General features: G+C 37.0%; 2 protein-coding genes across 2 annotated transcripts; both read right to left on the bottom strand.

The window, feature by feature from the left end:
- Positions 1-35,234: 35,234 nt before the first annotated feature.
- On the bottom strand, positions 35,235-94,001 carry Bbox1 (gamma-butyrobetaine hydroxylase 1). Its single transcript, XM_042691521.1, has 8 exons — positions 93,859-94,001; positions 76,152-76,405; positions 75,196-75,310; positions 64,665-64,863; positions 46,040-46,145; positions 40,402-40,598; positions 38,177-38,343; positions 35,235-35,638 (listed from the first exon to the last, which is right to left on the bottom strand). Exons 2-8 carry the CDS (start codon positions 76,368-76,370, stop codon positions 35,478-35,480), a joined length of 1,164 nt encoding a protein of 387 aa, XP_042547455.1. The 5' UTR covers positions 76,371-76,405; positions 93,859-94,001; the 3' UTR covers positions 35,235-35,477.
- Positions 94,002-128,359: 34,358 nt separating this feature from the next.
- Positions 128,360-130,550, bottom strand: Fibin (fin bud initiation factor homolog). Its single transcript, XM_042691486.1, has one exon. The coding sequence runs from the start codon at positions 130,004-130,006 to the stop codon at positions 129,371-129,373; it is 636 nt and encodes a 211-aa protein (XP_042547420.1). The 5' UTR covers positions 130,007-130,550; the 3' UTR covers positions 128,360-129,370.
- Positions 130,551-144,179: the final 13,629 nt, after the last annotated feature.

The following is a 144,179-nucleotide window of genomic DNA, read 5'->3' on the forward strand; positions in this document are numbered from 1 at the left end:
AACCCCGGAAAACAAACAAACAACAAACAAACCAAACAGAGGCAAACAAGAAAACAAGTGAAGTCACAGGCAGGCCAAAAATAATGGTACTTTGAGGTGCTCCTTCTTGCTCATGGAAAAGGGCTTTCCATTCATTGTTCACAAGGTCCACAAGGTGTCTTATGCTCTGCAATCTCTAGTTCCTGGCTTTTTGGAACAGTTCAACCCAAGAAATATATCTATCGTGTACTGTGGTTTGCTTAGCAGCATGGTGGAGGCGGGTCAGTATGATGGCAGTGCGGGAATCAGCAGGGAATAAACACAGTTCCCTGCTTTAAGTTGCTCCCACTCTTCAAGGCGAAGATTGTAAACAGGTTTTTGGAATATGAGGCAGAGTGAAGTAAGCTCCATAACCGAAGGAAACATTAGGAGCTGTATGAGTCAAAGGTGAGAAACCTCTTTCTGTCAGTCATAATAGAAGTTGTCAGGGGGAGAAGAGATGGATGGTGGGCTTTGGAGACAGTAGAATTTAGATAGAAGGCCTCAGGACCCGAGAATTATAGGCCTATCTTCTGTGTTCTAGTTCACAAGCAGATAACCATATATCAAGTGAACTGGGGCCAGCAGGGGTCATAGTAAAGAAAACCAGCCATAGAGGGGAAAAAAAAAGCTTAAAAAGGTGTTAAGTAATTGAAATGGGATTTTCCCATGTTTTTATGTTTAGAAACCTGGAAAAGCAAGGGATAGAGTCAAAGATACAAAGGTAAATGAGACTCTAATCACACTAATGGGTATTCAAGAACTTTCAGTGCAGAACTCAGGAAAGTTTTAATAAGATTGAAGACAGAGTTGAGTGTTTTTTAATGCATATCCCATGAAACTAGAAAAACTAGGGGAAGAGATTGAGTTGAGAGGAACAAGGGAGAAAGATGAAAGGGATGATATCAAACACGATACAGTGTACTTATAAACTGATTTGTCGAATGGTAACCCCTTTGTACAACTACTTAACGATAAGAAAAATATAATTAAAAGAACTGGAAAGTAAACCTTTCTAGCCAGCTCAACTGTACAGGAAGGCAAAACCTACCTTGTTCAAGCATGCAGATGGGAATATGATTTCGATTGGCCTGGTTTTATAATCCTGCCCACATGGGGAAAGATATGACAGATGGATTTGTACCTTTAACACACAATGATCTTGCCCTAAAGAAAATGTGACATGACAAATGATCAATACTTTTCGTCTATCACTTCAGCAGTGCTATTTTTAAGGAGAAGAGAGCTGTGGTGGGGGTAGCAGAAATTTGCATGACCTCAAGAAGGGTGGAACCTTTTCTTTATCTACAGGCAGTGGTAGATGAGGAGTAGGTGACCTTCCACGAACCAGATTCTAAAACATAGGAAGGAAACTGATGATAACATTGATGGAATTTAAGAGCTAGAAATGGTGCCTACACAAACGACCAATAGATTTCCTCACAAAGAAAATAAGGAGCCTGGAAAGATGAGTTGGACATGGTACGAAATGGAAGCATTGTTGTCTTACCATCATCTTAACTTATTGAGATCTAGTCCCCAGTGAATCTCAGGCTGTGGCAGTTGTAGCAAATGAGGATGTAGGAAACGAGGATGTGGGGAGACCTTTTTTCTGTGGCTGTGGGAAGCAGGGTGAGCAGGGGGCTTTGTAGGCCCTCCAAAATAAGAGCCATTTTCTTGTGTTACATACTAATGCGTCATGTGGTTATATTGCTTCCTAGGTGGGCATGGCAGTACACTACTGTACAGTAAGAGGAGTGCTAGTTCAAGGAAGCCTGGCTACTGGGAAGGAAAGGATCTATCTATAAACAAACAAACCAATAATTTCCTCAAAGAGGGATTTGTAAGCTTCCAAATATTGGAATGTCAGAAACTATTGTTCTAGAAGTGAGTAAACAAAAGATTTAGTCCCTATTCTGCTATTTTAAGCTCTATGATCTTAATTGAAGTTACCAATGATCCTGATGATCACTAACTGTAATACCAAATTGAATGATACTATGTGTCGTATGTTCCTTATAAGGTTTTCTGTAATTCAATCTTTACAATAACTCCGTGAGATAAAGATACCATTTCTAAAACATGGATGAGAAAAGTGAGATATGAAAAGGTGATTTTCTCAAGATGTAGGTGGTATCAACCAGGTCTCACACCTAGGCTGGATTCCAAGGACTATGCTCTTATAGAACTCAGTGCTCATGTGCTGCTCATGTGATCCTCACTCCCACAGATAAGAAGTAAAATGGCTGTGAGGACCCTTGCCCATGGTCCTCAGCTATCACTAGCCCTCTTCTTCCCTATTCTCTCCTGTCAAATGAATAACTGTTTATGAGAAGAAAAACACTATTGGAAATTAAAAGTGCTGTGAAAAGTAGCCTTTTAAAAATACTACATTCGCTGAATAAATCCTTACATCACTGGGGCTGCAATGTATCTGTTTAGTATGTATCTAGTAACATTTTTTTAAAATCCTAATTACATGAAGAGCTGTTCTAAGACATAGAAAAATCAATCTTGTAGACAAGTTGCTAGAGAGGAACATCCTACTGACATTTAGTTGGTTGTTGAAAGTCTAAAATGATTGACCTGAGTTGAACTTCATGAAAAGAATCATGGAAAAACACATGGTGTATGTTCTTATTGCTTCTTGGAATCATCAAGCATGGGATTGTTATTTCCCTTTTACAAATGAGAGGACTTACCTTGAAGAAGTGGAGCCAATTACTTTTCCCTTCATGTAGTTCTAACTATAATCATGAAGACTGAAAATATTTGATGCTTTGTAATGGGGAAAATACCTTTGGAGGCCCAGTCAAGGGCTAACGTATACCTTTTAATTCCTTCAAAGTCAAGAAGACAAAATGTGTACCATCACCTAGTAGAAAAACAATCCTGCACAAAGGTGGATAAATAAGAATCATTGCGGCAGTCCTGTGACCATGAAGAATGAGGAACAGTTTGGCACCAGGGCTGGGGTGGTTCCTGCCTGGAACCTTCCAGCTCTTCTCTGTAGCTTTGACTCCAACGTTCATCTGGCAAGAATCTTGTTTTGCTCTTCACTGTAGCTGCTATAGCTGTGCTAGAGTTGTTTTTTTTTTATGATAGTGTTTGACTTCGGCAAGTTTCCACATGAGCCTCTGATCTAGTGTTGGAACAAAGCAAGGTGGAGGGAGGCCCAGCTTAGAATGAGTCAGGTGCAGACTGATGCCTTGCTTCTTGTTAAATACTATTCTCCCTCCAGGTATGTACTTTTCTCCAACAGTCAAACTCTGTCAACACAAGTCTGGGCTTCCCTCTCCCCAGAAAGGTAAATACTGTCAACAGAGTGAAAGGAAAAAATGTTGATGGCTGGGATTTGGAAAAAACCTTTGCTTTTAGGTGGAGGATCAAGAGCCCTTTGCCTTGCCAAACATTATTTGAATTGTGTAAAACAAACACTGGAGTTTAAGTTACATCCTCAAATTCAATATTTGGCATAGGTGTTATTTTTCCACACTTGGTGTATCTGTTAATTGCTTTGAGATAAAGTGAAAGACACTATCAAAGGGTTTTAAGATTTCTTTTGCATGACCTCACCTCTTTTTTAACTAGTTAAGGAATTGAACTTAGGGGAGTGACATGATTCACTTGGGATGATACAGATACTGAAAGAGCCACAGCTTTCTAATTGCTGTTATTGTGCTGTGTCAACTATATTGATCTCAATTTTTTTATTTGTTCATGTCAATAACCAACAAAGGAAGCTATTTTTTGTCTTGGATCATCTTGAAAACACATTCTTTTTTTTTTTTCTAAAAAAAATTTGTATTAAAGTTGAACTAAGCAATGTCATTTAAAAATCAGTTTATTAATTCAGTGCATCTTGATCAATGTCACCCCTTTCAACATTCTCAACCATTCCACTCTTACCATCCCCTTTCCTAACTTTTCTTAATTTTGTAGGCTATACATTGAATTCTTGACTAACTTTTCCCTCTTCATCTATCTCTTTCCCCTTGACCCCAATCCACCCATTTAAAATACTCCATTTCTGATATTTATTTTGTTGAACTTTTCCTTTCTAAGGAATTTATACTAAATTCTCCCTTAAATGTACTATTTTCCATCAATATATTTATATACACCTGCATACCACCCAACATAATTACTTATAAGTTTGTAAGCTAAATCTAGTTTCCCCATATTAGAGAAAACATGAATCCTTTGTCTCTCTAGGCCTGACTTACTTCACTTAGCATAATTTTTCTAAGTCTTCCATTTCTTTATAGATGTACAATATCATTCTTTCTAATGGATGACTAAATTTCCATTGTGTATATATACCACATTTTCTTCATCCATTTGTTCACTGAGGGGCATTTGGGTTGATTCTATACCTTGGATGTGGTGAATAGTGCTGCTATCAACAACATGATTGTGTTGCTGCTGGCTTTACTGATTCTTGGTTTGTAATCTTTTGGAATGCAGGTTACTTTTCCCACTGAAGGCTGGCACTATTACTACTTGAGGCACACCTCCAGTTCTGGCTTATTGCTTGTTAATAGGAGAGAAAAGTCCCATGGACTTTCCTGCATGGGCTGCCTTCAAACTGTAGTCCTCAAATCTCAGCCTCCTGAGTAACTAGGATTACAGGCATGATCCACAAGCTCCTGGCTGAAAACGGGTTCTTAACAAATGATCTGCTAATAACTAATAGCATTTACTATTGCTAACTATCTGGACTTAATTTATCAGCATCTGCCATGATGTGATTGTTAGGAGATTCTAGAATTTGCCTGGGTTTGTATCTAAGATGCATCACTTACTAAGTTTGTTCTGTTATAAAAAATTAAAATATTTTCATCTCATAAAATGAGGATCTAGTAATAAGATAATAATTGAGACTGTCCATATGCCAAGGTAAGGATACCTAGTCAGTGCTGCATATATATGAAATATCACAACTGTTACATGGGACCTTCAGTTGACTTGTCTGTGAGAAAAGAAATTACTGCTATGTGTTTCCATTTACAGTTGAATGAGCTTATTTATATGCCAGGCCTTGGAGACTCTTATTCCATTAATTTATTTCTAGGTGAGTAGATATTTACTGAGCCAACTGTGCCAGGCATGATGCAATCAAAGCAAACAAGTTCCCTGTTTTCAAAGAGTTTATAGTCTGTGAGCACCTGTGAAGGAGACAGAAAATTAAACAAGCTGTTACAGTCAAGGGTAATTTTATGATAGTTGAGTATATGGGATGTTGTGTAAGTACAAAGTGAGGGAAATTCATATGATTTGAAGTAAAGAAACACTTTTTTTCCCGGCCCCTTCTCTTTCCTTCCTTCCTTTTCTTTCTCCCCTTCCTTTATTTTTATTTTTTTCCCTTTGTTCTGATACTGGGGCTTTTACACATAAACACAGAGTCTTGTCTCGTGTTTGGCTTTTGTACCCAAGGCTAGCTCTACTTTCAGCGTTTTGCTGGCTAATTGGAGATAAGTGTCTCACGGACTTTTATACTGGCTGGTTTTGAACTGTGATCCTTAGATCTCAGCCTTCTGACTTGCTAAGATTGCACATGCCTAGCTACAAATGCCTAGCTTAAGAACCAATCTTAATGAGAGAGGAAAATGCCCCATGGGGAAGAATAGAACAGAATGCATACAAGATGAACATCAGAGAGATTAAGAGAATCAAGTGGTCTTATTCTATTTATTCTACTTACAGATACCACTGTTTCAAGATATGCCTTAATTCATATACACCCAGAAAAAATGAAAAACAAAAACAAAATAAAAATAGCCAGCTAGTTAAATTATAAACACAGGAGTTTCTTGTCACTTAGCATTTTTACATTTTCTCAAAGAACATTTTTAAAATTATTTTTTTCTTAATTTTTTTTATTGTAAAGATCCTGTACAGAGGGGTTACAGTTACATGAGCAAGGTAATGAGTCCCTTTCCTATCAAGCATTGTTACCCCCCTTCTTTATTTTTCCCTACCATCTAAAATTATTTTTAACTAGTTGTATAATGGAGTTGCCATTTAACAAAGCAGTTTATAAATACAATGCATCATGATCAATGTCACCCTTTCAACATTCTCACCTCTTCCTCCCAATATACCCTTAGTTTCACTTTTCTTTTTTTTCTTTTTCTTTTTTGTGAACATACTGTACAGAGGGGTTACAATTACATGGGCAAGATAATGAGTACATTTCTTATCAAGCATTGCAGCCTCCTCCTTTGTTTACCCTTCACATCCCTTCCCATTTCGGCCCCCCCCCCCCCCCCCCCCCCCCCCCCCCCCGCCTTCCACCCAATTCTCCCCCCCCCCCCCCCCCCCGCCTTCCACCCAATTCTCCCCCCCCCTTCCCCCCCCCCCCCCCCCCCCCCCCCCCGGCACCAAAGTTGTAAAGTTCGTTTTCGACATGACAACTTGTACTTCTCATTGTTGCAACAGGTCCACCTGTATCCTTAAACGACTTGTTTTTCCCCATCTCCTCCACAAATTATACCAACATCAAATATAGTGAAAGCAGGGGTTATACTGTGGGGGAGGGACATACAGAGCAACAAAGAAATAATCTTTTTTTTTTAAACTCTTTTTTTTATATTTTTTATTGTAGAAATACTGTACAGAGAGATTACAGTTTTATGAGTACGGTAATGCATACATTTACCCCTACCATCTCTTTCCTCCCCATCTCCAAGTTGTAAAGTTCGTTTTCAACATAGTGTCTTGTACATCTCATTGTTGTTACAATGGGTGGACCTGTATCCTTATTTCAGCATTTTGTTATTTCCCATTCCCTCCCCAAATCAGACAAGATACAGGACACTGACATCAAATACAGTGAAAACAGGGGTTATACCATGGGGAAGAACATACAAGAGAAACAAAAAACTCACACAGTACAATTTAAATACATTAAAAACAATAGCAAGAAAGAAAGAAAAAAAAACATTTGTGTCCCTATCTTGGGATTCATTTCACTTAATATCACCTTATATGGTCCTATGTACATAGCTTTTGGCCTTTTCTGCTTGCCCTAGACTTATACTAGTTATTGCAAATAAGGGAAACCATGGGATATATGTTTCTTTGGGCCTGCCTTACTTCACTTAATATAATTTTTTCCAAGTCTTTCCATTTCCTAACAAATAGGGCAATGTCATTATTTTTGATGGAAGCATAGAATTCCATTGTATAAATATACCACATTTTCTTGATCCATTCATCTACTGAGGGGCATCTGGGTTGGTTCCATATCTTAGCTATGGTAAATAAGGCTGCAATAAACATAGTTGTGCTGGTAGCTTTAGTATAGCCTTGTTTGTGAGTATTTGGGTAAATGCCCAAAAGTGGGATTCCTGGGTCATAGGGGAGCTCTATGTGGAGTCTTTTGAGGAACCTCCATACTACTTTCCAAAGTGGTTGAACAAGTTTACATTCCCACCAACAATGCAGTAGGATTCCCTTCTGGCCACATCCCCTCCAGCATCTGTTATTAGATTTCTCGGTTACAGCCCATTCTAACTGGGGTGAGGCGGAATCTCACTGTTGTTTTGATTTCCATTTCTTTTATGGCTAAAGAAGCTGAGCATTTCTTCAAGTGTCTATTGGCCATTCTTATTTCCTCTTCAGAGAAGGTTCTCTTTAAGTCTTTAGCCCTGGAAAACTCTTCTAAGCAATTGCAGACATGATTTGATTCTTCACACTTTACAAAGCTTTCAACATTTTCTCCAGACATACCCAAACCAGTGTAGGAGAAAAATCTATGTCTATTTGTCTATGCAGATATATAATAACATACATATTATATCCTCTGATCTCTTTCAGAATGGATAATAACTTCAGCATACTTTTATCTTTGTGCTTAAGAATTCCTATTCTGTGCACATAATATTAAAATTTTTTTGCAAGAGGGATACTTTGCTGGAATTATGTACTTGTGGAAGGAATAACGAATTTGATGCTTATGGTTTGGTAAAGAGTGGTAGAAACATTAAAAAGAATACCCCCCAAAAAAATCTCAGGTCACTTTATATCAGTCCCCATATAGCACCTAATCTTTTTTTTTTTTCTTTTTCTTTTTTCTTTTTTTTTAATTTTATTTTATTTTATTTGAGAACATACTGTACAGAGGGGTTACAATTACATGGGCAGGATAATGCATACATTTCTTACCAAGCATTGCAGCCTCCTCCTTTGTTTACCCTTGACCTCCCTTCCCAGCCTCTCCCCTCCCCCCCACCCAATCATACCCCCTCCCCCCCCACCGACATTGTAAAGCTGGTTTTGACATTACATTTTGTACTTCTCATTGTTGCAACAGGTCCACCTGAATCCTTAAACGACTTGTTTGTCCCCGTCTCCTCCACAAGTTATACTGACATCAAATATAGTGAAAGCGGGGGTTACACTGTGGGGGAGGGATATACAAAGCAACAAAGAAATAATCTTATAAATGCGTTAGAAACAAATGCATGAAAGAAAAAAGCATTAAAATACATATCTAAGGGTTCATTTTCCTAACATCACATTATCTGACCTTTTCCACTTGACTCATACATATACTAGTTATTGCAAATAAGGGAAACCATGGGACCTATGTTTGTTTGGGCTTGGCTTACTTCACTTAATATAATTTTTTCCAAGCCTTTCCATTTCCTAACAAATGGGGCAAGGTCATTCTTTCCGATGGAGGCATAGAATTCCATTGTGTATATATACCACATTTTCTTGATCCATTCATCTACTGAGGGGCATCTGGGTTGGTTCCATATCTTAGCTATGGTAAATAATTATCTTCACTTTTCTCAATTTTGTAGGATATATGTTGAATTCTTGACTGAATTCTCCCCCTTATTCATCTACACCTTTCCCCTTGACCCCAATCCACCCCCTTTAAGTACCCACTTCTTGGTGTTTATTTTGTTGAACTTACACTTTGCCTTTCTAAAGAATTACACTATTTGAGTTCTCAAAGACCATTTTTTATACCAAACTGCACATATAATTACACAGCATATAAAATAAATGGAATAAATAAATAAAATAAATATAATGATAATTGTGACATGATTTTCCTTTCAGTATTGCTAAAAATTCTCTTTTAGACTCATTTTTTGAGAGGCTTTAAAAGAAACTCAGAAGTATTGATATCATACATTTTCACATAACATGGTTGAGAACATTCAAGAAACAGCAGTTCCTAAGTGAATTTGTAGAAAATTGAAAAATCACTGGCTCTTGGTCTCTTGAGCTGGTAGAAGTTGCTTACTTTTGATCACACAGGAAATATGAAATGCCTCTTTGCCAACTCCCACAATGATTTGGTTCTTAGGGGTTAAGAAGGCAGTCCATTGCTGTTACTGGGACTTTCTTCTCTGTTAACACCTGCCTATTCTGGCAGTTTTGTACCCTGTTGTATTGGCATATGAAAAGCCAAACAACTGACTATAACTGTTGCCTGGTCTGCAGTGATTTTTAGATGAGTTTCAATGTCAGAGATGTCATGAGGTTAATGATGTTACCTGAAGTTTCATAATGCTAGACATGTGTATCCCATCCACATGTGGTGGTGCATACCTGCAATCCTAACTCTTGGAGGCGGAGGGAGGAAGGCCTTGAATTTGAGGCCAACTTGGGCTACATTATGAGATCTTGCTTTGCCAAAAACAAAACAAAATGGTTCTGGTTCCAAGATACTTGTTGCTGGGTATTCTAGAAAGAAGGAATAGAGTATCCTTGCATGGCAGAAGACCAGAAGAAAGATTACTGTCTCTTTTCTTGGGGAGATCTTATCCATTCATTAAGGGGAGAGTCTCTAGTACAAAACATCTCCCTAAAGACCTTACAGAATTGTATTAGGAATTATTTCCAGTACATCAATCTTTGGGGACATATTCATACCATAATTAAACTCAGGAAAGATTAGCTTATTATCGGGGGTGAATTAGAGAATGTGTCAGTGAAACTTATTCTCTGTTCCTATGAAGCCCCACCTGCTTCATAAGTGGACTGGTTTGTGTCACCTATACCTCTGTGACTGATATCCTGAGGTATTCCTATTTACCTGTTTCCTGTTGTTTTATTCACCTCTTGTTAGAAAAAAATGTGCTTTTCATTTCTATTTTTTTTGATTGAACCCTACTTACAAACATGGAGTCTGGGATATTGATATCATGAAATCTTTCCTAATCTGTCTTTAGGGACTAGCCTTCTCTTGAGCTCAGGGGTCTCCCTTTACCTTTACCTACTTACCTTTAACTACTTTAGTTGTTTGTGGTTTAAGTAAAAAAAAAAAAGATTCAGAGGTTTTGAAGCCAGCCACAGAGTCAAATGTCTTTGTTATTTATTAGCTGTGACCTTAGGTAGGCTACTGAGCCGTGTGAAAGGGGGATAGTAATTCTTCTCTCAAATGATATGAAAAAGCATGGAAACAATGCTGGATAGTTGCCCGCACAGTTCTTAGCACATAGCAGGTGCATTGTAGAGTCCGATATTCTCTCTGCCAATATTCTTTGTTCTAATAACATGTGGCAGGAGGGCCGGAGGCTGGACTTTGAGTTTGTTCTGACCCCAGAGAACTCCTGGATGTTGTTGTGCTTTAGGTCACCTTGTTCCCTCGTGCGTTTCTTTTCCTAGAAGTGGAACTCAGCTAAAATTCTTGGAACAGATAGTTCAGGTTACTGGGTTTTGCCTGAGAGGTTTTGCTGTAGTTCTCCATTGAGCTGGTTGCTCCTGGGTCTCTTGCTTGGGTAGGTATGCTGTTTGCTTTTTACTTAACTGGTTACCAAGGACATTTTCCTCAGGACACCAAGAAAGTCTTTATTAAAGTTCTGAGATTGTATATTGAAACTTACTGTGATTGAATAATTTTAATATAATTGTTTCTAGGGCTGCAATGTACTGTTTTGATTTTTGGACAGAGAGAGCTCAAAAGGTCAAATTTTGGCAATAGATAAAATTTGGATTCATGACTGTGGAATATTGAGAAAAGCATCAGAGCTTCTGTGCCTTAAAACAATTCACTAATGCATTCAACACTTGGGTGATTGGATAGGACTTAAACTGGCCAGCACCAAGCACCATTGAAGATTTCTTAGACCATCCAGTTTCTATGAGGTGTAAAAATGACATTATTTTATTTTTGTGCCTTGTCACAACAAACTTCATGTCCTGTATCTACCTTATAGAATGTTATAAGAATTAAACGAGTTAGCCAGGTGTTGGTGGCTCACGCCTGTAATCCTAGCTACTCAGGAGGCTGAGATCTGAGGATTGTGGTTCATAGCCAGCCCAGGCAGGAAAGTCCATGAGACTCTTATCTTCAATTAACCATCAGAAAACCGGAAGTGGCATTTTGTCTCAAATGGTAGAACGCTATAGAAGACTATCACATAGGAAGTGACATATGTAATCAATTATTGTTATTAATTATAATTATGTAACTGTTATGTATGAACGAGGCAGTTATGTACGTTTATATGCACTTTAGGTCAAAATGTTTCAGATATGACCATTGGGAACTCTTTCAGGTTGTAGTCTTTTTAATTTTTAGTACTTTCTTACTTTATGGAATTGAAACATTCCCAGCCTTACCTTGTATTTTTCTGGCTCCACCTCGGACATTTTCTTAAGAAATCCTGGTTCCTTTCTTTGTGGAACAGTATTAGAAACTGAGATGAGGTCTAGTAAGCCACCAGGTTTAGCAGATATGATTAAGTTTAGCAGATATGTGTTAAATGAATCATTGAATTGAAATAGACAGAGAGGTACTACAATAAAAGGTCTAGGATAATGACATGAAGCCAGGGGGATACAATGAAAGCATTCATCAGAGCTCGATTATTCTCCCCCAAAAGAATCTTGGGAAAGAGGATCATGGAAAAATTTGGGGATGTTTTTATAGACAATGGGAGACAAAAATGATTGCATTATATTCTAATGATTCCTGGCTTGCTTAGAAGTATGTTAAGTCTTCCATTGTATCCCAACTATGGCTATATAATGAATTGTCCCAAAGCTTAGTCTTTTCTAGTGACAATGATTGTTTAATTTTCTCTTGTTTTCTGCAGGTTATTAAAGTGAGGCAAGAATCTGGTGATGGTTATGGACATTGGTTTAGACATTGGTGGTTGCAGCTAGTGACCAATTAATATCCCTCATATCTCTCCTTTATGCATCTTCGGACATGTCTCTGTGGTGTACTAACATGAACTAGTAAGACTTTCTCCCAACATGGCAATCTCAGCATTTGAACTGTTGACATGGTAACCAAAGGCCCACATACAGGCCTTCCACTGGGCAAGGCAAATGGATCTTACCTTTTCTGGCTAGCTTTGGAGTTTATTTCAGCTGCCATCTGTTGGTTATAAATGAGACATGGATCCATTTGAATTCAAGGGGTTGGGAAGGACATGATTTACCCCTCTGTGAGTGGAATGCTAAGTCATGCGTGTGGACTAAGAGGGACTGTTTTGGTTTTCTTTGGGGGAAAATGTTCTGCCCCAAACTCATCTATGCTACCAAAGTTTTCAGCAGTTGAAAATGTGCTGTAAACACACAAAAAATTCACAGCTGCTACCCTACAATCAAATAATTCTTTCATCTGGTTTCTTTCTCTATTTCTTTTGGATTTTATACTGCCTGGCTTCTTGTCATTTCTTTCCTACCCACAGGCACTCTTCCGCTTTCTGTCATGCTTGTTTTCTTTAAATTAAATTAATTAATTATTTTTTTTAAAAGTTCTCTTGCTGGGCATAAAGATTTTCATTAAACATACTGCTAGTTCTCAACATGGCTGAAAGGAAACACTAAGTAAAGAGAGCGAGTATAGAGATAGAAAAGACAGGTTTTTTGGGGGATGGGAGTGGGGCTTGAACTCTGGGCCTGGGCGCTGTCCCTCAGCTCTTCAGCTCAAGGCTAGCGCTCTACCACTTGAGCCACGGCACCACTTCCGGTTTTTGGAATGGTTTATTGGAGATAAGAATCTCACAGCCTTTCCTGCCCAGGCTGGCTTTGAACTGCACTCCTCAGATCTCAGCTTCCTGAGTAGCTAGGATTACAGGCGTGAGCTACTGACGCCCGGCAAAAAGACAGTTAATAATGGAAGAATTTAGGGAAAAAATAAACACTAATAAAGAAAACAGAAAGCCCATGGTCCTGAATGATGTGTGCAAACACAGGAAGAAGATGCTGGAAATCATTTAAAAGTAGAAGCACAATAACACTGAAGAAGGGGGACCATGACATCAATGAGAAGAAGCATCTCTAGACTGTTTCCTACACAGTAATGAATTTAGAAATCAAGCATGAGTTTGGGGCTCTTCTTAACTCATCACAAAGATGCCAGCAATTATTCATAAATGGGGCTGGGGAGAAAATCCATAGTGCTCATCAGACCTGCAGAAGGGTATGAGGCCAAAAACACTTTAAAGATACAATGATGAACAACCATCGAGGGTTGGAAGTGTGGCTTAGGGGTAGAGTGGCAGCACAGCAAGTGTGAGGCTCTGAGTTCCAATCCCAGTACCACCAAAAAACCCCACCCAAAACAAACCCCCCAAAAGCCAACAAACTTCAAATGGCACAGGACCAAGGACTTATTCTAAGTCACATGCTGTCAAGAATAAGAGAACTCTTAGACCCAAGTTAGCTTAGGGCTATATATACTCCTCGTGATATTTGTCTCATTTTGGCCATGTTCTTCTGCTGCTCCTCTGAAGTTGTTTCTCCTTTGCAAGTCTTCGAAAAACATCCATTTGTTCTCCAGTTGATCTTACTGATATATTTTATCTGTCCTAACTGTCACCAAGTCACCAGTTTTCACTGTTCTTCCTATTCAACAACTAAACACTTTCAGAATACACAACTCAACACCACACACACACACACACACACACACACACACACACACACACACACAGAGCTTTTTTTCTTTTTGGTTGTTGGAGATGACAACCACTGCATAGGAGACCTAGCATGAGTAGAGAATGTAGATGGTGAAATCAAGATGTGAAGAACTCTGCTGTTCTTGGTAATGGAGAAACAAGATTGAATGTGTTCAGGAGGAAGGTTTCTCTCTGCCAATCAATTCAAGAAAGCTCCCTTATTGTTATTTCCCCAAATTTTCTGAAAGGAAATTGTGCACGCATGTGTATGTTGAATAAAAGCTTTCAGTTAATTTCCAGGGGAGACCACTAGATGGAGGGCTTGCCTAAAGAACACAGTGGAAGCTTCAGGCACTTGTCTGCCACTGAGTTGCCACTTCCAGCTGCAAAACTGTGAATTGGGACATCAGGTGCAACAAACGCCACTCTGTGCAAAAACTCTTGTTGTGGAGCACACTCCTTCTAACTTCTCAGGATTTGTCTATTTTCTTACTCAGAAGTTGTCCTCAAAATGTGTCACGTCATTTGAACCCCAGGGTTCATTATACTTATACAACCCAAGGGATGTTTTTAAATGTTTCAATCCATTTTCCTGTAAGTGCCAGAATGGCCAGTTCCATCTTCACTAGCAGTTTCTTGAAATTTAAGTGCTGCTTACTCTTTCAAGAGTTCTTTGTCTCTTGAAAAAAAAAATCTTGCATACATTCAAGGGTAATTTTCAAAGTTTGGGATTTGGAATATAAAAAAAATCCCCAGTCACTCAGATAAATTTGGAGGTAGCTAACCTCTTTTGTTCTTGATGTGTAATTGGGTTTTTCTGACTAGAATGAGTTGTTTTATAGTTGAAGCATATGAGTAAGGACCTATTTTTATTATGAGAATTACTAGGAGCAGGTGTGCATTTACTCTGCAAATAAAACATTCTATATTGAAATATAGTATAGACAAAATCAATTTAATGATAGAAACTCGTAAATATTTTAACATTTCCATCAAATAAAGCTTCAGATTTGAGATATATAGGTTGATTGACAATTCACAGACTTTGGCCTGATTCCCTTTCAGTGTATAAGCAAACAAGAGCTTAGCATTTGACAAAGAATGACTTGTTTTCTAGCTCAGCCGGATGAAAAATTGAGCTAACTTACATTAGCCTGGAGAAAGCTTGACACAGCATAGCCTAAGAATCCCTCCTTGATGGACTGGTCAAGTGAAGGTGGCTGAAAGAAAACTGGGGGACAAAGACATTTGTCAACTGTGTCCTCAATACTGACTAGTGATCCTGATTCTGTTTAGCTTCTGTATTCCTTGCATCAGAAGCAGAGGTTACTGCCACGTCTTTTCTTCTCCACATCCTGTCAAAGTCTGGGAAAAGGTCAATTTTACCATCTCAGCTAACTGACTGACTGAACAAGAGTGATTTGATCAGGATTGGCCAGGATAAATAAAATGATGTGTCTAGAATACATGCAATGTGATGGAGATAATTAGTATAATTAGTACCTAAGGAATGGAAGAGCTATGAAGGCTAAGAGAGCAGCCGAGCAAATCAGATCTTCAGAATAGCTGTAAGTCATTGTTATTCTGAGGCTGGAAGGCAATCAAAGGAATAGACGTTGTTATCTGGGCCTAACGACTAACAGGCAGAGACTTGAACCACAGAAAGCCAACTGTAAGAACTAGACCATGGGAAGACATGTCCTCTATCTTTTTCTACCTGACACACTACAGGGGAAAGAACAACACAAACATGGCTTTCCATTTTACTGCCTTTCTGGTCTCCCATTCATGCGCCCATTTGTTGAATTCACCAGAGGCCAGATAACAGGGAGAAACACTTTCTACAGGCACCGTGCACCGGACAACAGAGCACAGAAGGGCAACCAGATACAGGATGAGCAAATTTGTGGACATCTGCATGAATGAAGGAGAATTTGGTTCTTCCGGGAATTGGGGTCTGCTACAGAAACAAGGGTTAATTGCTTTGGGGCCTTGAAGTTACTAATTCATATACAACTAGAACTATGGTTACTTGTTATGTTTTTGCTAAAAAGGAAAGCAGTATGGAGAGAAAGGAGGAATGGAAAAAATGAAGATGGATATAGAAAAGGAGATGGGGGCTGAGGAAAAAAGAGGAGAAAGGAGGAGATAGAAAACAGATGTAGAAAAAGATTAAATAGAAGACCATGCCATCTGGAAAAAGAGATGATATAACCTCAGTTCTGTGGTTACTATTCCTTCCTCTTGAGACAGGTTTGAATTTCTTCCCTTCCCACCTCTGAGAAGGCACCTGAATTCTTCTTGTGTTAAGAATGGAATTTTACCTAGAATATATTAACCTGTGGTATGTGTTCTTTTTGATCCTTTCTTTACCTTGAATCACATCGGATCTCCCGATAGTATTCTTTCCCTTCTTCCCAGCCCCATGCCAATCTGTTTGGGTCCTGAAACATACCGGGATACAAATATCCAAGGCATATATACTTTCTCTTGTGTAACAATGCTTCTACCTGGAGCTGGCAAACTCTTCTTATAAATATCTGATAGTATTAAATATATTAGGCTGTATGGATCCAACAGAGCTACATCTCTATTGGAAATACTGATCATTATTACCATTATAAAAACATAAACATGGGGCTCTGATCCTTGAAAAAGTCAAGCTGCATGATAGATTACAGACTCCAGTTTTAAGCTCCTAGGAGTCATTTGCTTGTTTCTTTGGGTAGCTTTGATTTCTTTCTCCCCAGGAAAGATTTTAGGAACTGTGATAAGGAAATATGTTCCTGCCATTTACTTCTATTAAAGCTCCTGGAGAGGTGATCCTCTAGTTCCTACAAGTACTCTCTAGTCAGTGTTCACTTATAGACTCTAGTGTTCAATTAGAGACTCACTGTTGGTATTCTCTAGAGTTCTGGCCTAGGCCACCTTCTTCTTTTCACCATCCATCAACAGAAGATGTTGAGGAAAGCTATTCGAAGGAAGAGAAGAGGGTAGGGCCAGCTGGCTTTTAGTGCCTGAAATTCATGGTGCCTTTATTTAGGTAGATGACTATAATGTATATGCAATCATGTTGAATGTGGAGTCCGAGGCTCCACATTTGTATTTCAGTCCTGCCACTCACCAGTCATCTTATACCTCAAGTTCCCCTTTTGTTATAGGGGGGACAATAGTCAGAGTTGTTGCCGTGATTGATTGCTCTGAGCATAGTGTTAACTTTCTTTAGAGTTTTCTTTTTTTCTCTTTCCCTTCAGCTACTTTCCTGTAGGTACAAGATAAGTACTTTTTGTTTCTTGCTGTGCCCCCAAGTCTCTCGGGGGGGGGGGGGGAGATGGTTTTTCCTCTGCACATGATGAAGTCACATTTAGTTTTTCCCGTCATATCAAGTCATGAAATAACATCTCAGTCTTATAATTACAACGTTTGGTTTCAACTCATAAAGAATCTAAGTTTTACTTATATATGAGGGTTCTTCCTTATGTTAGTTATTTTGACCTGGCTTCGGGAAAAGGGGAGCAACCAATTTTATGTCCCTCTTCTCAATTTAGAGCTTCTACTTTTTCTCCTTTCCTCCTAGATATCTCTGGATTCCAATATTTTCTCTTCCCCCCCTTCCTGTCTCATTATTTGGTATTGGTCTTTTATTTAAAGCTTGTTTTTTAAAAAAAAAATCTCAATGTTACTTCAGTTTAAAATTTCTCAGTTAACATTACTGTCTTCTCAAATACATATTAACTGGCCACTCTTCTCTGTGTGACTATTATGTCTTTTAACCATTTGTTCTCATTACTGAAAAATTAATTTATAGCTCTTTATATTTTCCCTATAATATATCACTTGTTAAATATTTTGCAAGTATTTTCTTTCAATCTATCATCATTTTTTGTTGTTAAATAGAAGTCTTACAGTGGCAGGGGTGAAATTGATCAAAATGCACTGTACTCATAAATTGACATGTGGAACTATTATCTTCTTTGTACAACTACTTAAAGATCATAATATTGAAAAAGAAATTTTACATTTTGGTGGGGACCAGTCTTTAATTATTTTCTAGATTGTGTGTCTAGTCTGGAGACATCGTCTCTACTTCCTGACTATAAGATATTTCTTTTAGATTTTGTTATATGTTTATATTTTAAGTTCTTACCCAGGTTTATAATCTATCTGAAGTTTATTTTTGGTTATGGCCATGAGCTAGAGATCTAACTTTAATGATTTCAAAATGGATGGCCAGTTATTCACTGGAAAAGAACATCTTTTCCCCATTGATATGAAATTTCACTTTTATCATCAATCAAATTATGGACATGTTTCTGGACTCTCTCCTGTGTCATGGAAGAGTCATCAGTTCCCATGCCAATACCGCAGCTCTCGATAGTATGACATGGTTGGCTTCGACATCTGGTAGTGCACCCGCCCCTTGTTCTTGCTTCTCTTTGTTTTTAATGTTCTTGGCGATTCATGTGCATTTTACTTTTTATATGTGTTTTACCATCAGCTTGTCATGATTGGAATTATGGTTCCAATTTCCAAAGGGAAGAATGGTTCTAATTTCATTGCAATATAAATGAATTGGAAGAGAACAGACATTTTTATAACACTGAACATTTTTTTGTCCAAGACCATGGTATATCTCTGGATTTTTCTCTGTATTTGCTTAGATCTTTTAGTAAAATTAGATTTTCTTTTTTGTCCCTTCCTTTTTTCCTTTCCTTCTTTATCCCCCTTTTTGGTCTAAATCTGACATACTTTTGGCAAGCTTTAGTTTGCACCTTCCAAGTTTTCTTTTATGTTGTTCTAACTGGTTCTTCCATACCACCTCAATTTGTTCAAATTATGTATATTTCTATAAATGTCAAATAATATGGTGTGAGTAGAAGAAGTATTAGATTTTGATTATCAAAATATGGGATTGTTACCCACCAGTTATTGGCAGCGAAATACTTCAATTTCTTGTTTTCAATTTCTCATCTATAAAACAGGAGTAGACATTTTAACTATGCACAAGGTCATTATGAGTATCCAATGAGGTAGTATTTGAAAAATAACCTCTATATGAATGTAAGGAGCTATCAATAGAGTTATTACTTTTCACAAAATCTTGGATAAAAGTTTACCAAGTAAACATTTTTTTTACAACTTAGTACATAAAATATTCCTGCATAATTCAATAGTCTTATAAGTTAAAGAGAAGTCAAAACTTGTTAGAAAACTTTTCCAAAATTCTATTAGAATCAATGCATGGGTATGTAGTAAGACTTTTAAGTTGTATAATATTTATCTTAGGGTTGCAACCACAACACGAAGCACCTTTTTACATCCTTAAATTTGTAAATATGGATGGTATTTCTCTATTTAAATATTCTTTTCCTTATTGAGTTTTCAAATTGACTAAAATGTTACAATAGTAGTAAAGGAATTTTGTATAAACTTAACTAAGATTCCCCCAAAATAAATGTTTTTACTATATTGCCTCTTAATTTTTTCTCAATGTGTATTTTTTATTTAATTTATATTATTTATCATAATATTACCTTTCCTGAAGGTCAAAAGCTATGCACATATGATCATATAAGATGATGCTAAGCAAAATGAACCCCCCAAAACACAAGAGGTTTTTATCTTTCTTGCTGTTGTTTTTAATGTACTTAAATGTATTGTGTGATTTTTTTGGTTTCTTTTGTATTTTCTTCCCCCATGGTATAACCCCTGTTTTCACTGTATTTGATTCCAGTGCCCTGCATCTTATATATACATTTTTCTGATTTGGGGAGGGGAAGGGCAATAACGAAATGCTGAAACAAGGATACAAGTTGACCCATTGTAACAATGAGATGTACAAGACACTATGTTGAAAATGAACTTTACAGCTTTGGAGGCGGGAGAAGAGGGAGAAGTTGGGGAGGTTGGGAGGTAAGAAATGGTAGAGGAAAAACAAAGGAGAAGGTAACAATGCTCAATAGGAAATATACTCATTACCTTACTCATGTAATTGTAACACTTTTGTACAGTACCTTTACAATAAAAATATATATTAAAATATTACCTTTTATTAATAATATAATTTACCTTTTATAAATAATATTACCTTTTAGAGAATAAGTTGAAAGTAGAATGCCTTATGATTCCTGTGCTTCAAGACTGTCTACTATAAACCATCATAATGCAGTAACACAAATGTAATATTTACTATTCCAGCCCATACTAGATTTAAACATTGACAACTGCTCCAGGAATGTCCTTAGTAAACATCATCCTTTTGTTTGTCTCTAAGGTCGAGTCTATGATCATTTATTGCATTTATTTGTTATGGATTTTTATTCTCCTTACATCTGGAGAAAGTTCTCATTTATTTCCCTTGTCATTCATGACCTTGACCTTTTTTTGGAAAACACAGGTAAACTATTTATAAAGCACTTGTGTGGTACATATCTGAACTATCATTTTAGGTGCTGATTTTATTATGTAGTTAATATGATGTCTACAAGACATTCTGTATTAAAATCCTCTTTTGACTATTTTAATAAGTAATTTGATAAATGTTGTTTTACACACACACACACACACACACACACACACACACACACACACACACACACACACAGTCCATTGTGGGGTTTGAATTCTGGGCCTGGGCACTGTCTCTGAGCTCTTCAGCTCAAGGCCAGTGCTCTACCACTTGAGCCACAGCGCCACTTCCATTGATAAATGTTATAAAAGGAGCTAATTCGACATTGTGTAAAAATTGTTTTTCAACCACTTTCACCCCTTAGGTTGTTTTTATTTGAATCAGTTATTACTTTAATGGTAATTTTTAGTTCCATTTTTTCCAAGTACCTCATTCGTTAACATTCAATCTGAAAGGTAAAACTTGCCATTTAGATATATTTATTTGTATTAGTATGGGCTTAAGAATCACTACTTATGCTATCAATTGGCACAGTTATTTATTTATTTATTTATTTTGTTGTGAGGCTTGAACAGGGCTTGGGCACTGTCCTTGAGTTTTTTTTTCTCTAATTGTAAAGATGATGTACAGAGGGGTTACAGTTGCATACATAAGGTAATGAGTATATTTCTTTTTTTGTTGTTATTGTTGGTCATGGGGCCTGAACTCTGGGCCTGGGTGCTGTCCCTCAGCTCTTCAGCTCAAAGCTAGCACTCTACCATTTGAGCCACAGTGCCACTTCCAGCTTTTTCTCTTTATGTGGTGCTGAGGAATTGAACCCAGGGCCTCATGCATGCAAGGGAAGCACTCTACCACTGAGCCATTTTCTCAGCCCATACATTTATTTTTGAACAATGTTACCTCTCCTCATTTCCTCCTGCTTTCCACTCCTTTCCCTACACTTCCCTTTCCTCCAAGTTGTAAAGTTCATTTCCAACATAGTGCCCCTGAATTTTTTTTGCTCAAGGCTAGCACTTTACCACTTTGAGCCACAGTGCCACTTCTGGCTTTATGATGGTTAATTGGAGATAAGAGTCTCAGAGATTTTCCTTCACGGGGTGGCTTTGAACTGTGATTCTTAGATCTCAGCCTCCTGGGCAGCTGGCATTTGCAAGTGTAAGCAACCAGTACCTGGCTACAGTCATTTATTTGATGCTCACATCAAATAAATGTATTTGGTTTGTATGTATTCTGTATTTGGTCAGTAGAATCCCCTTCAAGCTGTGTTGTTTTGACACGATCTGATTAATCATGTTCCTCCTTCTCTCCCTCCCTCATTTTTTCCTCTTTCCACATTTTTCTCCTTTCCCTCTTTCCCTTCTTTATTATAGCTTATTCTGTGCATTCCCTCTGGTTCTGAAATCATCCTCTTTAATGGTTTAATGGTCCTGAGTCATTCATCCAATTTTCCTGGAATCTCTACTTTTTGTTTTTTTTTTTTAGTGGATAATGATATTTGACTGCAAGATGTCAACAGCTAATATCCTTATTAAATTAGGGAGTATGTGCTTCCCCTTCCCCCTTCCCCCCCTTCCCACCCCTCCCCTGCCGCTGTGATTAGGCACCAGGAACATAAAGGCACCAACAAGTAATGTCCACCTAGGAAAGCTGCCATTATCAATGTGTAGTCTCTGAGATCATGGCCATGTGGACAAAAACATCACAGCTGTATGGGCAAGGCTATTTAAGCTCTGAGGGACTCACCTGTACTGCACTGCGCCCAGGATGCTGGGTTTGGAGCTTCTGTGTTTAGCATGTGTCCTGCTGGCATTTGGTCTTCTTGTGAGCTGATTGTTCCATTGTACTTATCTATTTTCTTTATGGAATAGAATTTTTTATCCTATAACTGTAATTAGTATTGAAAAATCAATCAGTCAAACAAACAAACAACCTAACAACTTGCCTTTTGATTTTAGAGACTTACCATGGAAAATGTTTGACCCAAATCTCAGTTGAAACTTTGGACTTTTGAATGACTGCTAGGACCTTGGGACTATTTGAATGGAGTTGTTTTGTGTTGAAAAGGACATAAGTTTTTGGGGAGCAGGGTGGAAAGCTAAGGCTTAAATATGTTTGCTATCTTAAACTCACAGAGGAGTTTAATCATTAAAGTCATATACAAATGGTATCAAAAGGTTAGAAACTTTACCTGACTGGTATTTAGGGGTGTGGCCTTTGGAAGTAGATTGGGGTTAGATGCAAATTGTTAAGGGGTCCATTATAGGTTCTTTTCATACCTTGGATATTGTGGACCACACTACCATGAACTTGGCACATGCAAGTATCTCTTTGAGGCATTGGTTATTTCTTTTGGATACACCCAGAAATAGACTTGTTGGGTTGTATAGTGGTTCTATTTTTAATGCTTCAAGAAACTCCCATATTATCTTCCATAATGATGTGCCAATAAAAGGGTTTTTTCTCCACATCTTGGTCAGTACCTGTTGTCTTTTTTTTTTTTTTTGAGAACTGCCTGGCAGCTGTGAAGTGATATATCATTACCACTTGATTTATGTTTTCTTGATGATAAGCTGACATCTAGCTCCTATCATGTATCTGTTGGACACTTACATATTAAAAGAATATTTATTTAGGTCCTTTGCACATTTTCAAATTGGATTTTTTTGAGCTGAATGCATTACTTATATATTTCAGACATAACTATCACAATAAGGTTTGCACATATTTTCTCCTATGACAAATATTGCATTTTAGTTCTCTGTACTGTTTCTTTGGCTGTGCAAAAGTTTTTCAGTTTTTTTTTCAGTCATGCTCATTTATTTTTGTCATGGTTGTGCTTGTGCTGCATTTTAATATTACTTTCCAGGCTGGGAAGGTGGCTCAGTGGTAGAGCGCTTGACTTGCATGCATGAGGCCCTGGGTTCGATTCCCCAGCACCACATAAGCAAAAAGAAAAAAAGCCGGAAGTGGCTCTGTGGCTCAAGGGGTAGAATGCTAGCCTTGAGCTGAAGAGCTGAGGGACAGCACCGAGGCCCAGAGTTCAAGCCCCACGACCGGACCCCCCCCAAAAATATTATTTTCCTATTCCTGTAAAATGTACACTTTGATTTAAACATATTATTATTATTAATTATTATTTGTCGGTTGTGGGGCCTGAACTCTGGGCCTGGGCACTGTCCCTCAGCTCTTCAGCTCAAGGCTAGCACTCTACCACTTGAGCCACAGATGACTTTTTCTGCTTATATGGTACTGAGGAATCAAACCCAGGGCCTCATGCATGCAAGGCAAGCACTCTACGACGAAGCCACCTTCCCAGCCCCTTTATTTATTATTTTTAATTGGTTGTATAAAGGAGTTTCAATGAACATATCAGTTCATAAATAGAATTTTGATAAACATTTTAGAGCTCGATCTTGATTTGGTTATTTGGCAGCTAACTCCTGTGGGAAACTACTTAGTGTTGGCTACAGGTATGGGTTTCTTTAAGCTAGAGATCAGGTCTTCCTTTGATTCCTGGGAGAAAAAGATACATTACTCATCACCGTTAATATTTTCAGTTGTAGCCAAGAAGAGTGAAGGACTTTCCAGGGATTGTTCACTGCTAGCTTTCATGAGTGCTTCATGAAAATGCCAAATGATCAGAGTACTGTTTCTAAAAGTATAGTTCAAGAACCACCTATGCCAAATTTCTGGGATTGTAGTCAAATGCGCCTGTTTCTAAACAGAGGCCAGCCAAATCAAAGTGACAGTGGGTTAGAAGCTCAACATTTTAAAATAATCTTCCAAGGTGATTCTAATGGACTTTCTAACTTGAGAATTTTTTTCCTATTTAAAAAGTTCATGATTATTAGGTCACCAAAATACATGTCTTACATGTTTATTGTTGAGTCAACTCCAGAATTGCTTTCCAGGTAATTTAAAGTGTGCCGTTGGTCAGACATCTGGAAACAGCAAAGGAACTAACCTAATTCCATATGAAATTGAAATCCTCACAAACTGGACATCAAAACTTATGTTTGAATTCTGGCTATGTCATTTACTACTTGTGGCCATGGAAAGTAATTTCTTCTTTGTGATGCTGTGTGCTTGTTCATAAAATGATCAACATTTTCCAAATTTCAGACAATGGAACTTTTTCAAAATAGTAACACTTGGAGAGGAGAACTAAAAAAGAGTAATAAAGTAAGTAAACTTGATCAAAGAACAATATATATGAATATATATGGAAACATAAAAATGAAACCCTTTTATACGATTGGTTTATGCCAATAAAAACAAAAAAGTGACACCTTTATTATTAGTAATATTTTTCTTTTAATAGTTACTTAAGTTGAAATTGAAAAGCTACCTTACATGATTTCAATAAGAGATCAACATCACTTACTATGATAAATTATAAATATAAAATATATAATAGTTAATTTTTTACATAGTTTATCTCTGAAGCTCTAAAATAATCTCATCTGGTGGTAATGGTATTTTTTTATTATACTTTGTGAGATAATAAATTCACTGACATGTAAGACAACCTTTTAATTTATAGTTCTAAGGACTTATTGGAGTGACATACAAAAAGATCATTTCATTATTTCTGGAAAGGGAAAGGGAGTCCAAACTTATTAAATAGTTTCTGAAAAATCAAATGGGTGAATATTAGGCAGAAATTCCATAATAAAAGTTGTGAAAAAAACAAACTCATCTGTTTCTTTGGTCATTTTTTTTTTTTTTTTTTTTTTAGTTTTAGCAAGTACTTATTTTAGTGCTACAGGATAAAGTAGGAAGGAATGGCAATAGAAATATATGTTTCCTGCTCCCCACACAGGAAATGATGTTAAAGACTCAGAATGGTGAATCCTGTTTATAGCTTGTATGTTTTCTGAACTGGGAGAACACATGTGCTCATTCATCAAGAAACCTCTAAGCCAACAATATTTCTGGATGGCCAAAGTGGGTGCTATTTTTAATCCTAAAATACAGAAGTGTGTCTGGGTCTATGTAAACACCAGAAACATAGATGAGTTCTAGGGCTGCTTTTCCCAAGATAAGGGTTTCATTTTCCTATCTCTGCCTGTTGAGGAAGAGTTTGAAACTTTTTTTTTAATTTACCAGTCCTGAAGCTTTAAATCAGGGCCTGGGCACTGTCCCTGATATTCTTTTGCTCAAGGCTAATACTCTACCAATGGAGCCACAACTTCTGGCTTTTTCTGAGGAGTTTATTGGAGATAAGAATCTTATAGCCCTTTCTGCCCAGGTTGGCTTTGGACAGTGATACTCAGAGCTCAACCTCCTGAGTAGGATTATAAGCATGGACAACCAATGCTCAGCAGTTTAGAACTTTTTAATCATTTCAGAAGTGAGGGCAGTTGTACACAGTCTTTTTCCTTCAAACTAGAAAAACATAGTTTTACCAAAAATTTAATTCCCTGTCAGCTCATGCTGCAACAAATTGTGTTTTCTTTAGGAAACTGAGTGGTAGGGTTGGGAAAAATGTTGAGGAGTGTTTATGGTGATGAACTTGAGATAAGTATCTTCTTGAAGGACACATTTAAAACATTTCCTGATGTAGCACAGCTCACACTCTCCTATTCATATTACTAATTTTCAAGGCAAAATGGGGGCGGCTTCCAGGAAGACTTGCCCCAGTCATGATCCCCAGAATTCAGTGCGGATCCCTGTACATAACAGCAAAATACTGGGTTCTTTCAGTAGGAAGAAAGGATAATTAGCCCTGACTCTTGTAAATAATATCAACTACCTTTAAGAATGATTTATTACGAGCTTTGCAATGCTTGGTAAGAAATGTACGCATTATCCTGCCCATGTAACTGTAACTCCTCTGTATAGTATGTTCACAAATAAAATAAAATTAAAAAAAAAAAAAAAGAATGATTTATTTCCTTGTTCACTCGAAGTATTAAAGATGAGCACAGGAGGTGGGAAGGTGGCTCAGTGGTAGAGTGCTTGATTCCCATGCATGAGGCCTTAGGTTCAATTCCTCAGCACCACATAAGCAGAAAAAGCCGGAAGTGGCGCTGTGGCTCAAGTGTAGAGCACTAGTCCTGAGCTAGCTGAAGAGCTTAAGGATAGTGCCCAGGCCAAGAGTTCAAGAGCACCCCCCCCCCCGAAAAAGAAAGAAAGAAAAAAAAGGATGAACATTAAACTCATCTCATTTGGGTGTGGTGTTACAAATGAAATGAAAAATTTTTTTCTTCTCTGGGAAAATGATAGAGCACCTTTTTCTTCTTGAAGGTTCCTTTTGAGAAAATAAGCATTGTAGCAAAATTTAAAGCTGAAAAAGGATAAAAACCTAAAAGCTTAGACAAATAAATAAAATATTGATTCTCTCAAGTCTCAACGAGAAGCTCGCAAGAATGATTTCTTAATTTTTGACTGAGAATGCTGGCCCCATATGAAAATCTAATGAACTTATGATTCTGAAACTTAACCTTTTAACTCTAGATACAAATAACAAGAATTTTGTGAATCAGGTCTGGCCAGTCCCTACTATATGTCAAATAAAGAGAAATAGTTAAGGACAGAGAAAGGAGACATCTCACATGGCCTGAGCATGCCAGGGAATGACTGTGCCTAGCTCCAGATGTCCTGTGGTATAGATGTGAGCTTTAAATTTCATAAACAAAGAACTGAAGGGCAAGAGGAGAGAGGCATATATGATTATTGATCAGGTCTGGTCAAAGTATAGCCTGATTGATGATAACTTCAGTCTGTTTGGGGATGGTTTGGGGGAACTTGTTACCACTATCATAGTCAGGATATCTTTGTTGGGGGTGTTCTATCCTGAGAAGGAGCTATTGTTCCTTAAGCATAGTGACCTAAATGATGTCTTGTCCTTCCTTCCATGGGGATTACAAAGCGATTGTAGAGAGAATGGCTTACAGCACGTTCAATAATCAATGGGTGAAAAAATAAGACCCCCAAACCAAACCCAGTTTTTTGTTTTTTGTTTTTTTTTTTTTTGGGTCTGGTCGTGGGGCCTGAACTCTGGGCCTGGGAGTTGTCCCTCAGCTCTTCAGCTCAAGGCTAGCGCTCTACCACTTGAGCCACAGCGCCACTTCTGGCTTTTTTCTTTTTGCTTATGTGGTGCTGAGGAATCAAACCCAGGGCCTCATGCATGCAAAGCAAGTGCTCTGCCACTGAGCCACCTTCCCAGCCCCCCAAACCCAGTTTTAAAGCATCTCTTATAAAGCTTTGACTCACAAAAAATGTGTGTGGTATACAGTACATACACAACTATATAGTATGTTTCCTCCATGATGTTATTTTGTTCTTTCATTTCCATTCAATGAAATTCAGTTAACATTTCTTCTCCATCTGTTGGTGATAAAGTTTCTCTTTGCCTTGAACTTTTGACAGTGTGAGTATAATGGATCTCATAAAATATAATATTCCTTGCTTGTGTTCCTTTGAAGTTTGTGTCTCAGAATGCTCATATCTCTTTCAAGGTTTATGACATTCTCAGACCTCAGTCTGTTAAAAAACTTCCTGCTATTCTCTCTTCTCTTTCTGAAACCCCATAGTCCATCTGCTTGTTTTCTTGGTGGAATCCTGTAGGTTCTGTATGTGTTACTCTCTTTGTTTTAATTTATTTTTCTTTTCATTTCTTTTTAAAAATTTTAATATATATTTTTATTGTAAAGATACTGAATAGAGGGGTTACAGTTACATGAATAGGGTAATGAGTACATTTCCTATCGAGCATTGTTACCTCCTCCTTTGTTTTTCCCCTACCATCACTTTCTTCCCCACCTCCCCAACCCCTCTTGCCCCCCCCCATTGTAAAGTTTTCAAGGCATTAGTAGCTCGTGCCTGTTATCCTAGCTACTTAGAAGACTGAGAATGGAAGGATCACAGTTCAAAGCTAGTCCAGTTAAAAAAGTGAATGAGACCTTTTCTGAACCCATAACTGGACACACTGGTGGTCACCATCCATTCCAAGCTACATGGAAGCAGAGTTTGAGAGGCCAGGCTGGGCACAAAAATTTGCAAGGTGCCATCTCCACCGAAGGGAAGATGGAAGTGGCCAGGTGCCTCTGATTCCAGAGATAATGGGAAGCTTATGGAAGGTGGATCATGGCTCAAGTGTGTGTGGAAAGAAAAAGAGAACTTAAATAACCAGTGTCACTAAGTGGTGTCGCTAAGTGGTATGCCAGGTAACAAGTGTAAAGCCTTGCGTTCAAGCTCCTAGTGCTGCTGGGAAATAAAAAGAGGGAGGGGCATAATTGCAAATGGCTTGTCTTCAAGTGTGCTGGTTGTTTCTTCTTTATGACTAAATCTACTTTCTATTGCTTTTTCAGTCTTTCTATTGGTCTTCTGACGCACAATTTCTCTCTCTGCTTATGGATTCTTTTTTTTAATTAAGCTTCTCATTTTCTTCATGTATTGTCTTCTGATTTTGTTCTCTGTGCTATTTTCTGTCTTCTCATTAAACTTCTTTCAGATGCTTCTTTTGAATTATTCTTCAGGTAATTCACAGAGTCCCATTTCTTAGGAGGTAGTTACAGGAACTTTTATATATTTCATTGGTAGAGTTGTGTTTGCCGCATCATTTGAGATCTGAATCATTTGTGTTTGCATCTGTGCACTTGTATGAGTAAAGGCTCTGGCCTTATAGACTGTTTCAACAAGCAAAGACTTCTCTTTTTGTGTCTTTCTGGATATCCTTTGGGATAATATATGGGCTTGTAGTTTGTAGCTTCTGGGTCTACAATGGGTTTTCTAGATGGCTGGCATGCCACCAAAGGCTCAGCAGACAGAGATCTAGCTTGGCTCCTGGGTAGACTAGACTGCCCTCAAGGATATGTACCAGTAAGGGTGGATGTGAAAAAGGGGTTATTTCATAGTCTTCAACTGGATTCATAGTGAGTAGGTTTGTTCCTGGGTTCACAGTGAGCTGTGGTCCTCACAGATGTGGGGTGGGGGTGGGGTGGTTTATAGGCAGGACCAGAATGGAGTTACAGGGCAACTTCAGAGTCTACATCTGAGGCGGTGGTGCATTTATGTTCCATATTTCTCCTGTTAGGATCCTGATAGTTATGTTCTAGAGCAGCTTCAGGATATTGCATTCTGATTGAGCATTGGCAGGTCAACTTCAGGGCCATGAGAGACCACCTCTCCTGGTGGGTGGGTGGGCAGGCAGGACTATTGTTGGCCTAGTGGCTAGAGCTGAGTGTAGGGTCTTTTCAGGATTTCCAGTGGGAGCAAGGTAGGCAAGTCTGTCTCTGCTGGGGTCGTTGGCAAGAGTGCCTTCAGCAAGTGTGCTCTCTATTTGGTCCCTGTGAGCACAGAAATATCCACAGACTATGGCTGGAAGCATCTGGATTAAGTCAGCAGCCATTTCAGAGTGCTCAGGTGGGCCCAAGTTTGACAGACCTGTTGTCTGAGGGAAGAGTATTGAGTTATACTTAACTCTATGGCAGTTGGTACTTTTGGTAGGACAAAGCCAAACAGGGTTTTATTTCAGTCCATGTCATGATGGAGCTGTTTCCACAAAAGTTTATGTATGGCTGACAAATTTTATTATTGATGTTGGGGAAAGTGAGTGGAGGGTTCTATGCACAATTTTGTTGGCCAGTCTTGAAGGAGAAATTTTCAGGCATAAAAGGTAGTAAGGACATCTGGAGGAAACTGTTTAGAGTCTTGGAAGTGTTTACCAAGCTTATAAAGTCTAAACAGATCACCTTTTTCATTGCAATTACTTTGCTTCAAACTACCTTCCAAATGATATTTAACATAAAGAATGTATTTGTTTGTAAAATATCTTTTGTTCCATAGTGTAAACTCTCAAAGAGAAGTCACCCTCAGTGTCACATTTTTTTTCTTTATGGAGTTTCTTTTGCCTCAATGCCATCTATGAATATTCATTCACCTACCTTTTATTGACTGGCTGGAAGGAGAAATAGTGGTGACATGTGGAGTTGCTCCAATTAACTAGCCAAGCAGCTCACATTATCCAAGTCAAATCAGAGAAATGGAAGGCAGTAAGCATCTGTACTGCCAATAGGGGTAAATTCAAATCCAAATTACATCAGATCTATTATGACTTTGGGGGGTGGCAGAGGGAGAAACCAATTCTTTACATGAATTATGTTTAGTCAGCACCAGCTGCCCTAGCCCATAACATGTCATGTCACGTATAACACTTCAGAAATTGTTGTAATAGCATGCAATATTCCTGTATCCTTTCCAGGGCAGAAATATTTGCAGTCGTGAAGGGAACAGCAAGGATATGGAGATGTGGCCTGGAATAGATATGTAAGAAGTTGATCTGAATTTTGGATACAAGTTCCCATTAATTCTCTGTGTTCTACAGTTCAGCAGATTCCATGAGTTAGGCCAGTATCATTAGTTTATCATCAAATCATTAGGGTTGTGACTTTGGGCATATTACTAAATGTCCCAAAGTAAATAAGTGATTATTGAATCTACCTTCTGTAGGCATTCCAAATGTAGGTCTCTAAGTCAGATCTCTGTTTGAGCTCTATGTACAGATATGTCTGACTGCCAAACAGACTTGTGCAATGACAACTCAAGTTCAGTTTGTTCAAAACCAAATTGTTTTCTATTTGAATAGTTGCCATGATTTTTCTGTCATGACTTCTTTCCCTCTATACAACCCATTTCCCTAACAAGACCTGAGAGAAATCCTAGACACATCCCTCCTTTACCTGAAATAGATCAAGCTCTCTAGATTTAGCCTTTTAAGCATTGATCCAGGCTCTTTCCATTGTCTAATTCAATCCTTCCTATCCTTCCATCTGGCTTCTTACAATAACCTCCTTAATAGATTTGTAGTTTTTAGTCCTGCTCACTTAGAATCCCTTCTTCAATAAAACTACACTGATGTTTGAAATTAATGTCTGATTAAGGCAATTCACTGCTTAAAAAAACCATTAAAAGGCATCCCCAAGCTTTTGAGATTAAATACCAACTATGTAATACAGCATGCATTTAATTACTTCATAACTTGGCTCTGACTCCCTCTCCTGTCTCATTCTCTCTTCTCACCAGAACACTTTTCCTCTTCAGCCTTTGCTATTCTAAGTAATAATAGTTAACAACTCTTAAGTCCTTACCCTGTGCCTAGAAGTATGCTAATAGTTATCTCAGTATCTTCCAAACTTTACTAATGATGCATATCATCTGGGATCCTTGCTAAAAATACAATTGCTGGTCTGCATCCCAGACTTATTGAATCACAATCTTTAGGGAATTATCTGGGAAGCCACATTTTTTTTAAAGCACCACTGGTGTAATTTGTTATCTGGGAAATTGGAGAAAACACCACATAAACCTTCATGTAATCCTAAGAAAAATTTAATGAAATAAAAGCTGTTATTAATCTTATTTATAGATAGAGAAGAAACAAACCAACCTTCCTAGGAAAAGCTATTTATCCAAAGACACATAGTTAACTGTTATTATATATGATTTGAACCTTGGCATCTGACTCTACAATTTGTAACACTGCCAGGGTCTATTTTTTCCAACTTGTAACTCAAAATATGCCCTACGTTCCCTTCACTCTCACTTCTTTTCTTTAATGTGTAAAGATATTTTTTTCCTGAACTATGCCTGGAAAAGTCTAGTTCTCATAATGCAAATCAGACTGTAACTTTTCCTTAGCATCTTCAGTTTGGTTTGGGCACCTTCCTGTGAACCATTCTGTAAACATGGTACATTATTACTTACAACCCCATCTATTTGCCTAATAGACTGTAAGGGAGCATTTTACTTCTTTCGAAGTCCTTCTAAATCCTTGATCTATCAGAGTGATTGACACACACAAGATGTGTGATAAATATCTGGCAAATAAAAATATGATATGACTTTAGCCTGGAAATTACCCAGAGTTTAGATGTGATGAATAGATAGATCTCGTATTATTCCAGTAATTGTCTTCTTTTAGGGAGTTGGTCATGGGGCTTGAACTCAGGGCCTGGGTATTGTCCCTGAGCACTATTGCTTAAGGATAATGCTCTACTACTTTGAGCCACAATGCCACTTCTGGTTTTCTGGTGGTTAATTGGAGATATGAGTCTTATGGACTTTCCTGCCAGTGCTGGCTTTGAAATTGTGATCTTCAGGTCTCAGCCTCCTGAGTAGCTAAGATTACAAGTGTGAGCCACTAGTGCCCAGTTATTGCAATAATTTTTTTTTAAAGTGTTGAATGTTGTCAGTTTGAAACATGCCATGTCTCTATGAAACTCACTTATTTTATTTTTTATTCTAGGAACATTTTAGAGAGTTTAAGAACCCTTTTTCATACATTTTTGTAAAAATACTGTACAGAGGGGTTACAGTTACATGAGCAAGGTAAAGTTAATGAGTACATTTCCTATCAAGCATTGTTGCCTCTCCTTTGTTTTTCCACTACCATCCCTTCCTTCCCCCCTCCACAACTACCCACTTTCTTCCTCCCACCCCACCCCCAACCCCACCCCACTACCAAAGTTGTAAAGTTTGTTTTCAACCTTGTTACAATGGGTCCATCTGTATCCCTGTTTAAGCATTTTTTTCCCTTCCTCTTCCTGAATTAGAGAAGTGTATATACAAGATGCAGGAAACCGACATCAGATACAGTGAAAACAGGAGTTATACCATGGGGGAGGAACATACAAAGAAACAAAAAAAATCACATGGTACATTATAAATATGTTATAAACAATATCAAGAAAGAAAAAAAAATTGTGTCCCTATCTTGGGGTTCATTTCAGCTTAACATCATCTTATCTGGTCATATGTACATAGCTTTTGACCTTTTCTACTTGTCCTACAAATATACTAGTTATTGCAAATAAGGGAAACTATGGGACCTGTGTTTCTTTGGGCCTGGCTTACTTCACTTAATATAATTTTCTTAATAGAGACCCAGAAACACAACAAATCAAAGAAAGATTGGACAAACGGGATTGCACGAAGCTGCAGAGCTTCTGCATGGCAAAGGATATACCCAGTAAGATCAATAGAAAGCCCATGGACTTGGAGAGGATCTTCACTAGCTATACAACAGACAAGTGCCTTATATCTAAAATATATTTGGAACTCAAAAAAAAATCCCCCAACAACAAATCCTCAAAGAAACAACTGCCCAATAAATAAGTGGGCTAAAGACTTAAAGAGAAACTTCACCGAAGAGGAAATAATGGCCAATAGACACATGAAGAAATGCTAAACTTCTCTGGCCATAAAAGAAATACAAATCAAAACAACATGAGATTCAACCTCACCCCAGTTAGGATGTCTATAATCAAGAACTCTAATAAACAACAGATGCTAGAGGGGATGTGGCCAGAAGGGAACCCTACTGCATTGTTGGTGGGAGTGTAAACTTGTTCAACCACTTGGAAAGTAGTATGGAGGTTCCTCAAAAGACTCCATAGAGAGCTCCCCTATGACCCAGCAATCCCACTTTTGGGCATTTACCCAAATGATCACAAACAAGACCATACTAAAGCTACCAGCACAACTATGTTTATCGCAGCCTTATTTACCATAGCTAAGATATGGAACCAACCCAGATGCCCCTCAGTAGATGACTGGATGAAGAAAATATAGTATTAAACAATGGAATTCTCTGCCTCCATCAGAAAGAATATCACCTCATTTGTTAGGAAATGGAAAGACTTGGAGGAATTCCTTTTCAAGTTCAAAGGAATCAAACATGTCATGTACTACAGATGACAGGAAAGGACAATGAAAGTCCAAGAAAGTGACAATGTTATAAGGGAAGAAGTTTGGACTGGAGATGTGGATTTAATGCCAGAGTTCAGCATGTCATAAGGGCTTCTTGGCATAGGATAAAGATGATCTTGATACAGATTCCCAGTTATAGAAAATTCAAGTGTGAAACGTGGTAAATCATGAATGCAAGTAACATTTAAATGTGACCTTAAGGGAAAAGCTAGAACTATGCAGTGGTGTCAGTGATTATGACTTTAAGAAACAGGGTGTTAAGTCTAAAATTCTACAGACTAAAGTATCTATGTACACTAGGATATATGCAAATAGTAATCCTAAACCTTTCCTTTTGCCATGGGCACCTCTGTGACTGTTTCTGACACCCGTTCTGCCACTGAGCTGGGGAAGTATCCTTGAGAGAGCTGAGACCAGCAGCTGAAGCTGTCCAGATTAGCAAACATCTGTCCATTCATGAGTGCCGTAGGCATCTTGGGTTTTCTCTTTCAGATGTTGGCTCAAGGCAAGAAACAAACAAAAAAAAAGATCCATCAACAGGTGTAAGCAAGGAGGGTGGCATATCATGGGAATATTGTTTTTGGAGTGGTGGTACAAGAGAATTTTAGGAAGACTAGATTTTCTTATAATTCTTGTTTGCTTGCGTTGGCTTTCATTATTTAGATAGTACCAAAAATGTTAAGGTGGTCAAGTTAGTAAGGTCTGGAAACTTGTGTATTAGAATTTTATAACAAGAGTAAATAAAATAGATCTTTGAAAACATGAAGTCTTTTCACAGGCCTGTGTGACAGCTATGTGTCTCTGTAAGGTCACAAAGCAGAACTATGTTATGAAACAAGTTTTATTTGAATGGAAAACTTTATTTAAAACAAGGTGTTATTTTTTTTTTTTTTATTGTAAAGGCGATATACAGACAGGTTACAGTTACATAAGTAAGGAAATGAGTACAATTCTTGCTGAACATTGTTACCCCTTCCTTCATTTTCTCCTGCTTTCCCTTTCCCCCTACACCCTTCTACTACCATATTGTCTTGTGAGTATCACTGTTATACTGCTTCACACTTTGCCCTCTGTCTCACCATTTCTGTCATTCCTTTTCCCATCCCCAAATCAGATAAACTTATATACAAAAAAAATCTTTATCTGAAGAAATTTTTTAGTTGATACAAAAACTACATGTAGGGACGTTGCAGGCTTTTCTGTGTTGGCAAAGGAAATTAGAACACATATATAACAGAACAGAAGGATTGCTTTATTTGGGGAAGAAGCACACTGCTTTAACCGGGTAACTAGTTTACACTGAAGTATGACTACAGGAAAAGAGCAGAGACAGTAGTTACAAGCTTAATGACAAAGAAATTAATGTTCAAATGAGACAGGTCACCGTAGTGAAGAACTATGCCATTGCCCCAGAAATACAGTCATTAGTCTCTTGCTAAAATGAGAAGACATGAAATTCAGTTCCCATTCTTGACTTTCTGCCTTAGGATGCGAAGCCTGGACATGACCACGTCCCAGTCAGCGTATGCTCCTTCGAGATGGCGGGATATCTCCGTTCCTGCCTCATAGCTACGCCGACCATGAAGTAGACGCCAGTTGTCAAAAGTAATCACATCACCTAGGGGAGGTTTTAAATATTAGTAATTCGTGTTTAAATGATTTACAAAGCTAGAACATGTAGCATTCAAAATGTGCTACTCGGTTCACATCAAGAGACAGCACACATGTATTCCTTTATAAAAATATATCTGTTTCATTTTTAACACAAATGAGTTCCTGGATGTGAAATGCTGTAGGCATTATGGTATTTTAAACTACCTAGCATGGTGGGCTCCTGGGTGGTTCATTTTAAAATAATTCCTACATAAAATATTTTCTCTGTGAAAAACTTCCTTATTTATCTACTGATCGTTACTTATTGCTTAATTAGACATGTTTAACAGCTTTCTATGATTATAAGGGTAGTAACAACTTGGTTGGTATTCTATATTTGTTGTATATCTATTTACTTTTGCTTTATTTTCATACCTAGCACTTTTATTTATATGTATTTACATTCCTAATGCTTTTATTTTTAAGAAACACTGGGAAAAAATGTGAGAAACTGCACTTTCTCAAGTTGGGAAACTTGTCCAAAGCTATACTATCACTAAATGCGAGAGCTTGGATCCTGTCTTCTATTTTTGCATTTTTTTCCTTATGGTGCATTAATGGTGCGTGCTGCCATGCTTAAAATCAACCTGCTGTTCCTTTACACCAGTAAATTTATCACAGTTTTAGTGTTACTTTACTATGCCAATTAATTCTAAAGCAATTTCAGTTGAGTGTGGTGTGTGTGTCTATAGTCCCAGGCTAAAGTAAAAGGATGGTTTAAGCCCAGAATTGTTTGAGACCAGCCTGGGAAGCATTATAAAACTTTTCCCCTCAAGAAAACAAAAGAAAGAATATTAAGCCGGGCGCCGGTGGCTCACGCTGTAATCCTAGCTACTGAGGAGGCTGAGATCTGAGGATCACAGTTCGAAGCCAGCCTGGGCAGGAAAGTCCATGAAACTCTTTTTTTTTTTTTTTTTTTTTTTTTTAAATTTTATTTTATTTTATTTGAGAACATACTGTACAGAGGGGTTACAATTACATGGGCAGGATAATGCATACATTTCTTACCAAGCATTGCATCCTCCTCCTTTATCCACCAGGAAACCAGAAGTGGCTTAGGCACCAGGAAACCAGAAGTGGCTTAGGCGGTAGAGCGCTTGCCTTGAGCTGAAGAGCTGAGGGACAGAGCCCACGCCCAGAGTTCAAGCCCCACGACCTACCCTCCCCCCCCAAAAAAAAATTATTAAGAAAAAAAGCAAAAGAAAGACAAGCAATTGCCTGGGAAGGTGGCTCAGTGGTAGAATGCTTGCCTTGCATGCTTGAGGCCCTGGGTTTGATTCCTCAGCATCCATAGGCAAAAAGAAAAAAGCCGGAAGTGACGCTGTGGCTCAAGTGGTAGAGCACTAGCTTTGAGCTAAAGAACTGAGGGACAGCGCCCAGGTCCAGAGTTCAGGCCCCACAACCTGACCCCTCCCCTCCCCCCCCAAAAAAAAGCAATTGCAAGTAAAAAGAATCTTCCAGTGAAACAATCAATAGCAGAGAGAAATTATGCATTTTCGTATAGGAAACAAAGTCCTTTTATGGAAGAGATCTATTTTATAATATGGTGAGTATAGATATAACAATGTACTACATTCTGGAAAGTTGATAAAAAGGTAGATTTTATATGTTCCCACCATAAAATTGGTAATTATTTTAAAAATTCACACATTAATTAGCTCAATTTAACTATTTCATAATACATGCATATGTCACAACAGGATGTATATGTTAAGTATGCATAATTTTCTTTTGCCAGTCCTGGGGCTTGAACTCAGGGCCTGGACACTGTTCCCTGAGCTCCTTCTGCTCAAGGCTAGCACTCTACCACTTGAACCATAGCACCACTTCTGGCTTTTTCTGTTTATGTGGTACTGAGGAATCGAACCCAGCCAGAGCTTCATGCATGTGAAGCAAGCACTCCACCACTGAGCCACCTTCCCATCCTGAAATATACATAATTTTATTTGTCCATTATAAAAATAAATTAAAAAATTATCAAGGCCTAAGTTTCATGGTACTTCAGTTAGTAGAGATGGTTTAGCAAGTAGCTAGAATATGCCAACTTCTATTTTATTTGGAATATTACTATCTTTGCCAGCAAATTTTATGAATAAATATTACATATTTTAATAGGAGAACTAAGAAAAATTTTGTTCAGCTGATTAAGAGAATTAAATCCAACTCTCAGCTTGTTTTGATAGGGCTGTCAAGATAGAATACACAAAACCTGAGTCTTAGCATCAAACGGGATTTCATGTGGCCTACAGCTTCTATTTCAAGTATTTGTTATTCAGGTTGGAGGATCTTACATTTTGGAATGCTTATGAACTTCTTTGGGAATAATCTCAAGGGATTAATCTCAAGTCTGGGGAGTCAACTGAGCAGAGATAGGGGTCAGGAATCTGTTATTTAGGCAAGTTAACAACTGACCAAGATTCCAGATGGGAAAGATTGAAAAAAAAACAATAATAAACAAATAAGCTCATCCTTTCCACTTGTGTGAGAAAATGCCTTCACTCACCTGGATTCATCTTGAAGGTAAACTTGTATTCTTTGCTGTTCATAAGGTCAACAAACTCCTTTAGAGCAGCATAAAAGGGCTGGATTCTTTCAACAGGCACATCAAATATTGTGTCTCTAGTTGCATTATTGAAGTTGATGCGAATCACTTGGCCTTTATCATCTAACCTGTTTTATTTAAGAGAAATAGTTAATATGCACTTTCCAAAATATTCATCTGTATTTGTAAGGGTTAAGGTTCCTTGGAAGATACATCTTATTCTGGTAATTCAAGAATCAAAACATGTGGACATCATATCATAAGGTTACCTGTGGTATAATATGTTAATTTTCACCCTTCCATTCATCGTATGTTTTTTGAAAACTTCCTACATGTCAGGAGGATTCAACTTAACTTAAAACAGGTGTCACAGAAAGTTTCAAGTTAAAAAGGTGTTGTTAGTAAAATTCATTCTGGGTTTTTTATAGTAAAATCCTTTTTATGTTACAAGTTCATAGGTCAATTGCTTTAGAAAGCATTTCATCTACAAGGTCTTAAGTAATGCTTTTGGGGTTTTGTTTTGGCCATTAGTAGAACTGATTGTAGAAACAAAATACAAACAAGTGGTCTAAAGTGAAAGAATACTTTCCAGGCCCAGGGTTCAATTTCCAGTAACACACACACTTCAGATAGATAGAAAAAACTGAATGTTTTTAATGTAACAGTGTAATACATTCTCTTTCTTATTACCTTGTCTTTACTCTCTTAGAAAACAAAAGACAAGTTCGCTTCCTTCCTTCTTTCTTTGCTTGCTTCCTTCCTTCCTTCTTTCCTTCCATCCTTTCTTCCTTTTTCTTTGATGGTGTTAGAAATTGAACCCAGGCCTTTTCACACTTAGGTATGCACCCTACCACTCTCTTAAGTCCCAAATTGTATCTTAGCAAGCAGGAAATTCCTGTACATAACAAGACAATAAAATGAAAAGGCGAATGCACGTTTTCATATTGAGGAAGAGGGAAAAGCTATGAGATGTAAATAACTGGCTATGCATGTAGCTGTTCATAATGTGTAAAAGACAAATATTTAAAAATAAAACAGATATTATTTTCCTACAGAGCTGTTGTTGAAATATTTCTTACTAGTTGAAATAGCATGTCTCACTAAGTGTGCAATGTTTTATGGGACTTGAAGTTGTTGTGGAAATACCGGTCTTGCCTACTGCATCTTGTTTTATGAGGATCCAAAGAGAAATTTATTTCAGATTTTAGAAGCATCTTAGATCTTGGAAGTGATTCTGTTGTCCTTTTGTGTTGGTTTCTAGAAACTTAGAACTGAAATAGCAATCTATCACCAGTAAACAATTGATGTTTATGGATATTATAGAAAGGAATTTTCTTAGCCTAGCACCGTGGTAGGGGCATTCATAGATTAACTCTATATTCATATTAAATTGTAAAAAGGAGTTATTAAAACTTACCCTGAAAAAACAAGCTGTGGATCAGCAAGGGCAAGTCATTGAATAAAGGAACAAACAGCTAGTTAGAAAGGATTTGAATTCATTGGTTGAACTTATAACCAATAGGGTTTTAAAAACAAAGTTTACATGAAGTTACTTTTTTCTTTAAATATTAAGAACATACTTAATGTAATTTGGTAAAGAGTTTTGATTAGGGTGAATATACTTTTTCCTGTTTTGTTCTAAAGTAAAAAGTAAAACTATGGAGTACACAGGATATTTCTGTTGGTTAAAATTTAGGGTAATAAAAGTTTTTTTAAAATAAGTATTTTATTGTGAAAATACTGTACAGAGGGGTTACAGTTACATGAGCAAGGTGATGAGTACATTTCTTATCAAGCATTGTTGACTCCTCTTTTGCTTTTCCCCTACCATCCCTTCTCTCCCATCTCCAAAACTACACTCTCTGCCCCTTCTTCGTCCTCCCCGCTGCCCTGCCTAAATTGTCAAGTTCATTTTCCAACATAGCATCTTGTACATCTCATTGTTGCAATGGGTCAACCTGTATCCCTTCCTCTCCCCAAATCATACCAACATCAAATACACTGAAAACAGGAGTATACCATTGGGGAGGGATATACAAAGCAAAAAAAAAATCATATGGTACCTTATAAATATGTTAGAAACAATAGCAAGAAAGAAAAAAAAAACACTAAACCTCAAGATAAGGTAATAAAAGTTTTGTTGTTAATTGTTTTACTACTATGGAAAATATCTAAAGAGTACTTACTCTATGATTTTGTGTTTAGACTGTACAGAAAAATCACAGTAATCCACTCCAATGTCTGTAAAGTCTACATAGGTGGAAGACAGAATCTGGAATGCCTGAGGATTTTTTTCTTTGAGCTTTTGACACACGTGAAAGCCATCCACAATTTCAGAATCACCTCCTGTGACTGTTTGTTTTATGCAGTGTAGAAGCTGAACCTGGAAGAAGAAATGGAGAAAATGGAGAAATTGATTTAAAAATACTAGCACTTACTGGTTTTTCTTTTGGTTATTTTGTTATTGATTCCAAAAGTAGGAATGTGTGAGATCTGAGTTGCTACTCACTGGCAGAAAGGTCTTCCTGTGGTCTGGCCTCAGCCCCTCCTGCTGTTGGCTTCAGCCCCTCCCCCAGCCCTCTTTTCCTTGGAAAAGAAGGACATCCACGAGAACAAAAATGTGAAATCAGAAAACAGAACAAAATTATTGATAAAGGGCAAAACCTCTTGGTAAAGAAAAACCCCAGACAAAGGTCAGCTTTTGTCCCTTTTCCATCCTTGCTCAAAAGCAAAAGAACATCTCTCCCTCACTCAAGTTTACCAAGTTGGCAACTTTGCAGAAGGCTACTGACAACCTTGAGGCTTATCACCAGCTGCACTGAGTTGCTGTATTAGTCAGGAGCTTATAATAAAACTCATTTCTGTAATAGTGTCAATAACAGTGATAGTATCGTCATTCTGGCCAAGTCAAGATTATGTTTTGCCTATGCTCCTGTAACTCAATGCTGTGTTTTTGCTTTTGTAACCTTGCTGGCTTCCCTCTAGTAGCAAGGCCTTAAGCCCACAGGTGATATCACCACTGTCCTCCAATTGAAGACCACCACCAAATGGTCCCACTATGGGTGGCCTATTGCAAATTATTACGTAGGCTATTTACCATAAAGAACAAATGAATTTAAAGGTCATATAACCATAACCAATGAAAATGTTCCAAGCCTGCTTTGCATAGCTCATCTATGTAACTCTGTGTAACCTACCCCTATAAAAACCCAGCCTACCCTGAGCTCAATTCTCCTACTATCCCAGTAGTAGGAAGCAGACCCTGTGTCACTGTAATAAACTTTCTAGTTCCTTTAACTGGGTGTCTTGGAGTCTCTTTTGTTTTTAATTTTAATTTTTTTATTGTGAAAATACTGTACAGAGGGGTTACAATTACATGGGCAAGATAATGAGTACATTTCTTATCAAGCATTGTAGCCTCCTCCTTTGTTTCCCCTTCCCATCCCTTCCTGTCCTCCCCCGGCCCCCCCACCCAATCCTCCCCATCCCCCCCCACCCTGCGCACCAAAGTTGTACAGTTCATTTTTCTCATTGTTGCAATGGGTCCACCTGTATCCCTTTGGAGTCTCTTTTGGATCTGGGATATTATAAATGGACTTAAAAAATAATTCATTCTACAAGGTTCAAACCTGTTTCAGTTGAAGACATAGAAGAGGCATTATAGTGTTTACTACTAAACAAACGGCACAAGTCAGAAGGGTTGCAAAGAATGAGCACTTGATGAGAAAGTAGTCAGGGAAGCCAACAGGGGCAGTTGTGTATAAACAGGACAAAGGATGATGGAAGGTGTTTAGGACAGATGGAAGGGAGTGAGATTGCAAATAGGTGACAATGCTGATAGGTCTGAAAACATAGCCAATTTACAAAAAAGTAACAAAAAGTTTGGCTATGTAGCAGTGAGTCACAAATAGGAGTAGATTAGTTTGGAAGGGTTATTGGGACTTCTTCCTAGAGAGACTGAAATGTCAGATGGATTCTTAAACTTTTTATTCTACATGGAGGGGAATCACCATGAAGTAACCTAGTCAGGCTGAGTTGAAGAATATTAGGCTAGTGATTTCACTGAACTGTATTTTAGTATTTAGCTTAGTATTTAGTTCAGTGGCTTCACTGTATTTGAGGGGAAACAGGCCAGACTTGAGAGTTTAATGTGCTAGTCCAGGTGTAAGGAAAAGAAGGAAATGAGGTAGGGTAGGGCAAGGAGGGATGAATTAACCAAAGAAACACTGGAAATGAGAAACCAATAGTGAGTCAATGTTAATTAACTTTTCTGAATTTCAGGAGAAAATGTTACACATTATATCATCTTGGAAAGCAAAACAGAGTATAATTTAAAATTATTTTGAGTGAGAGTTTTTCATGGGTTTTGGTATGGATGATTTAAGAACATCGAGCTGTAGAAGCAAACATACCATTCAGTAGTACAAACTTCATTTTTACTGAGTGACATAAGCTAAAAGCAGTCATTGTCTGATTGAATTCTTATAGAATAGAAGCAGCAAATATCTTTAAATGCCCGAGTCAGTATGCATGGAACAAATACTCATTTGTGTGGCTTTGCTCCCTGGGTGGGCTACCCCAGTGCTGGCCATCAGAACTTCCTGCAGTGATGACGAATACAGTAATCACTAGCTTCCCTTAGCCATGGTGCACTTAATACATAGTTGATACATTTGATATATAACTGGTGTGACTAACAAATTTGATTTTACATTTAATTTAATCTTAAATTTAAACTAAATTCATCGAATTAAAGGGTAACTCATTTTCCAGATAAATTTATCTATAGTGTGAACAATATCGACTCTTCTGTTTGTCAGCAAAGCTTGAAATAATTTGAATAGTTCAGAGTGGAATCTCGAACAATAGTACAAATGTGTGCTCTTATTTTATTCTTCTAATGGAGTTGAAGGATTTTAGCACTCTGTTACTTGAAAAAAAATCTATCAAGGCATTTAGCTTTTGGTGTTTCCTCTGCTGATGGAGACAGGTAAAATGTTGTTGTATATCTTTATTTCTTTATAGCATAAACTATGTCAATATAATGTACAAGGTATTGTATTAAGTTTTAAGATATAGAGACACATGATTCTATTCCTGACTTTGAAGACTTTGTAAAGTATGACAATGTTTATGAATAATTTATCATATTATGTTAATTATGAAAATAGCAATCCAAGTTCAGGACCATTATGATGTGTGGAAAAACTAGTCAGAGGCTTAGGATGAAGTATAAGTTTTCCATCAATCAGGACATGATCATTCCTGTCTACCTTTACAAAATATTAAAGGAAATTATGTAAAGTAATACAGGCAAAAATACTTTGAAAAGCATAAAATGCTATGAAAATGTCTAACATGATATTACATGTCAGAAATATTTATGAAGTCATATTGTCATCTTTCTCTTGGCTTTCAATTTTAACTTCATAACTAAATGTAAACTTATACAAAGAAGATAATTAAAAATTCAAATAGGACCTTTAGTTTTCTGATCGCCTTCATTTTCTTCTATCCAATCTCTCCATGCATTTTTTTGAACTGATTTGATGAGTTTGGATTTTAAAATTAGAGTTTTAGAAAATAACTGAACCACATTTAGAATAAATCACACTTGTATGTATTCTCTCTTGACTATCATCCAAAAAGGTGACTATAGGAGTCATTTTTCTGTCATCAATTAGTTCAAAGAAATCATGTGGTGTTTTACACTCAACAGAATAATTTAAAACATGTGAAGTCAAATACTAGACTTAGCTAATACTGGCAAGAACAATGATTAACCACGTAGCACAAAGGAAACATGTTCAGTCAAGATGATGATTAAAAAAGATTCATTTTTATTTTGGCCCCTTTCTCTTTCTTTAACATGAGAATTGCCCCCAATTTGTCTTTAATATTATATATATTATTCTAAAGATACTGTACAGAGGGGGTACAGTTATATGAGCAAGGTAATGAGTACATTTCCTATCAAGCATTGTTACCCCCTCCTTTGATTTTTATCTACCATCCCTTCCCTTCCTATCTCCCCAACTCTTCCCTACCCCCTTTACCCGACCCCGCTCCACAGGAAGTTGTAAAGTTCCTTTTCAACATAATGTCTTGTACATCTCATTGTTACATTGGTTCAACCTGTGTACTTGTTTCAGCATTTTGTTATTTCCCTTCCCCTCCCCAAATTAGAAAAATGTATATACAAGATGAAGGGCACCCGAATCAAATACAGTGACAACAGGGGTTATACCATGGGGGAAGAATATACAAAAGAAAAAAAATCACATAGTACATTAAAAACAACAGCCACAAAGAAAAAACCTCTTGTGTCCCTATCTTGGGGTTCATTTTGCTTAGCATTATCTTATATGGTCATTTGTACATAGCCTTTGACATTTTCTACTTGTCTGGTAAGATTATCCTAGATGTATACTAGTTATTGCAAATAAGGGAAACCAGGGGACCTATGTTTCTTTGGGTCTGGCTTACTTCAGTTAATACAATTTTTTCCAAGTCTTTCCATTTCTTAACCAATGGGGCAGTGTCATGCTTTCTGATGGAGGCATAGAATTCCATTGTGTGTGTGAGTGTGTGTGTGTGTGTGTGTGTGTGTGTGTGTGTGTGTGTGTGTGTATCACATTTTCTTGATCCATTCATCTACTCTGGGGCATCTGGGTTGATTCCCTATCTTAGCTATGGTAAATAATGCTTCAATAAACATAGTTGTGCTGGTAGCTTTAATATGGTCTTTTTTGTGATAGTTTCCGTAAATGCCCAAAAGTGGGACTTCTGGGTCATAGGGGAGCTCTATGTGTAAAGATGCAAATTTGTATGTGATTGTTTCATCCAGTTAAATTTAGCTCAAAACATAGAGCCAAAATCTCTTAAAAGATGGTCTTCTAACTATTGATTATAGATTTTTTGTTTTTGTTTTGGTAAAGGGATGGTTTTGCAAAATTGTATTTGGTTTAGGAAAAGGAGAAAGTTTTAGAGATGGAGAAGGAGAATGTCCCATCAGAAATTGTACTCAGGATTTTTTTTTCTGGTCCTGGGGCCTTGAATCAGGGCCTGGGTGCTGTCCCTGGGCCTTTGTGTGCCCAAGGCTAGTGTTGTACCACTTGAGCCATAGCACCACTTCCAGCATTTTCTGGGTAGTTTATTAGAGATAAGAGTCTCATGGACTTTTCTACTCAGACTGGCTTCCAACCCACCATCCTCAGATCTCAGCCTCCTGAGTAGCTAGTATTACAAGTTTGAGCCACCAGTGCCAGGCTCTGAGGAATTTTTTTGCTCTACATAGAGCATCTTTTCCTAGGACAAGACATGTTTTCCAAAGATAGCATGGTCATTCTCTTCCCAATGTTTGTAGCTTTTGTAATACATTCTTGCAGATTTTCCTATGAGGTTTTTACTTCCTCAGTTCCTGAAACTAGGGTTTTTGTTATGCAGCAAAATGGCCATGTGACTTTGGGGTGAAACTTCACATTATGTTCCCAGATTTCAATTTCTCTTTTAACTCTCGGAGTAAAATTTTTACAAAAAGATTTCAAGATGCAGTTCTGTTTTAAAATCTGCCACGATGCAGCAAAAGATCCTAAGACTTATTTCCATAAAGAAACAATTTTTAAAAGATGCATGAAAATGTCCTATTAGACGTGTAAAGGTATTCACAATTTAAGAACTGACAATTTTTTGGAGTGTTGTGTTTGGAGAAAGAAGCTTTACATAAAATAAATCAGTTGGCCAAATTTCATCTTCTAGGCTCAAAAGAAGGAGGTTATTGGTGTTTAGCTTGCCCTGTGGAAAGTATGCTGAAGCTCACCTTACCCCAGGTGGGTGACGGAGGGCTGGATAATCAGTGTGGAAACTGAGCCTCCCAGTGGTGTAGGCCACATTGTTTGCATCTATCTTGTCTTGAACTTGCCAAGTGTGTCTGTAAAAGACAAGAAGCACATGTATAAACAGGTTGTCACAAAGTCAGAGGCAATGGGCTAGAAAGAATTTAATATGTGGCAGAAGATGGGAACTTTTAATTTTATGAAGTAATTAACATAAGGATGAGAAGCCAGGAAGAGTCCTAGTTTTTTTTTTGTCTAAAGTGAATATTTCAGAAATAACAGTGTTTTGTTTTCTCTCTTGATACATAAAATAATGCATTCATGTACTGATCTAGCCTACAGTTATTAAAGAAGTCTAGGTGACATAGCAGATTCTTTTTTTTATTAGAGCTTAATGCATTAACATGAGTTATCGGGGCAAAATTCGCATGCCATATTTTTAATTTTAATTTAATTTTGTATGTTTATAAGATGGGGGTCTAGTTTCATTCCTTTGCATGAGAATATTCAGTTAGCCCATCTGTCTTTGTTGAAGCCCATCTTTCTTTCTATATTGAATAGTCTTGGCATTTTTTTGGTGGGGGGGTCCGGTCGTGGGGCCTGAACTCTGGGCCTGGGCGCTGTCCCTCAGCTCTTCAGCTCAAGGCTAGCGCGCTGCCACTTGAGCCACAGCGCCACTTCCAGCTTTTTTCTTTTGACTTATGTAGTGCTTCGGAATCGAATCCAGGGCCTCATGCATGCAAGGCAAGTGCTCTACCACTGAGCCACCTTCCCAGCCCCAGTCTTGGCATTTTTGTTGAACATCAGTTTCCCATAATATGTGGGTTTATATCTAGATATCCAACAATTCTATTGTTCTTCAGTGTCCAGCCTTATGCCAGTAGCATACTATTCTGATTACAATAGATGAATTTTGTCTGCTTGGAACCAGTCACAATTTTATAAGGATTTGAGGAAAAGTCTTTGTATTTCTAAGGAAAAAAGTTATCATAATTTTGCACTGAATCTGTAAACTGCATTGGGGAGTATTGGTATCTTAGCAATATCATATCTCCTAACTCAAGCACATAGGTGCACTTTTACTTGCTTATTTACTTATCCATTTATTGCTTTTAATTTGCAAGATTTTATAATTCTCACTGTATTATTTTTTAATCATCAAATTTATTCCCAGATATTTTACTCTTCTGCATGTTGTTGTAAACAAAATTTGTTGACTTAACTTTCTTTTCATATTGTTCTTACTGGCCTATATAAGCAACTAATTTTTGTCTCCTAGTACTGCAACTTTGCTAGATTCATTTTTTGCTCACTCGATTCTATTGAGTTTTTAATACATAAAATCATCCTATTTGAGAGTAGAGAGATTTATTTTTTCTTTCTCATTTAGATATCATTCCTATTTCTTGTGAATTTCTCTGGCTGACCCTTATTTGAAGACAATGTTCAATAGTGATGACAAAAGTTAACATGTTTGTCTTATTCCTACTCTTAGGAAAACACTTTGAATTTTTAGTTTTACCCTTGAAGTTTCAGTTTTTATTTTATCAAGAAATAAAACTTTAAGCTCTTACAGATGCCCTGGTCCAGGAGAAATCTCTTATTTCCAAAGTAATGCTAACTATGATAGGTTGGTAACTTCTATAATGATCATTTCCTGCATTTCTTTGTAGCTTTATCACCCAATTGGGCATCCTTCAACACTAGCTGGTGAATCTTGCATAGGAAAACATTTGTCTTTTTTTGTGGTAGTAAGATTTGAACTTAGAGCCTCATGCCAGCTAGGATGGGCTCTTTATCACTTAAGCCACACCCTCAGTCCTTTTTGGTTTAGTCATATTTTCAGGTAAGGTTTTGTGCTATAGTTTTTCTTCCCTGGCCTCAAATTGAAATCTCCCTACCTATGTCTACCTCCCGAGTAGCTGGAATAATAGTCATGAGTCAAGCTTTTAATCATTTTTGAATAAAAATATGCTTAACAGTAATTCTATTCCAAGATTCAATACAGAATTAGAGCTAGGAAGAAAAATAAGCAAAAGAGTAATTATCAGACCTAATAGAAATCAGTGTTACAAATGTTTAAAAAGGAGTAGGATTCAGCAATTCCCGATGGAAGTCAGATCCTGAAGGGTTTGGACTAGGATTAGGACTTGAGATTTTACTCTATGTGTGGTGAGAAGCCACTGGGGAATTTCAATTGTGTAAATTATGTACTTGTAGGGTGTGTGTGTGTGTGTGTGTGTGTGTGTGTGTGTGTGTGTGTGCATGCGCTCATGCTGGTCCTGGCACTTGAACTAAGGGCCTGGGAGCTGCCCCTGTGTTTTTTATACTTAAGGCTTGTACTCTACCACTCAAGCCATGACTCCAATACAGAGTTTTCGGTGGTTAATTGGAGATTAGAATCTCGAATGGCTGTTCCTTCCCCAGGCTAGTTTTTTTTATTCTATTTTTTTATTTTTTTAATTCTTTTTACTTTTTTATTTTTTAAATTCTTTTTTATTGTCCAGGATAACTTTGAACCATGTCCTTTAGATCTCCTGAGTAGCTAGGATTACAGGTGTGAATCACTGGCAATTTTGCTCTAGTTGTAGTTTTCTTACTTTAGTTTCTGAAGAGTAGGTAGAAGATACTTGGAAATAGTGGGAAGAAAGAGCATTAATGGCAACCAAGACTGGACTGGCAGCCATCACAGAGAATAGTCAGCTTTGAAGGTTAATGGTAGAGCTAATAGGGTTCTGAGACAAATTGGATGTAGAACCTAAATGAAATCCAGAATGGCACCAAGGCTTCCAATTGGAGAAACCATGTAGAGAACTGGACATTTACTGAGATTCACAAGATCAAAATTCACTATCTAGTTGAGGAATCAGTTCCCATTCTAACTTTTTTGAGGAGGTACATGAAGTTAAAGCAAAGAACTTACTGTACAGTCATTTTGATGTAACTAATTTAACTATTTTTTATGCTTTTAAAAGCCTTCATTCACAGATAGCCAAATGATTTTGAAAAGAAGTGCTTTGTTTGGATGATTTAGCTTTCCTCTGAATGGCATCTACCCCTTGTATTTACACAAGCAATACATCACACCTGACAAACCTCCCCAGCATGTCATGTCTACCTTGACATTTCTCCATGAGAAGCTTTTATTAGCTTAAAAAAAAAAAAAGTTAAAGCCACTGACTTAGCAGTGAAGGACACGATGCTATTTTCTATCTTTGCCCACTATTTTCATGTGTAAATTAATCACTGGAACCATGTTGATCTTAGCACATTACGTTTGGATTGGCTTGTGCTTTTCTGCATTTTCTCTGGTTCCTTGTCCCCCTTTCCCCAACCCCTCCCTGCATTATCTTTTTCTGCCTTCACCCACTATTAAAAGCCCAGCTCATTTACAATCTGGAGTCTTGACTATGTTCTTAGATTTAAACTGGACTGGCTTCAAATTCTGGATACATCATTGACTAGCTATGTAAATCTAGGTGATTTATTCTTTTTGAGTCTCAACTTATATACTTGTAAAGTGGAAACTGATATTAATGTAGAGTTGCTATAACAAAAATGCAAGGCCTATGCCTTATACACAAAAAATGTTCGTTAGGACTTTTTATCTTTCTATCTCTCTCCCTCTCCCTCTCCCTTTCTCTCTCTCTCTCTCTGTCTCTCTCTGTCTCTCTCTCCCTCTCTCTCTCTCTCTCTCTCTGGTGTGTGTGTGTGTGTGTGTGTGTGTGTGTGTGTGTGTGTGTGTGTGTGTGTGTGTGTGTGTTCCAGTACTGGGGCTTGAATTCAAGACCTGGGCACTGTCCCTGAGCTTTTGTCCTCAAGACTAGTGTTCTATCACTTTGAGCCACAGATCCATTTCTGGTTTTTGGGTGGATAATTGGAAATAAGAGTCTCATGGACTTTCCTTCCCAGGCTGGCTTTGAACTGCAGTTCTTAGATCTCACCCTCCTGAGTAGCTAGTATTACAGGTGCAAGCCACCAGTGCTCATCTGCCTTTTTCTCTTTCTTAGTCTCTTTGCTATCTCATTCCTCTACTGACAACTCCTGAGCACATTTTACTAGTCTTATTCATTGGAACTGAAATATATGTTTTGTGGCCATAGTTACAATTTTTAAAGAGCTCAATTTCTAAAGATTTCATTTACATATATACATATATAATCTTGCTTCCTCTTCTGAAGTGCAAACTCCTTCAATTCAGAATAGTCTTGTTCTTTTCCTAAGATCCAATCCAATGCCAAGGCTAAACCAATAAATACTGCATGAAAAGCCAAAGAATGGTGACTTTTCTGGGCATCTGATTTCATAGGACACAGGGTAGAGTAGAGCATGGTGGCTTCCGGAGGGTGGGAAGAAATACAACACTTCAGTAAACACATCCTTCCAGGAGTATAACCTAAAGTCTCTTCATAGATTTAGGATTTGTTTTCCTAATGGGCAAAAGTAGAGTTTTCTTTTTCTTTTTTCTTTTCTTTTCTTTCTATTGTGAAAATACCATAGAGAGGGGTTACAATTTCATGGGCAAGGTAATGAGTGCATTTCTTATCAAGCATTGTTAGAGTTTTCTTTTTAAACAAGTTATCTGAGATTGGGAATAAAACTAGTTATTTTGTTCTGCTTTTCACATTTAAAATTAGAATGAGTAGAGTGTATATTTACATTTAAAATTAGAATGAGTAGAGTGTATATTTCACTACAGGTCAAACAGCCATCCATATGTGGCTATGAATTGGAAAGAGACTGGATAAAAAGGAAAGAGATGTATAGCCTGTTGAAACCCATTTCAAGAAAGCTTAGGCTGTCCACTATATGGAAATGATTGTGGCTAAGACATTCATGTTCTCTATGAAGTTCATGCAACTCCACAGCCCATATAAACTACACATCCAAACTCTGGTCAACCTTGGCATTTCAAAAATAATTAACATAAAGGGCCAGATCTAAGGAGATCATGAAATTTCATAATTTCATGAGAGTATAGCACATACAATAATTTTTACAGCTAAGAAGACAAGGCACTGTTGACACCGTCAGTAGGAAATGACCATTTTTAGAATTTTCTTAAAAATAATGATGGAAATTTTGGCTTACACCTGCAATTCTAACTACTCAGGAGGTTGAGATCTGAGGATCGTGGCAGAAAAAGTCCAGGCAGAAAAGTTCCCATGAGACTTCTGTCTCAAATTAACCACTCAAAGTGGTAGCAAAAGAGCTCAGAATAGCACCGAGGCCCTGAGTTCAAACCCCACGACCAATAAAAAAAAGTTATGATGGTTTTGCATTTGTCTATCTATATTTCCCTATCCTACCCCCTTGGTTGCTCATATGATATAGAGTAAATCAAACAAGTTTTGCTGAGTGAGATTCAAGTACACACATTAGTCAGAGAACAAATGTTTTGTTTTCTAGACATTGAGTGGATTCTACAAATTGGAGGCTTGTGGCTTGGTGTCCTTAGCAATGACTAGCAGGGATTTTATTTTTCTACCACTTTTCAGTGTAGTATAGGACATATAACCTAAATATCTATGCTTACACAGTATAATGTATCACAAGAAGGGAGCTAACCAACTCCAATAAAGAAATATTGTCCTTATGGTTATAATAACAGTTTAGGAAAATCCTAAAAATGTCATCTATCCTTCACTTTCTGCACTTATAAAAATCAGTGTGCCAAGAAGGCTGCTGTTGATTCCTTATGACTTTAAATATTTATTTTCCCACCCCAAATCCAATCTTCCATGGAAATATGGTAGAAATAAATCGAAGCGTAGTTCACTGGCTTATGTAGAAACTATTTTTTAAAGTACTGTTGTGAGGTCTTAATGAGATGGTATATATTCATGTAGAGATTGATTTGATGTTGTTCTAAGAAAGGCAATAATCCAAGAAGATTGCCAAGAACTACCATGATGAAGTGGAAGTTTGGGACCATATGCTCCTAATACTGAAGATCTAAACGCAATACGTCTTAATACAATGGTACAGACTTACTTACAGCAATGCAGGTAATTGTAAGTAGAAATGTTTTGCTTTCACCAAAGGTACTCTTTTAAACAAAAGTAAGTATCCTCACTCAGCTAGTCATGCCTTATTCAACATTTCATTAGGACATTCCCTTATATTTATTTATTCATTTATTTTGTTAAAATCCAATATTCTTCAAATTAATAATTTTGAAAATATTTTGTTGGATTGCTTGGAATGTTGGTTAGCTATATTTACCAAGACCTATAAGACTAGTATCAGACATTAGTGATATTGATAGTATGTAATGACAAAAATGAATCTTTTATTGCTTATAGAAATTTGGAATATAATTTTTGGGTTCATTATATAATCAATCTTTGTGTCCATTTTCAATTGTTTTAGCTATTTGACCTTTAGTAATAGATTTTACATTCTTTTGATTAGTGTTTATACTTAGGAAATCATACTGATTAATTTGTAATCATTCCTGTTTTGTGATATTTGTATATGAAAAACTTTCCTATGTGCATAAAACTGGTTTTATTATCAACAGCAGAGACAACCTCCAATCAGCCTACTACAAACTCTTCTCATCAGATTACACAAGAGTGCCTTATTTTCAGCATTATTACTCATCACATTGGACTCTGAGCAAAATGCCCAGATACAAGCTTTATTTTTAAAATTCCAAACTGGAAAACAATTTCCTAGCTAAAACAAACCATATTTTTAGCTTACAATCTGAAGGAATTACTATTGCTTACTAGTTACAATTGTGATCTTTCCACATGGGAATTACTGGGTACAATAATTCACAAGAGCTCTCACTATGTATTTTTCCATTGTTACTATATACCAGGGCATAGGAACTGAGGAATTTGAAGTGAAAATAGACACAGTGCTTGTATTACATGGAAATAACATCCTACAGCAACAACAACAACAAAAAAAACAAGCAAAATGTTGTGTTTTATCTGCCAAAGAATCAAGTTTAAAGTGATTGAAGATATAAAGACTGAATGGAGATTTAATTAATAAGGGAAGATTGGATGGGCTTTTACCAGGTAAAGAGAGTGGTAAGGGTCATTCCAAGAGGAGAAATAAGTGGGGAGTCTTAGTGGAGAGAGCATGTTGCCTAGGGGAACGAGTGAGTGATGTCCAACATGAGCTGGGGTGGGGACACTTTTTTTTTCCCTCTATGGCTGTTCTTGGCTTCGCTCCAGATTTCTGTTTCCCTTATTGTCTTGTGAAATCTTACAAAAACAGTTCGTTATTTTAGGAAACTGAATCCAAATGTATTCCTTTCTGGTAGCTTTTAAATCACTCCCCAACTATGTTGTTTGGTAGAGACATGTATGCTAAAATAGTAAATTGTAGTATTTTTCTTGATTGTCTATGAATGGCATTTTAAAATCTATAACATGTATTCTATGTACTTTAAAACCACAAATAATTTTGTTTGCAATTAATGTCCTTTTTCTGGGGCATTTTATTTTGCAGCTTTTGTTTGTAATCAGTAGTTGGCAAAATTTCTAAACTTGTATTTTAAAAGGTCACCTAATTATTACAGTCAGTAATTCACACTGATTCACTTCTGAAATGAGGGCTTCATTCCATTTTTAAAATGAAGGTTGGTATCCATCCTTCAAATCTAGATGAACAAAAATTCCATACCTGGAATTTTTCTTAATTCATTGAGTGTGGAAAATCTCTGTGTTTTATATATATATATATATATATATATATATACATACATATATATACATATACATATTTATATATAATGAAGATTCTAGGGTTATGGATATAAGATACTTCTTAATATTTTTTTTTCTGAATTTCCCTTACGGAACATCTAATTCCTACCTAACCTTGTGGACAATATCTGACAAGATTTTCCCATGAGCCTTAAAATAAAAGTGGGTTGAAAACAAACACATTGTAAAACCACAGAGCTCTGTGGTATCATATCATCATCTGTAAAGGAGGAAATAGAAGGAAGCAATGGTGTTCATGCATATGTGAAAAATTCCCAGACACACACTCACTAGTGAGGACAACAGGGCATTTTGAGGATGGCAGCAATACACAATCCTGAACAGCTGAGTATGGGGTATCTTTGGTATGGGATCAGCATATTCTGGATCTCAGGAATTCTCACCCTTAACTATTTCTAGAAACTAAATAAAACAGTTTCCTGTTGTAATACTGCTGCCTCTTGGTGAAGAAAACTCCATAGCAAATAAACATTGTCAATGAAAACAAAGCAGAAAGACAACAACAAAGTAGAAGCACGCGGAGTGAGAGCTGAAAACCCTAAATTTGAAAAGGTTTCTGGTTCCTGTCTCTTCCTAATAGTAAAAATAACAGCACAAAAATTAGCAACAGAACTATTACTATGTAAACTTAAAATTATTTTAAGGAAAATATAATGTAAGTAGCAAAATATCAGGTCTATAGACAATAACTACCTCAGCAAATATCCCCCACAAGATGAAAAATACTATCCTTCTTTATTCTTAACCTCTATTTCTTTTAATAAATACAAAAGTGTTTTAGAAATGGCACAATGTATGAGGAATGAGTTACACTAAGTAGAAACTCAAAAATTTGAAAATAAATGAAAACTAAAGGAGATACAATGTATAAAACTGTAAATGTATGTAAAGAAGATTTATGAGAAAGATACAAGAGGGTAGGCAAAGGTTTAATATATGCATAATAGAAGACCTAAGAGAATGAATCCAAAACAAAAGAACAGAGTAAGTACTTTAAAAAAGCCTACAAGATGCATTGTACTAAAAAATTGACATATTGAACACCAACCCCTTTGTACAACTACATAAATATAATAAAAATACAATTTTGCAAATAAAAAGTTAAAAAATAACACTTAAAACCCCTCCATTTTTTGTTGGTACCTAGGTCTGAACTTAGAGACTCATGTTTGTTTGCTTGGATGGTTTGCTGTTTGCTCAGTTAGTGCTCTACCACTTGAGTTATGCCTCCATTCCAGCTTTTGCTTAGTTATTATGGGGAAGTAGTCTCATAGACTTTTCTGACTAAGCTGTCTTCAAACAGTAATCCTCCATATCTCAGCCTCCTTAGAAGCTAGGATTATAGGTATGAAACATTGGTGTTTGGGAAGAAAGATTACTTGATATTCAGCAAACAAACAAACAAAAAAGGACACATTGAAAGACCAAACTATATCCTCCCTGAAAAAAAATACTGCCTCAGAACAAACAACCAACACTATGACATAATCAAGGAAAATGATCTTGCATCTGGGTGAAATACCAAACTACTTGTAAAGAAAAGTCATCAAAGCCTTGTAGAAGTAGTAAAGATAGTATGAGCTAAAAATGCTCTATTTAAGTAAGCCAATTTTCAAGTGTAAATAAAGCACTTAAAATGCTGTCAACATTTCAGAATTCAGGGAATATTGTCCCCATGAGCCCTTCCTCAGAAATTTATAAGGGCACGGGTGTCAGATAGCCAAATGAATAGAAATCTATTAACACAGGATTTGTGCTGAGGAGTAAATTTATATTTACTGAAACTAATCATCAAGGAGAGAAAAAAGAAAAGGTTAAGAAAAGAAGAAATGCAAATTGAAGTTTTGTAAGATGCGTAGGTGGGTGCTGATACCCGAAACCAGCACAGTGAAGAAGCAAATGGCAGGCATTGCATTTGGGGCTTCTTTTGGGTTGGGACACATACATGGACATTAAGAGTGGCTGCCAATACTGCATTTCTTGATTTGAATGGTTAAAAGTATTTGCTTTTATAATAACTCATCAAGTGATATTTTAACTTTATGCGATTTTTCTGTGTCTGTATTAAATTTCACCATGAGAACACAAGAACAGAGAGTAGAATGGTTGGTAACTATTAAGTATGATGGAAGAAAAAGGTAGATCTGGGTCAACAGATATAAAACTTTCATGTATTCATATAGCTCATATATTCATGATATGAAAGATGGCAATAATTGATTTATAATGATGGACTGCACACTTGAACTTGGCTAAGAGAGACTGTAACTACAAGTGTCCTCAGTGTGTGTGCATGCATACACCCACACCCATGGTAAACCTGAGTTAATGGTATGCTAACTTGTTTTGAATGTTAATCATTTCTGTTGGCATTCTTCCCACCTCAGGACCTCAGCTATTCCCACTACCTTTCCTGGGGCAGCCTATAACCCCTACCTCCATTCACATCTGAGTTCCTCTCTGCCCTAGAGTTCCTGCCAGGATAGCTGGCCACTTCCACACTCCATCCAGACCAACCTGTTCATGCAGAGTACCTCCTTTACCTCTAGCCCGAGAGCTACCACCTGGATAGGGACAGACACCATACTTGTCTCCTGTGGGCAGTATGGCCCCACTAATAAACCTTATAATCCTTCTTGCCCTGCACACGCCTGTCTGTGAGTGGTCCCCTGGGGTGGCTGGGATGGATTCTTACAATTTCATAGCATACATACTTACAAAAACATCACATTACATATGTCTCGAAATAAAATTTTGTCAATCATCTGGGAAAAAGTACAATTGAATAAAAGGTGTTGCTGTGGTTTTTTAAAATTCTTAATGAAGACAAGTAGGACTAGCAAGATGTCAACTATCCCTTTCCTAAAAGCACACAATCAAGAGTTAGAAAAATTTTCTCCAAAAGGAGTCTAAAGGTACTATTCATTATGGATACACTGAATGAAATTCATTGTCAAAATGGGAAGATCACACGCTCTTGAGTCAAATAACTCTGGGTTTCATCTTAGATCTCCTTACCTCAGTTCCTTACCTGTCAGATAGTGATCATAATTCTTATCAGATATTTCAAGATAATACCTGTAAAGAACTGAGCTGAATACAGCCTGTAACATTATTTCTTCTGTCCCAATAACAGTGGTTTGTTTTGGCTACAAAATGTAACCCAAGATGTTACATAGATGGACCTATGGACAAGTAACTGCTTGAATAGTTACCTCAAGTGGTTTCTAGAGAAGTCTGAGACCCAGAACTTACTTTTCCGTCCATTCATGAGATGACCTCATACTCAAGTGGTTTTGCTGGCAGTAGCACTAATTACTATGAAACTCAATACCACGAAGGCAACCTCAGGGACTGGTTTCTGGCTGGTAACATAAATGGGTTCAAATGGTTCTAGGAACGTAGTTTGTTACCCTACTTAGAAAACCCTAATATGATTCTTGCACACATATTCTAAAGGCTTTCTCCCCCTTCTCTAACACTCTATGTCAGTACTATATTTAAAACAACTCATTAAGAAGTCCCAGCATGGGCTTTTTACAAAGTAGGATAGGATTACAACAAAATTCAGAACTTAGACAGGATTTCTTTGTTTTCCTCCCAACTATGAATTGCTTCTATTTTTTTTTAATTTTCCATAACCGACAAGTCAATTTTACTCAAGGAAGGCTGTGTGGTTTTCTTAAGCAATTTCTTGGCTAGAATGTTCAACAAAATGAATAAACTTGTTTTCTCTCTCCTTGTTCCATCCCCACAGTTCAGAAATGTTTTCTGGTAACACATAAATCAAAGCAGTAGTTGTTTCAGTTAGATTTGGAGGCAGTACTAATAATGGTAGGAGCAATTTCTAAGGGGCCAGTTGCCAAAGACTAAGGGTGTTTTTCACTCATCCAGACCCTAATAGGAATGAATGTGTGAAATGCTGTTGAACTGATTTACAAATGTCTTTGAGAAATGCTTACAGAAATCCAGTGAATGCTGGGAAGGTTATAGAGTTGAACTCCCTAGAGGCCTTTTCAATACCACTGTTTACTGTTCTGGCTGGTGAACTTGACAAACAGCTCACTAGAAACTATTTTGTTCATCCCATGAAGTCTGAATGCAAGGTATTCTTGCAGATGCAAAACTAAGCAGCAGGTAGCAACATTTTATTTTTTTTCCATCAAACTTTTGCCCCAGTGCCTTGGGGCATAAAAGGTATTAAAGAACTCCTGAAGAAAGAGGATGGCAGAGGCTCAGAGAGATCTAGGAGGAAGTTACATGAAAAGCCTAGGTCACATTGTAATAATGAGATGTACAATGAACTTTATAACTTGTGATGGGGGAGGGAGGGAAGAGTTGGGGAGGTGGGAGGGAAGGGATGGTAGGGAAAAAAAACAAAGGGGGAGGTAAGAATGCTCTATAGGAAATGTATTCATTACCTTACTCATGTAAGTCTAACCTCTCTGTACACTATTTTTACAATAAAAAACATATTTTTTTAAAGCTTAGGTCAACGTCTCACCTACAAAGAGCCCAGAGCAAAGCCATGATTAAAACTGGTGTTCTTGATTCAATGGACGACTCTGAACAATAATGAAATACAGATACTATGGGGTGTTCAGGCCTCCAATTTTTCCTAAAACTTTTGGGAAAGAAGTATCATCACACATTTATTTATATTTTTCTAATACAACTTGGGGCCTTCCAAGTGTTATTCAGCAATTATACATCTTCCAAAAATATTCCATACGATAAAATTTGATAACTATCAAGGTTTCTGCTTATTTTCTTTTATTAGTAGTTTTCCTTATAGCCTCTCACCTTCTTTACTTTATTCCTAAATTTAATATTTTAGAAACAAGGTATTCATTTTTAGTTCATTACTCTTACCCGTTTAACTCCTGTTATTCTACAAGAAACAAAAGCATTTGTAGCAAAAGCAAACAAACAAGCCCTGAACATCTGGACTCAGTTCTGGACATGTAATAGTCTTGCTAGCTAAGGTTGAAAGTTTTGTTATCTTTTACTTTCTGAGTAAGTGCCACTTCAGGTTGCTTATGTGGTTAAAAATTTAAACTAAAAACTGGTATATATCAAGAATGCTAAAAAATTCATTCTGATGTGTTGACTTAATGGAGGTATTTAATATCTTTGCATACATTTTATTTCACTACAATTTTCTTACAAATTATAGAGAGTCTAGCACTGAGCTAGACCACCATTTTGGCCAGCAAGGAACTCAACCTGTCAATGATGAGATGCATATGCTTCAAATGTTGGCATGACTAGTTTAGTTCCATGTACAACAAGCAGATCGTTTACAACACGGTGGTAAATAACTTAAAAAAAAACACACTAAATCCCTCTTCTCCAACTATCACTTTCTCTGTTTTTCTGTCACTTTGGTAATTGAGTATATGACCATAATAGAATCTTGACCTATCCAGTTTACTTGTTCTCCCAACTAATAAGAGAAGAAAATTTCAGGGCATGGATTTTGCCTTTTGTAAGATCATTTGAATGTCTCAATATTATCTTATGAAACTTATAGTCTTAAAAGACTTCAACCTAGTAAACAAACAGTATCTTGCAAATTACAAGGGTGTTTTCTTTTTCCCCACAGCAATGAGAACTTTCAACAATGATAGAGAAATTGCCTGATTTTCTATTATAGGATGAAGTATTATTAGAGACCACCCAGAGCAGGAGTGGGGACAGAAAGTAGGTCTCTGGAGTCACAGAGGCTGTCAGATCGAGGGAGGATGAAGCAGGGGGTGGAAATAAGAACAAGGTTAAGAATCAATTGAGCAAGGCAAGAAAGGCCATAAAAACAGCCACAGACATAGGAAGATTTAATATGTATTGCCTGTCAACAGAATAAAAAGTTAGGAGATAAAAAAGCAAGGGAGATGCATGCAGATAAAAGGGGATATAGGAAGAGATGGGTCAGTCCTGACTAAACAGCCTTGAAAGGGATTATATAGAGTTGTCTCATGGGGGCTCTCTTTGGATGAGCTAGTACTGAAGATATAATCCTGTGTTGGCTACATTTTTTTTTTTTTTATCAAAAAGGAGCTCATTAGCACAAAGGACAATGAGTTTCAGTTTCACTAACTCATGCTGTGAATGGAGAAGAATGGTATGTAGTAAAAATGGTTTAGCTTGAGATAGCAAATAGGGCATTTCAGAATCTTAACTAAAAATATTATTCATGTCATAATGTTTTGCATTATGTAGCATATATAAATTTAGAGGGATTGGAATTGGTTCTACTAAAGGTCAATTTATAGTTGCACATGATCCCATTTGACTATACTTCGTACTATGTTGGAAGAGCACTCAGGCCCTTTGAATTATGGAGGGCAGTTGTTGATTACTCTGTTACTCCACTTGTAATGTCAAATATCTGTGGTTTGTGTTTACTCTGCTCCTGGATTTTAATGCAATTTTTCTTATTGGTCTAGCTTATTGAGAGGAAACTGACTTTTATGTATTCATATTCATCCATAAATACCAGTCATTAAAGATAATTCCCTGTAAAATAGAATCTCAAGTCAGTGTAGAACAAAATGCTAGGCAGAGTGCCTTGTAATACTGATATTCAATTTTGACATGTTCTTTTATTGGCAGCAATTGTAGTTTCTTTGGGATTTATTCTGTAGAATACATACTTGAAAACATTCCAATGGAGTATCATCATTGCAAATAGCAATATGCAGGCATAGTTTACAATGACTTTTTCTCATTGAATGAAACCAGGTCATAAAATTCTGATAATTTATTCAACATTATCACCTTTCCTTAAAGGGTTCCAGCAAGTTATTTCACTACTAATTACCATTGTTACTGCTACTACTACTACTACCACCACTACTATTGCTATTACTATTTGGTGAGAGAAGAATGAATCTCTTTGGCTTCATTCAAAGGTTGATATCATGCTAAAAAGGTCATCTTGTTACATCTTGCTTTCTATCTCTCTCCTTTCTCTCTCTCTTTCTCTCTCTCTCTCTCTCTCTCTCTATATATATATATATATACATATGTATGCATATAAATATGTATGTATATATATATTTGGTAAAATTGCAGGTCCAGTGGTGTTTTATTTTTTCCATCCTTAGCTTTCATCATCAATGCATTAAGCTTACTAAGCATTTCTCATGTCTGAGCACACACACACACACACACACACACACACACACACACACACACGTACAACAATAACAATGACAACAACAACAATAAACTGTGTAGATGATGTGCTGACAAAATAATGACAAGTATCTGAAAAAATGCAGATGTGGAAAATGACGTGTACGTTTCTCCCCAAGTTGATTACCATTTTGATTTAGTTAAACATAAGTTTATAATTATGAAATGTCATAATAATAATGTCTGCTGTTTGTTTGTCTTTAAGAAAATCTAGACATGAATTTAGTCATTAAACATTTATTCCTTTCTACTATCTATGAAGACTGCATGAATTGTTGGAATTTATTGTGTTTTGTTCTTCCAACCAACCACTTAACCATTGATATGACAACTAATAAATGAGCATAGATATTCTTATTTCTTATTTTAGATACATTCATTTAAAATTTTCCAAATTAGAAGCTTTAGGTGAGGGGAAAAGTGCTGGTTTAGTAGGTATTCATTTCCAGAGAGGGGTACCACCACTCTGAAGTAGTACCACCAACAAACTATTCTTGATTTTGATGTGGAAGCAAGATCCTCTGCAAAATTCCTTGACAAATCTTAATAAAAAATAGAGTTTACCTTGTTAACAGTTTCTTTCCCTATTCCTCTTGCATTTTTGGAAATCCCCCACCATTATTTATTGTCTGTCTTTACTCATTTTTCTCATTCATCAATTATTTTTCAAACAGGAGAAAGACACATTGTTAATGGAAAAAATAGTAATCAGAAAGATAGGGACATGGCTTAAGGTAGCTACTGTTTCTCTTTTGAAGAAAAGTCAGATCCAGACATAAAAACATAGAAAGAGGAACAAAGTTCTAAAAATGTATGTATTTATGAGAGTTCCGAAGCTTTTTATCACCCAAGTTCTACTGAAATTGAAATCAGGTCGTGTTGAAGTAGTCCTTCCTCTAAACCAGTGGTTCTCAACTTTGGCTGCTTATGAGACTCACTTGCCAGGTTTGAAGTCTGCTGCTCAGGTCATTTACAATTTCTATTAAAGAAACATCTCCGAAGAAAGCACTTAGATGTCTATATATTTTAAAATATCTTATTCCAATGTGCAACCCAAATTGTGATGTGTTTTTGTAAGTGTTCTTTTGAATAGGAGAGGATACTCCTGAATATTCCTTTAACTTTCACATCACCCAACCATGAATATCACACTCTCACATTTGTGAGAGGAAAAGTAGAAAAGAGAGAGGACTTCAGAGAAAATATTTATTTAGCTCAAAACAACAGCAATCACTGTCAAATTCTTTTCTTCAAGTCTTCAAAGTAGAGGATTAAATATGGACAAACACATGGAGGAATTTTTGGTGAAAATAGAGGTCAGATGTCAAAAATGAATTTCTTGACATATATCATTTGTGAGATTCTGGAAAAAATATGATTTTTTTGAGGCAAGCAAGATAGGGTAGAAACAACTTCACTTAGATGGGAAAGGTCTTGGATAAAAGAAGTGGATATGTATTAGTAGGTTTTGGTTTGTTTTGACAACAGAACTTCAGTATTGATTGCAATAAGTGTCACAATACTAGATCAGTGGCCAAGTTAGTAAACCCTTTTATGGGACTTGCAGAAACAAAACAAACACAAGACAAATCATAAATTTGGATTAGGATCCAGAAAGTAAGATGAGTGGGTAGATGGGCGGAATTAGGAAACTTCCCAAAAGAGCTTTCAAGATTGATCACTGTTTTGAAATTGTGAAGTATCTAGAATAGATGCTAAAAGTTTATTACTGGTTTATGAAAGCTATAAAACAATATAGAGGAATTTAATTTTTAATTCCAGTATCTGAAAGCATCTTTTCAGGTACTTCTCATTTTTGATAGTGAAATATGAAATAGTGACAGGTAAGCCTGGATTTATATATTTTAATTCCATTATTAATATTTGCCAGAACTTGAGTTGCAAATAAATTCATTGGGCTTGTGATTCTTTAATGAACTGGAGGCTAAAATCTATTTCAGAGATCTTAGAAGAATTAACACATATTATACCAGTGGCTGTTAATAATTTCAATTATTTCCCTTCTATTTATTTATTGTTATAAATTCTCAAGCACCACTACTTCTTGCAAACATACTTTTTCTGGAAGGACATACTTTTTCTGGAAGGCAAATATGTTAAGTATGGTATAAGTAAATTCTTAGGGAGGGGGTGAGGATTGAATTGTCCAGGTCTAAATCTTCTGACATGAAAAAAGAAAAACAAAAACAAACAAATAAAAAGTGTGCAAACTATTGAGGGCAAGTAATTGAACATTCTTGATTTTTGTTTATCCATGACAAGTTCTTATGCTAGATTAGGGATGACAAACTCAAATGTTCACAAGATCCTTGCAGTTTGGGGGTTGAGAAGAGGACTTAAACAAACACATTAAGGCACTCCTATCCTTATGTCTAACAAATATTTGACATGCTAGGTTTTAGGCCAGCTATTCAGTTGTTGTAAGTCTTGAGTTTTCAAGAAAAAGAAAATCCATATAAATTTAAAATCTCACAGTTTTTAAGTGCTAACAAAGAATTCCATTTTCTTTCAACATTATGTGAGCCAAAGCAAAGACATCTCAGAACAGCTCATGTGCCACCAGCTCATGTGCAAACTTTAGATTTTGATGGTCCTTTTCAACTCCTGTATTTGCTGGTAATTGGATCCACCTTTCATGAGGCACTCACCTTAGTGATGAGAAATTCAGTTGTATCCCTCATTTCAAGAAAAATGCTTTCTGATGCTAATAATGTGGATTTCGAATGCTATTTCCTAGGAAACTTTATAAAACTATTTTTCCATAGTAAAAATTAATTATATTTCCCATTAGTAAAGCTCACAGGCTCAAATGTCTACACATTAGTTTTATCTTAACACATCTTGTGGCTAGTTTTAATTCACCAGAATCTAACTTGGTGTTAACTCTTGAGAAATAAAACTTAAAAAACCCTCAAGACATGCTTTTAAAGACTGTTAAAGCAACAGAATCTTCTATCTTATCTGCTATGAGCAAAATTAACCCTCGTGTGTTTGTGAACAGGTCCTTTAAAGCAGTAATTAATGGTAAATGAAGTTTAAAAGGTGGGATCCTACTACAACAAGAACAGGAAGAGGAAGAGATGGCAGTTTGCTGCCCACAGAGAGATGACTGTATAGGTACATTTGAAGGCAGTTACTTTAAGCTAGGAAACAGATGTCACCCTGATGTTGGACTCCCAGTTTACAAAGTCTATGAGAAAATAAAACATTGTGTATCATTTTATCTTGACAGCCTGACAGCCTGAGCTACCACTTGTAACTAGCCAGATCCTAAAATTCTCAGCAGAGAAGGAGTGGAGGAGAAAACCAGTCATAAAATTCAACACATATTCTACAAAATTAAGCCAATTGAAGGAAAACATGGGATTGGGAGGGGTGGAAGACAATGATGAATGGGGTGACATTGATTGAGATGCACTGTATTCGTAAACTGCTTTGTAGAATGGCAACTCCTTTATACAACTACTTAAAGATTAAAAAAAAAAAGGTCTGTGTATTCTCAAACACCATTTTTAGACTCCCTTTTCCATGTGGCTTTCACTAAAGACATCGTGGACATTTCTACACCTTCATTCAAAAGAGGACCTCCCTCTGGGAAATATAAGAAACTGTGACTGTGATGGGACTATAAGCCATCAGGTGACTCACCCATAAAATGTGAGATAGAGGAATCCAATCCTTTTCCCAAGTTTCATAATTTCTCCTTGCTTGTCAGCTGCTCCAGTGAGTCGCACAATGCCTACTTTCTTGAGGCTGGAGAGCCAAAGATATGCTTGCTTATCATTTTTCAAGACGTCTTCAAAATTCAAAGTAGGCAGTTGGAGCTCTGAGCTCCAATACTGGCATTCTGTGGATGAAATAATAAAACAGATGGGGTTATGTTGTTTTTACACAAAGCAATAGCCTTCACAAAGGGTTTAATTCATTAGAGCTAATCATTGATCTATCAGTGAGTTAACTAAGTGCTAGTCATTTCAGGCATGCCTGACATCTTGGATCCATACATCTATGCCTCTAACCCAAATATGTGTCTGGTTTATAACTGTTTTTCCCATATGTACCATTTATTGTGGGAATGGTTTTTAGCTTTTAAATGGCTCTTGATTTGTAAGATTTCTTAAGATTTCTTTGCCTAAAACCTTCTCAGAATTAGTCCTGAGATATCAGATTTAATACTATCTGTTTGTCCAACTCCAATTAAAATGCTTGACTAAAACAGAATATTCTTATCCTGGGGAGAAGGGAAGTCACAGTTCTTTTTATTTCACCTGATTTAGAGGCTATCTTGGAGATGAAGCTGTTCCTAGCCATAGGAAGGAAATATAAGAATATGTTTCTTGGATACATATACCCCTAAATGGAAGTGCAGAAAGAGATAAGGTCAAATGTCTTCCCTTAGCTCTCTCATTCTAGATTTCTAAATGCTCACAAAAATATTCACATGAGAAAACAGAAAACAAGTGCAAAGTATAATTGGCTTGCAAATTAGGATCTCCTAAAAGGAGTATAACACTGAGGAAATAGTAATTTTCTATTTTCTTTTTTATTGTGAAAATACCATACAGCGGGGTTACAATTACATGAGCAAGGTAATGAGTACATTTCTTATCAAGCATTGTTGCCTCCTCCTTTGTTTCCCCTTCCCCTCCCTTCCCATCCCCCTGCCCCACTCCTGTCCCCCCCACCCCTACCCCAAGATGTTATGTTGAAAAATGAACTTTAAAACTTTGGCGCCGCGGAGAAATAGTAATTTTCTAAGGGAAACAAGGCAGATGCTAACAACTGTGTCCAGGAGACAGATAACACTAGCTGCTTTATTTGATTCCTTCCTGTTTTGGGAAGGAAATTGTCAAGTCAGCAAACCTTTCTAACAAGTGTCAGAATAAGAATATATAGTCAATATCATCTTGAACAAGGCTTTACTTTTCTAACTGGGGAATATCCCATCTTATGGAAACTCACCCCAAAGCCTCCAGGGTAAGAGTGAATTATGGTGTCAGTGTTTCTTGCAGTATGTATGGACTGGAAATCATTTCTTCTGTTGTCAGCCCAGGATAGAATTTTTTTTTTTTAGCTGTGAGATATTAGCATAAGTCATGATAAGATGAATTTAGAGACAGAGAGACATTTCTTACTCTCCCACCAGGTAGTTGGCTGAGGAAATTTTCAGTAGCAAGTAGGAGTGTGTATTTGTAAGACATAATTAGGCTATTGATGCCCGTATTGCCAAAATTTCTGGTTGATTAAAAATAACAGCTTCCACAAGAGCCAGAATTTCCAAATTAAACTGCAAACTATAATTTACGTCTTCCTTCTAGCTGTGTTGATAGGCCTAAACAATGCTAACATTTTGGAGTATTAAACACATTCTACATTCTTAGTGTTTGACTATATTGCCTCAGGAAGTCAAACTGCTATCCAGATGGTTTCTTAATTTTGAGTTTCAATTCCTTTGTCCCTGGTGGGACGAGGGACAATGGTAACTAGGTTACCTTGGCAAAGGAAAGCGTGGTAGAACATGGGGCATGTTGAGTTAAGATCAGAGAAAAGTACCTGAAGCAATAATAAATAATGAAGGTTTCAGGATAGTCAAGCCTTTGTAACTGGTTTTGGGGAAGAAGAGGAGTGGAGTTGTATGTACGTTCTTTGTATTGGAATATATCAGCTACTCAGAAATTATGTGTTGATTTATCTTCGCAATAAATCCAGAATCAGACTATGTCCACAAGGCACTATTGCTGGAGAGTAGATTTCAAAGACTTCTATAGGGGATTTAGACAAGAAAGTTGTTGAGTAAAATACCATGACATATGATATGATTGAAATATGTTCAAGGCATTTGACCTTTTAATCTCTATCTAATGCTTTTTTTCATGATGCTCAACTTACTCTTTCACATGAACAATGTTTTCCAAGTCTAATTCCTCCAGCTTCATATATTTCTTCTAGAACAAGAGTTAGCTTTATATGAAAGTGACACTTCAGAGAAGTGGTCTACTTAGCCTTGTTTTGAATATTGAATTCTCTGCCTATTTTCTTTGCACTCTCATTTGCTCATTATATTTTAAAACCCCAGATTGTAATAATTTGGATTGGAATAATCCAAAAGAAGATGATTGCAGCTGGGTGGTCTTGCCTGTAGTTCTAGCTATTCAGGAGGCTGAGATCTGAGGATCACCATTCGAAACCAGCTTGGGCAGGAAAGTCAGTGAGATTGTCATCTTCAATTAACAAGAAAAATAGCCAGAAGTGGAGCTGTGGCTCAATTGGTAGAGTATTAGCCTTGATCAAAACTGATCAGGGACAGAGTCAGGCTCTGAGTTTAAGCTCCAGGATTGGCACAAAAAACAAACCAGGCCAAAACAACAAAACAACAACAAAATTCATGTCATAATTATTACATATTTAGAAAGCTCATTTTATTCCCAGTTAGGGGAAATTTTTCTGGGGTCAAATAATAAGGGTGACAAGCATAAAGAAGAAATTATCATCTTCTATTTTAAAAGCATACTCCTAAATTCAGTATATTCAGAAACCTAAAAGAAATATTGAAAACAGTTTTGAGTATATTGAGCCTCAGATGGAGATCAAGGACACAGAATACTAGAAGTAGAAGAAATGTTAGAGAATTAATTGGCTATTTCATATTCATTTTAAGATTTCTTAACATTAGTTCTTACTTTTGAAGACATGTTACCTAGACTACAGATGAGGATTCTTCTAATTTGGGGACACTTTGATAATCTATACAAGGGCATGTTATCCATACTATGCTTTTCTCCATTCTGTTGGATAGAATCAGCTATGGCTAGCTAGACATAATAGCACATGTCTATAATCCCAATTATTCAGGAGAAGGTAGACGGAAGAATGGCTTAAGGTCAGCCTAGACAAAGGTACCAGATTCTGAAAAACAGAAGACTGGGGCATGTGGCTCTAGTGGTGAAGTACTTGCCTAGTAAGAGAGAAATCTTGAGAGCAATCTTGAGTACAAGAGAAAGAAAGGAAAAGACAAGGAAATTAGCTATTCTTATTGACGTGGTTATTTATACCAAAGGCCTTTTCTTTATCATAGAGATTTAGTAATTTATCAATAGACATCTACTATATCTTTTGTAAGACGTTACTGTTTTCTATTGAGAATAAAATACCAGAGAAACTATGGTATAGACTTCAATGCTGTTCAATGTAACTGTGGTGATGGAAATTTTCGGTGGATCATAACTACTAGCAATATTACAGCTATTGAGACTTGACTTCTAGATGGTCGAACTGAGAAATTCAGGTCATTTAAAAAATTTCATTAATTTAAACTGACTGGTATGTATTAGACAAAACATGCATGGAGAGGAGGACTGGGTTTGATCCATTGCTTTTACCAGCTAGTTTCTTGGACTCTTCTCTCAGGTGTCTCTTAAACAAAACAAAAACAAAGACAATTATAGTTATCCTGAAGTCATTTGTGACCATGCAGTGTGATTATACAAAGGCTTCATACAGTGCCTGGCACACAGTATACCCATAGTAACATTAAGAATGATAGCTAATATTTGTTGAAAACTTTCTACATCTCAGGCACAGGGACTAACCGTGTTTCTAATCTTGATGGCAAGAATATGGAATAGATAACTTTAGCATTGCAATTTTGTAAAGAATGGAACAGAGGTTTGAGTTATATATCAATAATTTTCCAAAGCTAGTTAGCCAAATCTAGGAGAGTGGTTCCCAGTACACAAATCTACAGTGGCTCAAATCAGTTTGTGTATGTACCAGTATACAAACATTTGATTATTTAAAATACTGATTTAAAATATCCTGCATCCGGATGTCCATAGCTTATTCTGCCCTTTATAAAGGAAAGCAGGACAAGTTACAATGAAGAATACTTTGTCAGAACTTGTTCAAGTGTAGGCATTTAAAGATAAGTGTTGGCTGCTAGTAAGGCTTTTTAATTCAGAGAAAATATAAGAAGTAGGGCTCATTGCACAAGATTGCAACAACATGACTAGTCATCATCTGTGAAATGAACTGAGCTCTTGCAAGGTTTAAATTCAACAAGCCTTTCTTCTTCAATTTATGCCAATCCAGTCAGTGGTCCAGACCTTTTAAACTTCAGGCCAGTATCACTTTTCAGGCAATTTGAGTGACTAGGTGCTGGGGAGATACACAGGGACTAAAAACATTCTTACAAGATGCTAATATTTTTAAAACTTTGAGTTTGTGCTTGAGTTATGTTTGAGTCTGAGTTTGTATTATGAGAAATTTGTGCATTCAAGAGGGATCTATTTAGGAAACATGCATCTTTACAGCACATTTTAATGAAAATTTACTATCTTGTTTCTTTTAATGATGCAAAAGCTGTAGATCCTTGAAACAAATATTACTGTCTCTCCACACACACACACACACACACACACACACACACACACACACACACACACGTAGAAAATAAGCCATTTTCAGAGACTATAGTAAAAAGCAAGGCCATCAACATAATACACAGCATACTCAAGGCTACAAATAATTTTCAAGTTTCTACTCTCAGACTATGATTATAATATCTATCTATCTATCTATCTATCCATTTTTGATACCTTTAGCCTGTTTACAATGATTTAAAAAAATCTTCAGAGTTTACAATTGTTTTCTTTACCATCATTTTCATTTTGGAGTACCCTGGAAAGAGTTTTGCTCACATCAGAAATGAAGAGACCCAGCTTATCACAGAACCTGTGACCACACATAAAGTCTTCACATACTTCTTTTTTTTGTAGGTTTTTATTGTAAAAATACTGTATACAGGGGTTACAGTTACATGAGCAACGTAATGAGTACATTTCTTATCAAGAATTGCGAATTTCAAGGATAGTGCTATGATTAGTTAGTTGCCAAGATCATCATCTTGTTTTGAATGTAAAATACTCTAATTTTCAGGAGATATAGCACCATATTTCCTTAAATCCATGTGGGAAGTCATTATGTAATATCTGTACAGAATATTAAATTTTAACATCAAGAGAACAATTTAAAAACATTTGCCCCACAATTGCAAAAATAACTATTGGGGCACTAAAAGAAAATACATTTGACTAGATTAAATCTTTTGTCAGGAGCCTACCTTAAAACTAAATTTACACATTTGGGTCTAGATACATAAAAAGAATGGAAAATGATGGAAGGTTTAAGGTATGAGCTGGCCTTCCTAATTTAACTTATGGTCTTTCTAATAAATACTTCCTTGAACATGAACTTCACACATCATAAAACTTATGCACAAGCTTCATGCTGGCTTTCAAGGAACCATTTGTACATGATATCCTTCTGAGGGTTAAGCACATTCCAGAGTCCTGAGCTCAGAAACAAAAAGACACAAAGGGGTTCTTTAAAGCTTCATGAATGGAGTATGATGATTTTCAATGTGTTATTTCAAGAGGTAAGGATCTTTTATCCAACTGTACTTAATTGAGCTTTGAAATAGTTTATCTAATCTGTAGAGCATCAGCCAATCTTACCCTGTTTCTATATATAAACATAGTCTTTGGGCCTCATTAACCCCCAAATTGGTCCCTAAAAAGGGAAAGGAAACTAAGAGGAAAGAAACAGATCTCTTTTCCTCCCTATGGGGATGCTGTTCTTTTAAAGTACTCTTTTACTTCTTTCCAATGAATTCTGTAAATTTTTCAAGGTTCTAGTGACTTGTATCTCAGAAAGAAGGTGTTCAAGAATAGCTGGGCATAGAAATATCACAAGAAGTTTGGTGTATTTATATGTGAATTAAAGCGAAAACCACACATACATGTGATTTTTGCATTTTGACAAAGGTCTTTGAAAATGGTCCTGAAGCAAACTAAGTGTTCTTTTGCTGTATAAGAAAAATCTCCACCTACAAGTAAAAGTAGTTCAAATTAAGAAAGGAGAACTTTGTATAACTTTTCTTTTCCTGTGTGCAATGCAAATACATTTTGGAGGGCCTAACAGTTACTTGAGGCTTTTCACTTCTCATAGCAAGCTCTTTAGAAACGAGGAAAGATTATGGGTATGTACTGAAGGGCTGTAATCTGCTTAAGTGGATGGTAAAGAATGGCTCTCCTAGAAGACAGTTTTATAGGACTGAAAAAGTAATAATCCTTCTTGGTCATGCCATGTAATCAGTTCTGGATTGCTGAGAAAATGGAGAATGATGACTCAATGAAAATAAGATTTTCTTCAAATGACAACTTTTTCAATTTCAGTTCTCCACAACAAATAATATTGAAATCAGTTGTTAATAGAAAATATTTTAGCACCAATTACAAACTACAAAACGACATAGAAAACAAGTATTCACTCGTTTTGACACTAGGTATTAATAAAAAGAATGAAAATTTAAATATAAACACTTAGAGATGTATGTGAATTGCAGATATCAATTTATTAAGTTACTAATTAGATTATTTTGTATAAACATTCTACAGAGTAATTTTCTCATTTTAGTTATGTCAATTAGCTATTAGCAGTTTTACATCTCAGTTACAACAATGAGTATAATTATGCCCAAATTTTACAGGGAAGCTAAAAGGTAATTTATTTTAAAAACAACCTTCGTGTTTCTCATGTTGTATGAAAGGCTTCAGCTTTCTATGACTGGAAATGCTCATATTCTGGTTTTCAATAGTTAGCTTTGAAATTGTTTCTATAAAAGAAGAGGATATAAGTATATTCTGTTGATATGAATTCTACCTCTTTATCTCCCCTCTCTTTGTTAAATTTTCATTGTCTACAATTAGACCATTCCTAGCCCAAGACCATTATACCATATAAAGCTGACTCTTTTGTTCTCTTTGTCAGATAAATGCAAAACCCAGGGCCAAAGGAGCACTCAGAGAGGGGAGACTACAATAAGAAACAAGGTGTTGAAATTATATTTATAGACTTGTCAATTAAAAAATATATTCATTTAATAAAATCAATTGTGACTCCACACAATTTAAAACATTGAATAAAAATTATGGCTATAATTGTCTAAAACCTGTGAATTCATTTCTCTGATTTGTAAAATGCTGACCTGGGAGATATATGAAATGTTTTAATTGAACTTTTTGCTGAGAGGACTTTCTTGCCTAACGGTTAAGGACCAAGTATAGCACTTGAACTATGTCTGAGTTTGTCTCTTCCCTTCTCTGTTGCCTAACAATTTTAACAATACCAATGGTAAACTAATTGAAGGTTCCAAAACCTATTTTATATTTTAATAATTTTTCTACTTGTGCAGAATTTCTTTACTTTGTTTCTTTTCCTAGCCAAATTGATCAGATTTTCAAAACCCATCTCCAGTATCATTTCCTTTTTTTTTTTCTCGAAGTCCCTTCTTCTATGGTATCATGAACTTTTACTGCAGTCTTAATGTACTTAATATATTACACTTGTTTTTATGATTATACTTCACTAGACTTAAATGTTCAAAGACAGAGTTCATACCATTTTTAACCTTCCTTATAATGTCCTTACAGAGTCCCTACTACAAAAGTTCCCAGTATACATACAGCTGCATAAATATTTATGAGGAATGATTATTCACCATATCTTACTTTCAGCTGTGAAGTAATCTCTCTAGTGACTGTCTTATGATCAGTGCTATGACTGATGATCATTTGTCTTTTCTTATTTGCTCTCAATACCCAGGCCAGAAGATAAGGGAAAGTACGCTGTACCTTGAAAAGTCTTGTGTCCTCATTAAGGAAAGATTAGGAAAGGAGCCTCACAGTGTGGATTAAAATTCAAAATCCTTTCACAAATATAACCCACATTATTTATATGTTCTGGGGTATATTGTTGTTCAAAAATAACCCAACAACAGTAAAATAGGTATCAAATTCCATAAGCAAAAAGCTAAAGAACCAATATCCCTCAAAATGGCCCATTAATGTCTTCTTTTATCCATCAACTGCACAGCTTGAAAATACATTTTAAAAATCTGATTTTGTTTTAAACCATTGAAATATTTTCCAGTGTCTACATAGCAGCCAGCTATCCTATTATTCATGATTATGGCTGTCATTGTGATTATTTTTTTCCCACTACTTAACTGAGTTTACTATAATTTCCATTTTGCTACTGACTGATGATACTGAGCAAACAAGCTCTAAAACTTTACTTGTCATATGATATTAATGGAGGGATGTGGCTGTATCCTTTTGCACTGCTTAAAGTCTTAAGTGATAATAACAAAATGTTGGCTTTTACATCCTAAAATCACCTAAAAAAGAATCTGAAGGAAATAAAAGTAAAACCTAACAAGATTATAAAATCAAGACAGAATTAAGGGAAAAAACATTAGGGGTGCCAAAATAGTTCTAAAATAAATGTTAAAAAAACATATAATCAAGAGAGTGCAATTTGATCCAGACAATTGTTATGAAGTTATGTAATGGGAAGAATCTAGCAGCACATTCTTTGGAAGAAAGCAGAAAAAAACCTCTGTTTCCTCTAACTACTTATAGATATACTCAATCAGCTAGCAGTGGGTAATGATAGTTTACACACAAAATCCTAGAACAAAACGAGGTCAGTTGTCAGAACAGTGAAATGTAGTAAATAGAGGAATTCAGTACTTGATGAAATTGGTGTATGCTTAAAGACAGAAGGGGATATACTACCAGTATATCAGTATATCAGTCTCTGACTAATCCGTATAGGAAGTGTTGAAATTATGTAATTCAAATTGTTGAATGAGCAAGACCTCTTACTCATCAGTAAACTGCTGAGTTCTCATAGATGTTTGAGAATTCCAGATTGGACAGTAGTAAGGTGAAATATCTGGTTAGTGTGTAACTTTAAGTTCCCAGCAGAAGTGTTATAGAATTCAACAAAATGGTCACTTGTTGATATGATTCAATGATTTAACAGCAGTTAAAAAACATTTAGGTAAACTTTGCAGAAGTGGAAGTTCTAACAAATACTTAAAAATCATCACATATGAGGAAAAACTGAAAAAAATGAGGGAAGAGGTGACACTTAAGAAAATATACTCATTACCTGACTTAGGTAATTGTAACCCTCTGAACATCATCTTTACAGAAACAATAATAATAAAAGAGAGTTTGTTAAAGTTCTTCTTTAACCCATGGACTATCCAGCTACAATTTACCAGATCACACATATACTGAGAGAGAGAGCAAGACTGAGAGGCAGAGAGAGAGACACAGAGAGAACAAGAGAGAGAGAGAGAGAGAGAGAGAGAGAGAGAGAGAGAGAGAGAGAGAGAGAGCAAGAGAGAGAGAGAGAGAGAGAGAGAGAGAGAGAGAAAACCTTAACTCTTCTCATGATTGCCATTGATACAACTTGGGCTCTATTATTTTTTTATCCCCAAAATTGTATTTAAAATGTCTAAGTATTTTTTTGTCTTAGTTCAAAACTAAAATTTTCTTTGCCCTGCCTCCACGTCCCGCCCCTGCTCCCACCCCACCATCTATCATTTGTAATGTTTTCTTGAACATTATTATTGGCTACAGATGGCCTGAAGACTCATAGAAACTTTCCACAGGAAATGTGCTTGTGCTGGTAGAAGAATACACACACTCTCATATGCAATGCTGTGTTTCCCTTTTCATGGGCACAATAATCATAGCATTCCATCTCTAGATACCAAGTTAGAGATTGAACTTTGTGCTGTTCTTGCCTTAGACACCTTGTTAAGAAGGGAAACTCTGCCCCTTTGTAGGGATGGGTTTGTGGAATATTTGTGGAGTACAAGAGTTAACCCTAGGTGACTGAGATATAAGTCTGTTGCATTTGCATTTTTATTTTTATTATTTTTAATTTTTGTGCTAGTCTAGGGGCTTGAACTCAGGGCCCAGTGCTGTCCCTGGGTGCTGCGCTTGCTTTATACCTACTTCTTTAGTACTTCTAGAACTGCTCTGTCCTTTTCATTGTTTACCCAAATGATCTGTATTGGCAGCATTTAAAATTATTATTTTAACCAAAACATAAAAGTTTGATTTTGTGGCTAAGCTCAATTCTTACTGTAAATACCTTACAACATACAAAAGAGATGGAATTATCCAGATTTGATACACAGTATATACATGTAGTAAAAATTTATACCATAGCCAAAGTATGTGAAATTAAACTAATAGTAAATTTTTAAAAAGATTCTTATTATCAGCATTTTAAAAGATATTGAAGACCATAGCAGGATTACCTGGCAAAAACAATTCTTCTTGGAGTTTTGCTCTAGCCTGTTGGGAGAAGCATCTTTTCTTCAACCAATCAGCTTCAAATTCACTATGATGCTCATTGGGCCAAGTGATGTGAACCTTATAAAACAGAGAGGAAATGTCACCTACTTGTACCTTATGCTACTATCTGTTTTGGTTCTCTACTATTGTTCAGTTTCTAAGTATAATTTAAGTTAATCCAGGACTGAAATTTAACCTTTTTATCCTCCGTGCTGGGAGCAAGTCAAGGGGCTGTATCTGAGGTGCAGGCGAATAAAATACATGTAAGAAATGGAATTTAGAAGTTCTTATTCCATATCCTCTAAATCTGTATACCCAAAACTTCTCATGATAAGGTGCTAATATTAATAGTGGGAACTGGAAATAAAGTCCTTAGGTTGGGAGGATGACAAGAGTTTTTCTGGTTACATTTGCTCTTTGGATAAGAACTGGAGGAAAACTGGAAAAGAGAAAAGAGGAATGGTGGCTACATCTGGATGACTTTTGAGAACAGTACATTTAGGGTAAGCCATGCACATCTATCTATGGATAAACTTGATTAAATATGAACTAGTAGTATTCTTTGAGTGTTGTCTATATGCCAACCCCTATGATAAACATTTTTATCTCATTGAATCCTGAATAACTCTCCATAAGTAGACTATGTCAGTACCTTCACCGATTTTACAGGTGAATAAATGGAGTCCCAGAAGCAAGCTGCCACTCACTGAAAGAATAATGAGCAATCTTGTAGTAGTACTAATTAGAACATTTGCTCCCATTGGCTGAGCATGCATAATTTGTTCAAAGCACTTTATAAACATGAATGTACAAATGGTTACATATCCAACCAAATAAAAAAAAGTTATTTAAAATTATTGAAGACAAGTCTTTTTAGCTAATGTGAAAGAGATGGAAGAGAAAACTTAAAGGTGATTACCTTTTTTCTGTCAAACACCAAGCATTTAATACTAATGTTCACATCAAGAGCTTCCAGGAGCAATTTCCGAGCTTTGGCAGAATCCAGATAACATTCAGAGCACTGGCAGTTGTCTCTCAGCCACACAGCCGGGTAGAGGGATTCTGTCCCATCGTGCCAAAAGATCTGCATCAAATGAGCCCCATCCAGTGCTTCTGCCTTTTGGATGAAGCAGTGCATGTTTCTGGTGTCTGGGGATAAATCTCGTCAACCACCTAGAATGACAAATCAGTGTTAAAAGCAATAGACAGGCAAATTGAATCTGAATTGACCTCTAAGAATGAGCAGTTTAAGTGGCCTCTGGCCTCTGCTTTTGATTCAGCTGCTGGGGCTGTGGTTTGACTTATCAATGCCAAGACCTTTGCTCTGGGTAGAGAATTTCACATGCTGTAAACAGAAACATTGTGGCTAAAAGCAAATAAGATAAAAATGCTGCATCAGGCTCCAGATGAAAAGAATTCTTTGTTTTTCCTCCCAGAAATTTTAGATAAAGCCAGAACCAATGACATATATACTTTCATAAATGTTCTTGCATACAAGTTCTGGAATGTTTAAGGGAGAAAATAACAAGCTCCACCAACTAAAAGGGTAATGATCACTCCTCTGAAATTTTAACTGATGCCAATTATTGATGGCTTTTAAAACAAAAAAGCTTCTAGGATACAAAAGTAGTAAGTTTGTTCTGAGGAAGGAATACTAATGCCCTTTATTTTATTTGAAGGAGTGCTCTAATTCAGAACACAATGCTATTTTGGTTCTAGCATTTACTTTTTATTTAAACTTATATTCTCAATAAAATAAAAATAAATGTCTAGGTTCTGCAAAGAACTTGTTTTGTTTGTTCTCTGAGATTTTTGTGCCTTGATGTACAGCATTAGGAATCCTAGTCAGAGCAATGAGGGGTGAAAAAGAAATAAAAAGCATCTAAACCTTAAGGAAAGAAGGAAAATTATCTCTTCAGTTTATGACATGGTATTATATGCAGAAGCCCTAAAGACTCCAAAACCAAACTTTAAAAATTAACAAAAATTTAGCAAGTTTGTAAGATATAAAATCAGCACACAATCATCTATATCATTTCTATATAATAATAATATTCTATGAGACTATAATCACATTTACAGCACTATCATGGGAATTTAATATTCAATGTACTAAGGAGATAAAATATCTATATCCTATAAACTGTAAGACAAGAATTAAGTGAACTGATGAAAGGTATAGGTTAATGGAATGACACACCAAACTTACGGATTAGGAGAAATAAGAGTCAAAATAAACCTTACATCAATGTGACTTACAAATTTATATCAAAATTCCAGTGAGATGATTCAGAGAAACAGAAGGAAACAGCCACACATTTTTCATAAAGTCACAGAGCAATACTTAGGAGCCAAAGTAACCATAGAAAGAAAAACAACACTTGGAAACTTCACACTAACTGATCTCAAAACACATTACACAGTTAGTAGCAGTATAAACTAGTAGTGGTAATAAATGAAGCATGTTGCTGACCTAAGACAGACATACAAACCAATGGAATAGAACATTGAGATGAGGAGTAAATCAATGCATTCAGTGCTACTTGGTCTTCTGACAAAGTTTCCAAGAAAGGAAATGATGGAAGAATAGTTCCCTCAATAAATAGTGTGAAGAAAACTGGATATCTATTTGCATTAAAAAACAGTATAAGAAAGAAGGATGGCCAATAGACACATGAAGAAATGTTCAACATCCCTAGCCATAAAAGAAATGCAAATCAAAACAACATTGAGATATCACCTCACCCCAGTTAGAACGGCAAAAATCAAGAACTCTAACAACAACAGATGCTGGAGGGGATGTGGACAGAAAGGAACCTTACTTCACTGTTGGTGGGAATGTAAACTTGTTCAACCACTTTGGAAAGCAGTATGGAGGTTCCTCAAAAGACTTCACATAGAACTCCCCTATGACCCAGCAACCCCACTTTTGGACATTTACCCAAATGTTTACAAACAAGACCACACTAAAGCTACCAGCACAACTATGTTTATTGCAGCATTATTTACCATAGCTAAGATATGGAACCAACCCAGATGCCCCTCAGTAGATGAATGGATCAAGAGAATGTGGTATATATACACAATAGAATTCTATGCCTCCATCAGCAAGAATGACATTGCCTCATTTGTTAGGAAATGGAAAAACTTGGAAAAAATTATATTAAGTGAAGTAAGCCAGGCCCAAAGAAACATAGGTCCCATGGTTTCCCTTATTTGCAATATCTAGTATATGTATGAGTCAAGCGGAAAGGGTCAGATAATGTGATGTCAGGAAAATGAACCCTTAGATATGTATTTTAATGTTTTTTCTTTCATGCATGTGTTTCTAATGCATTTATAAGATTATCTCTTTGTTGCTTTGTATGTCCCTCCCCCACAGTATAACCCCTGCTTTCACTATATTTGATGTCAGTATAACTTGTGGAGGAGATGGGGAAAAACCAGTTGTTTAAGGATACAGGGACCTGTTGCAACAATGAGAAGTACAAGTTGTCATGTCCAAAACGAGCTTTACAATGTCGGTGCGGGGGGGGGGGGGGAAGGGGGGGGAAGGAGAAGGATTGGGATTGGGGGGGAGGGGGGAGGCTGGGAAGGGATGTGAAGGGTAAACCAAAGGAGGAGGCTGCAATGCTTGGTAAGAAATGTACGCATTATCCTGCCCATGTAATTGTAACCCCTCTGTACAGTATGTTCACAAATAAAATTAAATTAAATTAAAAAAAAAACAGTATAAGAAACCTACTAAGCAACAGGAAAACCAAACACCACAAACAAACCAGAGACTCTGCCAAGAGACTGGATATGGACAGGGGAGACACAAGATCCCCAAAATAAATGAAATTATTTTTTCTACTTAAATTTTTTCCTACTCTTTCCTTTTTTCTTTTCTTCCTTTTTTTCTTTTTCTTTTCTTCATTTTTTTCTTTTTCTTTTTCCCTTTTCCCTTTGGTCCTTTTATTTTCTCTACTTAATCACTGATATGTACCCATCTTTGGTTATTAGACCTTATCCTTCATTGTATGCAAACAATCCAGATATTGATTACTTAATTCACAATTTATCAACCTTAATTCCTTTAATTGTAATATTATTTCATTATACTTATATAATTTTTGTTTTTCATTTTTCATTTTTTCTTTTTCTTTTTGTTTCTTCTCCTTTCTCTCTTTTTCCTCCCTCTGAATTTAGGTCTTAAATATCTTCCTTCTCTTCCTTTCTCTCCCTACATTGTTGTAATCTTATTTTCTCCACACATTTCTCCCTATAACTATTAATTTCTGGTCCCCTGACCCCTTCTTTGATTTTCTTAGCTCATTGATCCTTAGTGGTATGTTGTTGAACTAGATTATATCTGTACTCATTTTGACTGTGTCAAAAAATCTGCAAAACTACAGGGCTCTGGGCTGATGATTGTCTTAAAATAGTGTTCTAGCTCAGAATTGGTTGTGCTTTCATAGTCAAATGGGCAGAATGAGTCTTAGAAACACTAGAAAAATGACAAGTCAAGCAACTTCATGATAAACAGTCAACAGAGAAGTTAATGAATAATCCAGAGGAGAGTCCTCAAAATGTTCTACAAACACTATTGGTAAACATGGTGAACGAAAAGATTGAAAGCTTACAAAGGACTTTGTGTGACTGTGATAGGGCAATGTGTGAGCATGATGAAGCTAACCAAGGATTAAAAGAGGAACTGCATGAGCATGATGAGAATAACCAAAGATTAATAGAGGGATTCATGGAATCCACAAATACAAAACTGGAGGAATCCATGGAGGCCACAAAGGGAAAACTGAATGAATTTCAACAGAAGGAAAGGGAGTCCAAGAGAATATAATTACTCTACTAAGGAAGTTGAGAGTAAACACTGAAAACCAAAGCAAAGGGGTAAAGAAGTCCACACAAGAGCTAAAACAAAGCTCCAACAAAGAAATTGAGGTAATCAAATCAGTTAGAAGAAAGGAAATAAAAAACAGAGAGTATTGACAGTAGTTAGACCATGCAGAAGATCAAATCTCTGGGATTGAAGACAGCCTAGACATTATAAAGAACAGACAAGTATTCAAGACAAACCCAGGAAATATGATAGATTCATTCAACAAATACAAGACTCAATCAGAAGGCCTAATTTAAGGCTAATGGATGTAGAGAAGGGCCTAGAGATGGAAACTAAAAGTCTGGGAAATTTATTTAGCAGAATCATAGCAGAGAACTTCCTAAACATACAAAAAGATAGGCACATTCAGATACAAGAAACCTTTAGGATCCCAAATAGACCAGACCAGACAGGACATCCCACTGTTACATCATAAGCCACACAGGATCAATAGAGACCAAGGAAAGGATCCTTAAAGCTGTCAGGGAGAAAAGATCAATCACCTATAAAGGTAAACAAATCAGAATAGCTACAGATTTCTCAGCAGAGACCATGAAAGCAAGAAGAGCCTGCAATAATGTATGCCATGCCCTAAAGACAAACAACTATCAACCAAGAATACTGTACTCTGCTAAATTCTCCTTCATAACAGAGGGACAAATAAAAACCTTCCACAGCAAAGAAAAAGTCAAACAATATATCTCCACCAAACTAGTATTATAGAAGGTACTTAAAGATGTCCTACACACAGAAAACCAACAAGGACATCATGAAGGCAGAGAAACAGCCCCCAAAATATCAGGTAAGCATAGTATGAGGCAGTAGGCACAGCCTCCAAGAAAGTGGATAGCATGGCAGATACTACCAGACACCTCTCAATCCTAACACTCAATTTTAATGGACTTAATTAAGTCCATTAAGCAAAACAGATTGTCTAGTTGTATCAAAAAGCAAGGCCCTTCTATCTTCTGCCTTCAAGAGACACACCTTGACCACAAAATTAAACATATTCTGAAAGTGAAAGGCTGGAATAAAATCTACCAAGCAAATGGCCCCCATAAACAGGCAGGAGTTGCAATCTTAATATCAGATAAAATAGACTTCAAATTAAAATTAGGGAGAAGAGATAAAGAAGGACATTACATACTAATTAAGGGATCTCTCCTACAGGAGGATATTGCAATTCTAAATATCTATTCACCAAATACTGGAACACCCAAATTTATCCAAGAAACACTACTTTCCCTAAAATCTCATATAGATCCAAAGACATTAATTTTTGGGAACTTTAACACACTACTCTCCCCGCTGTATAGATCAATCTGGTAAAACTCAAGAGAGAAACTTCAGATCTAAACAACTGCATAGATCAACTAGACTTAACAGATATCTACAAAATATTTCACCCAGCAGCAACAGAATGCATGTTTTTCTCAGCAGCACATGGAACATTTTCCAAAATAGACCACATTTTAGGTCACAAAGAAAATCTGGCCAAATACAGAAACAATGAAATTATGCCCTGCATTTTCTCAGATCACAAGGGAATAAAATTAGAATTCAACACCAAAAGCCACCAAAGAAAATCCTGTAACACACAAAGGCTGAACACACACTGTTGAACTTCCAATGGGTCATGGAAGAAATTAGGAAATTCAAATGTTCATTTTAACAAAAATGAACATACAAAGTACCAGCTCCTCTGGGACATAGCAAAGACAGTACTCAGAGAAAAATTTATAGCTCTGAGTTCCTCCATCAACAAATTGGAGAGATCTGAAACCAACAATTTAATATGCACCTGAAGTGCTTTGAAAAAGAGCAATAAGCCAAATCTCAACCCAATAGACAGAAACAAATAATTAAAATTAAATCAGAATTAAATGAATTAGAGTCAAAAAACCATAGAAAGAATCAACAAAACAAAGAGTTGGGTCTCCGAAAAAATTAATACAGTTCACAGACCCTTAGCAAATCTTATCAGAAAAAGAAGAGAACACACCAAATAAACAAACTCAGAGATGAGAATGGAAACATCACCACAGAAACAACCAAGACTCAGAACATTATAAGAGAGTACTTTTCAAACTTTTATGCTAATAAGTTTGAGAATCTGGAAGAAATGGATGAATTTCTAGCAAATATTAACATGCCAAACTAAACCAAGATGATTTAAACCAACTTAACAGACCCATATCAAGCATCAAAACACAAACAGCAATAAGAGACCTCCCATCCAAGAAAAGCCCAGGACCAGATTGGTTCACAGTTGATTTCTACAAGGTCTTCAAAGCAGAACTCAGACCAATACTCCTCCAACTCTTCAATGACTGAAAGTTTCTATGAAGCCATCATAACTCTAATCCCAAAACCAGGCAGGGACTCATTAAAGAAAGAGAACTATAGACCCATTTTTTGATGAACGTTGGTGCAAAACTTCTCAACAAAATTTTGGCCAATTGACTTCAACAATTCATCCAAAAAATCGTACATCAGGATCAAACAGGATTCATTTCAGGGATGCAAAGCTGGTTCAATATACACAAATCAATTAATATAATTCATCACATCAACAAGAGCAAGGATAAGAACCACATGGTTATCTCAATAGATGCAGAAAAAGCATTTGACAAGATCCAACACCCGTTTATGATGAAGAAGGTTCTGGAAAAATTAGGAATCCAGGGAATGTTCCTCAATACAATAAAGGCTGTATATGACAAACCTACAGCCAGCATTATACTCAATGGTGAAAAACTAAAGCCATTTCCTCTTAACTCAGGAACGAGACAAGGATGTCCACTCTCTCCACTTCTCTTCAGTTTAGTATTAGAATGCCTAGCTACAGCAATAAGATAACATGCAAACATAAAAGGGATCCAAATAGGGAAAGATGAAGTAAAACTCTCCCTCTTTGCAGATAACATGATCTTGTATTTAAAAAATCCCACAGACTCCACCCCCAAATTATTCGAGCTGATTCTAAACTTTGGGAAAGTAGCAGGGTATAAAATTAATCCTCAAAAATCAATGGCCTTTCCATATGCCAACAATGAGAAAAGTGTGGCTGAAATCAGGAAAGCAACTCTATTAGTAATAGCCCCACAAAAAATAAAATACCTAGGAATTAACAAAAGAAGTGAAGGAACTCTAGGATGAAAACTTTAAAATCCTGAAAAAGGAAATCAAAACAGAATTTAGAAAGTGGCAAAACCTCCCATGCTCCTGAATTGGAAGGATCAACATCATGAAAATGGCAATATTTCCCAAGGCTATCTACAAATTCAATGTGATATCTACCAATATGCCAACCTCATTCTTCAAGGAAATAGAAGAGGCAATCCAAAAATTCATATGGAACAATAAAAGACCCTGAATAGCAAAAATGATCCTCAACAGAAAGAACACTGCTGGAGGAATATCAATACCAAATTTCAAACTCTACTATAAAGCCATAATAATCAAAACAGCTTGGTATGGCACAAGAACAGACCTCAGGACCAATGGAATAGAATTGAAAACCCAGAAATGAACCTACATACCTATAGCCATCTAATCTTCGATAAGGGAGCTAAAAAAATAGAATGGAAGAAAGACAGCATCTTCAGTAAATGGTGCTGGCAAATTGGTTAATCGCGTGTAGAAAACTAAAGATAGATCCTTATATATCACCCTGTACCAGAATCAACTCCAAATGGATCAAAGACCCCGGAGTCAAAGCAGACACCCTGAAAACATTACAGGATGGAATAGGAGAAACTCTAGGTCTCCTTGGCACAGGCTGAAATTTTCTTAAAAGAGACCAAGAAACAGCAAACCAAAGAAAGGTTGGACAAATGAGATTGCATGAAATTGCAGAGCTTCTGCATGGCTAAGGACATAGCTAGCAAGATCAATAGAAAGCCCATGGATTGGGAGAAGATCTTCACTAGCCATACAAGGGACAAGGTCTCATATCTAAAATATACCTGGAACTCAAAAAATTAAATCCTCCAACAACAAATCCTGAAAGAAACAACTGGCAATAAATAAGTGGGCTAAAGACTTAAAGAGAAACTCTGAAGAGGAAAGAATGATGGCCAATAGACACATGAAATGCTCAACCTCCCTAGCCATAAAAGAAATGCAAATCAAAACAACATTGAGATACCACCTCATCCCAGTTAGAATGGCTATAATCTAGAACTCTAATAACAAGAGATGCTGGAGGGGATGTGGACAGAAGGGAACCTTACTACATTGTTGGTGGGAGTGTAAACTTGTTCAACCACTTTGGAAAGTAGTATGGAGGTTCATCAAAAGACTCCACATAGAGCTCCCCTATGACCCAGCAATCCCACTTTCGGGCATTTACCCAAATGATCACAAACAAGACCATTCAAAACCTACCAGCACAACTATGTTAATTACAGCATTATTTACTATAGCTAAGATATGGAACCAACCCAGATGCCCCTCAGTATTTGAATGGGTCAAGAAATTGTGGTATCATTTATAAGATTATTTCTTTTTTGCTTTGTATGTCCCTCCCCCACAGTATAACCCCTGCTTTCACAGTATTTGATGTCGGTATAATTTGTGGAGGGGAAGGGGAAAAACAAATCATTTAAATAGGGATACAGGTGGACCCATTGCAATAATGAGATGTACAAGTCGTTATGTCGAAAACGAACTTTACAACTTTGGGGGAGGGGTCAGGGAGGATTGGGTGGGTGGGTGGGGGGGGATGGGAAGAGATGGGGAAGGGGAAACAAAGGAGGAGGCTATAATGCTTGATAAGAAATGTACTCATTATCTTGCCCATGTAATTGTAACCCCTCTGTACAGTATTTTCACAATAATAAAAAAAAGAAATTGTGGAATATATATTCCCAATGGAATTCTGTGTCTCCATCAGAAAGAATGACTTTGCCCCATTTGTTAGGAAATGGAAAGACTTGGAAAAAATTATATTAAGTGAAGTTAGCCAGGCCCAAAGAAACATAGGTGCCATGGTTTCCCTTATTTGCAAGAACTGGTATATGTCTGAGACAAGCAGAAATGGTCAGATAAGTTGGTATTAGGCGAAATGAACCCCAAGATAAGGACTCAAATGTTTTTTCTTTCTTGCGATTGTTTCTAATATATTTATAAGATGATTTCTTTGTTGATTTTATGTCCCTCCCCCACGGTATAACCCCTGCTTTCACTGTATTTGATGTTGGTATAATTTGTCGAGGGGAAGGGAAAAAACAAATGGTTTAAATGAGGATACAGGTAGACACATTGCAACAATGAGATATTCAAGATGTTTTGTGGAAAAATGAACTTTATGGCTTTCCTGCATGCCAATAATGAGAAGAGTAAAGCTCTAATCAGGAAAGCAACTCCTTTTGTAATAGCCCTACAAGAAATAAAATACCTAGGAGATAACTGAAAAATTGAAGAGCCTCTCGGATGAAAACTTTGAAAACCTGAAAAAGGAAACTAAAGCAGATCAAAGGAAGTGGAAAAACCTCCTATGCTCCTGGCTTGGGAGGATGAACATCGTGAAAATGACAATACTGTCAAAGGCTCTCTACAAATTTAATGCAATACCCATCAATATCCCAACCTCTTTATTCAATGAAATAGAAGAAGCAATAAAAAATTCATATGGTGCAATAGCAAAAACAATCCTTAGCAGAAAAAATAGTGTTGGAGGAATATAAATCCAACTTCAAACTCTACTACAAAGCATCATAATCAAAAAATCTTGGTACTGGCACAAGAGCAGACCTGAAGACTAACGGAATAGAACTGAAGACCCAGAAATGAATCCACAGACCTATAGCCACCTAAGTTTCCAATAAGGTCTCCAAAAATATAGAATGGAAGAAGGACAGCCTCTCCAGTAAATGGTGCTGGCAAAATTGGTTAAACAGCTGTAGAAAACTAAAATTAGATCCTTATATATCAACCTGCACCAAAATCAACTCCAAATGGATCAATGACCTCGATTTCAAAGCAGACAACCTGAAAACATTACAGGAAGGAATAGGAGAAACTCTAGGGCTCCTTGGCACAGGCTGAAATTTTCTTAATAATGACTTAATAACAACACATTAAAGAAAGCTTGGACAAATGGGATTGCATGAAACTGCAGAGCTTCTGCATGGCAAAGGACATACCTAGTAAGATCAATAGACAGCCCATGAACTTGGAGAAGATCTTCACTAGCTATACAACAGACAAGTGCCTCATATCTAAAATACACTTGGAAATCAAAAAATAAATCCCTCAAAAGCAAATCCTCAAAGAAACAACTGCCCCATTAATAAGTAGGCTAAAAACTTAAAGAGAGAGTTCTCTGAAGAGGAAATAAGAATGGCCAATAGACACATGAAGAAATGCTAAACTTCTCTGTCCATAAAAGAAATGCAAATCAAAACAACATTGAAATACCACCTCACCCCAGTTAGAATGGCTACAATCAAGAAATCTAATAACAACAAATGTGGGATGGGATGTAGCCAAAAGGGAACCTTACTGCACTGTTGGTGGGAGTGTAAACTTGTTCAACCATTCTGAGAAGAAGTATGGAGGTTCCTCCATCTCCCCTAGGACCTAGCAATCTCACTTCTGAGCATTTGCCCCCAGATGATCACAATCAAGGCCATGCTACCAGCACAACTATGATGAATATTAGCTAAGATTCATCATCGCTAAGATATGGAACCAACCCAGATGCAGATGCCCCCTCAGTAGATGAATGGATCAAGAAAATGTGATATATATATATGTATATATAGTGGAATTCTGTGCTTCAATCAGAAAGAATGATACTGTCCCATTTGCCCACTTGTTAGCAAATGTAAAGTATAGAAAAATTAATAATAAGTAATAATTAATAATAAGTAATAATAAGTAAGCCAGACCCAAAGAAATATTGGTCCCATGGTTCCCCTCAGTTGTAATAATTAGTATATATCTAGGATAATTTTATCAGATGAGCAGAATAGCTCACAAGCTATGTACTTATGACCATATAAGATGATGCTAAGTGAAATGAACCCCAAGATACCAACACAAGAGGTTTTTCTCTGTTGTTGTTGCTTTTAATGTACTATGTGATTTTTTTGTTTCCTTTGTATGTTCTTCCCCCTATGTATATCCCCTGTTGTCACTGCACTTGATTTTGGTTCCCTGTTCCTTGTATATACAGTTATCTAATTTGGGGAGGGGAAGGGGAATAACAAAACGCTGAAACAAGGACACAAGATGACCCATTGCAACAATGACTCCCACAAGACAGTATATTGAAAATGAACTTTACAACTCCAGCGGGTGAGGGAGGGAATGGATAGTGGGAGAACAACAAGGACGGGGTAACAACGTTCAAGAAGAAATGTACTCTTTGCTTTACTCAGGTAACTGTAATCCTTCTGTACATCTTTACATAAAATTATTTTTAAATAATACTGAGGCTTTCTCCTACAGTACAAATGAAAATCAGCACAAAATAGACTAAAGACATACAGGCAAAGCCAGAAATTATAAAACCCTTGGGGGGGGGGGTGAGGAAGGTAAGATGGGAAGGGATGGCAAGGAGAAACAAAGGAGGAGACAACAATGCTTGATAAGAAATGCACTCATTACCTTGCCCATGTAATTGTAACCCCTCTGTACGGTATTTTCACACACAAAAGAAATCCTATTAAAACCAGGGAAAATGATCCTCTATCTCTCTATCATCTATCTATCTATCTATCTATCTATCTATCTATCTATCTATCTATCTATCTATCTATCTATCTATCTATCTATCTGTCTGTCTGTCTGTCTGTCTGTCTGTCTGTCTGTCTGTCTGTCTGTCTGTCTGTCTGTCTGTCTAGATATATATGTATTTACATGTATATCTATATATACATATATATGGAACTTAAAAACTCAATAGAAAGGGAAATTGGAACAGGACATAAGTAGACATTTTCTCAAAGAAAGGTTTTCTACAGGTCTGTAAGAAATGATCAGTTATCATCAGAGAAACATAAACTAAAACCACTATGAGACACCAGCTCACAAATGTTATGGGGTTTTAAAAAAATCATTAAGGGCTGTTGAAGATGGAAAATAGGAAACACTTAAGGGGAGAATGTTAACTGAGATAGAATTTATAGAAAACTGTATGGAGCCTCCTCTAAAATTTAAGAACAGAACTATCATTGCTTACTGCTTGGTACCCAAAGGAAATGAAATCAATGTGTTCCATATTTATTGCAACTTCATTTACAAGCATGACACAGAATCAACTTAAGTGTTCACAGATCATGGATAGATAAAGAAAAAGTGAGATGCTAGGTGCTGGTAGCTCACACCTGTAATCCTATCTACTTAAGAGGCTGAGATCTGAGGATCAGGGTTTAAAGCCAGACAGGGCAATAAAGTGCATGAGATTCTATCTCCAATTAACTACCAGAAAGCCACAAGTAGTGCTATGGCTCGAGGTGGTAGAGCACTAGCCTTGAGTGTAAAAGCTCAGGGACAGCACTCAGGCACTGAGTTCAAGCCCCATGACTGACAAAACAAACAAAAAACAAAATGTGAGATACTCATAAACACAAATATACACATGCCAATACATGATAGAATCTTACTTAAACATAGAAAAGAAGGTGATTCTGTCATTTTAACAACATAGGTAAATCTGGAAAGTGTTGAACTGAGTGAAATGGAACAGACACAAACAGACAAGTACTTTGAGCTCACTTAGAACTCCAAAAAAGTTGACCTAGTAGGAAAAGAGAATAACATGGTGATTGCTAGTGTAGGAAACAGGAAAATGGGGAGATACTGTCATAGGATGCAATATTTAAGTTTTGCAGGATGAGTAAAATCTGGAGATCTAATACGGCATGATAATGATGGTTAATTCTGGATTGAATACTAGAAATATTATTAGAAAATAGATTGTAAGAGTTGTCACTACATATACACAAAATGATGACTATTGTTGTCACTACATATACACAAAATGACGACCATGTGATGTGGTAGGCACATTAAGTCTTATGATTGTGACAACAAATCCACAATTGATACATATATCAAGGTGTCACATTGATTGTCACAAATATGTACTTTTTTATTTAATTAATATTTCTTGTTTAACTTTTAGTGACTGAGAATGATAAAATTAAAGAATATCAGTTTTAATAACATTAGATATCACAGTAGTAATTCCAACAATAGTAAAATAGTATACTAGAATCAATACTAGAATGTAATTATATTTGTAATTATTAATAATTACAATTATATTATTTATTAATTATATTATTGATTATATTAATTATTATATTACATTATAATACCACATAACATACAAATAGTATCTATTAATAATTATAATTATAGTTATTAACAATTGCTACTATTATTAATTCTACTATAAGTACTAGTAATAAGTAATAGTAGAATTAATAATAGTTATTAATAGGACTAATTGTTGAATTAATAGTAAAATAACTAAATAAAAATTAAATAATTAATAATAAAATAATAATAATAGAATTAATAGCTTATGTATACTGAATGATTTCTTATGCCATTCCCTTCATTTTTAATCATCAAGGATCCATGTGCATTGACATACAATTGTTTTTCAATTATATATTCATTACTACTTTTGGTTATTTTGGGTTGAAGGGATTTCTATGAATCTTGAAATTTGAAACATCAGTCCTTATTGGAGCCATCATTTGAGGGATGCATTATGCACCATGATGAACATAATCCTATAAAGACCTGATCACTCAGATGCACCAACACAAACACAAATCACATTCTACAGTATTCCAGACTGCTCAGAGATCTTTTTCTGTTTCTCTTTAAGTTCTTGTGCCTAATGCTTAGGAAAAAAAACATTTCTAGTCGCCAGGATACCTAAGACTTGCCCCCCACCCTCCTAACCAAATAGGAAGTCATGATGGTGCTGATCAGAGGCTGCTGTAGTCACGTGGAGTGTGGGGTGGAATGGGGAAGACTTGGATGTTGCTGACATTGAATTATTTGGATATCTATGTTGGAACTTGGCAGGTAATTTTTAAGTCTTCAGAATCTTTCTTTGAATTTTATGACAAATATGAATGGTAATCAAAACAAAAATATGAGAAAGAGGGAAATCATTTTCTACAACTTTTTTTGGCTTATTTTAACTTTACTGGGGCAAATATGATGAAAATATAAAAAGATAAAAAGTTTTTCGATGTAACAACTTGTATGTCTCATTGTTGCAATGGGTCCACTTGTTTCCCTATTTAAATAATTTGTTTTTTCCCTTCCCCTCCACAAATTATACCAACATCAAATACAATGAAAGCAGTGCTTATACCGTGGGGGAGGGACATACAAAGCAGCAAAGAAATCATCTTATAAATATGTTAGAAACAATCGCAAGAAAGAAAAAACATTTGAGTCTTTATCTTGGGGTTCATTTCACCTAACACCAACTTATCAACCTTTTCTGCTTGTCTCAGACATATACTAGTTCTTGCAAATAAGGGAAACCATGGGACCTATGTTTCTTTGGGCCTGGCTTACTTCACTTAATATCATTTTTTCCAAGTCTTTCCATGGGAAGGGATGAGAAGGGGAAACAAAGGAGGAGGCAACAATGCTTGATAACAAATGTACTCATTACCTTGCCCATATAATTGTAACCCCTCTGTATGGTATTTTCACAATAAAATTTTTTTTACAAAAAGATAAAAAGTTAAGGATCATCAGGATTTAAAAGCAAATTGAGTCTGAATATCTGTAGGCTTACACATTACTGTAATTAGCTGCCAATTGTTTCTAACCTGATTTAGGATTGAATGGGAACATGATGAAAATTTATTAAGTTGGCAAGTTACTGTGATATTTTTTTTTAATTCCCCCTGTGGAAAAGAAAAAAAGTAGGGAATCATGGATATATGTGACAATTTTTTTGATAAGATTTCTTTGATAAGCTAAATAACTCATATAAAACATTTATAACTAATTTTGCTTCTTACTAAAATTATTATTTAGTTTATGAAACCAAATGGTAGTTTTGGTGAGGAGGAGTAGTTTTGCCTGTCACATAAAAACAGCTCTTAGAATTTGGCAGCTTCATATCTGATTGGATGGTTGTCTTTGAAACTTTAAAATGTGTGTGTGTGTGTGTGTGTGTGTGTGTGTGTGTGTGTGTGTGTGTGTATGAGAGAGATAGAGAGTGAGAGAAGAGAGCCACAGAGAGAGAGAGAGAAAGAGAAAGAGAGAGAGAGAGAGAAAGAGAGAGAGAGAAAGGTATGTTTGCTTTCCTTCCCTATCACTAACCATAATTTTCCTCTTTAGGGCTGTAGGTTTTATGTGGGATTTCTGTTTGGTATAACTAAATTATGTTAAAGATTATCCTGTTTGGGGGATGGTTGTGGGTTTTGTCTTCTTTTATTTTTGTCATCCAACTTTTCCAATCCTGTTTGGAAAATCATGAGAGTAGCTCTGAAAGTTATTTTGTGCATTGTTCTTGGAAATAAAAGTAATGCAGAAACAGAATTCTTAGAGCCAGAAAGAAGCAATCTCTGTTAATATTGATTTCAGTACCTTTACCAGATAATCAGGGGAGAAAAACCCAGCTCAGCAATGTTCAGTGCAATTTGTACAGACCTACTTTGATTGTTAGTGAGCAGGATTGCCTCAAACCTAGGTTTATCAGCCCAGTGAACACACAGAGAAGGGGAACATCTTCTAGCTCTAATAAAAGTACATGAAAATTCCTCAAATATTATTTGGAACCAATTTAAATTATAGGTTTGGGAAATGATTTACAAGAAATTGTTGGAGGAAGTTCATGGTTTCTCTGCACAAAATTAAAATGGTGGAATAATAGCATGTGTGTGAAAAGGTAGATTCATCTATTAGATTACTAATTAACCAAAGTAAAAGACTGCCATTTCTTTGGCATTTTTCATAATGAAAAACAAGAATATAATAAACCCTTCAAGTGTTAGTGTCTATCAATTTCCATCTTTTCTTCCTCAGAGTAAGTTGTCAGTCCTGCTATTAGTCATATGATTGGCAACCAAATGCTACTAGTAGGTAGTAGGTAGTAGGATCAGAAATGATTAAAATGAACATATAGCATTTGTGTGTGAATGTTAGTGTGTGTGTGTGTGTATGTGTGTGTGAATGACAGAGATTTGAACATAAAAAGATTTATTCAGCAGTTACTATGTTCTTAAATACTCAGTTGAGGTTTTCTCTACAACAACCCCATTTAATGTTCTAGAAAACTCTCTGAGGGTTAGCACTATTACCTCTATCTTAGAGGTGATTTTGACCTTGGAGAGGTAAACTTGGGCTTGACTTGACAGCAGAGGAAATAAGAATTTTCATATACTCTTCATGATGGAAAGATTATGGTTGAATAATTTCCAGGATACAATTTTAACATATCAAAATGGAGCCATTAAAATCATAGCACAAACTCAAAGATCTTTAGTTATTAGTTAACTTTACCCTCTGACATTTCAGCTCCAGAGGGAGAAGGCAGGAAGAACTAGTTTTCCAGACATTAAGCCATAAAGGCTAAAAAATATTACTATCTGGAATCTTTAACTCTTATTTCTTGCTTTAGGGGCAGGAAATGTTTCTCTTTTCGTATTTCTCCCTCCTTTAACCCTGCTACCATAAAATAAATCTTTGCAAAAAAAATTACTATTCTTTTAAACTGAACTAATCTTTAAACATAAAACTCAAATAATATCCTCTTGGAAAGGTAGAAGTTTACCAGGCTATATTTATGGTGCCTAAATTTTAATATCATTGGAATGCATACCTGTTCTAACCCATGGAATGGTCTTATTTTGAAGGCTTTTTAATTTTATACTTAGCTTTAACTTGATTTAGTAAGTGGCTAGGGCACATAATTACTTCTCTTACATAAATAGTGCACCTACAGAATCACTAGCAAAACCAGTCCACCTCTTGAGGTTCATCATCTTGCCTCACATCTGATTTAAAGTATCAGATTTCATGGCAAAAATTTCTTTATATATTATAAAAGAGAAAATGTTAGTTTTGCTCTGGTGGAATTACCAGCTTCAAATAGGAACTCAAACTGGTACCAGGAAAGTTACTGGGCACTTTCTAAATTTGTTTGATCATAACAAATAGTGAAGCTTATAATCAATTTTTTTTTTAAAAATAGCCTGAGCTTTGTAAGGAGAGCAAAATGAAAGTATGCATAATAGTTTTAATTGACCTGAACTTTAAAGGTGCATGTTGTACTTGGCTTTTGAGACTGACCAATGGGCCAGGGAATAAGAGGCAGTCACCTTTCTTTGAGCTGGGTTGTGCATCATTCAGACAACATTAAAAAAAACCCATCTTGCCAGAACACTCTTCTCATACCCAGTTTGCATTTTAGACAGTGTTCTCTCTGTCTCTTCAATATATTTTCTGGATCTGTTTAGGGACTGCAAAGTAATTTGACAACCAGACTAAGCCCAACATAATTGGAAGAGGGAAGCTGCCAAAAAGCAATCAGATCCACTACATTCCGAAATCAAGTCTATTCCAGATGCCTGGTGGACTCTCCCCATCGCAGCCCCAGGCTGTGAGCTCTATGTGACTGGAGTTCCAATTGGATGTCCTCCCCACCCCACCCCCAACTCACAGACCTGAATCCACAGCGAAGAGAAAGGCGAACTCAGTCACACCTGTTCTCAGCTATGCGTCCACCAGTAAGCCACACAAAACTTACCAAGTAAAGAAAAGGTCAGCTTTGGTCCTAGATGACTTTTGGAAGAACCGAGCCTTCTGGTGCCTGTCACATTCCAGGACTGATCTGCCCTAGCTCCTAGCTTGCTGTTAGAACTTTTCTTTAGAAGCTTTTGTGCTCCTGGCAGTTCTGTCTTGGCCCTGCCCCCAGACACAACTGAAGTTTGCAAATGAGGAAGGATGTCTCAATCTGAAGGTGCAGCCGTTTCTGAAAGGCACTTGGAGGTTTAAAAAAAGAAAAGAAAAGAAAGTTAAACGATTTTACAACCAGGAGGTGAAGCAGCTATCAAGACAAAGTACTTTCACTACACTAAAACCATAAACCCCTCCCCAACAAATGCAAATAGACCATTGGCTCTGTTTAGAAGGAAGAACATTTCTCACCTATCAGTCTTTTGCCCCTGGGCCAGCAGCAGAAGCAAGAGTAAGTGAACAAGCTCTTCCACCTCTTTCTCACTGCTCACTGAGACAGCTCTTTGATTGCAAAACTCACTTGGAGAAGAAACATTGAGGCATGCAAGGAGGCGTCACCTACCTCTCACCTGAGCAGAGATGAGGTGGCATCTGGTTGTTCATAGCTGGTTGCAACACAAACCTCTTTGAAGAGAACAGATTAGTTGTAGAATGGCTGGGATTAGTTTCTCTTAGACTCATGCCATCTTTCCTTTGCAGTTTTGGTTGGATTAAAAATCAGTTGCCAGAGAGCCCAGGCACCCCAAAGACACATGTTTGCTCTGTGATTGGACTCACAACACACAGCCCTTAGGGAGACAAAAGGGAAAGGCCAGGGTGGGCAACATGCCAGGGATCCAGAACTTGGCTGCTAGACATTTACTAGGGGAGTGCCCAGTGCAGACAGAGGGCTTGTTGGACAGAGCCCAAGATCCAGTTCTTAACAAGGTCACTATTATATTAAAAGACAGTCTTCAAGTATCAAGAAATTCTAAGAAACTGATCACTAGCCCTCTATCCTCTCTCACTGACACCACCCTAGTCAAGAAGACACACAAAACAGCCTCATGTACTACTCGTTGCTTCTTGCCCAAAGGACTCCAATGGCTGTGAGACTCAAAGGGAAATGAAAGCGCTAACTCAATAGGGAGAAAAGGCAGTCTCAACTCTGCAGTGACCTTTTTCATGATTTCTTACACTCTTCTTCCCAGAATTGTGATGTCCCCTCCTTAATAATGTTCTTTCTGTCAGTTTATTTCAAGGTAAAGTTACCTGGGTCTCTGCATCTGTGGTTACCTCCTCTGCATTCCTTCTCTCCCAAGTCTCTCGATCAAATTACTGACACCCAGCATCCAGGAAAAACAACAGCAGGTTTAGTTTCCCATGTGTGGGAGGGGCGTGTGCATGGGAGACACCCTCATAAATGTGGCTAACATATTATACCTCCATCAACTGAAGTTACAAGTACACCAGAAGGAATCAGTTAATTATACTTAATAATGCATGATGTGACATAGTAGATATGTGCACAGTTACTTTTTTTTTTAAGTTCTCTTCTTATGTTCTACTAACAATTATTGTCCTGTACATTTTTGTTCTGGCTTTTGTTAAAAAAAACTATGTTTTGTATGTCTGTTTTCTAATAGAATGAGCAAATGGAGAAAAACAATAAATATATCTATCAATATTTAAGATGTGAAAAATACAAATAAAGAATTAAGCCCTACTAACAAATAGACACACAAACAAAAACAAACAGGAGAATGAAATTCTGGTCTTCACTGGAAGAGAACTGTTAAGTGAACAGGGAGTGTAGATTTCCTTTCAACACACTGATTTCATATTCTTTGCATTGCTATAACTAAGAGTGGTACGGTGGGGCATAGAGTAGGTTTTTATTTTTTTCTTTTGTCGGTTGTGGGTCTTGAACTCTGGGCCTGGGCGCTGTCCCTCAGCTCTTTAGTTCAAGGGGAGCGTTCTACCACCTGAGCCACAGCGCTACTTCTGGTTTTCTGAGGGGTTTATTGGAGATAAGAGTCTCACAGGCTTTCCTACCCGGGCTGGTTTTGAACTGTGATTCTCAGATCTCAGCCTCCTGAGTAGCTGGGATTAAAGGTGTGAGCCATCAGCGCCCAGCTCATAGAGTAGTTTTTTTTTTTTTTTTTTTTTTTTTTTTTTTTAATTTAATTTTATTTTATTTGAGAACATACTGTACAGAGGGGTTACAATTACATGGGCAGGATAATGCATACATTTCTTACCAAGCATTGCAGCCTCCTCCTTTGTTTACCCTTCACCTCCCTTCCCAGCCTCCCCCCTCCCTCCCACCCAATCATACCCCCCCTCCCCCCCCCCCCCCGACATTGTAAAGCTGGTTTTGACATGACATTTTGTACTTCTCATTGTTGCAACAGGTCCACCTGAATCCTTAAACGACTTGTTTGTCCCCATCTCCTCCACATGTTATACTGACATCAAATATAGTGAAAGCGGGGGTTACACTGTGGGGGAGGGACATACAAAGCAACAAAGAGATAATATTATAAATGCGTTAGAGACACATTCACGAAAGAAACAAAAACATTAAAATACATATTTGAGGTTTCGTTTTCCTAACATCACATTATTTGACTTTTTCCGCTTGACTCATACCTATACTAGATATTGCAAATAAGGGAAACCATGGGACCTATGTTTCTTTGGGCCTGGCTTACTTCACTTAATATAATTTTTTCCAAGCCTTTCCATTTCCTAACAAATGGGGAAATGTCATTCTTTCTGATGGAGGCATAGAATTCCATTGTGTATATATACCACATCTTCTTGATCCATTCATCTACTGAGGGGCATCTGGGTTGGTTCCATGTCTTAGCTATGGTAAATAATGCTGCAATAAACATAGTTGTGCTGGTAGCTTTAGTGTGGCCTTGTTTGTGATCATTTGGGTAAATGCCCAAAAGTGGGATTGCTGGGTCATTGGGGAGCTCTATGTGGAGTCTTTTGAGGAACCTCCATACTGCTTTCCAAAGTGGTTGAACAAGTTTACATTCCCACCAACAATGAAGTAAGGTTCCTTTCTGTCCACATCCCCTCCAGCATCTGTTGTTGTTAGAGTTCTTGATTTTTGCTGTTCTAACTGGAGTGAGGTGATATCTCAATGTTGTTTTGATTTGCATTTCTTTTATGGCTAGGGATGTTGAACATTTCTTCATGTGTCTATTGGCCATCCTTCTTTCTTCTTCAGAGAAGCTTCTCTTTAAGTCTTTCGCCCACTTACTTATTGGGCAGTTGTTTCTTTGAGGATTTGTTGTTGGGTGGTTTAATTTTTTGAGTTCCAAGTATATTTTAGATATGAGACCCTTGTCCGTTGTATGGCTAGTAAAGATCTTCTCCCAGTCCGTGGGCTTTCTATTGATCTTGCTAGCTATGTCATTTGCCCTGCAGAAGCTCTGCAACCTTATACAATCCCATTTGTCCAGCCTTTCTTTGATTTGTTGTGTTTCCGGGTCTTTATTCAGAAAATTTCGGCCTGTGCCAAACAGGATTCATTTCAGGGATGCAAAGCTGGTTCAATATACGCAAATCAATTAATATTATTCATCACATCAACAGGAGCAAGAATAAGAACCACATGGTTATCTCAATAGACGCAGAAAAAGCATTCGACAAGATCCAACACCCCTTTATGATGAAGGTTTTGGAAAAATTAGGAATCCATGGAACATTCCTCAATACAATAAAGGCTGTATATGACAAACCTACAGCCAGCATTATACTCAATGGTGAAAAACTAAAGCCATTTCCTCTTAACTCAGGAACAAGACAAGGATGCCCACTCTCTCCACTTCTCTTCAATCTAGTATTAGAATGCCTAGCTACAGCAATAAGACAAGATGCAGACATAAAGGGGATCCAAATAGGGAAAGAAGAAATAAAACTCTCCCTCTTTGCAGATGACATGATCTTGTATTTAAAGAATCCCATAGACTCCACTCCCAAATTACTCAAGCTGATTCAAAACTTTGGCAAAGTAGCAGGTTATAAAATTAACCCCCAAAAATCAATGGCTTTTCTGTATGCCAACAATGAGAAAAGTGTGGCTGAAATTAGGAAAGCAACTCCATTTGTAATAGCCCCACAAAAAATAAAATACCTAGGAATTAACTTAACTAAAGAAGTGAAGGACCTCTATGATGAAAACTTTAAAATCTTGAAAAAGGAAATCAACACAGAACTTAAAAAATGGCAAAACCTCCCATGCTCCTGGATTGGAAAGATTAACATCGTGAAAATGGCAATACTCCCCAAGGCTATCTACAAATTCAACGCAATACCTATCAAAATTCCACCCTCATTCTTCAAGGAAATAGAAGAGGCAATCCAAAAATTCATATGGAACAATAAAAGACCCCGAATAGCAAAAACGCTCCTCAACGGAAAGAACACTGCTGGAGGAATATCAGTACCAAATTTCAAACTCTACTATAAAGCCATAGTAATCAAAACAGCTTGGTATTGGCATAAGAACAGACCTCAGGACCAATGGAATAGAATTGAAAACCCAGAAATGAACCTACAGACCTATAGCCATCTAATCTTCGATAAGGGAGCTAAAACAATAGAATGGAAGACAGACAGCCTCTTCAGTAAATGGTGCTGGCAAAACTGGTTAACTACATGTAGAAAACTAAAGCTAGATCCTTATATATCACCCTGCACCAGAATCAACTCCAAATGGATCAAAGACCTTGAACTCAAAGCAGACACTCTGAAAACATTACAGGATGGAATAGGAGAAACCCTGGGTCTCCTTGGCACAGGCCGAAATTTTCTGAATAGAGTAGTTTTAGAGGAGACTCTACATTGCTTTCCACAATGGCCACATTAATTTACATTCCCATTAACCAGGTGCAAGGGATCCCTTTATTCCATATCTTTTCCAGTATTTACCTTTTGTCTTGTCGTCTTGATAGCAGTGCAAAAAGACATTTCATTTTAGTTTGAATGTTCCCTGCCCTGATAATGATATTTCGGCATTTTTCATATTTCTATTATCAATTTTGTATCTTCCTTTTGAGAAATTTCTTTTCAAGTCTTTCCCCCATTTTTAAAAAAAGCAGCCTATTGGTTTTCTTGTTAGAGTTGGGGTATAGATGTTTTGGGGACTATCTTTTTGTTAGTCATAGTCTGCATGTATTTTATCCCATTCCATATGTTGTTGATTATATCCTTGTCTATGCAGAAACGTTTTAGTGTGATGCAATCTCATTCATCCCTTCTTGTTTTGATTACCTAGCTTTGTGGTTTTATACAAAAAAAATGTCGAAGTCTGTGCCATTGAAATATTATTCACAATGTCTAAGTTAGAGAATCAACCTAAATGTGTATCAACAGATGAATGGATAAAGAAAATGTGACACACACATATACATTTAACAGAATAGAATTCAGCTTAAAGAGGAGGAAATTTAGTCATTTGCAGCATCATACATGAACCATGAAAGCTTTGTGTTAAATGAAATAATCTAGGATCAGAAAGGTGAATCTCATATGTGGAATCTGAAAAAAAACAATCAAACTCAAAAGCAGAGACTAGAATGGTGTTTGCCAGGTACTGAAATTTGAGGTAGGGTGGGTGGACCAAGGAGTGTTAATCAAAGAAATAGGGAGCAAACATAGTCACTATTTTAAATTATATGCTAATTAGAGTAAATAATTACACAAGTAAATGATGACGTCTCCTTTAGATGTAAAGCTTAAGTCAGCATTTCCCAAAGGGCTCTTCTGTCCTCCCTGCATTTGTCCTTTCAATCTTAGCTTGATTTCACACATGACTCTCAGAGCACACTCATTCCAGAAGCAGCAAACAAAATTAACATTTTAGATTTCAGATGGAGGAAAGGATACCATAGTGGCTCATGAATTCCATACATGGTGCCAGGACAAATTGGTTCCAGAGCCTGTGTAGTTGGCAATTTGCCCATACAGCTATAATTGTCACTTAAAAGGTGATGATGCTTTTATTACCTATGATGACAGAACTCTCAACAATGGACAAGGATAGTCCAGAATTCACAAAAGAACACACACCTGAGACGTGCAAAGAAGATAAATAGAGAGCTGCCCTGAGCCTTGCCAATGACAGCAGCTGTAAAAAATTAATTATTGGTACCTATTTGAGTAATTAACAGCCATGTTCTGCACTCTGTCAATAAATTGAAACTAAGTATATTTTTTAACTTAGGTTGAACAGAGGGGCTGAGAATAGATAATCTGATCATTAAAATGATTTATTTTATATCATTTCTCAGTGGAACAGAGGTCCCTAAGTGCTTTGGAAGTCCTGTACTGGCACTCCCCTTAGATCATTCAGTAGGGAATGCTACCTTGGGCCCTGTGCTAGAGTGCTCTAGTCTGGCCCTCCCCCATCATAAGGTAGTTTCTCTATGGGATCAAAGTGACTGGACCCTCTACTATTGCTCTGTTTGAGATAATGAGATTACAGTCCTTGACTTTTCAGACCTCTGAAGATTTATATCTGCTTCTAAGGATTGTGTATGGTTCCTTCACCTCCTGCCCATCACAGCTATCCTGAACATTGGGCCTATGGGTAGGATCTAGGGGTGCCTTTACATGTTGATGTGGTGTACAGGCAGATGATGCTTATACAGATATGCTGGACCATTCATATTAGTCACACAAACTCCCCCCGGAACAGGAAGAGAGAGGAAGGATGAGAAGTGGAAGAAATTAGAGCTTCAAGGTTGCAGTCTGAGGGTTGAGTCCTAGGTGTCATTTTTTTCTTCTCCTCTAAATTATGATGAGGAACAATAAGAAACCTGAGGCGAAATTCAAACTTGCCATTCAGGTTATCATGAATGTATGAAGCTATCAATTTCCAGGTTTGGAGGACAATACTCAAAATCAGGGTTTATAAATAGTGCCTTGTTAGTAAGTGCTTTACCACAGGCTACTGGAGGACAAACAAATACAAGCAATCTTGTACATCCACTTGATTGTAATATTTGCATTTAGTGTGGTCAAAATCTTCAGTAAAATATAACAGAACGTAAATTTGGAAAAAAATGCTCTCTCAAGCCTTTCAGAGCCTCAGTGCATAGAAAAGTGCCAGGAGATATTTAGTAAAAACTTGGTACCAACAAAAGTCCTATTAGTTGTGTGACTTCATGCAAGACATTCACCTACACATTGATATGTATTTTCTAAGGATCATGGCTGAAGGAGAGGGTCATGGAAACCACTTACCATAGTCCTTGACATTCTATGCAGTTGTCTTTAGGTCAAGCCAAATGACCATGTATCTTGGGGATTTTCTTATAAGCTTTTGTGGTAGATATCTCATTTGCATAAAGCTCTCTAGGGAATACCACTCACACCACACAACACCACACCACACACACACACACACACACACACACACACACACACACACGCACACGCACACGCACACACACACATACACACAATGTACTGTTATTCATTTTAGAATATTCGGTCAAATTTCCATTTGACTGTATGTTTGGTATCTGAGCATAAATTAGGGAAGTCTTATGCTTTGACTTTCTTCTCAGCTCTATTTTATACCCTAGAATAGGGGAAAGAAAAATGGCTTTGAATTAATACTTGAGATTTGGTTTCCATCTGTTCTCAGTGAGGAATGTTCTGAGTTCTCACAAAAGACATGGAAGACATAACAAAGTGTGGAAGACTCAGGATGGAGGCTTTCTGATGGAGATGGAAAGACTTGGAAAAAATGGTATGAAGTGAAGTAAGCCAGACCCAAAGAAACATAGATCCCAATGTCTCCCTTAGTTGCAATATCTAGTATATGTCTAGGATAATCTTACCAGACAAGCAGTAAAGGTCAAAAGCTATGTACATATGACCATATAAGATGACACTAAGCAAAATGAACCCCAAGATAGGAACACAAGAGTTTTTTCTTTGTTGCTGTTGTTTTTAATGTACTATGTGATTTTTTTGTTTCTTTGTATCTCCCCCCTGTGGTATAACCCCTGTTGTCACTGTATTTGATTCAGATGCCCTTCATCTTGTAAATACATTTTTCTAATTTGGGTGGGGGGACAGAGAAAAAACAAAATGCTGAGACAGGGATACAGGTTGATACATTGAGACGTACAAGACACCATGTTGAAAACGAGTTATACAGCTCGGGTGGGGGGAATTGGGGAGGCCTGGAGGGAAGGGATAGTAGGGGAAGAACAAAGGAGGGGTAACAATGCTCGATAGGAAACATACTCATTACCTTACTCATGTAACTGTAACCCCCCTGTACAGTATCATCACTGTAAAAAATATTTTTAAAAAGATTCAGAATGACATTTTCTGTCTTATTTGGATAATTCAATAAAGTTTAACAATGAATAGCAAATTCTGCTTGAAATTATTGTACCTCCAACATACCTCCCATTTGTTGGTGATTTGTACACTTAACATGTGATTATTCTTTTTCCAATAATTAATAAAAAGCAAGCTTTCTAATTCTCATGATGACATTTTCCATCCTAATGTACATATTTCAAGGTTCATTCCCTAAATGAGCTTTGCTATTTTCTCAGGATTTAAATTTTACATTTAAAAAAATCTTCGTAGTGCTACAAAGAGCTATCTATTTTACGTACGGTCTCCTAAGCAAAGTTGCTCTAGCTGAACCCTGTTGCTATAAATCCAAGTGCCTAGGAGAAGAGTCTCTTTGGAACATGGCAAAGATCTTGTTTGTGAGTCTTCTTTTAAACTATCCAAAAACCAGTCTTTTCTCTAAAAAGATTTCCAAAAACAATCTTATGACCAGAACATAAAAGTATTTAAAACTAATTGAACCTATGCCTAAACAAAAACAGATTCATCAATATGCGCACCAACTTAAAGAGAGAGCTCAGGAAAATTACCAGTAAGTTTAGAAGTATAATTTGTGATGGGGAAAGTCGTTAGCCATTTTCTGACCCAATGATCTTATTTTATAGTGGTGAATCTGAGATAGCTCTAAGTTAAATAAAACTTGATCTCATCAGAGGACAGGCCAGATAGCATCATCTTTTGTATTAGTCAAGATGAGTTAGGACATGGCACACTAATTTATAAATGCAAGAGCTCACTGGTCTAAGACACTTTCATACATATCACATGCCTGTCATGGGTGGTCAGGAGCATCTGTTCCATGAACTAGGGGAATCAAGGTTACTGAAGAACATCACCAGTTGCTAGGATGGGTATGTGTGTGAGGAGGTGTGGTGGCTGTAAGCATAACTAATGATGTCTAGAATTTAGACACCTGTCTGCAAGTGACATGTATAAGTTCCACTTATTACCATTAGTGGTCATATAATTCTTCCAATAGGTTGGAACTGCAATTCTACTTTGTTATTTAAAGGAGATTAGCTCCAAGCACCAGAAGTTGGGTGAAATGATTGTACATTTGACTATGTTTATCCAACAGTTTCCCATCCCATACTATCATGTCAATCCAAATCCTATTGGCCTGTCTTGAAACTAACTGGTTTCTTCTTAGTCTCAAGATGAAGAGTCAAAGTGATGCAGAAGATAGATCCTGCAGTATCCAAGAAAATTTTTCTTCTTGTTTTCTTTTATCTACTGCATAAACTTTCTGCAAGCAGTAGGAATATTTCCACACCAAAACAATAGACAATTCAGTTGGCTGATTTGTTGTTTAACAAATGATGTGCCATTTGTATTTGAGAGATCCTTTTGAATGCCACAATAAAAGACTTAAACAGATTCTTGGATTCAGGGATTGATAACATGCTGTTCAAAATGAATTTGGACTGTGACTGGAAGAAAATATATTTGAGATTAAAGTACTGTTAGTGAGATCTCCTAAAGACCATGCATGATTCAATGCACAGGCAAAAGTAGATCCTTGAAAGTAGATCTTAAATCTCACAATATTCCTTTTTCAGGATGTATTTACAATATTTTTCTTTGTTTTTTGCTTTAAAGAGTTTTTATAACATTCTCTGTTTTTCTTTTGTAATAAATTTCCAGTTAGCTCCTAAGGTTCTGATGTCACTGTTGACTTAAAGGAGTTGCTTCTTATTTGCCCCATGAGCTGAGCTGCAGTAGGACAGATTGGCTCACTTTATGCAATGAATGATGATGTGTTAGCTCGTCTAGCCAACTTTCAGTTCCTCAGGATCCTTTTTACTTTCTCCTTGTTTAGAAAATTATGTCATTTTGGTCATCAAAAGCCACTAAAAGATGCCCCACCCAGACATGTGTATTTGATTTGCAAATGAAGGAGTGAATTTTAATGTTCAGATGCTTTTAGACAGATAAACCAGAAATATAAAAACATCTCAATGGAATGGTTGTTTTATTCTCTTAATAAATTAGTTAAAAGGATTCAGGCTGGCCTACTTACAGCTTTAAAAATAGATAAATACAGGGCTTGAGACTGAAAGCTTCTTGAAACACAGAAAAAATATCTGGAACTCATTTGTTGTGCATTAATGTTACTTGCTTACTTTCATGAACCCATCACAAATATGTTCTCCTCTATTTCATCCCTCTTTAGTTAATACAATGACTATTATTATTGTTTGACTTACTAAAATGACACTGAATTGTATTGATAACTTACTATTTCAACAATAGTAAGTTAAATAACGTTAATGGTAAATGCCAGATATGTAGGAATTTTGATGCATAATATGGACATACTTGTTTTTCTTGGTGAGAGTGGAAATAAGATAAGTTTATATGTGGAATATGGCTGCTTAATCCAGAAAATAAAAAAATCTTTTAATTGTTCTCACTTTCTTTTACTATAAATTATTATAGGATAAAAATTTGAACAATATAGAAGCATATAAAGTACACAAACTCTTCCTTGAATTCCTGCCTCTCAACTAGTTTGTCAGAGATAGTTATGGAAACAGTTGAGGGATATCTTTCCACTTTTAATATCTATATGAGCTTATATAAAAATATGCATACATGCACTTATATATGAAGCTCATGTCAGCTTGTATATTTTATTAGAATTGAGTGTAGCATACAGTTGCATATGTAATTATTTCCCTCACACGATGTAAGCTCTTCCAGGGCATACTTGCTATTTTTAAACTTTTCATTGACAATTATACATACTTGTGAATACAGTGTGAGAATTTGATACATGTATGTGATATATAATGATTCAGTTAGGGTAATTAACATTTCCATCTTCTTATATATCGACCATTTCTTTGTGCTGGGGACTTTCTTTCTTTCTTTTTTTCTTGTCACGGGGCTTGAATTCTGGGCTTGCGTGCTGTCTCTCAGCTCTTCACTCAAGGCGAGTGCTCTACCACTGGAGCCACAGTGCCACTTCCAGCTTTCTGGTGGTTTATTGGAGATAAGAGTCTCATGGAGTTTTCTGCCCAGGCTGCTTTTGAACCATGATCCTCAGATCTCAGTCTCCTGAGTAGCTAGGATTACAAGCGTGAGCCAGCCAAGCCCTGCACTTTCTTTTTATTTTATAAAGATGTTAGTTCTTTATACAGTAATAGTTTACTTTCTGATGGAGGCATAGAATTGTTTAAATAGGGATACAGGTGGACCCATTGCAACAATGAGATGTACAAGACGTTATGTCGAAAAATGAACTTTACAACTTTGGCGAGGTGGGGAAGCAGGGAGGAGGGCAGGGATGGGAAGGGGAAACAAAGGAGGAAGCAACAATGCTTGATAAGAAATGACTCATGACCTTGCTCATGTAATTGTAACCCCTCTGTATGGTATTTTTACAATAAAAACCTTATTAATAATAAAAATAATAATTTACTATTTTTAATGAATAATTAAAGAATTAAAGAATAATTTTTCACCTGATAATGCTGAAATAGTTGACCCATTGTAACAATGAGATGTACAAGACACTATGTTGAAAACAAACTTTACAACTTTGGGTGGGGAGAGAGGAGTTGGGGAAGTGGGGAGGGAAGGGATGGTAGGGGAAAAACAAAGGTGGAGGTGACAATGCTCTATAGAAAATGTACTCATTACCTTATTCATGCAGCTATAACCCCTCTGTACAGTATCTTTACAAGAAAATATACATTAAAAATTAAAAGATTTATCTATAGGCAGTCAGGAGAATCAGAGCATGTTATATTTAAAAGGTAAAATGTAAATAGTGATATGAACAGTTACATTGTTTTTCCAAAGTATTTAGGCAGTAAAGTAGTCTGGGCTGTCCAATAGAAGAAACAAGATATACAGAGACTATAAAAGAGATTTATCATAGAGGCTAGGGTCACGGCTCAAGTGGTAGAGAACTTGACTGGCCAGCCAGCACGGTCTCTGTGCTCAAACACCAGTGCCACAAGGGCGATAGGGAGAGAGGATGAGAGAGAGAGTGTGAGAGAGACAGACAGACAGAGGCAGAGAGAGAGAGAATTTTTATCATAGGAATCAATTATTGGAAGCAGAGCTGTATGATATCCTGTTAGCAATGGAAATAAATCACTTGAAAGTGAAATATCTCAGAACTGGAGTGTTGGTGGTGGTTGAAAGGTAGAATTCCTGGTGCAATTCCACAGCCCAAGAACCAGGATCTTGAGTGTCTAAGCAGCATAGGACAAAATAGATGGTTTGGTTCAGGGAGAGAGGATTTTCATATCTCACACCCTTTGGCTCTCTTACCTTCTCTTTCTTTGTGCTAGAGGTTGTGGGAGGTGGGCTGGAGGAGAGAGGATTCAAACAAAAAAGACATAGTTACAGTTAGAAGAGCCAACTCCACTTCTAACTAAATCTCAGAGAGCCCTTGCACTCACTTTGCTTTTTGTCTATTTTAATATGAGGCATTTAACATTTCAGTTATCAATTTCAGTTTAAAGAAAATAGAAATGTTCTGTTGAGTATTTTTAAAAATTACTCAGTGTATAGAAAATTGGAGTTTCTATGATACTAAGATACTTATTTCTGCAGATGTAACACACACATTGTTCCCAGAGAAGTTCTGTCTTGGTTAAACATGGATGCTCTTACAATCTTAAATCGCATGGGAAACTAAGGCTACCATCTGTGGAAAGATGCTAAACTAAAAGAAATATCTTAATCCCTTTTTCATCAAAATTTAGCTGTCTGGCACCTTATGCTTTGGTGGATAGAAATCAAAGGGAAATTGAAATCATCTTGAGAGGGCAGGCTGCACCCATTGTAGCCTTCCTAATAGAAATATTCTAACCAAAATACGAAGATCATTGCTTTTTTGATATATTGTGAATTGATTCTGAGCTAGACTCCTGGATGCTGATCAAAATGGGGAAAAATAGGACATTAGAATCAGGGAGATTTGGCTCCAGTCATCCTGGTCCTACCTAATGACCTAAGGTAATTTAAATTCTCTAAATTTGGTGTTTATTTCTTTGTTCTAGCTATTTTTGGGATACATTTTTTGAAGATTATTTTCCCAGGGATAGCCTCAGACTGTGATCCTCTTACCTATACCTCTCATGTGGCTAAAATTGTAGATGTTCACAATCAATGAGTAAGTGAAGATGAAATTTTAAAAAGTGAAGTAAAAAATATTTTTTGAAACAAGGCCCTGGAAGGATGATCTTGGACAACACCCAAAATACACATTGTAATATAATGATTATTTCCGTATTTCTTTGTTTCCTTACACTTATTCAGTGGACCACACACTGCATGTGCACAATTCTGCCCTTCTCCACAGCTAGTTTGTATAATAATTGTACAATAATTAGAGCCATTACCAGATTCCAGCAGAATCAGGACAGCTAATCACTCAGCATAATCAGGCTGTGATTTCTTTGTACTCTAATAAAGTCCATGCATTGTGATCATGGCTTGCCATTCTTTAATTTTCACCTTTGGCACTTGTCTTTTTTTTTTTTTTTTTTTTTTTACAGAATCACCATGTTCCATTATCTAGACTATGATATTTGAACACCATGAGGGAAGTGACCAGACTGCCCGCTGAAAGGCATTTTCTCACGTTTTGTTCTCTTCAGTCAAGAGAATCTAGGGAGTTATGGGCCTAGGGCAGGTGTTTGGATCCTTGTATGGCCACAGGGAGGAGTCACCGTGCTCATGGGTGCGATGTTCTTTTTTGTCTTTAGGTAAGTGAAGAGTAAATTCTATTGTTTTAAGCCACTGAATGTTTGGGGGCTCTTCATATAACCCAGCTTAATAAATTCTATTGTTTTAAGCCACTGAATGTTTGGGGGCTCTTCATATAACCCAGCTTAATTGAATTACATAATTGCACAGATATAGGTCTAAATCTAAATTGAGTTTTTGATAGGTTCTTGGTGTTTAGCTATTAACTTAGCCTCTCTACGCTTATTACATTGTGTGATATGTAAGTATGTAATGGTCACCTGTTCAGTGTTCTTATGTGTCAGTCAGCTGAGTGTAGCTGGAGACAGAGGCTGGCAAAGGAAAATGAGAGACCTGATGTGGCTCACAGACCACATGGAAAAGCGCATGTGCCAGTCAGGATATAGAAGAAAGGACTAATGAGAGAAATAACACCTTGTCTTCTTCTGAAATTGCTGCGGACAGAGCAAGGTAAATGACTTAAGATTACTGAATAATTTCAGTGCACATATGCACACACAACATATAAGAATGGAACTATTTCTTGGAAGTTTCTTTTTCCCACTTGGTCGTAGGGTTAGTCCCAGTTACCGGCATTATGGTATGTCTTCTGCATGTATGAAATGTCTTCTGCAGTCTTATATAGACCTTTCTCTGGAGATTTTCCACTGTAATTTATTTTTATGGTGAAACTTTTGGGAATAAGAGATTGTGAAGATTGAGGTTCAAGGCCAGCCCATGAAACTAAAGTTTGTGAGATTTGATCTCAAGTAATCAAAACACTGAGCAGGATGGTGTGCATCTGTCTTCCAGCCATAAGAGAATGACAGTTCAGGCTCACCCTAGGCATAAGCAAGTAAAAAACCAAGCTGGTGACATTCAAATGGTAGAGGGCCTAGCAAATGCAGGGCCATGAGTTCAAATCCTGGAGTTATCACAAATAAAGTAATGAAACGAAACAAAATAAAGTAAAATAAATTCTTCTCAAGTCGTTTGTACTATATATTTTGGTCACAACTGACCAAAGGATCAGTCAGTGCAAAAGTAACAAATACAGAGAATTGATACCTGAGAACTGACCATGTGGTTCTTAAGCCTGTAAAACTATGTGTGGTAAGAATTTGCACAATTTTCAGGAAGTGGCTTAGGAAAAGCATAGGAGGCTCTTCGTGGTGCTTACTAGGTGGTTCTGGTAGGATATCAGAAGACTGACATTCACACAGGAATGTGTACAGTGAAGAATGGGTTCAGGAGGGTTCAGATGAGAATGAGCACCATCCTGGGAATTGATTTAGAGTCAATTTATGTCACATTCTGGCAACATGCTTGTGCACATTTTGTTCTATGTCCTCAGCTTTTGAGTGAGACTAAGTTTTAAAATAATGGATTAATAAATTTGGTGGAGAAAATTTCTTGACAGCTCAGCATTCATTCTGTGATGCTGTTATTACTAGATGCTTTTAGCCTGATTTATATAGCAAGAATCAGGAGTGGAAAAAGAGCACGGTAGAGTGTGGCACATCTATAATCCCAGCACTGTTGAGGCTGAAGCAAGTGGCTAGCAAGTTCTAGGTCAGCCTGGGATACGTAGTGAATTACAGGCAAGTCTGAACTATACAGTCAGACCCAAGATCAGAACAAACAAAACAAAAATGAAAATGAACAAAAGAAAAACCCCAAAGTCAACTGACCAACTAACAGAAAAACAACCAAAAACCCCAAAGGGCATAGATAGATTTGAAAAATGTGCAGTCTGTCTGGAAATCCAGTTAACTGAGAGATGTGGACAAAGAAGGCATAGTTGCTAAAGAGTCTAGTAACATAAAGAAATCAAGTTATTTATGCTGGGACAAAAGGAAAGAGGCTTCGAGAGCATTTGAGGAACTGGCCTGATTCTACTCATCAGTGGATCAAGAGTATAAAGGTTGTAACAGTTTTAAGAGGGCAACTTCAATGTATCCTCCTTACACAAAGCTGTGTAGGAAGTTGTGTTTTCAAGATTAAATTTTCTGCATCCGGCTGCTCAGGCAGAATGGCAGCCATAGTCCAAGGGAGTCTAGTCACTGCTCAAGCAGGTGAGAGACCTTGATCTTCTCCATGTGATTCTGGTTTTATAGACATGCAGAACACAGAGGTACAGGATCTGGGAGGTTTCCATCCAGAGTTAAAGAAAGGTGTAGGGAGACCAGGGAATGTGTAGCAAGGTCATAGTTCCTCCAAATGGTCTCTGAGTTGACAATGTGTGAAACTGTGAGGATGAAGCCTAAGCTGTAACAGATTTTAGGAAGCTAGAGATGCCAGAAACATTGAATATATGCCAAGGAAAGTTATAGGCAGGAAGTAGAGCCAGCCATATGTTGAAGTCCAATCACCAATGTTAGGAGGGGAGGGGGGTGGTCAGTGAGAAGCCATTAGTGTTCTTAGGAAGGAAGCCATAAGGAGCTGCCTTCTGCTTTCTGCATGAAGGAACATCAAGGAAGTACCATATATGAATTGAGAAATGACCTTCACCATACAGTGAATCTGCTGCTGCTTCAGTCTTGACTCCAAATCACAAGAAGTAAAATTCTATTGTTTATAAGCTGCTGAATGTCCAGCATTTTGGAGACATGATTACTCTATCTGAGGCAGGTAAGGCTCTCTCCTTATTAAACTTTGATTTTTAGTTATTTACTAATTAATTTATTGATTGATTGTCCTGAACAGGTTGGATTTTACTTTGTTTCTTAAATTCTCTTTAGAGCAAAACTTCACTTCCGTTTGCTTGACATCATCTCTTGTAAACAAATTCTGACAAGCCGGGCGCTGGTGGCTCACACTTATAATCCTAGCTACTCAGGAGGCTGAGATTCTGAGGATCATGGTTCAAAGCCAGTCCAGGCAGAAAAATAGTCAGACTCTCATCTCCAATTAACCACTAGAAAACCAGAAGTGGTGCTGTGGCTCAAGCAGTAGAGCACTCGCCTTGAGCTGAAGAGCGCAGGGACAGCGCCCAAGCCCAGAGTTCAAGCCCCAGGACTCAGAAAAAGAAAAAAAAATCTGACAGGTTGTCTTCTCTAGAATGGACCAAAAAATGTAGCAAGGCCTCTCTTCAAGAGCACAATCCGTGAGTGGAGATGATACCTGTGTATCCCGAGTCACCTCCCCCGGTGGGGTTCTTATCAAGGACATTCAAAAGTCACTTTAAAGATTGTAGTCATCTTTACAATGATGGGCCGCACAAACAATAGTGGTCTGTAAGATTATGTCGACTAAGGACTTAGTAGTTTGTGTGAAAACACTCTGAGGTTGGCACAATGGTAAAGTGGCCTCATTTCTCAGCATAGTGTCCACGTCACTAAGCAGCGCACATTTAGGGTAGAGTGCTTTGAAAAATTCAGCAAGAGCCAATTTGATGAGGATCAGTAAGACTGATGAAATGTCATTGTCTGCCTGGTATATATATTCCCAGTAGAATCGTAAACTAGTCTTCCACGAGTTCTGTGGCCTTTTTGATGAAATCCAGATCTGCTGTGGTTAGCAGTAACTTACAGTTTCTAATTTAATTTTACCCTGGAATAGCTACATTTTTCAAGAATAAGTAAAATTATTACTAGACAAAGTCAGTATCTAATCTTATTTTGCTAAACTTTCAAGTGACACAAATATTGACCACTTTTTTTAGGCCAAAGTCCATTTTTACCTACTTTAAAAAGACATTTTATTCACTAAGTAACTAATAGAAAGAATTTCTCAGAAACACTGCTGCAATCTCTTTATTTTTTAAAGCAGACTTTCACTCCTGCCAAATAGAACTGATCTAACTTTGGATAAGAGGGCTACTATAGAAACCCAGTAACACAGCAAGGAAATAGATTTCCCTTGAGCTTCAGAAGGAAAAACCCAATCCCTGCTATTATCTGCAATTGCTACTTAGTAGGCATTTCTCCATCTGGTTCTGTAGCCCAGTGTTGCTGTTGATTCAGTCTGTGGTTCATTCAGAGACCCGAACGAATGCTGCAATCCCTTTCAGCTCACTTCATGATGGCATGCCACCTACAAACACAGGCAGTCGGTATGGCACATTTCACTTGCAGATAATTGCCAGAACTCCTAGTAACACAGTGTGAAACACAATTTTTCAAGGCTAAGTATAAATAAGAGTGCTGAAATCTTATCTGTCCAGAGTCCAGAATCTAATCTTGTGATCACAATTTTCTGAATGGTGGTAAAATGGTAGCTTATAGTTGTGATGGGAAAATTTTGTTCAATTCATTTGAATTAAATTCAAATTAGTTATAGTTACTGAATATGTAACACTCAACAGTTCAATTAATGCATCTTTATGAAACACCTTTTTATATATGGCACTAGCTGAGGGAGGTAACAAAATATCCCGTTTTAGTGTGCTTTTCCATTTTTGTCTACTTAGGGAGACAAAATTTCTTCTTGGTATCAAGCACTAAATCTTCTCTGTGTGAATCAAATTGTTTTAATGGCAATTTGTTGTATCAATGCTCACTCTATCATTTATTTATCTATCATCTACCTGTCTATGTGGCCTATGTGCCCATCCATCCATCCATCCAGCATCTAGCTATAAATCACACACACACACACACACACACACACACACACACACACACACACACACACACAAATCCAGGATGAACAAATACCTCTAAAGGATCTGCTATCTAGTCATGTGCTGCTGTGAAAGAATGAGAAGCTATTCGCTAGGCTCCTGCCTGTGGAAATTAGTATCAGTAATCTAGGAATTTCCCTTCCACTAGGTTCAAATGTTATGTGAGAAGGTATTTTTTCAGAAGGATATTGTATTACTGGAGAAAAAGATGATGCCTAGCCCTGTCCATTGCTGGCAAGATAAATGCTGCTATGCTGCACAGATTAAAAGAGAATCATGGCCAAGTAGTGGCTCTTAAATTAGGAAGTGAATTAGAAAAATCATTATTGTTAGTGACAGATGGTGCAAAAAGTCAGTGCTCTCTAAGAACAGAGGAAAAACAGGGACAGGTAGCCACATGAAACTGACTCTATAGAACAAACACTCCAGGTCTGACAGGTCAGAAATAGAACATTGTGCAGGCTGGTAAAAAAGGACTGAAACCTGATGGAAGGCCTCACTTTATCTGAAGCATGCATGTGTCATTCAGAAAGGATGTAGGCCAGGAGAAGCAGAGAGACACAAGCCAGAGAACAGAGTACCCTGATTAGATACGGAAACACCCATTCTCCACAGGCAGATGTATTCTTATTAAGCAAGCAGACACACTGTTTTCATCAATGATTCCATATATCAGAGTGACTACAAAAGATCCAATTCTTTGCCTATCAGGGGAACTTCTGATAAGCTGGCTAGCAAACAACTATCCCATCGGAAAAGAATGTCCAACAGAAAGAGATGAGTAGATCCATTCTCTTTTAGAAAGCAGATACTTTAGATTATATACCCATGTGAGAATGATTTATCACAAATAGAATCCACTCTACAAATCAGTTAAGGTCTAGCTTTTGGTACTGCTAGGCTGAGTGTTAGAACCAACATTTTGTTAGATTCGCCAAGTAAATAGCAAAGAGAGAAGCCTCTTGGTTAGCTACCTGATTTCCATCTGGTGACAGGTTGACTTTGTTACCTGCTTTGTCTCAAATGTCTTTAAGAAGTAACTCTTCTAAGCCTCAGAGAAGAGAGGGTTGGATGAACCTACATGTCAGGGGGTTAAAACATGAAAGTATCTTAATAATAATATTATTTTATACTTAACATTGTGTCTGGCAGATTTTTAAGAACTCCACTTTTCTTTTTTTTTTTTTTTTTATTGTGAAAATACCATACGGAGGGGTTACAGTTACATGGGCAAGGTAATGAGTACATTTCTTATCAAGCATTGTTGCCTCCTCCTTTGTTTTCACTTTTCTTAACTCGTTTGAATATTTTGTGAGGGAAACAAGGATTTCAGGACATACTTAGGCAGGAATTCTGGCTCTTAGAAATCATACAAATTTCAATTACCGAGGTCAGAAACAGACTTCTTTCTCCCAACAGTCTAGTGTTTCTCATTTCTCTGCACTTAGTGTATGTGCTTAAGCATTTTGCTGATCTCCATACAATTTAAAGGTGAGTGCAGAATTGTGGCTTTTAAAGACTAGGCAATGCTGTGAAACTACACATTTACACAATTTATATTTAAACTTTGGGATCAATTTGGTCAATCACTAGCCCAATGTGAGCACTAGAACTATATAACTAAGAATAGGCAGATACAATCTTCGCCCTCACCAATCTTTGAAATCTAGGACAAACCTTCTGCTTGTTGCAGACCAAGAGGTTGGGGGAGTTTCAAGCCTCAAATTGCTAGACATATACTGTGCTAAGCTTGCTACCAGGGTCTTTATTTACATTGTCTTATAAATTGATAAACATGATATATATATTTAATCTATCTATGTCTATATATAGATAATATGCAGATGATAGATAGATAGATAGATAGATAGATAGATAGATAGCTAGAGATACACACAAAATATAACCATGTTATAAGGGGTTTTCCCTAATTCAAAGTTTTTTGATTTAGCTCATTTATCATTTACTTTCTTGATTGTCTCCTTTCCTAAATAAACCCTATGAAGGGAAAGGTTTTCTGTCCTACTCTGCTGCAGTTTTAGAATCTAGCAAAGAAGACACTTCATGAATATTCATTAGACTGACAGAGAGAAATTGTTTTGTAAAGATAAGTAGTTGGATAATGTCTCCAGTGTCTAGAGTGTTGGATCAAAGATTTGAATGCTCAAATGAATAGAATCTGTGCTTATGTTCTCTGATTCTTGCTGTCTCTCTTTCTATAGAGTGTTTTTTTTTTAAAACAGCATATTACTAGTGTTTTTCCATTAATATTCATCTTAGAATTTTGTAACCATGATTTTCCATTCCTTCCATGACAACCATTTATCTAACTTTTTGTTAAACTATCTGAAACTTAGCTTAGAGCAAAGACCAAAATAGTAATCATGGAAACATTTGAAAGCAGAAAATGAAGATGTAAATACTTATGCATGAATATTTTTGTGTATATAAAAATATTTACAAAAGTCCATACAAATATAAGAAAGAAAATGCAAATATTTAATACTATCACTCTCACCACAGATACTACTATGTCTGTCTGTCTGTTTGTCTCTGTCTCTGTCTTTCTCTTTCTCTCTCTCTCTCATTCTCTCTCTCTCTCTCTCTCTCTCTCTCTCTCTCTCTCTCTCACACACACACACACACACACACTTTGACATGACTTCTGTTCTTGTTTTATTCTTTGCTCATTCTGATCTTCATATGTGGCTTCAAAGCTAGTGTCTCAGCTTCCTGCTCAGTAAGTCACACATAGCCATGGAACATTATGCTTGATTTGGGTTCACTGAGTTTCTGCCCCTTCTGCTTTTTTCTTTCCCAGGAAGGAGAAAAGAGGTTTTTTTCCCTATTTTTCTCTCCTTTGTCCCCTCTGTTAAGAATTCTTTCTCTTGGTTAAGATAGTTTCCACTGATGTCTTTGCTTTGGAAATAAGAAATAGCCATTAAATTTTTTTCTTTATTAGGTGTGTCTTAATTCCTCTGTGATTTTAGAGCAACTGGTTAAACCTATTTCTCAGAAACCGCTTTCTCATCTCTTTCCCTTAACTTCATGTTTTTTTTCCCAAAATGTGTCTATACATTTTCATAGTCTTTTTCTTACTTTCTTTTCTTTACTTGTTCATATTGTGTCCTTTTAGAGTTTGCATTTTAAAATAAAGCTTTTGAACTTAAAAAAATCCTCATTAAGAAGGTCTTCAGATTGAGAAAGCAGTTTTCATTTTATACAGTTTCCTAGCAGAGGCAAAAAATAGATGAAATGTATTCTTTGCTTGACTTTTTGCAAAATGTTTTTTTTATAATTCCAGGGATTTGGCTTCTAACTTGGCAAAGAAGGTAATGTGTAGCTTGTTCCTCAGCAAATTATTCTACAAATATTCTATGGTAATAGGGATTAAACTCAAGGCCTCTTGCATATGAGATAAGTGCTCTACCACTGAGTTACACTCCAGTCTTCACTACAGAATTGTACTCTGCTATCACAGGAGGTTTGAAGTGACAGTATCAGTTGTAAAACAATGGCCAATTGATACTGGATGTGGTGGTGGTGTAACCTCAGCAACTTGAAAGGCAGAGATCAGGACAAACATGGCTCCTTTCCAGCCTAGGCAAAAGAATTGGCAAGATCTCATCTCAGCCAACACTCTGGGTGTGGTAGGACACATCTGTAATACCAGCTGCCTGCATAAGAGGATTGTAATCTAAGGCTGTCCCCAGTGGGAAGAATGTCAAAACCTTGTCTGAAAAATAAATAAGTCTTTAAAAGGAATTGGAGGGATGGTTCAAGTGTTAGACTACCTGGCTGACAAGTGCCAGGCCTTGAGTTCAAACTGCAGTGCTGCCAGAGAAGAGAGAGACACACAGAGAGAGGGAGAGAGAGGGAGAGAGAGGGAGAAAGAGGGAGAGAGAGAGAGAGAGGGAGGGAGAGAGAGAGTGAGAGAGAGAGAGAGGGAGAGGGAGAGGGAGAGGGAGAGGGAGAGAGAGGGAGCCAGGAAGAGGGAGAAGGAGAGGGAGAGGGAGAGACAGACAGAGACAGAGACAGAGAGACAGGAGATAGAGAGACAAATGGACAGATAAATGGTAAGAGAAATGGAGATAAATGGTCAATAGACCAGAACCAAGAAAGAAAGCATTTCCTAACAGCCATCCAGATGTAACACAGACTTTGTTCAAACAAGCATTCCCTTCTCTGATCTCCCTCAACAAATCTAATCCTCACTCATAGGCGAAACTGCATAGCAGCATCTATTTTTCCCTTACCACATCAATTATATCTGATCCACCTATCTCTTCACTTACTCTATGAATATTTATTGAGTATCTGTTTTCTGCCAAACAACATTGTAGGCAGGAAACAATATAATAAGGTCCCTGCTCTGGCAGTTCTATTAGGGAAAAACAGACAGAATTTAAGTAAACAGAATTTTCAGATAGTAATTTGAGCTATACAGAGCATGAAATAGGACAATGGGATAGAAAGGGGAATGAGGCTGATGATTTAAGGATCTTTCTATGACCTAATGATTGTACAACAGACTCTCCCCCAAAGTAGTTTGTGGTTTATTACAGCAATTCAGACTTCTACCATTCTTTGGGTTGGCTTAGTTCTTCCGGGTGATTCTCCTGCTTTGCATTGTGAAGACTTAGGTCACAAGTGGTAGCAGTTGGGGACCATGTTGGCTCTAGCATGTTCAACATGAAAGGCCTCTGCCTTCCAGGGGTCTCTGAATATGACCCCTTCCATCAGTAGTCCCACTTAACGCGGCTCACAACTCAAGCTTCTGCCAGCATGTGGGGATAGCAGTGGAAATGGCAGGCCTTCTACTTTTACTGTGTTGGTTGAAACCTGACTCAATGTTATTACCCACAGCACTCTCTTGGTCAAGGTAAATCACAGGCTGTTTAGGATCCAGGGAAGAAATGTAGATGTCCTGTCTTCATGAGTGGAACAACAAACAACAAACATTTCAGGATGGCTGTATATCTGCTTAATAACCTTTTTTCAGAAGACTTTAAGTTTTGACTCAAGCAGAGCTAATGTCTATGTTTTTCGATACTGTTATGCTGGAGTCCAGCATAGATGTAAAAATATATGTTAGGAAATGATATCAGGTTAATGTATATTGTGTAAATACATGTCAGGAGAGGATAAAGAAAGAAAACAATGGGTTTACATAATACCTGGTCTTCATATAATGATTATGAAAGATACTGTTAATGGATCACCGAACTCTTTCCCATTATCATCTGGAAAGGCCTCATGGTTCTTCTTAATCTAATCCTCTAAGTAATCTTTACAAATAGTCTGGAACTATATCACCATGAACAAGAGCTCCAGAAAAGCCGTTAGACTGGTGAGATCAGCTGGTCTTAAGCTGGATAGAATATGGAATGGAAAAAAAGGGGACCAAGGTTTTTGTAAGCCTTCTTGACAGATGAACTTAAGAAATAAAATATACTGCTGTCCATCTGAGTAGATGAATCTTGGTAGGAGTAGATAGGTTTGTGAACAGATGTAAAAGGAGTCCTGATGTACAGCAAGACCACATTGGCTTAGGGAGGAGGCATGCCCACCACCTCCCAGACACTTAAGTAGCTAAGATGGGATATTTGAACTTGAACATTCATAAGGAGACAGAAATGAAGCAGACACTCAGGTTCGTCATTTTTAATTTAGCATTCAAATTTAGGTTGAAGATATGTGCCTGTAAGTCTTTCTTTTGGGACCTGTTGAAACTACCCTGTGATCAGCTGGTAACTAGTAAACATCCAAAGATGATTATGTTTCCTCCATCTTAACACCACGGAGAGGAACAAATGAAAACATCAATCAACCAGATGCTTTCTCTCCAGCATGCCAGAGAGTTTGATTAAGTTGATGATGAGTATCCCTTTAATTGTCTTACACATGTTGTAGAGGGAACCCCTAATCAATGGGAAGATCAGAAATCTAGCCTTTTTTTTTTTTTTAAATTTAATTTAATTTTATTTGTGAACATACTGTACAGAGGAGTTACAGTTACATGGGCAGGATAATACGTACATTTCTTACCAAGCATTGCAGCCTCCTCCTTTGTTTATCCTTCACATCCCTTCCCAGCCTCCCCCCTCCCCCCCTAATCCCAATCCTTCTCCTTCCCCCCCCCCCCCCCCCCCGCACCAACGTTGTAAAGCTCGTTTTGGACATGACAACTTGTACTTCTTATTGTTGCAACAGGTCCACCTGTATCCTTAAACAACTGGTTTTTCCCCATCTCCTCCACAAGTTATACTGACATCAAATATAGTGGAAGCAGGGGTTATACTGTGGAGGAGGGACATACAAAGCAACAAAGAGATAATCTTATAAATGTGTTAGAAACACATGCATGAAAGAAAAAAAAACATTAAAATACACATCTAAGGGTTCATTTTCCTGACATCACATTATCTGACCTTTTCCGCTTGACTCATACATATACTAGATATTACAAATAAGGGAAACCATGGGACCTACGTTTCTTTGGGCCTGGCTTACTTCATAGCCTTTTGTTTTTTGAAGCAAGGTTGGGACTTCAGGGTTGGTTGTTTTTAACCAGGTATGGGGACATTATATATGTCTAAAATGTATGAACTTGTATGAAGATATTGCTATGCTCCAATAATACAATATTACTTTGAAAAGAAATCTCATCCTGACAGATATTAAGTATCCTCTGTCTAACTACAATCTCCTTCTTGTGACACTACTTTCTAACATAGTGTATATTCTAGTACAGTTTCTCAGCCTCAGCACTAGGGGGTTAGGTAATTCCCTATTGTGGGCAGTTGTCTTATGTACTAAAGGATGCAGACAGGAGCCCCAGTTTCTACCCCTTTTCATGTCATGCTCAATTCCTAATACGCATGTATTTTACTTTTTGAAAAGGTTTTACTGAAAAGTGATTGATAGATGTGGAGCTGTGGCTCAAGTAGTAGAATACTAGCTTTGAGCACAAAGAGGCTCAGAGACAGTACCCAGGCCCTGAGTTCAAGCCCCACAACTGACCAAAAAGATAGAAAAGAACTGCTTCTGAAAAGTGATTGCTAGAAAATTTGTTCATGTCATTTTTCTCCCTTTCTATAGAGAAGAGAGAGAGGGAAAAAGTGTAGAAGTTAAACTTGAAATGATTTAAAGGATGTTATCCTTGAGATGATTTTCTTGGTTTCATCTTCCTGTTATTGAAAGATGGATTACCTGGTAGGAAAAGCTGATTGATTTTCCATCTTCATTCTGCACTTCCATTCCTGCGCTTTCCTTTGGCTTTAATGACTTTCTCAGGCCATCCTCTGGAGAGTGAGAACTTCCAGGGCTGAGCTCAGCTCAAACATGAAATGTTTGGGAATGAGTTAGGAAAGTCTGTTCAGCTGTTTTTGTAGCATCAGAAGGAAAAAAAATGATATAAATACACTTTCTCTCATTCCCCAAATAACCTATAAGTTTGTACTTTCAAGTTTGCGTGGAGTCAAACCTTTATGAGAATGTCCAGAGTAAGTTGAAAAGGATATGTGTGTGCGTGTTTGTGTGTGTGTGTATGTGACTCTTGTCTTTGCCCTTCTCTCATACTGAGGAGGAGTGAACCTGAAGCATATACTCATTAGGTGACCAATAAGTCTGGGACCCAAAGGGCTGAGGGTGGCCCACACCAGAAACTCTTCAGCATGATAGCTTTGGGGTCTCATGAGCATCTTTATCCTCATTTTTCTCTGACATTCTTCCCCACAAGATCTCCCCTGGGTTAGTTCTTCATTTTAGGAAACTCAGTGTGGAATTCAGACAAAGCACACAAGTAGGGATTCATTTATTGATCTATGACAAGAACTTTACAAAGTGTGTGTGTATGCACCATGAATATTAGATTCCATGAAAGGAATCCAACATATGATCAAACCCTTTTATCCCAGGGGTTTTGTCTATCTGCAAAGCTTGCGCTTTTAAAGATGGCACATCTTTTCTTTCTGGCAATAAATCAGAGCTGGGAGATCTGGGTTATTGTTTGTGCACACATGCAAAGCTTGGAGGGACAAAAGGTACGGAGTATGGCCAAGGGAGCTATCAGATATTTGATTAAGTTGATATGGGAAAGGGAAAAGTAAGGCTGTAGGCCTTTGAGTGGTGAAAGTTACATGAAAAAGGATTTTAGTTCACAATTAAAGGAAGAAAAAAAAAAGAAATAAAAATGTCCCAGACAGAGACAATTGGAAAGACATCTTACAATTGTGGGTTGTAAGGAGCAATATTTTTTAAATGTCCAAAGCAATCATATTCATCTCACTACTGGTTATATATCCAAAGGAAAAGAAGTAAGTATGTCAGACAGACCTCTGACTTCTGATGCGCCACTATTCACAATATCCAAGAAATTGAAAAGAAATCCAAGTGTCCATCAATGAATGAATGGGTGAAGAAAATGTGGTACATGTGGTACATGTATACCATGGAATACTAGTCAGCCACAGAAAAGAATGAGCTCCTGTCATTTCCCACAACTGAGAGGGAATTGGTAATCTTTTTTTTGGGGGGTGGGGGTTGGGGTCTGGTCGTGGGGCCTGAACTCTGGCCCTGGGTGCTGTCCCTCAGCTCTTCAGCTCAAGGCTAGCGCTCTACCACTTGAGCCACAGCACCACTTCCAGCTTTTTTTCTTTCTGCTTATGTGGTGCTGAGGAATCGAACCCAGGGCCTCATGCATGCAAGGCAAGCATTCTACCACTGAACCACCTTCCCAGCCCCCGAATTGATCATCTTTAAAGTAAAAATAAGCCAGGCACAGAAAGACAAGTGCCACATCATCTCACTTCTAGGTAGAATCTAAGTGACTGATAGGAAAGTTGAGAGTAGATTGGTGCTTACCAGACTGAGAAAGTAGAAGAGAGAAGGGAAGGGAAAAGGTTTGAGCAATGGGCCCTATGTCAGAGGTACACAGGAGTTAGAAGTTCTGGTGTGCTATTGCATAGAAGAATGACTGTAGGAAACTATAGGAAAGATGCAGATTCAAATTGTTTTTGCCATAAAGAAATGGGATACTTGAGGACATATAGGTGTATTTTACCCAATTTGAGTACTATGCAATGCATACATGTACATGTAACAAATATCATGCAATGCCCCATGAATATGTGCAACTTTCATGTATTTCTATGTTAATTAAATTTATAATAACATGTAAAATAACTTCTTATGGTTTGAATTCCTTGCTGAATGGATGTGCGTGCCTAAGGTAAACTCTCTCACCATTTGATCAATTTGAGCATGAACTCATAATCCCTTGATGGGCTGTTTAATGTCAGAGGGAGAATCAGGTAGTTTTATCCACTCTCTGGCTTTTGATTTCATTTATATGAGCTAGAATAAATTTCTTCACCTATTTATGTCTCAGCATCTGTGTTTGTTACAGTTATTTCTGGCTCTCATGTTCTTAGCGTAAGTAGTTATCAGGGCCAAAATCTCTACTTAGGGAAACAATTGCAAGGATGGTTTTATTATGTCTGAGAATGTCAGAGGTTAACATAATGTTGAAATTTTAACTTTCAGTCTCAGGTTGGTTGGCTCAATTCAGGAAATTAGAGATTCTTAAGCATTCACTCTTATCTCCTCCTCAGTTTAATTCAAAGTTTGTTTTAATTATCCCTTGGGATCACTGAAGCTAAACTCTCCATGCTCCTGCACTCATGATTGGCAGATCCTCCAGTCCTTCCAGAATTACATTTGCAGAGTAGAGCAGATCAGTAGAGGCTAATAGCTAGAACTGCAAATGTGGCACAGCTGCAGATCAGGGATGGTTAAAAAAAAAGGCAGTCTTAGATACCTGGTGACATTCTAGGTAGGTAGGTGAGTACATTGTGAGGAACTTTTGAAAAACAAAAAAAAACTTGTCACACAGAACACCTGTGTTCAGTATATATGAAATGCTTATAATAGTGCTTCCTCAACATATTAGATAGTATACAATGTTACCTTTTGTGGTTCTTAAAACATTATTCTCTCAGTCCAGTACAAAAACTGCACATACTAGGAACTCAGTGAATATTGACTCGAGAGAAATCAGTTAAAAGTCCTTTGAAAAATAGTCTTTTAACAATGATTGAAATGTTTTGTTAATGTCAGGTTTTTCAGAGGAAGTGGCAAAGGCCTGCAAACCCTCACATCCGGTTAACATTATGTCATTAATGTGAACTGTCTGTTCAGAGTTTTCACTGCAATTATTTTTCGTGGCAAAACTCTTGGAAATTAGATGATCTATGGAAAATGTGATGATGGGATAAGCATTTATCATTAATATGGCCCTTGCCAATTTCTAAGCCTGAATGGGATTTTGTTTGAGCCAACAGTTAAAAAATTGTTCTATTTTAGAAGTTGTTCAAATAACCAAAGCATCGTTAATTTAGAGAAGAGACTTGCCTCTCTGTTCATCATCATCATCATCATCATCATCATCATCATCATCATCATCACCATTGTATGAATATCTTTGGGCAGATTGTCTGCTTTTGCATTAAGGAGGTGCAGATTCAATTATTTCTTGGGCACATGTTATGTCAGAGAGGCTATATGCTCTAAACTCACTCCTCATTCAACTAAGATAGGACCTCTGTGCTTGAAATTTAGAGAAGGCTATAGAATAAGAAGCAGGCAAGTTGGAGAATTACCAAGATGCCTCCTGACTGCAAGAAGTCTTCAAAGCTACATGTAAATGTGCTCAGGTACTGTCAGTGAGGACTATTTACATCAGAGCTGAAGCACAGCCTGAATGAGTTCAATCAACCATGGAAAATTCATATCCTGAAGACTATAGAGTCAGCCACAGTGACCGGCTGGGGTTATCTTATTGCTTTCCCCAATGAGATCACTTAACAACTGTCACCAGAAATGAGGCTGAATCTCTAGTTTTATGGTCCTAGAATTCCAACTTCTCCATGATGAACAAGACCTACTTAATATATAGCCAGTGCACAATAAGTACTAGAAATGGATAGCCTACTTCTCTGTTTTTGGTAGCTTTATTGCAAGGTTGGAGGTGTCTCACAGTAACTGTATATATGGAAATACTTTAGTTTCTTTCATGTGTGTCACCATGCTCAAGGCATGCTTCAAAGTCACCATTAGCATTTGGAAATAAAGGGCAAGCAATTCTGCACTCTTTATTTCCTGCTGCAGCACTCAGTCTCCTGGCTACAGTAGGAAGAAATATCTATAGTATAAACACCAGTGTAAGAATTTTCATAGGAAATACACACACACACACACACACACACACACACACACACACACACACACACACATATAGTCTATAGTTTATTGTAAATACTTTTTCTTAACAGTTGAAGAACCAATGAAGTGTTCCCTTCTTCTGACAAGAAGATGAGCTTCTTGATGAGTGACACATTCGAGATTGTGTGAGGGTGGTGTTACTTTTCTTTTCCCCCCAGCATTATTATAACAGCTTTCCATAATGTGGTTTATCTAATTTTCACAAGAACCCATTTGTGCGCACTCAGTGGTGGAGGAAATCAAGGTTCAAAAAAAATCAAGATTGTATAATTTTCTTGGACTTCTCACTGAATATATTGGAGTGGTGAATTGAGATCTCTTTGTACTTTTCATACTCCTCATAGTGAATATAGACTGCAAAGAAAGAATGAAAGAGAGGGAGGGAGGGAGGGAGAAGGAGAGAGAGAGAGAGAGAGAGAGAGAGAGAGAGCTTGGCAGAGGCAAAAGAGGGAAGGAAACTAGGACAAAGTAAAAATGGCACTTGATAGCTAGCTAGACAAAACTACAATTCAGAGCAAAGCAATCCCATCAGATTTTCTGTTCCTCATGATTTAATCTGTTGTAGAATCTTGTGGAAAATGTCTGTGGCTGACCCAGGGTGGTTTCCAAAAAAACCCATACATTTTTGAAAATCTAGTGAAACACTCCTGTTGCCCGGTCTTTGGATGAGAGCTGGGCAAAGTTCAGAGAGACAAGACATTCACAAAAATACTTCCTTAACTGCTTGCAGCAGAAACCTTTCACAACTGGAAAATGCAAACTGTTACTGCCAACACCAGATCATTACCTCCTTAATCATAGCTTTCAGGTTCCTTTCCATAAATAGCAAGCTGTTGACATACAAAATACCTTCTGTTTTTCATAGAAAAGCAAGAAAGAAAGGTGTTGGTAAAATATGCAAGCCACCAAAGTAAATGCTAACTTGAGTCAAAATGGCTTGTTCTCCATCTATACTGAATCCAAGAGAATGAAAAAACTAAAGTAGCCAAGACCTCTTATGCTTTTGTTTTTATGTTAAGACACTTGCAACACACAATTAGCATTTCTATTTACTACCCAAGTAATATTCTATATAAAGAAGATTTTAATAATAAGCCTTTGAAAAATGTCTCAATGAAATTTGATCACATTGTCCTTTAGGATAATTCTATGTTAGTGATTTTCAAGGATATATTTATAATTTATTAAAGTTGTTCATAATCTATAAGTTTCACATCTTCCGTTACATGTTATGAGCTTGCTTCTTTACCAGGGTTGAAAACAAAAGTTTACAATGCAATGCCAAGTGTGAGAACTGTTGGACAGTCTCTTGGTGCTGCCATGCAGCTAGCTTCTGATGGCTTCTGACAGTTTCTGTGGGCCTGGTTTGAACATAGCCTCATATCTTTCTTCAAAAGACCACAGATATAAAGATACCTATGATCCTACAAAATAGTTATCTGATACTATGCACATGGTCAACCGTGATGAGAATTTGCAGTATTGAGCAATGCATCCCACAAAACGTGGCATTACATAATTATATATAAGAGTAACCATCTCTGATTGTCAGATAATAATAGGTATCTGAACTGTAAATCTAGAGTGATGTGTGGAGGTATAGGACAGTTCCCTCCTCTCTCCCTCTTTCTACCTGGAAATTCCCACTTGCCATCTTGGGTCATTTCCATGAGAATCTGTGACATCACTGGCTGTGCATTTAGCCTTGAGTGGAATGCCAGGTATACGAATCATACTAGAGGCTTCAGTGAAAGTTCACAGTTCTCATTTATTAAGCATGTATTTCTCTAGATAATGGTGAATGAAAAGTGAACCGTATAAATGATCACATGGCTTTATTCTTGGGAAAAGTACCTAGGATTTCTGTCCCTCCTTTATATAAACAATTAGATCAATAATAATAACAATGAACATAGTAGTTTGTCTCAAATATGATTCTAATCAAGATGAATGTATTATTCTTTTCATACAATATATTACTTCCTGCTATGGTTTGGATATCAAATGCCTTTTTAAGACTCATATTAAAGGATTTGTCCCTAAGGAATATTCAACAGTGGCATTTGGGAAGCAACTGGGCTCTGACTTCATTCATAAATGAATTAATCTCTATGATTTGGCTCCCAGTTTGATGAGCTATCCATTGGTGATGAAAATTTAGGACATGGAATCCTGCCCTTGGGGAATATATCTTCTTCTGGTCTGTGTGTCTGTCTGTCTGTCTATTGCCATCCCCTCCCCCCCCCTCCCCCCACTCCTTTGTGGTCATGAAGTGAGGTGCTCTGCTCCACCATACCCAGTTCACCATGATGTTCTTGGCCCATAAGTGATGCAACCAGAGGAGCACACACGGAAATCTGTAGACCTGTAACCAAACAAATAGCTCTTGAATATTCTACTTTTAATATTCTACTTTTTGGCAATAGTAATTCAATTCTTAGCATTTGCCTTACTTAATAATGTTAACTTCTCCAAAAAATTAACTGCTTTGTTGTTGTTTTCATAAAATAATAACAACAATGACAATTGCTTTTGACTTCAAATAAAACTCAAAAAGGCTTTTTAAAACTTCTGATCTATTTGGGAAAAAACAAGGGAGGGGGTAACAATGTTCAACAAGAAATGTACTCATTACTTTATGTATGTGATTGTAACCCCTCTGTATATCACCTTGACAATAAAATTAAATAATTAAAAAACTTCTGGTCTGTAGATGAAATTCCAAGGCTTTGTAATGTCACATATTTACCACAGTGCTTGGTACAGTTTATATGAACAACCATAATTATAATAAAGTTATGAAATTATATGTATATATTTATAAGTATACTTCTCAGGGAGGATAGTATGTGGTTTTCTCCAGATACTTAAAATATTTCATTGTCTGAGAAAGAAGAATTTTTTTTAAAAATTTTAATTTAAAGAAGAATTTTTGTGTGTGTTAGTAGCAAAATCTAGTGGAATAATTGGGAGAATGAGAAGGAAGGTCTGGGTGAAGCTGGCTCTTTACCTCGAGAAGGTTAGAAAGTCCTTTGATGCCAGCTTCTGGGATGGTGGGCCAGCAGAGTTCCTTCTCCCTATCCCAACCCAGGAATTCCCACTTGCTATTTTAGGTCATTTCCATGAGCATCTATGGGATCACTGTCTGTACATTCCCCCTTGGATGAAGTGATTCAATGTCAGATAATTTTGTTCTGGTTGTAGGAATCATAGAATGTTAACTCTGGAAAGAACCTCATACAGAATCTATTTCAGGGTTTTCAAATTTATAGCAGATGTATCTCCACTCCCTTTCCAGCTCATGGAGAGTTTTCTAATTGGGGACAGCACTCTTTATTTCTGGACCTTCTGAGTTCTTCTTAACATAATACTCTAAGCAATCATCACCAGCAGACTGAAATTAACATGCATGAAGATATTAGTTCTTCAGTCATATCACATGTCCCATAATAATGTATTACCACTGGCAAAATTCAAGCAGCTGGCATTTGATATGTCTACGGATTATGTTTGAGTGCTTTACACTGAATACTATAGAATTTTTGAGATAAGAGGACTTGTTTTTTCCAAACTACAACTATTTGAGTATAAAATATTCCTTTTTTTTGCCTCTGCTCTTATTACATCCTCATTTTTTTCAGAATAAAGAATGAAAAATGCATGGTCTTCAAATCTTTCTTCTACAAAAATCTATAAGGCAGCTAATCTGGGTCCTGAGTAATAAAAAATAAATGTTGATTTTAATTTTTGTTCTATAGGTTACTTTGGGGGAAGGTCATAAGCAATAAAATAGTTATGGACAGGGTCAGGTTAAAGCTAAAAGATCTAGGGTTGAGGATGAGCTTAGCTTAGCTTTTTCCCCTATTGTATTTGACACTTTATAGAAATAGAAAACTGATTTCCTCACTATAGGAAAGAAAACCTGCTCTTCATTGAACAGAGGATTATGAACATGTATTTTCCAGTGTGTATATGTGTGTATGTGTGTGTAGTGTAGTGTGTGTGTATGTGTGTATATGTGTGTGTGTGTGTGTGTGTGTGTGTGTGTGTGTGTGTATGCACGTAAGCCTGTTTGTGTGAGTGTGACTGTGTGAAAGGAAAGCTTCTTTTAGGTGACAATGAGGACAGGCCAGGGTAAGACATGAAAGAAAGTGCATTTCTACCCTTGGTGCCATTAATTAAAGAACATGGATGTGTCTTTGAGGTCATACAATGTATAAACTTTGTCATCTATTTTTCCAGTTGAGTCTATGGAGAAAAACTGGAGAAATATAGAGTATTAAAGAGACCAAGTAGAGATCACACTTAAAGTTTTGACACAGGATATCTTTTTTTTTGTATTATTTTTCTTGTGAAAAAGGTCAGTGCAAGGAAGGCAAACCACATAGCTCTCGTCCTGCCTTCTTTAGCATATGCTGTAGATAAACTGGCTGAAACCCCATCCTCCTCTCTCATTACATTGGCCCCATTTGGAAATACGAAAGTTAAAGACATAAATTAGGAAATAAACCAGTATTACATGGAAACATATTTATTGGCTGAATAATAAAGCTTAGTTAAGGAGTTATTAAAATAAGAATTACCTCTTTGAAGTACACATTTTTAATAAGCAATAAAGAAGCAACCCCCCCCCCCATGAGCAATAATACTATGAAACCTAAATCATAGGCATTTGGGAGGTGTTTTCAAAAATCTGTTCCCTTGTAACTGACAGATGACAAGGCACTAGACATGCAACATGAGACATAACAAATGAACATATCCACAAGAGTTGGTAGCCACCACAAGAGCTTAGATTTCATATATGCAGCCACTGTAACTAAGACAAACCCCGGAGAACCTATTCTGCAAACTTCCCTGCAATGAATGATTTGAAAATACTTTGTACAAAAAGCAAAAGCAACTCACCGATCATGGTTAATAAATAAGAAAGAAAATGAGAAAATAAAACAAGCAACTTGCAATGGGCTGGCACGCAAGCAGAGCAAGACCTGGGACCTCAGCTGAAAATCAGACACTTGAGCTTTTATAACCCAAGAGAGAAGACTTCTTAAGAGTGGAATGGAGTTGTACATCATGCTCTAAGGGTATTTCCACATAATCTGCAGGAGGAGAAACTTGAATCAGTGTCTACCTAAAAAATGCATCCTGTGAGACGTGACTGAAACAAGTTACCTCTGCAGACCATCAAACCTCCCAGGAAAGACAGGAGGCGTGCCTTGATAACTACTCTTTCCGAGTGCTCAAATCATAACAACCTCTTACATATTGTACAAAACTCATAACAACCTCGTACATATTGTACAAAACGAAAACACAAATCAGTACCACTCAGACCCTCAACTTTTTCTTTTCTTTCCTTTTTTCCCAAGATAATCTCAGATTTCATTCTCAAAGTGCAAATCTGGACATTAAAAAAAAGGAGGTGGAGGTCTGGTCGAAGGGAAAACTTAGCCTCGTTCTCTGCCCTTCACTTTTTACAACAGGAGACTGATTTGGTTCCTTCTGCCTCCCATCGGTGCCTTGGGAATTATACTTTCAGATAGTCGTTCTTCAGCCGACCTAGCCTGGTCCCATGGCTCCTGATGGTAAGGGCCAGCAGCTCGTATTTGTCTCTGAGCCCGGTAGAGATGTCTAGTGTTTCCTTCAGCAGGGATCTGGTGTGGACCAGCATCCCCAAGAAATCCTCATTGAGCCTGTTCTCCTGCCGGCTGTCCTGCTCCTGGCCCTGCTTGAACTTGCTTTCCAGCTCAGTGAGGGACTTGTCAGAGTTGGAGTAGGCATCTCCAATCTGGTGGGACTCCCGCCGGAGGTACTTGCCATAGCTCTCTTCCCCATCCAGGTCGTAGGAGATGCTCTTGCTGATGCCCTCCAGGACCCGCCCAGCATCCTCCACCTGGCGACCCAGCACGGTGAACTCCTCTCGGAGAGTGAGACTCAGCAAGCTGCTGTCCTGGCCTCCTTCCCCCTGCGAGCAGCGCCGGCGGTCACTCACCCTGAAGAGCAGCTGGCACTTCTCTGGGTCGTCATTTTCCTCGTAGTCCCCATCCGGAACGAAGTAATGGTGTAGCGTCCCATTGGACATTTCTGGGTAGAGAGGGCCATCAAAATAACCCTGACATAGGTAGCAGAAGAAAGCTATCCAGAGCAACTTTAGAAACATCATTCTGGAAATTCAGGATGACCAGAGAGACTCTCCCTCTCCAGGAGAAGACTTATTTATTTTTCCCCCGGCCAGGAACAAGCAAAACAGTCCCTTGAGGTTTCAATACCACCTTCCCCAAACAGAGTCCTCCTCAATCCCAAGTGGCTGGCTGCACCCGGGTCCCTGCTCCCCAGCAGACTTCATGGGGCTCTGTGCAACAGAGCCTGGGTAGCACAGCCCCGCAGCAAAGCAGGAGGATGCACCTCGCAGCTGTCTTTGCCTTTGGCCCTTTGCTCTGGGGCTGGAACTGCCTGGCTCTCTCTCAGTCCGTCTCAGCTCGGAGGGGCCGGGAGGGGGGGCTCACTCATCCAGGAATCTGGCAGATGGTTGTCTCTCTCGTACACTTTTGGGAGTTCCCTCTTGCTCCTGGGAGATGGAGCTTGTGGCAAAAAGAGCAAGGCGCTTTTGCTTGCTTTCTGATACGGTTTCAACCCCTGGACTGGGAGGGAGGGGATATGGAGCTTTTGCTTTGGCTAAAGATATCCTGAGGATCTTTGGGCTCTCAAGTTACAGCTGTTTTCCTCTCTTGGAAGTCTGGGAACAACTTTGGAAAGAAACCTCTCACCAGGTCTCTGTTATTAAAGGCACAGGGTTTCTTTTTAAAGATTGGAAGTGGGAGAAGCTGCAAAATAGAATTTAGCGTGAAGGGGGGAAATTTCCACACACAAAAAGGCTCATCTACTGTTAAGGCATTAAGGGAGAGGGAAAGGTTGTTTTACCTGTTTAAGTAAATAGCAGTTAGTTTGGATTTGCGGAGTGTGCCTATTTTTATTTTTAAAAAGTTTCCCTTTAGAGGCAAATTTAACGTGTCAGAAAGGGTACTTTTGTTTGGATATGATTGGTTAATAAATATATGAAATTTTATGGAAACAATAGAAATATGGGGAGTGGATTAATGCATAGTTGTAATAGGCTCAAGATTAAAAATTAAAAAGAATTAGCTTGGTTGCTTAATTTTAAAAAAAAGGACAATTGACACTACTGCCTAATTTTATGAAAAACTATCCATACTTAGCTCCTGTATTGAGTCTTTAGCCTTATCTTTTACAGCTGTTGCTTTTTCTGAGCTACTTACAAGCTTTTGACATGTTCAGTGTTTCAGAGTTATCTAAATTTTCCAGAAAGAAAGGGCAGAATGTAAAGCGAGTTGTTAGTCATGGGCATTGTAGGAAGGCTATTAAAGCACAGCACAAGATCTTTTCTTTAATTTGATTTAGAAAAGAACCTTTTTTCTGCCAGCCAGTTTTAAATTCTGATTTCTGAACTTATTGACACATGAGGCAAGCCTAAAAGCCATTTGTTCAAGTTTTTGTTGAATATTTGTTGTGATCAAGCTCTGTTTTAGGTATAAACAGCAGTGAGCAGCAATGGAAAAAATCTATGCCCTCCTAGAGTTTTCATTCTAGGAAATGAAAGGAAATTAATAGCATAAAAATAAAACAAGCAGAATAGATTGCATAATGCACAGTGATGTGAAGAAAAGAAATTAGGGAATAGATAAGAAAGCAAGCCCATGCCATAATTACAGTTCCACGGGTAATTTCTTTTTTTCTTTGATAGGATTGCTCATGTAGACTTGTCAGCTTCCAAAGCTGTCTCCCTCCAAGTCACAAAGGGGATTAAGTCATTCAGTGACAGTGTGACAGTCTCCTGCCACACTTTCATTGATATACACAGCCCCAGTTTTTGGGCAGACAGTGAGAAGTCCAGTTAAATGGTTAAATAACTATTTCATGGATACGGTATCACATGCATAGATCTTTTGAGGCATGTTGGCTGCACATTTTAAGCAGGATATTTGATATCCTGAAAACATAGAGCATACTTTTTACTTATGGAAGAAACTTCACAGGAATTTTCTTAGTGTTTGTTCATGCTAGAAGACCAAGGCTAAGTTTTACTCTATTTCAGAGGAAGACTAGAACCTGCTGTAGATGAGAGGCTGGACTGTTGGACTCACAAGTCACATTGGCTCATTTCTTGTCCCCTTAGACATTAACAACAGATGAATTCAAGCTGTTTTCTTGGACAAAGAAAAGAAGAGGAATTTGTTCCACTACTTGAGTAATTCCTCCTTGACTTACAAACAAATTCAATTAAACAAATTTTGTATTAAGCACTTTTGCTTGCTCCTATTTACTTAAGGGGGAGTTAGTTAGCTTATAGTTACAAAGGTGGGTAATAAAAAAACTTCAGAAGCTGCTTCTTGAGAGTTAGGCACACAGAAACACAAAGCCATGAGAAAAGAAGTCAGGAGTATTTACTTTCTTCTTGCAATGATCTCATCTGAAGATACAAATCTCACACCATATATAGCAAAGGAATTAGTTTGTACAAGTGGATCAGATTTAAGTCTGAGTGGAGGCAAAGGGAACTCACATAAAGTCTAGGATTAGAATTTTTTTCAGACAAGGCTTAGTCTAGAACCTAGTTTTGATTTCACCATTCTTGGTCTATGCTCTTAGCTTATATTCATTCTTGGGCAGTTTCTTCCATTTGTGAGTCCAATGTTATTACAGTTCTTGTGGGGCTACATGATTCTTTGTTGATTATTATTCTCACAAGATTGCATGTAAGATTTCCTGGTAACTCAGATGAAAGCCTCTTCAAATGAGCCTCAGTGTCCACATTGACTTAGTCTGGATGGTATATCAGAAATTTTGGAATAAGCCATTTTGCTTAAGAAAACAAGAACCAATTTTGCAGCTATACATTCAGGATACATTTAGGGTCCTGGTTTAAAATAGTTGAGAATAGAGGATGTACTTATGAATATTCCTTCTGCCTCAAATACTTACCTGCATTGACTACATGTGGAAAACACCGCGACCTTTTGCAGTTAGTGTCAGTGTTTAGCAGATAGCTTTATGAGGGGGCTCTCATCTATAACATTTGCTGATCTTCTTAGTATAAGTATTCATCATGGCTGATAGAACTGAATGAAGAGTAGAGAAAAATCAGTAATGTAATGTATCATTATATAGGATTCCCATCATACAGATGACTAGATATAGATAAGCCTAAGAAAACAGCAACAAGTACAAGTCTAGTAATTAGGAATGATGACTTTTTTGTTCATATTTCCTTTATTTTAATATAGTTTATATAATTGTAAGTTTAGATAGCTTTATTTTTTATAATGGCTCTTTTTGCCAAATTGCACGATTTCTGCATTAAAAGTGAACCTAAGAGCTGGGCGCCAATGGCTCACACCTATAATCCTAGCTACTCAGGAAGATGAGATCTAAGGGTTGCTGTTCAAAGCCAGCCTGCGCAGGAAAGTCCATGAGATCCTATCTCCACCAGAAAACCAGAAGTGGTGCTGTGGCTCAAGTGGTAGAGCACTTCTGCAGAGCTGAGAGACAGTGCCCAGGCCCAGATTTCAAATCCCACAAATGACAAAAAAAAAAAAAAAATTGAACCTAACAACCAGCCCTTAAGAGTCAACACAAGCCATCTTCAGTACAAAAAGTCATTTTGATTCAATACTCCATTTTGTTCACTTTAAAAGGTTTTTATTGATAGATACTTCATATATGCCTAATTCCAACCTGGATTACTCTAAAAAGGGTTAGGGGTAAGATTGTTTCTAAGTATTGAACTAGAACAAGTGAAGCCTAAGGATATGTTCAAACAGAGATATTCCAGAAAGAAGGCTTTGAAGAGTAAAGACACTATTCTCTGATAGAAGTACCAGTTGAATCCAGGACTGAACATTAGGAAGTAAAAGAAAAAGAAAGGACTGAATATATCCAGGAGCAATGACTGGAGTTATAAGTGAATGAATATTTCTGCCCAATATAGCTCATTGTGTATATGTCATCCCTGCCACAATGTGTCAACAAAGTAGGCTTACTTGTTTTTATTTCTTTTTATAATCTTGTATTTTTGAATGAATTCTAAGTTTAGAGAAGGAATGAGGAATTTGTATTGGTACCGTGGGTATGGTTTTATAATTTTTCTTTGTTAAAATGTTTGTGAGCATCTGATAATTCCTGATAATGGTAGCAGCAGAATTTTTATAGACATGGAGCTTATATGCACAAACTATAAGGATAATTTGAGGGAAAACTTGGTCCTCCTATGTAGTCTAGAACATCAAGTTTATTCCCAACAGTTTCCAATCTGTCAGGACAACACTGAAGAAGATAAAAGGTCATGGGATGTTAACATTGGAGAGACTAGAGATACTGTTGTGGAAAGAATAAGGGAATAAAGAAAATGGAGGAATACAAGGAATGATACAGTACTTAGCATTTTGGGAATTATTTCAATTAACCAAGATTAGTACATTTATTGGGCATTTATAGAAGGTAAGAAGGACAGTGGAAGAGAAATACACGAGAAAGTAGAAAAAGAGGTACAAAGTGAAAACAAGTAGCCAGAAAGAGAGTAAGGAAAGAAATAACAGAGTGAATAAATTTTATCCAGTCCATGTTATTTGTCTCATGAACTCAGTAGGTATTGTTATTTCCTACAAGATAGTTGGTTAGGGAAAGGGAAGAGACTAAATAGTAGGAATGTCCACAAATAAGCTTCTTGTTGAATATAGGAAATAAAACATACCTACAAAAATAATAAAGACATTGACAAGGTTATAAGTATAATGTAGGGAGTTCGATCGATTCTTATAATCTCTCCATATTAGTCAGAATATTTTATGTTATGCTATAGTGACAAACATTACAAATATGCTGTCACCAAACTTGACTTCACTGAAGGTCAAGTGAACTCAAAAACTTTCTTCTGTGTGGTAACTCTACTACATCATCTCTAACATACAACCTCTTTGGTTCAGGGAAAGGGAGAAGGAAGGCTCTTTTAAGTCTATGTTCAGATGTGTCAAATGTCATTCTCGTCCACAACCCATTGGTGGGTAACTTGGTCTGATCTTGGTGCAAAGAGGAGTCAGTATTTCAGGGAAGAAGAGAGGAAAATCAGATGTGGAGAATATTGTTCTCTATCATACTTTTCAACAGATGAAGTGTATTTTAGAAAGGTACTAGAATTCCAATCAGGCAGAAAAAAAAGGCATGCATTCTTCCAAAATGAGCACATGCCATCTATTCAATCCAAATAGAAAGGAGAAGTAAGCTTAAAGGCACTTATTTCTTTGTTACTTCCAGATTCAACAAGTCTGATCTTTTCCACAATTTCACCCATGAATGTAGCACATGACACATCCTAGTGGAGAGGTGCTAGGAGACTCTGTAGTGAAAGTAAGAATTAAAGTCAGTTCCCTTAGGGTGGCAGCCCAACACAATCAATACCAAGAAATTTGTATGTCCAACGGGAGAAGTGGGGTCGAGACCAAGTGGGGAAGAGTGTAGGAAAGAAGGGAGGAAAAGCGGGAGGATGCAGTCACAAATTCATTGTATATACTACAAAACTAAGAAAACTAAGGGAAGGGGTGGGTCAAAGTGGGGGTGAGAATCTTGAAGGAGTTGACACTGATCAAGATGTATGGTATTCACAAACTGTCCTGTTAAATGGTACCTCCTTTGTACCACAATTTACAGATCATAAAAATATACTAGTAAAGTGTCTAAAAAGCTAGAGGAATCATCTATTCTATGAGGCAGGAAGAACATGGGGCTGAATTGAATTCTGGGGACATAGATATACTGTGTGTGGAAGAAGAGAAGAAAAAATGAGATGGTCCAGACTTTTAATCCTCAATGATAAGAGACAGTCATTGGAAATGATGTCAAGGGTATGTGTTCAGTACTATATAAAGTTTACTTATACATATGATAAGGACTCAGAGTTATTGGGAATTATTCTTTACCTGTTTTAAATTCTTCAATGACATCCCACCTTCCTTAGAGTGAAATTTAACCTTCTTAGCTGGCCTAGAAAACCTTCAGTTGTCTGGCCTACATCCTATGACTGCTAACTTGGTTTATCATGCTTAAGCCATATAGACTTCCGTAAAAAAATTTTTACCTCTTTCCAAGTTCATGTAAACTGTCTCTCTGCCTGCAACTTTCTCTCCTAACCACTTTGCTGACTAATACCTCCTCTTCTTTCCATTTTCTTTGAAATCCCCTTGCTGATCTCTTTATTAATTAATTGTCCTCCTCATTTTCTTTCATACTGGCCATGTTATTTTCCTCATGACACGTTCTGTCATTTATAATTATAGTTTAATTTATGAATGTATGTTACCTTTGCATTTTATATCCAGCTTGACTCAAACTACATACAGCTAAAAGCAGTGCTTACTTCGTTCTTCCCAGGGTTTAGTAAAGTGACTGGACTACAGGAGATACTCAGGGAATGTATGTTAGCACCCTGTGTACAGTTGATAATTTCTTATTTGATGTTCTAACAATATTGTTGTTGTTTTGTTTTGCATTAGACTTCACTGAAGTTTGAACTCAGATCTTTTCCTTGTTGGGCAAGTGCTCTACCATTTCATCCATGCCTTCAGCCCTTTCAAGTTTTAGCCTAGGGATACTTTGAACCAAGGTTTTCTTTTACCTGTGCTTTCCATGTACCAAGAAGTATGTGGAAGTACCTGGAAATACAGATATGAACCACTACACCCAGCTTCTTTGTTAAAAAATTAAAAAAAGGTCTTGCTACTTTTTTGCCTGGGAGGATCTCAAACCATGATCCTCTTGATATCTGCTCTTGAAGTAGCTAGGATTACAGGCATCCACCATCATGCTTAGTTATAACAAAGTATTTCAGTATTTAGTATTTCATTGAATCCCATTCTTTGTTGTTTTATAATATGTATTGCATCATTTCAGGTAGCTTACTTAATTATTTATCTACCCCCTCTGGATTTTTCAATATTAACATGAATATTCCATGTGATATTCACAGAGTCTAAGACATAGCAGGGGCCCTATATTTGTTAGTTGTTATGATAGTTAAGATATGGAATTTAAGGTATTATATAACTTCATAAGGGTCAGATCCATGTTTGTTTGTTTTTTTGTTTCCCTTAGTCAACAGTCAGGCAAAAATAACCTCACACTGATTCTGAATGATCCTGGTAAGAAAGTAAAGGAAGAGTCTTGTGAATTCCGAAGTTCAGGAAGGGGTATATCACTGGAATGAAAGACTTGCAATCCATCTTAAGGAAACTGTGTAGCAATCTCTACATAACTTCATGGAGAACTGTGGTCTGAAAGCCTGGGAAGTATCAGGCCACTCTGAAGGATGATTTGTCATTTGTCTGGTAAAGATTTTCACTTTTCTCCTAACAGCAGTATATACAATGGGTTTGATCCAATGGGGTTTAGAGAAGAAGCAGGCCTTGCTTATTTCTTCTTCTTTCTTTAGTTTCTTTTTTATTATTAGGATAAAGGAGATGTACAGATGAGTTAGTTATACAAGTTATTTCTTTTTGAACAATGTCATCCCTTCCCTAGCTCTCTCTCCCAGGATAATTGTTTCTTAACTAGCAGGAACTTTTATGACTAGATTAGAAAACATAACTCCAGCAAATCATGAATATTTGAAAAGTTTTCCTGTGAGTAGAATTTTAAATACATACACAGGCCTCTATAAGAATATGGTCTTATATAAAGTAACACATTTCTACATAGGAAAGATTGAATGTCATTAAAGACATCAGTAACATAACTAGTGCCATTGAGAACTATCAAAGCTACATATAAAATTTTAGTTTTTTTAAAAAAAGTTATTGTACAGAGGGGTTACAGTTACAAAAGTCAGGTAATGAATACATTTTTTTAAACCAATGTATTGTTTGTTCTTGTCTTTATCTGCTTGAGCTGCTATAACATCAAAGCTTACACTGAGTGTCTTATCAGCAACATGAATTCATTTCTCTCATTCTGGAAACTGAGAAATCTAAGAACAAGATTCCCACAGACTTGGTGTCTGTCCCACTTCTTGGCTGGCATCACATAGAGGAAAGCGCAGGGAGGCCCTCTGTGATCTTTTAGAAAGACACCAATCCTGTTCATGAGGGCTCACTCTACAATCTTATCAGCCTCCACCTTCTAATGCTATGATGACTAAGTTTCAACAACTGTCCTTCTAGCCTATTACAATTCTCATCATTTTAATTCTTGGAGAAATTACGAGAGTATGAGATAGAGATTATACCAGTCTCCTTGCAGTGAACATTGTGATCAGCAATCACAAGGTATCAGTATATGAATAATCCATTGGGGAGGGGAAGTAATGCGGACACAAGTGGGTGTAATATTTGGAAATACGCAGTGATGGTCAAGTAAGAAGGATGTACCAGATATATAATGGCTGAAAGGGCCTAGAAGCTCACATCTAATGGGAACATGGGATTGTTAGGTCAGGAGACACTGATTGAAGTCACTGAGGTAATATGGGGCTGAGGTCATTTGTTCTCTCACTCAGAAAACCTTGCTGTTTTATTTTTTTCTCAATAAAAGTTCTAAAGAAACCCCCAGAATGGCCAAACAGATGATCCTCATCAATTGGTTGGGGTTGGTGGTGAAATGATGTCAGGGTTAGCAAAAGCAATCGCATCTCTACTTCTTTAGTTGTCAGGAAATGGGAACATCTTCCAATCTTGTCTTTTATGGTTCTTGGCTTCCTTTTGATTCAATCTATGTATTTTTACAAATCTTGGAAATCTAAAATTTGTTGTTCAGTGAACAAGTCCTTGATTATGCCTTTAATTCAAATCCAAACAGTTTTTAATGCTGAAGAAATGTAGTTGGAGGAGGATGATAAGGGCTGTTTTGAAGATGAGTCAAAATGGACATGTTGTCATTGCCTTTGGGAGCAGAAGCTTGAATAGACTTCAGAAAATGTGCTTCCAGAATGGACCTGATTTCGTCCACAACTTATTCTGCATCCTTGTTTATGTTGCCTAATGAGTGTCTGCACTTTATTTTTCATCAGTAGGAAATACTTAGGCTCATCTGGGGACTTATGGCCCCAAATGTCAGAGAAATGAAAGAGAAGTAATGCCATACAGCTGTCTGCAAAGCCACGATTCACTGAAGCATGCTCTTTAGGTATTGAATCTTAATTTAGGAAATGTTCATATATATATGTGTATATATATATGTACTCATCAATCAATCTGAACAAGTTCAGAGTAAGTATTCAGTCAACATTTAACAAAAATAATAAACAGATTATTAAAAAGCAAGTGAAATTAGCAATTTAATACTGAGTTTGTGCTTTGTACCATGAACTCAAGAGAACTCAAAGCATACATTGGAGACACAAATCATTACTGTGGTCAAGAATCTTTAGCAATACTTACAGCAAAGCTAAGGATTGTTTAGACAGTGTAAACGTTTGTTTACTGATTAGCTTCTGATTTGTCAAACAACTGACAAACAATCCTTATTTATCGGCAGTGAGTCTGAGTCACAGCCTGCCTTACTTGAGCATGCTAGCCCAGCTGTGCATGGGATGGACTGTAAGTGAAAATAATGCAGATATAGAAAATTGTATATATACCACATTTTCTTGATCCATTCACTCACTGGAGGGCATTTGGGTTGGTTCCATATTTTAGCTATGGTAAATAATGCTGCAACAAACATGGTTGTGCTGGTGACATTATTGCAGGCTGGTTTGTGGTCATTTGCGTTAAGGCCTGGAAATGAGATTGATTGGTCCTAGGGAAGCTCTATGTTTAGTCTTTTTTCCTTTTTTTCCTTTTCTTTCCTTTTTTATTGTCAAGGTGATGTATAGAGGGGTTACAGTTACATAAGTAAGGTAATAAGTACATTTCTTGTTGAACTGGTTACTCTCTCATTTTTCTCCCATTTTTTCCCCTTTCCCCCAAGTTGTACAGATCATTTCCAACATATTGTCAAACCAAAGCTGTTGCTTTGGTTTCCCCCTTGACTTTTGTCTCACCATTTTGTTGTTACCATTCCCTTCCTTAATTCAGATAAAAGAATATACAATACCTAAGGTACAAAAATTAAATACAGTGACAACAAGGGATAAACCACGGCAGGAAGAACACACAAAAGAAACAAAAAAAAAAATCACATAGTGCATTAAAAACAACAGTGACAAAGAAAAAAACCTCTTGTGTCCCTATCTTGGGGTTCATTTCACTTAGCATCATTTTATATGGTCATATCTACATAGCTTTTGACTTTTTCTACTTGTCTGGTAAGATTATCCTAGACATATACTAGTTATTGCAAATAAGGGAAACCATGGGATCTATGTCTCTTTGGGTCTGGCTTTCTCCACAATATAATTTTTTTCCAAATCTTTCCATTCCCTAACAAATGGGGCAGTGTCATTCTTTCTAATAAAGGCATAGAATTCCATTATATATATATATATATATATATATATATATATTGGAATATGTATTCCAATATATATATATATCACATTTTCTTGATCCATTCATCTACTGAGGGACATCTGGGTTGGTTCCATATTTAGTTATGGTGAATAATGATCGTTTGGGTAAATGTTAAAAAGTGGGGTTGCTGGATCATAAACGAGCTCTGAAATTTTCTTAATAAAGACCCAGAAACACAACAAATCAAAGAAAGTTTGGACAAATGGGATTACATTAAACTGCAGAGCTTCTGCATGAAAAAGGACATAGCTAGCAAGATCAACAGAAAACCCACAGATTGAGAGAAGATCTTCACTAGCATACAACAAACAAAAGCTTCATAGCTAAAACATGTTTAGTCTTTTGAAGAACCTCCATACTGTTTTCCAGAGTGGTTGAACAAGTTTACATTCCCATCAGCAATGTAGTGGTGTTCTCTTTTTGGCCACATCAACACCAGCATTTGTCATTAGTTTTCTCGATAATTGCCATTCTAACGAGGGTGAAGTGGAATCTCAATGTTGTTTTGATTTACATTTCTTTTATGGCCAGAGAGTTTGAACATGTCTTCATGTGTCTAGGACCATTCTTATTTCTTCAATGTAGAAGTCTTTCTTTAAGTCTTTTGCCCACTTATTGATGGGGTTGTTGTTTCTTTGAGGATTTGCTGATGGGGGGGTTGATTTTTTTGAGTTCTAAGTATATTTTATATATGAGGCCCTTGTCTGATATATAGATAGTAAAGATCTCTCAATCTGTGGGTTTTCTATTTATCCTGCTAGCTATGTCCTTTGACTTGAAGAAGCTCTGCAGATTAATACAATTCCATTTATCCAGCTTTTTTTTTTTGCTCTGTTAAACCCAAAGAACCATAGGCTGCATGGTTTCCCTCATTTGTAAGAACTAGAATATATCTACAAGTTAATCCAATGGATAGTAAAATGGACTTAGTTAAATTAAACATCTAAGCATAGGGAGAACAAAGGAGGATATTCTTAGGAGAGGATCACAATGGCTCAATAGCATCAATAAAATGAAGAGAATAAAATTGAAGAGAACTCCAAGAACTGGAAAAATAGTTTTTTATTGTACTGTTTTCAGTTATTTCTTTTTATTTCTTTTATTTCTGTTGGTTTATTTCTTGTTGGCACTGTTTTTTTCTTTTTTACTTCTGTATCCTTTGTCTTGTATATAAGTTTATCTGATTTGGGGAAGGGAAGGGGAATCACTGTAATGGTGGGAGAAAGTGTGAGCCGATTCAATGGTGATACTCACTAAACACTATGTTGGAAATGAACTTTACAACTTGGGAGATAGAGGGGACTAGGGGAGAGAGGGAAGTGTGAGGAAATGAGGGTGGGGGTAACATTGTTCAAAAAGAAATGTGCTCTCATTACCTTACATAACTGTAAACCCTCTGTACATCACCGTTACAATAAAATTTAAATTAAAAAATGAGAAAATTATGTTATATAAAGAGTTCAGAAATGAAATGCCCAATCACATTAGTAAATAAAAAAATATATTAAAAATATATAAAAATATAGTTCTCAAAAGAAGAACTATAAATGTCTAATAGGTTCATGAATCAATGTTTAAGAGCCTTTTGCATAAAAGAAGTAAAAAGCAAAATGACATGAAAAACTGGATATGGAGGCATATGCCTGTCATGGCAGCTACTCAGCTATTTATATGGGGCAAAAAAGCCAAAAATATGAACTACATAGAAAGAAAAAATTCACATAGCAAAGATAAAAATGTAATTCTATTTGACTATTTTGCAAAGCAATGTTGTTATTTGAATCAGGAAACTGAAAAGTTTTATGTTTAATATCTAATAATTTGGCTCCTAGAAATAAACTCATATGCACCGAAAGATATATTATCAAAGACACTCATTGCTGTATTGCTCTGAGAATAGGTATCTGGAGAAAAGCAAGATGCTCCAAATAGAAACAAAAAAGCTAAATATGTGTTATTTCTGTATACCAAAAGTATTTTGCATCTTTTAAAAATTAAATTTAAAGTTCTTTTTAGTAAAATAGAAAATGATTATCACACAATACTGTATGAACAATTGGTTAGTATATAAAATTCAAAATATATGTATACGAAGCAAATGATACTAGCATGAGAAGCATAGAGTGTTTAGATTAAAAGCCATAGATAGGTTCTCTAGTGCGGTCTGCATTCTCAACAGTTTTTCACAAGAGGAAGATAAAAGAAAGTAGATAGACTCCACATAGAACTCCCCTATGACCCAGCAATCCTACTTTTGAACATTTATCCAAATGATCACAAACAAAACCATACTAAAGCTACCAGCACAACTATGTTTATTGCAGCATTATTTACCATAGCTAAGATATGGAACCAACCCAGATGCCCCTCAGTAGATGAATGGATCCAGAAAATGTGGTATATATATAGAATGGAATTCTATGCCTCCACCAGAAAAAATGACATTGCCCCATTTGTTAGGAAACGGAAAGACTTGGAAAAAATTATATTAAGTGAAGTAAGCCAGGCCCAAAGAAACATAGGTCCCATGGTTTCCCATATTTCCAATAACTAGTATATGTCTGAGAAAAGCAGAAACGGTCAGGTAAGTTGATGTTAGGCGAAATGAACCCAAAGAAAAGATTCAAATGTTTTTTTCTTTCTTGCGATTGTTTCTAACACATTTATAAGATGATTTCTTTGTTGCTTTGTATGTCCATCCCCCCACGGTATAACCCCTGTTTTCACTGTATTTGATGTTGGTATAATTTGTGGAGGGAAAGGGCAAAAACAAATTATTTAAATAGGGATACAGGTGGACCCATTGCAACAATGAGATTTACAAGACGTTATGTAAAAAACAAACAAACAACTTTACAACTTTGGCTGGGGAGTAGGGGGAATGAGGGGTCGGGGAGATGGGAAGGGGTGAGAAGGGGAAACAAAGGAGGAGGCAACAATGCTTGATAAGAAATGTACTCATTACCTTGCCCATGTAATTGTAACCCCTCCGTATGGTATTTTCACAATAAAATAAAAAATAAAATAAATAAAAAGAAAGAAAGTAGAGAAAAATTAATGTCAGGAGTTAGAAAGACGTGAGCCACATTCTAAAAACTTTGTTTAGACAGGATATTTCCTTGACATCCCAGCCTAAGTCTGCACACCACAGTCTGCATTTGAATTAAACTCTGAAACCACTTGAGTAGGTAGCCAATAAACCAAACCTTGGATTCAGCAGCCTCTGGCATATTCATTCCATTATAAAAATAAAATCAGTATGTTCCCTTCCTGTGGATTTGAGGTTAAGTTTCTAGATTTTCATAGGTTGGAAGTTTTGCTTTTTTAGGGGTAGTATTAGAATAAGGTCAGGGGCAATGTGACTTCTCTGGGTTATAGCATTTTTGTGTAAGTTAATATTGATGAAATGTGTAATAATAACCAAAATATCCTTAAAATCCTGGAATATATAGTCAATACTAAATATCCCAGGATAATTTGATTTTAATTTTTAAGAATATAAATGGAGCTTGTGCTCAGAGTCGGTTACATAAAGATTGAAAGGTGTGTGATTGTCCACATGGTGAGATGATTGTAAAGAAAATGAGGAGGGAAACAAGAGATGTTTTATTTGTTGTTGTTGTCTGTTGTCTTTTCCTTGTTTCTTTGTTGTTAGTTTATTTACCTTTGGAAGAGTCAGGAGCACAGAAAAGGTGGAACAAAGGGTGAACAAATATATTCAGTAGACGTGATGTGGAAAATGAATTATACATCTTGTGGATGGAGATGTGAGGTAAAAACTGGTACAGAGTTAAGGAAGGGGAGACATGGTTCAAAAAAGAA

This window comes from Dipodomys spectabilis, unplaced genomic scaffold (genome assembly GCF_019054845.1).
Source record: "Dipodomys spectabilis isolate Male_0828 unplaced genomic scaffold, ASM1905484v1 ptg000145l, whole genome shotgun sequence".
NCBI classification, from domain to species: Eukaryota; Metazoa; Chordata; class Mammalia; order Rodentia; family Heteromyidae; genus Dipodomys; species Dipodomys spectabilis.

Excerpts from the sequence above, each read along its gene's own strand:
- Fibin (XM_042691486.1), bottom strand. The coding sequence starts at position 130,006 with ATGATGTTTCTAAAGTTGCTCTGGATAGCTTTCTTCTGCTACCTATGT.
- Bbox1 (XM_042691521.1), bottom strand. The coding sequence starts at position 76,370 with ATGCACTGCTTCATCCAAAAGGCAGAAGCACTGGATGGGGCTCATTTG. Across the intron at positions 75,311-76,151 it reads TGGTGTTTGACAGAAAAAAG|GTTCACATCACTTGGCCCAA; the intron begins GTAATCACCTTT and ends CTGTTTTATAAG. Across the intron at positions 40,599-46,039 it reads CCCTCCGTCACCCACCTGGG|GTTCAGCTTCTACACTGCAT; the intron begins GTAAGGTGAGCT and ends TTCTTCTTCCAG.